We start from the raw sequence: 144,179 nt of genomic DNA, 5'->3' as shown, positions 1-144,179 counted from the left end.
CTGGCTTTTTAAAAATATGACATATAAATGCTACCCTACTGTATTTGTCTTTCTCTGTCTGACTTATTTTACTTAGCGTAATGTCCTCCAGTTTCATCTTTGTTGTTGCAAATGTCAGAATTTCCTTCTTTGGTATGGCTGAATAATATTCCTGTGTGTGTGCGCGTGTGTGTGTGCGTGTGTGTGTGTATCACATTTCTTTATCCATTCATTCATGGAAACGGATTTTTTGACTTGCTACTTCCTACCAAATGCTCAATTACTGTTAATTGATAGGCGAGCAATATACATAGGTAAACATTTTTTCTGATGCCAACATAAAATTAGATGCTGCCGCCTTATGTCATATATTCAGCAAACATTAGTTGAGTACCTCCTAAATGTCAGCTCCCATACTCGGCATTTAGGATGTTCCTTCATGAAGTGCGTATGCTTTAGAAAGGGAGGGAGAGACTGAGAATGATGTACTGTAGTGTGATGGATGCTGGGCGCAAGTGATGGAAGGAGGATCTGATGGTGGTTCTCTGGGAGAAGAGGTGGTACAAGGTGATTGCTGGGAGATGAGCCAATATGTAGGTCAAAACTAGATCTTGACAGACGTAATATGCCACACAAAATATTAGGATTTTGTTCATAGGGAGACACACAGGGTAGGTAAGCAGAGGCATGACACAGTTACATCTATAAGGCAGAAGATGACTTGGGAGCAGGAGGTGTGGAGGTGGACACTAGTTAAGAGGTTATTGGAGTGGCCCAGCAGAGAGATTATCAGAGCTGGAAATGCCAGAATAGTGATGAAGATGGAGGGCAGGAGATGAATTCAAGGGCTACATCAGTAGAATTTGTAGGAACTGTACTTAAGGTTGGGTTTGAGATTAGATGCAAAGAGCCTTGGTTAATTCATAGATTCCTGGCTTCTGGAACTTGGTAGGTGGTGCACCCTTTAGTAAAATAAGAAGAAAATGTGTTTTTCTTTAGCCTGTGTTGGAAATATGAATCAGGTGCCAGTAAGAGAGGCAATTACTGAAGAAATGGGTTGGGAATAATTTCTAAAGACTTGGTATTCAAAAATGTAGAAGTCAGGTGAAAGTTTCTACCCTGCCTTTGACTACTGGGCATTCCAGCAGAGCAGACTGCTTGGCCAAAAGTGGCCCTGGTTTGGGTAGTTTGCATGAGCCAGTGCTATTATTCCTGATTCCTTGGGGGACTAACTTCCAGTGGAGAAAGTTAGGTCTGTTTTACAACTGTGGTTCATGGTTGACATTTCTTAGAAGCTGTACATGCAGCCTGGTAACCTCAGACAGGAAGTCTAGTTCCAATTCCAAGCCAGTGCAGATAAGACCCTAGACTTCAGCACAGTCAGAGAGAGGCCAGAGCTGGTCCAGATGTTTGTGTCCCATCCAAGTTTGACCTAAAGCTCTGAGCTAAACTTCTAAGAACCAGTCAACTTACTATAAAGTGCATCCAAAGTTTTAAGGGCAGTTTAAGAGTAGTCCTTCCTGATAGCGTTGTTGAATCACAGTTCCCCCAGAAGGCCCTGGAGCATTTGTCTTTGGATTTTCACAAGACCATGTGGCTGCCTCAGGTGTCTTAAAACCTGTTATATGTGATATTTGGACCCTGAAGCTATGGCATCTCCACTGGTCTTTAGACCAGGACTCCAAAGATGCTCTTTCCAAATACTAGTGTGGATTCAGGTTGAGTCCTGGTAGCCCCTGTATCAGAGATGGGCTCGGCAGAGGGGTTAGGACTCCAGGTTCCACTTAGCTCTCTAAATCCTGGAGCCACCAAGTACTGTCTCTGGGTTTGGGCAAATAACTTACCTGCTCTGCACCCACATTTTCCTGTATATGAGATGGGGTCAATAATTGCACCTAACTCATAGGATTAAATCAGACCATCTATGGAAAGTGCTTAGAACAACAGCTAACACACTGCAAGCAGTGGATATACATCAACTATCATTTTTTAGATCAAGATCAGACTGTTATATTTTAGACCAAGTCCAGGCTGCATAATTGATTTTCTGAGTAAAACAGCCAGGCCTGCCAGTTTTTCAGAGTATTCTTTCTGAAGATTACAAGATTCCCATGACTCTAGAGATTTTACACCCTGCCTTCACATTTTCAGTAGAGATGTGCCTATAGGACAAGTAGGACTTCGGTTGTGTGAAGGCATTGAAATGACAGGTCAGTGTGTTCATTTTTCCAAAGTACTTTAGTTTGGCAATTCCTCTATCACTAAAGGAAGATTAACACTTGACATGATAAGAAAATTAGATCAATGAAAACCTTCGATCCAGGAGATAGGATAAGATAGAAAGTCACAGACTTTGGGCTGGACGTTTAACAAGGCTGACTTCTAGGAAAATGCCTGCTAATGACTCAGTTTATCTGTAAAAGGAGAATCAAGCAGAGGTTAATCATGAAAGAAATGGATTAATAGTGTTAAAGATTAGATAGGAAGGAAAGGCATTAAAGGGAGAGATTGTCATGGTCCAGAAGAATAAGGAAAAGAATGAGCCCAGCCTGAATAATCTCATCCAATCATTGGCTGACGTGCTGTTGATGGGAAAAGATTGAAAGGTGAAGAAAAAGAAGTCGAAGGACGGATGGATCTCCATCTGTCTGGCTTTCAATCTTTCCTTGGCAGAATGTGGGGGTGAAACTAAATGACCTCTATGGCTTCTTCCAGTGCTGTCATTGTACAATTCCAACATGGAGAAAAAAAAGTCCAGGGCTGGAGGTTTTATATGTTTATCCACACACATGCACATGCACACACACACACACACACACACATACATACACACAATGAATATCTAATCATGCACAAACATTATGGCTACTTATTATTTCTCAATTATTAAAATTTAATTTCATATCCTTTGTTGGTGACTCTTTAGCTGTGTTCCTTCGCAGCTTTACTTCTCAGCAGTTGTGGTTTTCATCAGTTAATAGCCTTAGACTGGAAGACCTTCCACTCATTTGCTGTTTTTGTCATTCCCTCTTTGCTCTGCCCTAACAGTTAGAGGGAGAATCCTGCAAATGAAATGAAGCCCTGTGCTTATCTTTAGAGGCAGCAAAGAAGTGGGAAGCATGGGGAGACTGGCTTGCCTAAAGCCAGGTTGGAGGAACAGCCTCTTACAGGAAGACTGGATGGTGTTAGTTACTATAAGAGAAAAAGTCAAGCTGTGTCCCAGGATCTAAGGGTTAAATAACTAAAAAGGAAAATAGGACATGGACCACTGGTCTGACTGACAGCAGGGGACAGGGCTCTGGGACCAAGGCTTGTGTGCAATGCAACATTTTAAAAGAGTTCATTGTAGGCTTTAAAAAGAGCCCATGAACACTGGCCTTTGGCAGTTTTGAGGGGGAGTCACTTTACAGAGACTAACGCTCTCTGGATTGTTTGTATTTGTTCTGTTTCATCTCAGATACATTTGGATGTTAGCTTTTTCTCAGGCATGGATTGACCAGTTAACCACTGGATGCTGGAAATTGCCCACTTACAATTTTCTATCACTTTGAAATCGTTTTTGCTTCAACTTTCCATTTCTTCAAAAGAGCCTAAACAGGTCTGAGATAAAGTATTCACACACTGCAAAGCACTCAAAATCTAAAAAGTGAGTGTGTCAATTTCCTTCTGTCACTGTAACAAACTGCCACAAATGAGTGGCTGAAAGTGCTCAAATGCATTACCTTCTAATTCTGTAGGTCAGAGGTCTGACCTGGGTCTCACTGGGCTAAAATCAGCGTCAACAGGGCTGCACTCCTTCCTGGAGACACTAGGGGAGACTCCGTTTCTGTGCCCTTTGAAACTTTTAATGGCCACCTGCACTCCTTGGCTTGTTCCTCCCTCCCTCCATCCTCAAACCAGGACCAGAGCATCTCTCAGACCCTTCCTTCATCACTCTCACTCTCTCTCTCTGACCACAGCGAGGAAAGGTCCTCTAATTTTAAGGTCTCATGTGATAAGACTGGGTCTGCCTGGATGATCCAGGATATTCTCCTCATCTCAAGGTCATGGACTTAATCACACCTGCAACCCCTCTTTTGCAGTGTATGGGAGAATATTCAGGGTTCCAGCAATTTGAGTATAGGCACTTGGGTGGGGGGTCCATTATTCTGCCCATCACAGTGATATCGATATTAAAATAGTGTCTAGTGGGGGTTTTTGTTGTTCCATGAGGCCCCCAGGATGCTAGATAGGCTGTACAATGTTTCTACCTGAAATCCCAAATTCGGCTCTTTACACTCTTCTACAGTGTAGAGTGCACCTGTCTCATTATTCCTCCCTTGGTTATTGTTTGCTCTTGGGTCATATAGTTGGAGAACTGTCATTTCCTTTGTGTACACACACACACACACACACACACACACACACACACAATATCACAGTATGAGCTTCCCCAACTGAAGAGCACATGTCTCATGATCCAGAATAGTGTCCAAGGTCTTTCTGCTAGAAATGTAGCAACAGGAAATTCCAGCAATCTGATTTATTTTTAAATTTTCTGCATTCCATGACTTCATACATAGTGTGTGCTTTAAAAATATTTACTAGAATAATTTGATGTTTACTCTAGAGAAGTTTAGTAGATATAAAGATGTCTCAAAATAGACCTGAAGGTACAACAATTGATTGCCCCACATACAACACCTGGGGAAAGGGCTTGTAATATGTCCATCCCAAGTAGCTTCATTGTACATTGATATAATTCATATACTTCTGTTAATAATGTATTAATGAAAAAACTTACTGTCATATAAGCAACCCTGTTATTTGCAAAATAAAAAATGTATCTTTCTATTTACAAAAATTATAAGTAACACAAAGACTTTGTTTTACCATAAACTATCCCCTATTAATATTTTAATGAATGCTCTATTTTATATTTCTCCCATGCATATAAACTCCACTGATGGACACAGCACTATACAGATTTTGCTTGTGTTGATGTTATCAAACAATATGTTTTGGAATTTTTTCTATGTCCGTGAACACATATATACATAATCTTTTTAAATGGCTACATAATATTCTACAATCATCCAGTCTGCTATTGATAGAGTTTAGGTTGTTTCAAGTTTTCTGGTAATAAATAATACTATGATGAATATCCTTGTGCACTCAAGCTTCCAATGAGCTTGCAAAAAATATCTCTATTATATTATTGGGATAAGTTTTTTAGTGGAATTCTTTAATAGTTCAAAGATTGCACACACTTAAATATTTTAAAAATTAAACATATAAGATACATAAGAAGAGTACACTGGTTCTAAGTGTTTGGCTTTGATGAATTCTCATGACTAGAGCACATGCAGGTCAGTCAATAGAACATTACTCGCACCTTGAAGCCATCCTTCGGCCCTTTCCCAGTAACTCTGCTCCCCTTCCTAAAGCCAACTACTGCCCTGACTTCAACATTAGATTGTTCTGCCTGTTTTTGAATTTTTACAAATGGAATCAGGCACTCACTATGTATTTTATAATGCCTAATTTTTCTCCTTACATTTTTGAGATTTATCATATTTCTGAGTGTAGCAGTAGTTTGTTAATTTCCATTACTATTCCATTGTATGAAGTACCAGATGTATTTATGTATTCTCCTGGAAATTCAGATTATATAGCCAGATGTGATTAAGAACACTCTTGTATTTGTCTTTGGGAAACTTACATACATATTTTTTCTGGGTAATGCCAAGGAGAGGAATTGTTGAGTTACAGGTTATGTACATGAGTAGATATTCCAAGAGAGGGCCCATTTGCACCCATCTTCTCCCTATCCAGCAGCGTATGAGGGTATTAGTATTTTAAGGTCTGATAAATATTTTCAACCTGACCTTTGGAAAAGAAATGCTGATTTATACTCCAACCAAAACTGTATGTAAGTTAGTGTCCTGCCACACTTACCCCAACACAGTGATAAAATTAATCTCTGTGATTTTATCAATCTCAGAGGCAAATATTTTATTTTCTTTAATGACAGAGAAATATAACATGCTTTACTCTGTTCAGATGGTGGATGCTTCCGTCCCCCATTGCTACGTGCTCTTTGCCCCTGGCCTGGGGATAAGACCAGTATTTTTAAATTTTGTCTCCAGTCTTTTTGTCTTGCTTTTTGCCTCTGTAAAAACTTTGTGTTTAAATGTAGTTAAATCCACTGATCCTTTCTTTATATTTTGGTGCCTTTGTGTCAGACTTAGGAAGGATTTCTTCACCCAATATTATAAAAATATGTTTTTAGTTATTTCATGGGGGTTTTTTTTACATGTAAAATTTTGATTCATACAGAATTAATTTTGATATAATGAGTGAGATAAAGTCCAGTGTGATTTCTTTTTCAAATGATTAGGCAGCTGGCTCCTCTATAATATTTTTACTTTCTATTTTGTTCTCTTGTTTTATTGCATTTCCTTGAACTTCCCAAACAATGTTAAGAAATAGTGGGAATGGCAGACATGCTAGCCTCATGTTTTACTGGTAAGCATATGCTGCTAACAAGTTAAGGTATATGCTTTTTTTCATATTTAAATACATCTTTCTCCTCCTGTCTTAGTAATAATTTCTAAGCATCTGGAAAGACTGACGCATTTTGTCAAATGTCTTTTCAACATCTATTCCAATCACATATTTTCTTTTGACCTTATAGAATTCAGGGTTATATTAATCTTTGTCTAGTATTGAACATTTCTTAAATTTCTTGAATAATACAAATTTGATGTAATGTATTCTTTGGATACAATGCTTGACTATGCTTTATTTTGCATTTTTTATACCAGTAAGTGGGATTAATCTGTACTTTCCCTTTCTAAAGCTAATTTTATCATTATTGGCTTCATAAACAGAATTTAGAGACTATTGTGGGGTAAACGAAAGTTTTCACTGAGAGTTTCTAGAATTTTCCACCTGGCCTTAGTCCATTGACATACCAATGGATATTTCAGAGCCTCCAATCCCCCCGGGGGCAAGGGGCAAGGGGTGGAGAGAAAATGGCCATCTCTCCTCCCCTCCATTCCTGGCACATAATTGGCCTGGCGTTTGCCAGTCATGGAGCACCTGCCCATGGAGTCCCTCACCAAGGGATGGGCGGGGAAGGAGAGCACGGGGCTCAGCAGGAGGGAATGGGTGACAGGGCGCCTGGCTCGCGACTGTGAGAAATAAAAGCCTTTCTCCCGACCTGCCCTTTCCCTCAACTTACTTTGGTTTTATAGAACTCCCAGGGCGCTCTCCCTGGGCAGGAACACCCTTCCCCCTGGAGCTACGCTGTCTTTCCTCATATTCTGAAAAGTTTAAGTAACAAAGGAAGGCTCCATGAAGGTTTGGAATTATTCAACCATGGAACAAACTAGAGCTAGCACTTAGAGATGTGTGAGGAGGAAGAGGAATCTCCTAGACAATATCTTCTATTTCTTTCATGTTTATTAAGGTTTTGGTCTCATTTTCATGCATTTGTATTTTCCTAGAAATGAAAACATTGACAGAAATTTCAAAAGTTAGCATGGTTCAAAGTAGTTTCTCAAAATTCTCTTTGAATTTTCTCAGCATCTGGGGGTGATTCACCCATTCTTATTCCTAATTTGGTAATTTGTGCCTTTTCTCTTTTTTATTGATCAGGCTAGCCAGTGATTAATTTATTTATTTCCAGCTTTATTGAGATATCATTGACATATAACACATGTATGTTTAAGATGTACTATCTCACGATAAGGTATATGTACCTACTGTACAATGATCCTACAGTCAGGTTAATTAATGAAGCTAGTGATTCACTAACTTTCCCTTTTTTTCTTACATAAGTAATGGTTTGACTTCTATATAAATGGGAGAGCATCATGAATCCAGTCAAATTTACAAAGAAAATTGGAAAATGTCTTAGCAAGGGTGAGGTTAGGGGACTAAACATTTCAGCTCAGCTGGCCTCAAATGGACAGGCATTCTGGGTTTAGCTACTTTCTCAAAAAGACAAGTATAGGGAAATAAAAATAGAACTGTAGCTACTCCTAGAATGTAAGCATAGGGGCAAGAGTCATTTTGAAATCCAATTTTTTAAACCTTTTCTCCCCCTAACTTCTCATCCTTGCTCATCTGTTGGAGCTACAAAAAAATTTTGTGATCAGTTATTTTACGGAATGCCTAGGTACTGCTAACAGAACATTCAACCTGAAGATTTCTTATAATTGGGGATGAAAGGAAGCATTTTAACAAAACACACAGTAGGTGGGGGCGAACAACAGTGAATCTGAAGCATTTATAAATTTGAAAGAACATTATGACATCTTTTTGACCTTCAAAAAAGAACACATATAATCTAATGATTACATGATTTCTTCTGTTATGAATATCAAGGTCAATACTTTTTGCACAGATTATTAATATTGCCTCAGATGTAGAACTAATATTTCTAAAGTAAAACTCTTAGTCTTTGGAGACATGTAGAGTTAGTCTTTTATTTGGGTCAACCTGTGGGACTTTTTTTTTTGGACTGGAATTTTTATTTTTACATGGAAGCCCTTGTTCTTCTGATGTTCTGCTTTAGGGGCACATAAATTTTTTTCCTAATCTTTTGTCCATCACATGATCGTTGTTTAGATGCAAATAAATTCATATTTCTAGAAGGTTCCATCTCTATCCACTAAATATTACAATTTAGAAATACGAATCCATCCCCCAACTCATCCATTCCTCCCAAGATCATTGCTTCTGGTACAAAGATATGAAAATCTATTAGTCATGAAAATCTATCATAGCATCCTGCATCAGGACAAGTACCCCTTTAGCAATAGACATTCTTTTTTTTTTAGTTGAAATATCATTGATATACAATCTTATATTGGTTTCAAAGATACAACAGAGTGGTTCAACAGTTACCCATATAATTAAGTCCTCACCCCCACTAGTGCTGTTACCATCTGTCAACATAGGAAGATGGTCCAGAACTACTGACTGTGTTCTCAAGGCTGCCCTTCCACCCCCATGACCAACTTTTATTATGACTGAGAATTTTTGTGCCCCTTTATCCCCCTACCCACCTACCCACCCAACTGTCGCCCCATGGTAACCATCAGTCACTTCTCAGTGTCTATGAGTCAGAAGCAGACATTCTTGAATGCACAAAGATTATTTGAGGCTTTCTTGATCTAATTGTTACCTTCAATTTTGAGATGAATTTTAATCTTACAGCACTGAAGTTTTGTTTATGTTTTCTGTGGTTCATTGATAAGTAACAAGAAACCATTTTGTGTGTTTGACCAAGAGGCCTTCTCATCCACTTACCATCCATTGGTCATCTCATGAATGTGAGATGAGACAGGGCTCAGTGCGAGACACAGTAGAGAGAAGCACTTGTCAAATATTCCATTTCCATTAATTCTACTCAAGCCTAATCCTGGCTTTCCTCTAGGTGTTGTAATATTGATAACCATTGAGCTAAGGGTCAAAATATAGTAACAGCTACTGCTTAGTAAGCATCTACCAATTCCAGGCTCTTCTCAAAGCTGTTTACTTACATGAGTGGGGGCAAATACCACATCACGCAATCTCACAGCACCCCTGACCAAACACAAATGTTCACCACAGGCCTGCAACTTGTACAGAAAACTGTATCGGTTTTGTACTGTCCCTATGTCAAGACTTTAGTTCTGTCCCAAACTCCCCTTTTGTCCTACAGCAGAAAGACCTTGCCTACTTCCTTCCAGGTAAATCCACCCCATTCAGGACTCAAATGTAAGGTTCTGCTACTCCCTCCCCAGAGTGACGTTTAAATTCCAGGGGCTGACAGGCATCCCGGTATCTGGGAAGAGGCATCTGACCAATATCAATCTTCCAGCCACTGCTGGTACCAACTTCTTCTGTCTTCTTTGTTCAAGTGCCCCACATCTACTGTTGGAAGCCCAGGACTGCCCTGGTCTGGTTCACGAAGTTTGCCCTGCCTTTGCTGATGGTGTCCCAGCAGCACAGCTACAAGACCCTGTGGTCGGCATCCTCTGTCAACCTCGGAGGGACCTCCCAGGGCACGACCACCCATGGGTGCTGTCTACAGCCTGCTGGCTACCACTTGCCCTAAAGGCTTCCATGCCATCTCAGGCTTCACCTGGAAAGCGAGGCTCATGATCTTGCTGCTCTTTGAGTCCCCAAATCTACTTGAGGTTTTTAATGTTCTCCTCAGGGCTTGAACAGCATTCCCCCAGAGAGCCTCCCCAGCAGGGAGCTGGCTGCTCTTCTCCATCTCAGTGCAGCTTTTCTACCCCAGCTGCTCCAGCTCTACATCCTTTGGGGAGGGAAAGCCTGACTCTCATTCCGTTAAGCCTTCTTTCTAACTCTCTTGTTGATGGTACAAACTTAACCCGAGTTCTTCAGATCCTTAAACTTCTTCCTTTTCCGAAAACACATTTCTCCCTCCAAAGTAAACAAAAGCAAATATTTTTATGAGCAAAAGCCAGGGCCCTCAAACTATGTGTCTGCTGTGAATTTTCAGCATCTATTCTGGGAAATCAAAAGGCAATCATCGGACTGTTTTTCACTGGGCCTCCAGGAGGCAGTGAGGCCCATCCTCAGGGCCGGTGTCACAGGTAAAAGGGACAAGAAGGCTTTCCTGTGAACAAGACACCAAGGTTACCATCTCAAAATGTTATTCTCTCATCTATGCAGTATCTCATTTAATTCTTATAGCAACTGAGCCAGGGAAGTTTTACCATTGCACGTTGGAAGGTAAGGACGTGGAAGTGGACTGCTAAATGGTAGTGGCCAAATAGTCCTGGGGCAGAAAGAGAGATGAATCCAAGCCCATTGACTCTAAGGTTGTGTTAGATGGTCTTTCTCTCTGAGATCTGGGAAGGGTGAGTGCTCATGAAAAAGTACCATCGTTAGAGTCTGGCAAACAGGGGCCATCATGAGGATCTCTGCAAACCCCATTGACTGTTACCAGTTCAGAGTCCTTTGTTGTCCCTCTGATAAACTCAGCCTTGTAATTACGCATGTGCATATGATCTGGGAATTTTAACTATCCCCAATTTGTCTATATATACAGTAGACCTAGAATCATGACTGTCAGGTGTCATCGACGGGAGAGATTGTTTCCTGACATCTCTCCACTTACCACAAGTTTGCCCCACCACAAGCCAGATAGAAGCCCCCTTTCTTTAGCACAACACTGTCCCATTTTATTATATAGTCACATAGACTTTAATTCCAGCTAGAGTAGGAACAACTAGTACTTCCATTGCTGTATCTCTTTTACGGGTTCCAATCAATCTTTGAAACAAAATTGGAAAGATCTAAATGCAGCTTTGTATTTCACGTATTAGATGTAAAAAAATTAACTGAAAGCAATCCTTCCACACTAGAGACATTTATGATCATTTACAAACTATAAACAGATTAAGAAGAAATGCAATTATCGCTTTTAATTTGCAAAATCCAATCTGTAGAGGAAGACTAATTCAATATGACACAAACTAAAGTCTTTGCCAGCTTGGGATCATTTTCCACCCAGATCGCTGGATTGTACGAGAGGTATCCATCCAAAACCTTCTACCCATGTAGTGAGACCATTTGAAGCCTCCGACAATGAAGGGCCTGACATGAGCTGTGTGCTGTGATTGCCTATCTGCCAATGATGTAAAACCGATCATTTTTTCCCCACCGTTTTGAAATGCCACCTTATCATATGCTAATGTTCCATATGTTTTTTGAGTCTATTTCTGGACTTTGTTCTGGTTCATTGGCTTGTTTATTTATGCTAATTATGGTAGCTTGATAATATATTTTAATATCCTTAATCTCTTAAATGTTTTCTTGAGTATTTTTAAACATTTACATTTTCCTATGATATTTGGAAATAGCTTCATTAGTTTAAAAAAAATCCTCCTGGTCTTTTACATGGGATTACGATAAATTTCTAGATGAAGTAAGGGAGGATGGTTATATTTAGAATAATTAATCTCTCCATACAAGGAGATAGTACGTCTTTCCATTTATTCTAAAACTTCTTTATGACTCTCAGGAGAAATTTGGAGCATTATGTAGTTTACACACACACACATCCCTGAATTCACCACATTGTATTGTCATTTTCTCTTATCACTTCCCTCCAATAGATTTTCGGTTCTTTAAGGGCAGCTTTTCCGTAGTTATTATAACAGCACTGTGGGCAGTGCTAACATACAGTGGATGTCCCATAAATAAATGGATGAAGTAATTAAAATCAATCGTGAAATTTCTTTGGCCGTTGCCAAAGTGAGTGAATATGAGAGTGTTAGATGGAGAGGACAGAGGCTTGTGTAATTAGAGATTGTGTAATCTGCCTCAGTTCTCCAACCAAGGTTTGTTCTAGCTCCGTCTATCCCTCACCCCACATTTTCTCACCAGAGATGAAAGGCCAAATAAATCATTAGAAAAACAAGTGGCACTCATTTCTCTATGTAAATAAAAATTTTGAAAGTACTAGAAAGGTATCCTCCTTTAATATTCCCTTTCCTTTAAGGGACAGAAGCAAATTGACTGCCCGGGAAGGGCTCTTTAGTACATGAATTCTCTACAGCAAAGGCACAGACTTTAAACAACGTCCTAAGCTCTCTCCTCTTCTGTCTGTGGTGATAGAAGGGGGATTCTGTACTCAACAGATCTTTGGGGGAAAACATAAACACTCCAAAATTTAAACTTCACATAGTTGCATTCAAATTAATGAAAGCTGGGTGTCCCTGTTCTCAGGTTACAGTGGCTGCTGTGGAAAACGCCTTCTGAAGCACCTCTGGCAGCCAGTCTCCTGTGTGGAGCTGTCTGGAGGCCACCCCTGCCTTCTCAGTCATGGAGGCCATACCCTGGGAGGCCAGTGGGCTCACTACTGAGGGGGAGGCAAATGCCCACAACGGTCTCTACCAATGCAAAGCACTGGAGTATCTGTCTTCAGAAGTGGTAGCTACAGTATAGGAATGAAAACTGACCCTGGGTTTTGCTGGGGGAAATATTGGAATAGATAACCACAGCTTCAGACCTGAGCAACATTGGAACATTTCCTTCCAACGTTGTTGGGCTGACCATTCATGCATAATGAAATTTTACAGCATCCTTTAAATTTTTGTAACTGGGTGTTGATCATTACATGTGTACCTGTTTGGTCTCTTTTTTTTGTATATCAAGAAGCCAAGACCCAGAGAGTTTGAATGACTCAGTTGTAGTTACAGAGCCGTTTAGAGACAGGAGAGCTTACGTCTTCATGCAAAGTGCCTGCTGTCTTTTCCATTCTGTCGCATGGCCGTTGTTTAATCCCAATATACCTTCTATTTGAATGCATTTTTTAAATTCCAAATGGTTTGCTGTTAGATTAGGTGAAAATAAATTGGAACTTCCAAGTTTTTACTATAAACCTTCTTTTAGAAAAATGAGCACTTCCCTAGAATGTTTCTAAAAATGTATTTGAACATACTTTTTCAGCTCAAAGTATTTTATGTCAGGGTCAGGGGAGGAAGCTACTGTTGGTCAGCACTATTATTATCTTAGAGCAGTTCAATCTATTAGCTCTCACTTTATGCCTAGCAAGGCATATAGCTATAAAAATTGCAACTTTAAACTTTTTTTTAAATCACAAAACATGTGTGATAAAGTATCTTTTAGCTCTTTGGTTGGTAGAAACATACCTTTCCTCTCACCAACGTACATGAAAATTTTGACAAATTTAAGATAGTCTGACAGTTCATTTGAGAAGCTTTTAGTGCCTGAACTGTGGAAGATTTGATTATGGGATCTAAAATCATATTATAAAATGTTACATAATGAATTTTTTTTGCAAAAATTTCAGCTTCAGTTTGCATTCCCCAAGTTATAAACACTGAATTTAATAACAGATACAAATATAAATGTCCAATTGCACATCATTTTCATTTATGCATCCAAGATCTGTTTATTCATGATTTAATTATGCATTTATTTGCTTCAGTGTATCAGGTTCTGTGCTAGGGATGAGGATTCAGTAATGAATAAAACAGGCATGATCTCCATTTTCAATGAGTTTACAGTAGGTAAACTTGAGAACTGTTACAACGGAGGGGCTATAACGCATCTTGGGCATGTGTAACAAAGAACTGAGGAGACTCCTTTAAGACTTGAAGGATGGTAAGGAAGAGAGGAGGAAACAGTAGAGGAGGTACAGCAGTGGGAAGAATAAAAGTGTGTTTCCTGCTTTCTCTATTTAACCGCCTTCCATTTCCTCCCACTATGGACAATGACCAAATTATCTTTGATGACTTGAGGCAAACCCAGAGCTGTCCTTCCATGCCACCCACTTCTGCTCCTTTATGGGAGGGATGCTCACGCCATCACTTCACACTGCTTTTTCTCATACTCAGATCTCAGGCAATTTCATCTCACATGACCTCTGGGTCACCCACCACCTTCTTTCTCCTTCTCCTCTTCCTTCTTCTCTCTTTCCTTCTTCCTGCTACTGTCAGAATACAAGTTACAGGGTGAAATGTTAAAGTGATTTTTTAGAAATGAAATTTTGTTCGATTATATAAAAAAGTATAAGTTATATTCAAAAAGGAGTCTTTTCTCCATCCATCATCTCTCATACTTTCTGAAGTAATCTTTTCCTCTTCAGCTTTTAAAAAATATTTATGTAATATTCAGTACATATAAAGGAATGTATATAATGTAGTAAACCAGTAAGTTAAACATCTTTGAAACCCACTACCCAAAACAAGGAATAAAGTTCTGATGAAATACCCCATCCAGAAGCAATCGTAATTCTGGCTTTTGTAGCCATTATTCTCTTGTGTTTCTTTATTGATATGAGTCCATAAAGAACGCATTTTAAAATTTTGTGTGTTTTGGAGAGTGATAGGATTGTATCAAACTCTGTGCTATCTTATGCTACTTGTTTTATCACTCATTATATTTCTAAGATTCATCCATGTCAGTATGTATAGCTGCACCTTATTCAACCTCACTGCAGTATAGTATTCCATGATGGGAATATATCATAATTTATCTGTTTTCCTGTCAGTGAACATTTCCCTCTCTCTCTCTTTCACACACACACTCTCTCTCTCTCCCTTTATCTCCATCCACCCACCTAGCTATCTACCTTCCACCTGTCACCTATCTATCTGTATTTATCCTTCCTTACAAACAAGGCTGCCATGAACATTTGTGTACATTTCTCCTGAAGCATATATTTTCTCCAAGACGTATACACACCTCCTTTAGAGTGTATATCTAGGATTAGAACTGGGTCATACAGTACATACCTAGTCGACTTTACAAAAATAATTCTAACTTATTTTCCAAAATGTTTTGAATCTTTACACTCTTTGACACTGTTCCACTTCCACACACACTAGATATTGTCAAATTTTTTATTTTTGCCATGCCAGCAGTTATAAAATAGTATCTCATTGTACTCTGAATTTGTATTTCCCTTATTATAAATAAAGATGAGTAGTTTATTATACTTTTTTGTTATTTTCAAAGTTCTCTATATGTTCTATATATTAATTCCTTTTTGGGGGTTGGAATAAATATGCTACAAATAACTGTCACACCCATCCCTCTAGCTATGGCTTGTGTTTTTGCTTTTTTAAAAATAATTATGATTAAATGGATAGAAATTCTTAATTCTGATATAGCCCAATTTGTAAATCTTTGCCTATTTTGTGTAACTCATGCATTTCCTTTATTTCAAAACAAATTTCTGTTCCCTAAAGTCATAAATATATTCTATATTTTATTCTGAAAATATTGAAGTTTTGAATTTTATATTTAAGTTATTAATCCATATAAAATTGATTTTTGTGCCTGGCATAAAAAGGAGAGCCCCTTTTCTAGTAGTTTATTAATTGGCTGACTCCACTTGTTGATTCTTACCTCCTTTCATCCACTGATCTGTGGTAGCACTTCTAGTTTCCATAGAGATGTGAGGTTGTGTCTGGGCTTTTTATTCAGTTGCATTAGTTAGTTTTTCTACCTTTTCCCTATTCCATACTGTCATACTTACTATAACTTTATTTTAAGTCCTAATATCTGGTAGGGAAATTTCATCTTCAGGAGTTTCTTGGTTGTTCTTGGCCCTTTGTTATTCTGTATAGATTTTAGAATCAGCTTGTCAAATTCCCCAAATAATTCTGTTGGAGTTTTGACTGAGATTGCTTTGAATTTAAAGATCAACTTAAAAAGAATTGATATCTTTATGTCTTGAAATTTTCCTATCCATGAATATTGTATTTTCCCATATATTTAGGGTTTGTAATCTTTTAATAGATTTGCTGTTTCTTATTATAAGCTCTTGGCATTTTTAAAAATTAGGCTTTCTACACTAAACTATGTTTTCTACCTTTATCTTGCATCTACCTACCACTTCAGCATTTTACTAAAAAAAAAAAAAAGGGAGAAATGTGCGATTCACATATAAATCAAGTATAAAAATCAAATGAATAATCATATCTGACTTGATTGTTTATAGTTCATGATGCGTGATCAAAACCGAAAGTTTCTGTGATATGACTGCCCTTGCACTGTTCACCATGTAAGAACTTATTCACTATGTAAGAACGTGTTCACCATGTAAGAACTTGTTCATTATGCTTCAGAAGATTGGAGACTGTTGAGAAGTCGGCTTGGGGTTGATTAATGATTGTGCATTGAGTCCCCCATACAGAATTTTATTGTTGTTAACAAACATTTGATCAATATATATGAGATATGCCTTCTCAAAAAGAAAAAATCAAGCATTATTTGGAGCATTGGAAAAACAGAAAAAAAATTTCCTCCATTGTCTCATAAATCTCTTATCTTTTCACAACTGGTTTGTTCAAATTGGGATTCAAATAAAGCCCATGAATTGTATTGAAAAAAAATTAGGCTTTCTAATTAGAGTTACCAAGTTAATAAAAGGCATTTAAAATGTTTGTTCTTATATCCAGCCACCTTTATAAATGCTCTTACTAGTTCTAACAATTTATAGATTCTTTTGAATTTTCTATGTATAGAATCATATCACAGCAAATGAAAGTTTTATTTCTTCTTTTTCAATCTTTTCTTATATTAATAGTTATATCCTCCATTTCAGCCCTCGTATTTTTTATTTGTACCTTCTCTATTTTTTTCTTGGATAATTTTTTATCAGAGTTCTATCAATTTTATTATTCTCTTCAAAGAATCAACTATGGCTTTGTTGATCCTTGTTTTCATTAAATTTTGCTTGTACCTTTCCTATGTACTTTTTTCTACTTCTGGAGGGGAAGGATAATTATACTTTTATTTTTCTAACCTAAATTGGGGGTTTATACCTTTAATTCTCAGTCTTTGGTTCTTTGTAAAACAAACATTTAAGACTATAACTAATAGAAAACACACCTTTTCCTCCAATACTACTTTTTCTGAAGACCAGATTTTGTATGTGTGGCTTCTATTTCTGCTATTTTATTCTACCTTAAGGAAAATGTTTTTTATGGAAAAGTTTGAGCCTATGAAAAAGTAGATAGAACAATGTAATGAGTCAGTAAGTATCCATCACCTAGTTTCCAAAAATTATGAACTCATGGTCAATCATTTTTAACTACATATTCCCCCACTGCTCCCCAACTAATATTTTGTAGCAAATCCTAGACATTTTATTTTTTTATGAATATTTGCGATGTTTCTTTAAAATATCAAGATTTTTTTAGAAATATCTATCTTCAATACCATTATCACATATCATTTCTTAATATCACTAATTATACAGTCAGTATTCAGTTTTATAACTGTCTTATAACTTAAATTTTCACTTTGTCTATTCAAACCAGGATCCAATTAAGTCCACACATTGTAGTTGATGGTGTGTCTTTAATGTTTTCCCTGCAATCTGTTATTTTTGTTTTTATTTGCAATTAATTTGGAGAAACTGATGCTTTACCTGCTAGCATTTTCTACATTATGGATTTTGCTGGCTGGTCACTGTGGTGTTGTCTGTTATTCTGTTGCTTATTAAATTGTAGTTGGAACTAGAAACTTGGTCACACTCAATGTTGATTTTATGGCAAGACTGCTTCATAGGCATTGATGTGTATTTCCTTTAGGAGTTACATAATGTTTTGTCTCTCTGTTTTTGTGATATTACCAACTATTGGTGACTATTGCCTAAGTTGGGGGGGGTGCAGAAAAATTTCAATATTCTAATTCCGTCTTTTTGTCTTCACATGTCCTCAAATTCTCTGTAAAGAGAAATGACCCCTCATCAGTTATTTGTTTATCCTTACATACATATAGAAAGGCAGGATAAATACTTGATCCCGTCCTTGATTTTGCTAAATTTCAAAACAATGACACAGCAAACTTTGAGTAGCTTTGAAAGGAAATCATCATTCTATTTCAATGATATCCTCCATTGATAAAAACTGTGCAGATGAGTTTTCTCTTTCAAATTTGTCTTCAGGGTAAATTTCTATGATGTAAAAATCAATTTTGTTATTTCATATTTGCATTGGTTTGTATCACCTCCCAACAAAATCACATTGGTTACTTTTTTTGGTTTACTTACATGAGTCTGCATGAGTTTTGATATTTTCCAGAAACCAAATCCATTGGCCAAAAATGAAGTGTTTTCACATGAGCAATGAAACCACTCAAAATGATATAGAGAATTCCCATTTCTTTTCCAGCACCAAATTCCTGTTCTATGTACCGACCATCTACCAATGTAGCTATCATCTATCTATCTATCATCTTTCACTGACCATCTATGAACATCTACCTGTTCTATGCTCATACGTCAATTAGCACATAATACTCAATCTGCTATGGCTCAGACAAGGTGGCTTTTTGTTTTCTGGTGTTAATACATCTTTCAAGACCACATGCTAACCCAGTTGAAAACAAGTGCTTTCATACATGCTGTGATGACTCTCTCCTGGCAGCTACAGTTCCTCACTCAAGGTACCTTTTCCACCAGGAATGCTCTCCCGTGGTCCCTCTTAGACATGTAAGGCCTGCGCCTACCCCATGAAATCTCTCCTGTCATGGGAGGCAGCATGCGGGGCCCAGAGAGAGCACCAGAAAACAACAGACTTATTTGAAAACCAGACTTTTTCTGATGCTCTAGACTAGGGGTGGGCAACTGCTATTCATGACCAGATAGTAGATACTGTAGGTTTTGCAAGCCATCAGCAAATTTTCAACTTGTTGTATGAAAGCATCCGTAATGCACAAACAAAGGAACATGGCTGTGTTCCAAATAAAATTTAACTTATAAACAGAGAAACTAAAATATATGCACTTTTTATATGTCATGTAATGTTATTGTTTTTTTTCCAACCATTTACAAATGTAAAAATCATTCTTAGCTCAGAAGTTGCACAAAGACAGACGGCGGCCAGATTTGGTCCCGGTCAGTGATGTGCTAACCCCTCCTCTATACCAGGAGCTACCAAACACTGCAGCAAATATTTTGCATGTACCCAAATATGTAGAGAATAATATATTAGGAGCCAGATAGAAATAATACGAAGGCTGGGAGGGAGATGGTCTCCACCAACTATCCTCAAACAAGAAAACCTAGGAGTTGACAATTACTAATGACCACCATTCCCTCTTGAGGCTATAGGTCAACAGCTGAACACTATGGGTGGCCTGTCTACTCACACAGCACTAAAATCACTGGGGTTGTAAACTGAAGTTCCTTCTTCCGAGGATGATGACGACGATAATAACAGCAATGGTAACAAGGTAGAGGGAAAGAACTGAAGAATCTGTTAGTAAGAATCCAAAGCAGGAACATACAGTCCTAGTCCCCCACCCCTTCTTACTCCCCAACTCTGTCATTTTTGCTTTGTCTTTTAAAAAAGGACAAAAAAGCATTAGTTTGCTTTAAGAAAAATGGATACCCACAAATCACAAGTCCCTGCTTCTTTGATAAATAGCATATGGTTTACACTTCTCTCCACCTTGCCCTTCTATCCCTCAACAATAGATCCTGCAGTTCACTCCACAGCAGTATACATAAATGTTCTTTATTCCATTTTACAGCTGCACAATAGCCAATTATTGTGGTGTGGATTTAGCGTAGTTTATTTTGCTGGTCCATCATTGGTGCACATTTGAATGGGTTGTTTCTTCTTTAGCTATCACAAATATAGCCCACAAGTAACAGCTATAGCCATTACTGATCTAGACTTGTATCTGCTAGTGATGTGCATTTCACATGTATCACCCCCATTTAATTCTTTTTTTTATTGAAGTATAGCTGATATACAATCTTATATTAGTTTCAAATATAAAACACAGTGGTTCAACAATAACCCATATTATTAAATCTTCACCCCAAGTACTGCAGTTACTCTGTCAACACAGAAGTATGTTACAGAATCATTGGCTATATATTCCTTGCTATACTACCATCCCTGTGATCAACTTATATTATGATTGAGAATTTTAGTGCCCTTTTATCCCCTTCACCCTTTCCCATCCACCCATCCCAATACCTTACCCACAGTAACCACCAATCACTTCTCAGTGTCTATGAGTCTGCCACCAATTTGTTCATTTTATTTTGCTTTGTATTTATATTCCACAAATAAGTGAAGTCATGGGTATTTGTGTTTCACCAGCTGGTTTATTTCACTCAGCATAATACACTCTAGGTACATCCATGTTGTTGCAAGTGGTAGGATTACTTTCTTTTTTTTACAGCCATGTAATATTCCATTGTGTATATGTACTACATCTTTATCCATTCACCTATAGCCAAGATATGGTTGTTTCCATATCTTGGCTATTATAAATAATGCAGTGATAAATACAGGGGTGCATAAATTTTTTCAAATCAGGGATTTTCTTCAGGTAAATTCTTAGGAGTGGAATTTCTGGATCAAATGGTATTTCTATTTTTAGTTTTTTGAGGAACTTCCATACTGCTTTCTACAGTGGCTGCACCAATTTAAATTCCCACCAACAGTGTAGAAGGGCTCCCATTTCTCCACATCCTTGCCAACACTTGTTATTTCTTATCTTTTGGATAGTGTCCATTCTGAGTGGTGTGAGGTGATATCTCATTGCAGTTTTGATTTGCATTTCCCTGATGATTAGTGATGTGGGGCATCTTTTCATGTGCCTGTTGGCCATCTGTATTTCTCCCTTGGAGAAATGTCTATTCAGGTCCTCTGCCCATTTTTTAGTTAGGTTATTTGTGTTTTGATATTGAAGCATATGAATTCTTTATATAGTTTAGATGTTAATCCCTTATCAGATAGATCTTTCATGAATATATTCTCCCATACTGTAGGTTTCCTTTTTATTCTGTTAATGGTGTCCTTTCCTGTACAGAGGTATTTAGTTTTATGTAGTCGTCCTTGTTCATTTTTTATTTTGTTTCCCTTGCCTGAGGATATGTGTCCTGGAAAAAATTGCAAATGCCTATACTCAAGAGATTATTGCCTATGTTTTCTTCTAAGAGTTTTAAGGTTTCATGCTTTACATTCAGGTCTTTGATCCATTTTGAGTTTACTCTACTGTATAAGTTAGGCAATAATCCAGTTTCATTCTCTTTTTATAGTTATCTAGTTTTCCCAACACCAGTTATTGAAGAGACTGTCTTTTCCCCATTGTATGTTCATGGCTCCTGACCATGTATGTGTCAGTTTATATCTGGGCTCTCTATTCTGTTACAGTGATCTTTGGGTCTGTTTTGTGCCACTGCCATACTGTTTTGATTACTGTAGATTGATAGTATAGCTTCAAGTCAGGGAGCATAATATCCCTAGCTTGTTCTTCTTTCTCAGGGTTGCTTTGGCTGTTGGGGTCCTTTGTGGTTCCATATGAATTTAAGGATTGTTTGCTCTAGTTCATTGAAAAATGCTGTTGGTACATTGATAGGGATTGCATTGAATCTATAAATTGCTTTGGGCAGAATGGCCATTTTGACAATATTAAATCTTACCAATAGCATGGGATAGATTTCCATTTATTGGTGTCTTCTTTAATTTCTCTCATGAGTGTGTCTTACAGTTTTCAGAGTACAGATCTTTTACTTCCTTGGTTAGATTTATTCCTAAGTACTTTATTCTTTTTGATGAAATTGTCAACGAAATTGTTTTCTTGATTTCTCTTTCTGCTAGTTCATCATTAGTATATATGAATGCAACAGATTTCTCTGTATTAATTTTTTATCCTGCAACTTTGCTGAATCCAGTTATTACTTCCAATACTTTTTTGGTGGAGTCTTTGGGGTTTTCTATGTATAATATCATGTCATCTGCAAATGTGACAGTTTTACTTCTTCCTTACCAACTTGGATGCCTTTTGTCTCCTTTTCTTGTCTGATTGCCATGGATAAGACTGTCAGTACTATTGAATTAAACTTGTGAGAGTTGGCATCCTTGTCTTGGCTTTTTGCCATTGAATATGATGTTAGTTGAAGGTTTGTTGTAGACGGCCTTTACTATGTGAGCTATGTACTCTCTATACCCATTTTGTTGAGTTTTTATCATGAATGGATGTTGACTTTTGTCAAATGTTTTTTCAGCATCTGTTGAGATGATCATGTGGTTTTTATCTTCCTTTTTGTTAATGTGGTCTATTGTAGTGATAGATTTACAAGTACTGTACCATCTTTGCATCTCTGGAATAAAGCCACTTGGTCATGATGGTTGATCCTTCAAGGCACCTGTTCACACACTTTCATAAATAGACCAAGACTACCACTTCCAGCTTCCAGCCCTCAGCTGTGAGAAGACTTGTTCAACAGCTGCACACAGTTTGGGAAGTTGACTGAGATGCTACCATCCTGCCAAAAAAGAGTCATATGGGGCAAAGCAGATATCCTGCCACATCTGCATTCTTTCCAGGTCTCCAAGGATTGCCTACTGTGCCTGAGCTAATGTGTTTCTTGGAAGCATTCTTTTTGGCCAGAAGGGAGAGCATAGGGGTAAGAGTGCTGGGCCCACCTCTCTCTTCTGGAGTCAGTGGTGCAGTGGTTTTTAAGACATTGCTCCTTCTCCCTCCTTGTCTCTATCCTGAAATAACCTTATTCCCTGCCATCCAGTCCAGGACAAGAGAGTGAGTCTGGGAAACCAGTGAGGCAGGTTGTAAGGATGACTGAAAGCTATGCCTTTGTCCCGTAGGCTGGCCTAAAAGTTGGCAGAGCCAGGACATCAGGGAATATCAGCCGTGGGTGCTTCAAAAATCCTGGCAATCACAGGACGTTGGAAGGCAACAGCACCTGGGCTCAGGTAACAGATGCCAGGCAGGAACTGTCCAGGAGCTGAGAATGGGGGCGGGGGGCACACTGAGGCTGCTTCTCTGTGCTTGAAGCAGTGTGATGCCTTACAGTGCCAGGGAAGGATGCCTGCACTAGATGATGATGCTTTGCGGTGGGAGGTGTTACCGCAAGTATGGTCGTTCCACTCACAGTCTGATGGGCCAATAAGCTGAGAGACTAGATGTTGGGGCAAGGAAAGTGACCTTAACTGGAAAACCAGTCAGCCAAGAAGATGGTAGACTAACGTCCTAAAGCACCATCTTATTTCAGCGTTGATTTCAAGCTTCTTTTATGGAAGGAGGAGGAGGAGCAGGAAGGGAGCAGGTGAGGAGGTGACCGAAGGCTGCAGACATCTGGGTGCCTGTGGGGGTCTGAGGAGCGCTGAGAAACTCCGTGCCCTGGGTTAGTCGACTCTCGTCAACCTAGCTCTGGTCAAGTATTCCTATAAATCTTTGCCGGGACTATCATTTATTTTTACACATATTTCCCTATGTCCTCGTGGGAGGTAAGCTTTGGGTAAGGGACTATTTGCAGAAATCTCAAACTATAAGCAAAATTTCTTTGGGTCATCAACAACCCTATGCGCAGGGATGCAGAGCTGAGCCAAAGGCCAAATACAATATGGAGGCAGAGATGCCAAGCTGTTTCTGCCTGTTATAGGGGGAAACTACGTATTTCAGAAGCACATGATTGGCCTTTAAAATTGGGCCAAACTAGCATTCTCTTTTGAAGCAGAAAAAGGAAAGAAAAAGAAGTAGCTTACATTTATTAAGTGTTCAGGCTCTGTGAGTAAGACTTTACCTACATCATTTCAGTTTCTCCTTCTGTTAATCCTAAAACATACACATCCTATTTTATAGATGTGAGAATTGGGGATCAAAGAGCTTAAGTGATTTACTCAAGTTTGCAAACTTAGTAAGCAGTTGTGTCCCTATTCAAACTCAAATCTGCTGATTGCAAAGCCCAGGTACTTAGCCATTTTATGATGCTGAAGCCGCTATTCATTCATTCATTAATTTAAAAAATTTTTATTTAACATCTACTCTGTACTAAACACATGATATCATGGGGATACAATAATGAATGAGACAGACATGGTCCTTGCCCTTATGGTGCTAATCTTCTAGAAAGGGAAAAATAAGCAAATAACTAATTTATCAATGTGATTACAGACTGTGATAAATGCTGTGGTTCCTATCTAACATTTGAGATTGTTTTAAAATGAAGTCTTTGTTTTAGTTTTTAGTAATCAGTGGAAGGATCCTATATAAACTCTCTTTACATTGAATTGTTTATTTGGTGTACAGTATTTTGAGGGAGTTCCTTTATACTCAGCCATTTTATTTACTCTGAGTTTCATTTACTCAGGTTGAACCCAAACTAGTTTCATTATTATCAGTATTTTTAATTATTCTGAATTCAACATTTCCTAAATCTAAAAATCCATTTCAAAGGACCCTGGTGTGTATAATCTAACTCTGTGAAATGTTTAGGGGTATGTCCCATCGTAGGAAAGTTGAAATTATGCCCTAGGAAGAATGGCAGAAGGGACCTTCCCGCATAGAAGATCACCATCTTTTCTTCCAGGGGTTGGAGCTATGTGAAAATCTCCCATGAATAAAGGCAGGATGTGAATTCAACCCACAATCTGAAAGACAAATATATCAGATGAAAAGCGATCTAAACAGTATTATTATTTCTGCTATTATCATTATCCTTCCATGTAGCTGAAAGATTAGGATCTAAGCTATTTTTTTTTCTTTATGCTCACAAACACCTAGGAGCAAGGGAAGTGGAAGATGTCAGCATTCCCATCATTTCCTAAACAGCATGTGAATTTAAAAAATTCCTGCCCCTTTCTTGCCTGCCAGGGACCTGGAGTTTAATTAGATTGGCATCTCTAAACTGCTTTAGGTTTCCCAGAGTTAGGCATTAGGAAAACACAAGGCATTATTATTGTTATCATAGTGTCATTATGTTACTGTAATTGTGTGGATTCTCCCGTAAGCTACACGGATGGGATCCCAGCCCAGACCATAATTTGTCTGGTGCTTTGAGCCTACATGTAAAGCACATACATGGTGCCTTGAGCTAGCATCACCACTGTGATTATTGGTGCATTTATGATTATTGAAGAATTTCAAATTCATCTCAACAACTCCCCAGTTTTTTTAATGCCCCCTGTGTGATTGCAATAGTGTGCTCTTTCACACCCATTTCATGGCCTGGGGTAAGAGACTTCTGACATCACCAGGGGCAAAAGGGAGGCAACTGGGATCGTAGCATGGGGGTTGGCATCCCTGTTGGACCAAAGCCTGGCAGAGGGTGTAGTGCCCCAGGCCCATTGACAGCCATGCTCAGGGAAGTCATTCTGGTTAAAAACAACTTGGAGTGACTCTCCTGTCACGTTGCCTACCTTTAGGAGCCACAAATGGCTATTTTAAAAAATATTAAAATGGGATTCAAATCAAAAAGAGGAAGAAAGAAGAGATAGAGAGTCAAACGGCACACAAGAGAATCATTTATGAGATTAAAGTAGTTGACCCAGCACTAAAGAGACCAGCTGGTAAAGTTATACCATTTATTCAAGGAGGGTATTAATAAATCCAAAGATTTATATTATTGATGATGACAATTATATTTTGGAGTTTGTGAGTTTGGGACCTACCCTATGTTATCCTGCTGTATTGTGGTGGTGTCCTACTCCAAGTTCTTTTTCCTTCCATTGTATTGTTTCTTCCCCCAGTGAATTGTGCTATTATTCATCTTCTCTCAACTGTGTTCATAGATACGGCCATAATTACTTACATTAAAGCCTCACCCTTAAGGTTTGCATTTTCTTTCATTTTCTCCATTGAATGTCCAATGTTTTATATTACTGGGGAACCTGAAAAATTGCATGATTTATAAATGTAAGATGATGGATCTCCATCTACTGCCCATTTCATAGTTGCACTTCTTTGAAGGGCTGACTATCCTCATATTTAAATGAAGGGAAAAAAACCCTCTCAGTCGATGAGCCAGCTGTTCACCGAAGTGTTTTTATCTATTCAGGCCTCAGACCAATATAGCTCTGCATGATTTATTAGGCGTGTTCATAATAACACAGTTATTCTCGCCCTCTTGCCGTTCGGTGATTGGCTTTTGGGATGGTATTTCATGCGGTGCTGAGACCGTCATAGTGGAGACAGGATCCTGGTCTCTTCTGAGCAATGGCCACCTGCTTCTGTTCTGTGGAAAGGCGAGACTAGTAGGACCCGAAGAGGGGGTATGTGTGGCTGCTGCGCAGGACTTGGCCTCGGATGCAAATACTGAACAGAAAAGGCACTGGGGCTTGAACTGCTATTTCTCATAGATTTTGTGGGAGCATTTCACGTGCGGCTACAGGTCGCAGCTGGCCTGCCATGGTTTTGTGCGGCTGAGTGCTTAGGCCGACACTTTATTATCAGAAGAGAACAAATCTAGGCTGATGTGCGTGGTATAAAGAATCCCAGGGAGACTCGGCGCCTCATTCTCCAGCCATTCTCTCCAGGTTTCTGCTGTTGCACTCTGGATAATTGCACTTTAATTGGGTGACATGAAATGAAAACTGTGTCCACATTATCCAGGATTATCTCTTTTTCCTGAAGCCTGCCACCCGTTGAAAGGAGCCCATTTATCAGACCAAAGGGCTGCGCTCACTTGCTTTTACGAGCAGAGAAGAGTGTGGGAACAGGGTGGGAAAGGGAGAAAGGGAGCTGACAGCTAAGAAAAATTATTTCAGTTGTTTATCATGAGGAAAGTTTATCGGATTCTTCACAAAATGATATGGAGGCCGGTGTGTCGAGCCCTGAGTAATGAACATTGGCCAAGTTTGCTTCCTCAACTGGTCGGACCCTGTCCTGCCTGTGCTTTGTGTGGGCGCAGATCAACTTTAAAAGCTTCTTTCAAGCAGCATGAATGCACTTCATTTTACCAAAAAGAACTTTGTATTGATAGCTAGAGAAAAGGAAGGTTGTTTAAAAAGGAAGGGGAGACAATCAGGACAAAGTGAGCAGCTTTCAGCCTCTATTATGAGCATGTCGCCCATTCTTCTCATCTGTTTATACATACCCTGCACAATGTCTCTTTGCAGTAATATGTTTCCCCTTTTACACTATTCATATTGAAAAAGCCCTCACATCACGACGATGGTTATAAATACCATAGAAATGTGGGTATAATGTCAATTTGCATTCTGTGAGAAGATCAAGGTAAACCTACGGGGCCAGCAGAATATTCTGCTAATGCTCATTCATCATTCCCCAGATCCAGGTAAAAGGACCTTGTCACCACATTGCAAACCCCCTTCTGTTGCTATTGCATTTGTGTGAACATTTTAGCCTAATGCACCAATTGTTAAGTAGAAAAAGCAGTCTTTGAAATTGTCTATGGCACTCAAATCCTGAGCTGCACAAGGTCTGGGCAGGAGGCATTTCTATTCAGAAAACAATAGAAGGCTTTCGCTCAGTAAGCACAGTCTTGTTGAAGGGTATGGAGGATATTGTATGTTTTTTAATGAAAGTTTTCAAATGGGGGAGAACTCATTATCTATAATGGCAACAGTGAATACGGAGTCAACATCTGGCAAAAGAGTATGATACGTAGCTAAAGTCCTTGCGTTTGGCGTTATCCATCAGTGGCTTGTGAACATCCGAATATCCTAAATGTGCAAGGTGGAAAGTTTTTTGTGTTTGCAAATAAACAGTCACACGTCTGAGTTATTTAGCAGACACATATTGTGCTATCACACACATGGATTCAGTATTCTCTGTAATGTCTGTGTTCAATTTGATATTGACCTTCAAAAATAAGGAAAGGAAAGGTTGTATATTAATATGAAAGATCAAAATTAGATATTATAGACATATTATAAATAGATTGTTAATTGTATTCATTGATTATTCATTGAGGTCATATTACTCAGCTACCTATAAAGCCCATAGAACACTAGGCTTTCCTTTCTCTTCTCTTGGAACAGATATTAAAATATTGGTAATATTCCAAAGCCATGACTTTCTGTAGGACTTAGATGTTCTTTGTATTTTCCATTCTGACCAGGGAATATAACTCTTTGGAGAAGCAGGCATTTAGAGCATAGGTGTAATTCCCTGAAGGCTATCTTTTTCTGCTATCTTTTTGGTTGCTGTGATTAGATGAGGCTATCTTTTTGTATTATTAGAATAATAATTTGCAAATTTTTCCAAAGAGGGCATGGTTTTTGAAATTTTTATTACAGTTTGTCATTCACATTTTGGCCTGCCTCCTTAAAAAAGATTTAAAGTCAAACCTTCTTTCATGTGATTTGTTTCCCTTTATCCTACATCTATGCTCTGTGTAATTAAATATATTCCCAGGGGTCTCTCTGCCTTCACTGATTTTTCTTTCCACTTGAAATATTATCCTTTTATATTTATTTTAAATAACATGATCTAGTCACAAAGAAAAGTTATCTGTCAAATATATCTTATTAAAATTGGGGAAAAAAGAAAAAAAAGAAATGAAAAAGTAAGAAATTACATTTCATTTTTGTCAAAAAGCATGAGCACAAAACTAATTCTACTTGAAACCTACAACTCTTACTATATGTAGAAAACTCAAGTAAAGTAATAATTTGACAGAGTTCCTTTGTGTGTTAGGAGACAAGATCCCACCATATATTATGACCACCTTAATTTAAAATTTTAATCTGTTCCCTGGTTGTTAAAAAAGATCTACTAGTTGCCACATTTACTGTCATGACCCAGAGCAAGAAAATTTGACATTAGGTTATTTTAAAAGATCCTTTCACTTCTTTCCAAATACGGAAGAAATAATGTCTGTCTGACTCATCTTTGCTCCTCTGGCAGAAATGACAAATACACACCAGGCAGATAGAACCCCACGTCAGACTGATTTATAAAAGCCTAGAGATGGGAGTTGTGGATTGGAAACCTATTTGTCAGATAGCCATGCCTACTGATGCCTCTTTTTTTTCCAGTCAGCAAGGAAGACATCTCGGATTAGGCTTATAACAAACACCGGAATGCTCTTCTTTACATTAGGTATCAGAAGTCTGGATGTATGTGCAAATACACTTATCCTCTGAAAGAGGTGGGTACAAAATTGCAAAAAATAAGGATGTCACACACAGACTGACAGTGTATGTATGATTATTACCCATCAAGGCAGCAAAAAGAATTGCATACATTGGGAAGACAGACCCGGCTTACATACTTCTATATGCTAGCACAGGGAAGAATATAGAAAAAGAAAAAAACCAAATCATAACAAAAAAGACACAATGAATCAAAACAGAAATTGAACAAACACAGAAATTCCAGAAAACTCAAAAGGCTGAGTGTGCTCTATGTGGGAGTTTTAGCCAAATACCATTTTTTATTTACCATTTTCACTCAGCAACCCATTCAACTAGGACTAAACACAAATAACATGTTTTGAATATTAGTTCTGAATAAAATAATGGGTTTTCATGTAATTGCAGGGTAATCAAATGATGATCAAATAAATCACTGAAGGGTCAGTACAGATGGTCCCCCAGGAACATGGACCCCGTATACTGCCACAATAAAATAATATCAAGTGGGATTCTTTACAAAGAAGTACTGAAAATGACACAAGAAGTATGTTCAAGGTGATAGCTAATGTTTACTGAAGCTTGCTATGCTAAGCACTTTGCTGGCCTTATTATCTTGCAACCTTAAGTCATCAGTATAAGAAATTAAGGCATTGAGAAGTAAAACAATTTGGCCAAGGTAAGAGAATGCTATGAGTTGAATTGCACCTCCCCCAACCCCACCCCATCCCAATTCATGTGCTGATGCTCTAACCCCTGTGCCTTAGAATTAGGCCTTAGTGGGAAACCAGGTCTTTGAAGATGCAATTTGTTAAGATGAGGTCACATGGGAGTAGGTCCCTGCTCCCACATGAACATATCCTTATATAAAGGGGAAATTTGGACAGAGACACATACATAAGGTGAAGACTATGTGAAGATGAAGGCTGAGATTTAGTGATGCTTCTCCAAGCCAAGGAAAGCCAGAGATCTCCAGCACACCACCAACAGTTGGGGAGAAGCATGAACAAATTCTCCTTCATAGCCCTCAGAAGGAAAAAGCCCTGCTAACACCTTGATCTTGGACTTCTAGCCTCTGGGACTGAGAGACATAAGTCTCTGTTGTTTAAGCCACTACATTGTTGTGCTCTGGTGCAGCAAACTAATACACAGAATTTGCTGGTGCGGAGCTGTAACTTGAATTCAGTTCCCCTGGCTCAGGCTCTGTCAGCTGGAGTCACTGCACCGTTATCTACGTTCCTCCAGAGCTCTGTGTGTAGTTCTGTGCACATCAGCTAAGGAAGCTGGAGTGCAGCCCCAGGGCATCTCAGCAGGAGCTCCAATGTGACTTTCTCCAGAGCAAAGAAAGCTTTCTCCACCATTACTTAGGATCATAAAATGTGAGAGCTCAAAAGGACCTTAAAGATATACTAGGGCGCTGGGTTTCAAATTATGTTTCATGGAACCCTAAGGGCCCCTAGGGGACCCCTGCAATGTCAAGGAAGAAGCACAACGTCCAGACCCCGCATTTCTATTTCACCCTGAGCATTGTGCTGTGCTTTGTGCCTTGGAACTCCACATATGATTTTGTGTGAAGAAATGGTTTGTAGCTTAAGAGATGAAAACCACTGATCTAGGTCAAATCTGTCACTTTACTGATGAAGACACTGAAGTTCAAAAAGATGGGATGAAACTCTCAAGGTTGAGGGTGAGCTTGGCAAAGCTGGCACTAGAATTGCTTGTGTTCTGATATATCTCACTGCTCATTATAGTAGGGAAAAGAGGGGGTGTTCCCTGAAAATGGAGGATCCCAGAGGGCATGGCTGACCTTGGATCCTAGCTGTCCATTGGGAAGGTCTTTAGTGGATAAAAAGGACCTTATCTTTAGTAGATTTTAGTAGATAAAAAGGAGCCTGAGTACCCTGACTCCCGGGGGCTCATCTGACACCATGTTTACACCTACACCGGGGACCTGACATAGAAAATCATGCACTGGCTTGGATTCTAGAGCTTTCCCTGTTCACAGCCCAAGGGGGAGCACTTTTCATAATGGGGCTCTTTCTATATGGCTGTGAGTGGGCCCTCCTGATATTTGAGAGTTGCTTTTGATTCGATTATCCCAACAGAGTCCGGGAAAACTGGTAATACATAGATAATGACAAGGGGAAGAATATAGGATGTTCGGAGAAAGGGAACCTCCTTTCAAGCCCAGGGAACTGCCTCTGCTTAAAGTGGCCCCACCTTCCCTCAGAAACTATTTACATTTACAGATTTACATGGGACTGAGGAATCCCCTTTGGCGCCTGAGGGACACTTACATCCTACCCATAGTTAATGGTTAGACTTATTCAACACTGATGGTCTGAGGAAGGGAGAAGTAACAGAAGCCAGTTCCTGTGCAAAGGGAAGAAAAGGCACAGAAAGAACCAGACTGAGCCACAGATCCTAGAAATTAAACAGGGGTCAGAATTCACACGCTGCTACCATGAAAGACCTGATGCTCCTGTGAACTGGAAGTTTCTTCACCAAGTGCTTTTTAGTGCATTAGACCCCAGCTACCCAGCATGGGATCCCTAACCTCCATCTGACCAGCAGAGATGAACCTAACAAGGAGGGTCTCCCTTTCCAAGAGACTGCCGAGCAGATACAGGGTAGCAAGAGTCAAAGAACTTCGCCAGTCCAACATTGATCCTTGAGGGGAATTCCCACCAAGATGGCAAACTGTGCTAAGGTAGAAATGCCACAGTTGGCTCATGTTAGAGAAAATAGCTGTTTCTGAAAATTCTCTTGAAATTCCAGGGCCAAACCCACCCTGCTGTGAAAAAGACCCCTTCTGGTTGAGAATAATAGAGAAGGAAGGAATGTTTGCCTTCCAACTTCACAAGATCATTGCTGGCCAGCATGATTTGTCAGGTGTCCCCTCTAAGGAGGTCATGGAATGCCAGCTCAGCTGGCACTGGACTGAAGTGGTCGGGCCAGGAGAGGCTGAATTCCAACCGCAGTAGCCCCAAGGTAGCATGGTGTTATTTGGCTACAGCCAACAGTAGGAGAGTCCTGGCTGAGCAAAAAAAGACTCTATGGTCTCAAGAAAACATGTAAAATGCCTCTTTCAAATTAGCAGAAATGTTTGGAGGAAGATGATCCCCAAGAAATTGGTTTCCCTACGTGTGCAGGTCAGGGATTAGAGCTTCAGGAACTTAGACGTTCATGTTGAGATGACTGTGTTTGCACATACAGGCCAGTGAAACATGGGGCACTTAGGTTACTTGTTACTTTTACTTTCTAATGAGCATAATTAGAGAAAAATTTACTCCATAAATACTAATTTCAAGACCTCAGAAGAATGAAATTATGATTCCTTCTCCCCACAACGTCTCTGTACTTCTAAAAATGAGTCTGGCTTCTACACACAAGATGGCAAACTAAATATAAAGGTTTGCTTTCCTTTCTTCTAAAATATTGTGATGACAACAGAGAAGAACAAAAGAGGATGACCGACCTTGACAGAAAGGGGAAGAAGACACATCAGCAGACCAGAAGAGGTGATGAGTTTCTGGGAGATGGGAAGCAGAAGGAACCTGGATGAGTGACTGGTGGGACAGCTCAGCTGCCCCAAAGGAGCTGTGGGGACAGGAGTTCTTGGCGAACATTTACACAAATGTACTCTTTCTCTTCCATCCCCTACCTCCGCAGAGGCGGGAAAGACCTTTAGTCTCAGATTAAAATCAGATGGTTGCTCTCTAACGAAAATACTTCTTGGGGAGATCTAGAGAGCTAAGCATGGTTGTGGGCACCCAGAGCTAAGACTTCTTTATTTTGGCATAATAGAGAAGTTTCCAGCATCCTGCCAAGACTCTGAAGAGAGCCTGCCAGTCGACGTGCCCTATAGGCGAGCAGATCTCTACAGTCAGCTCTTTCTTTTAGGGAAAAGGCCTGGAAGGGAAACAGGACTTCCCATATTGAGAAGCCACCAAGTCCACCCAAGCTTCTCTATTAAGATAAAGTGAGAATGAGCATGGGGTACAATGCACTAGCAAGTGCCTGACACTGAGGGGGTCAGGAAACACCAAAGCTCACTTCACTATCCTGCAGCCATGCAGTCAGCGGATGGCTTTTCTCATGAAGCATTTGGGGAGGACAGCAGCTCAGCCATCATCAGTCCAAGGGGTCCAAGTTCATTCCAGCCCACGGAAAGAGGGGAGGAGATTATGAAAGGGTCATGCAGGCTCTTTACCTTGGATAGAACACTTAACAGCAAGCATGTGTGGGACATGAAGTCTAGCCATGAACCGGGAAGAAGAACAGAGTTTGGTGGGCAGATAGCAGCCTCTGCACAGGTGCAATGAACGTCCACTAGACAGTAGATAAACAATGGCATCAGAAAGAAGGAATGAGGTGGGGAAAGAGAGTACCAACCTCAGAGTTCATGGAACAAACATGAGAGACACTACAGAAATCTTATTTACAGTTTTGAAAAGATATTGCATCCATTTTAAAAAAAATAGGATGTTATGCAAGAGAAGAATCCAAAGAACAAGGAAAAGTTATAAAGCACAATGACTGAAATTTAAAAATTCAATAGAGGTTAGATGATAACGTTAGCTGCTGGTTTTGAATTTTTTTTTAATTTTTAAGTAAACTCATAGAAAAGTCCAGGCTTAATTACATGTAGTTAAAGAACAGAATATTAAAGTCATGGAAGTTGTAGGTACAGGAGCAGAAAGGTGGAGGGGCAGGTAGGGGCTTTAATTTCATCAAACCACAGCATTAGAAGGTAAGACATACACTCTAAAGCTAGTGGATCAAAAGAAAAATAGAGTATTTGGCATGTTATTTTAATTGGTAATATTAACTAATAGAACTGAAAATAAACATGTGAAGTGGAAAGGATGTGGTGCAGGTGAGTTCTCAGTCCTCAGCACAGCTTCACGTTGACATCAAGCTGACAGCCACAGAGACATGCACAGGGAAAACACTAGCTATACAGAGGTAACCACTGGTTAAAAGGAGTTACCTTTGGCAAATGGAACTAAAATACAAAGGCAGTGGAAGGGTCTGCCTTTGTATATATATAACCCTAGATATTCTGAATGTCACTATCATATTTTTCTTGTACGGAATAAGTGTGGAAGGACATGAATGGCCTAATAGTTGTTACGGTGAGTTGGAGTGAGCGATGGATGGGGGAGTATTTTAACTTTTTTTCATTCTTTACTGCCCCTTATTATATTTTTACAATACTAATGATTATTTTGTGTTAAAATATCTTACTAAAATTTAGAATATCACCTCCCCCTATTTCACGTGGTTTGTGAGAGAAGCATATCCTTTCTAGTACAGAGGGCGTCAGTGCAACACACCCCACAAGGCTGCAGAGTCCAAAATTTTGTAGTGGGGACTCAACTTCAACTTCACTACTAACTGCTTTATTTTTGTAAAAAAGAGAGTTTCTCAGAGAATGCTGGGTCTAACTTCCTGTAAGCGCACTTTACAACTTTAATAGATTAGTTTTGCCAGTAGAGTGTATTTCATTATTATGTTCTTTAAAGGCTCTGTAGGTATGCAATATTCTTTTGGGGGGGCTATCACTCAAGGACATTTAGTACAAGATTTTTAAAGATTGTATTTAAAACGCAACATTACTAATTTGTCAACATTTTAACTTTCAGTAATTTATTTCAAGCTGTGATTTGTGTGAGCAAAATTAAAATGCTAGAGGGTTAGCTTTTATGTATGGTTCTTGTTCTAATAATCATATGGTAATGTTTTTACTAATGCCATCTTTGAAATCCAAGCTGTGATGTTGACTGATTGAGCTTAATGACCATATAACCTCCACAGATATCTGGGTCTACCTGAGGCCAGAAAAGACTGGGAGAGTTCAGAAAGGAGAAGCTGGAAGCAAAAACATATTTTGTTCACTTAGAAATGTTTCTCACTTGCTACCAAATAAATGTTATTTCTATTTTATAGACATCAAAAGTTGAGGAGGTTATGCGTTCTCTACTTCATTACATTGGAAGTTCTCTGAGGGCAAGTGGGGGTGAGGGTGGGAATCTGCTAAGCTCCCCAGGGCTGGCTGGCACTGTGGACATTCAATAAATATTTGTTGAATGAGTACATGTATGTAGGAATGAATGAGTCATTAGATAGACTTCAGTTCTCAAAATCTCTATCTGGTTCTCATAGAGAAGCTCACATCTCTTCTCCTCTAACAGCTGCAAGATTACCAAAGTGAAATCTGAAAAGTTTAAGGCCTCCAAAGGCAAAGACTGACTCTGAAAGACTTATTTTCCAGTTTTTGATCAAACGAAGCCATAGGGACAGCCTCAGCTCCTCCATGAGTGGCATTTATGTCAAATAGATTTCATATGCTAGACAGTCCATTCTTAAGTGTGTGAATTTATTTCAAAGTTTAGACTGTAAATAGGGCACCATGGAAACCATAAAAATGAAGATACTGTGATTTACAGGAAGATGTGTGTTTAAATCAGAATATCTCCTTAGGTGAAAACATATCACCAACCAAATAGATTTTATCAAGGGGCAAATTCAGAGGTAATGACGGGCTGACTAGTGTGAGAGATAAACCTGAGTAATGGCTGGCTGATCTATTGAATTTGGACATTCATGAGGATTTCCTTCCAGCAATTCCTTCTAGAACATGCCCCAAAGGGAAAACTGCTCTACCAGCATGACATCTGTGAACCTCTGCAGCTTTGCAAGGAAGTTTTCAAGAGAGCAATGCTAAAATAAACTCAACTCCTCTGCACCCCTGCTTCTGTGGCTGCATCACAGACCTCTCTTGCCAGGAGTGGAAACGGGGATGATTTATCACAGGGACCCTGAAGGCCATGAAGGAATTAGAGACCCCTTTCCCCCCAGTTGCAAGAGAGAGAGGATGTTTTGGAGCTTCATTTGTGGGAGCCTCAGCTTCCCACTGGTCCCTTGCATAGGTCTCCAAGGAGATCATGGCAATAGTGGCCTTGCTCAGGACCCCTTGGTGATGTATCTGATGGTGGTGTATCTAAAAAATACTAGATCTGTGGGAAGTGTTTTGAGTGGTATTACAAAATTATGCTCCTTCACCTTCCCATCTCTCCATCAATCTGTAAGGGGGGATCTGACAAGTTTACCTCTACACAAAGCCTCAGTGGTGTGGCTCCCAAATACTCAGGAGGGCACGCCCTTACATTTAATGCAGTCAAAGTGCTATTAAACTAATTATAGCATTCATTATGGAACTATTTACAAGATAGAGTCATGCAACGTAAAACATTAAAGAAACATGATTACACAGAAATGGAAGGCACACAGTAGGCTGTCAAATACAAGGCACTTGATTAATCAGTTGGCTCTGAGAATGGTTAGCCTATCCACATGAGCACAGAGATGGAGCCCGACTCCTTGAGATGTCAGGCATCTTGGAATCTAAGGACTTGCTAGTTTTTTATTTTCTCATTTCAGTGATAAAAGCAAATACATATTTTTTCTTTAAAGGAATGGAGATTTCACATGGAGCCCTTCAATCGTCAGTCATGTCTCTCTCTTTCCAAATCAAGATGAAGGATATTACTGTTAGCAACTGCGACAGCATCTTAGTACACAGAGCAGATACCAATCTTGTAAGCCTTCAATTTAAAGGAAATGCTACCAGCTACATGGCAGTATTTCTTGTACACAACTTCCAGCAATTTTCAGGGTTTGTTTAGAATGATGAGGACCTTTGATGCACCATTCACAGACTTACCCATGTTTCCAAATCACTCAGGAAAAGATATTTGGACTTTATTAATTCAATTCACCCACAGAGGGACTATTGCCTCTTTCAATTTTTTTTGATATCATTAATCTACAATTACATGAAGAATATTGTGTTTACTAGGCTCCCCCCTTCACCAAGTTCCCCCCACATACCCGTTCACAGTCACTGTCCATCAACATAGTAAGATGCTGTAAAATCACTGCTTGTCTTCTCTGTGTTGCACAGCCCTCCCCATGTGCCCCCACACTATACATGTTAATCGTAATGCCCCCTTTCTTTTCCCCGCCCTTGTTCCTCCCTTCCCACCCATCTTCCCCAGTCCCTTTCCCTTTGGTAACTGTTAGTCCCTTCTTGGGTTCTGTGCTTCTGCTGATGTTTTGTTCCTTCAGTTTTCCTTTGTTCTTATACTCCACATATGAGCGAAATCATTTGGTACTTGTCTTTCTCTGCCTGGCTTATTTCACTGAGCATAATTCCCTCTAGCTCCATCCATGTTGTTGCAAAGGTATGATCTGTTTTCTTCTTATGGCTGAGTAATATTCCATTGTGTATATGTACCACATCTTCTTTATCCATTCATCTACTGATGGACATTTAGGTTACTTCCATTTCTTGGCTATTGTAAATAGTGCTGCGATAAACAGGGGTGCACCTGTCTTTTTCAAACTCGAGTGCTGCATTCTTAGGTTAAATTCCTAGAAATGGAATTCCTGGGTCAAATGGTATTTCTATTTTGAGCTTTTTGAGGAACTTCCATACTGCTTTCCACAATGGTTGAACTAATTTGCATTCCCACCAGCAGTGTAGGAGGGTTCCCCTTTCCCCACAACCTCGCCAACATTTGTTATTGTTTGTCTTATTGGATGGTGGCGATCCTTACTGGTGTGAGATGATACCTCATTGTGGTTTTAATTTGCATTTCTTTGATGACAAACAATGGGGAGCATCTTTTCATGTGTCTGTTGGCCATCTGAATTTCTTCTTTGGAGAACTGTCTGTTCAGCCCCTCTGCCCATTTTTTAAATGGATTATTTGCTTTTTGTTTGTTGAGGTGTGTGAACTCTTTATATATTTTGGATGTCAACCCTTTATCGGATCTGTCATTTATAAATATATTCTCCCAGACTGTAGGACACCTTTTTGATCTATTGATGGTGTCCTTTGCTGTACAGAAGCTTTTCAGCGTGATATAGTCCCACTTGTTCATTTTTTATTTTGTTTCCCTTGCTTAGGGAGATATGTTCATGAAGAAGTCGCTCATGTTTATGTCCATGAGATTTTTGCCTATGTTTTTTTCTAAGAGTTGTATGGTTTCATGACTTACTTTCAGGTCTTTGATCCATTTTGAATTTACTTTTGTGTTTGGGGTTAGACAGTGATCCAGTTTCATTCTCTTACATGTAACTGTCCAGTTTTGCCAGCACCATATATTGAAGAGACTGTCATTTCCCCATTGTATGTCCATGGCTCCTTTATTGTATATTAATTGGCCATATATGGTTGGGTTAATGTTTGGAGTCTCTATACTATTACACTGGTCTGTGGCTCTGTTCTTGTGCCAATACCAAATTGTCTTGATTACTGTGGCTTCGTAGTGAGTGAGATCCCCCCCGACTTTATTCTTCCTTCTCAGGATTGCTTTGGCTATTTGGGGTCTTTTGTGGTTCCATATGAATTTTTGAACTATTTGTTCCAGTTCATTGAAGAATGCTATTGGTAATTTGATAGGGATTGCATCGAATCTGTATATTGCTTTGGGCAGGATGGCCATTTTGATGATATTAATTCTTCCTAGCCAGGAGCATGGGATGAGTTTCCATTTGTTAGTGACCTCTTTAATTTCTCTTAAGAGTGTCTGGTAGTTTTCAGGGTATAGGTCTTTCACTTCCTTGGTTAGGTTTATTCCTAGGTATTTTATTCTTTTTGATGCTATTGTGAATGGAATTGTTTTCCTGATTTCTCTTTCTATTAGTTCATTGTTGGTGTATAGGAAAGCCACAGATTTCTGTGTGTTAATTTTGTATCCTGCAACTTTGCTGAATTCCGGTATTAGTTTTAGTAGTTTTGCAGTGGAGTCTTTAGGGTTTTTTTATGTACAATATCATGTCATCTGCAAATAGTGACAGTTTGACTTCTTCTTTACCAATCTGATTCCTTGTATTTCTTTGTTTTCTCTAATTGCCATGGCTAGGACCTCCAGTACTATGTTGAATAACAGTGTGGAGAGTGGGCATCTCTGTCTTGTTCCCGATCTCAGAGGAAAAGCTTTCAGCTTCTCACTGTTCAGTATGATGTTAGCTGTGGGTTTATCATATATGGCCTTTATTATGTTGAGGTACTTGCCATCTATGCTCATTTTGTTGAGAGTTTTTATCATGAATGGATGTTGAATTTTGTTGAAAGCTTTTTCGGCATCTATGGAGATGATCATGTGGTTTTTGTCCTTCTTTTTGTTGGTGTGGTGGATGATGTTGATGGATTTTTGAATGTTGTACCATCCTTGCATCCCTGGGATGAATCCCACTTGGTCATGGTGTACGATCCTTTTGATGTATTTTTGAATTCGGTTTGCTAATATTTTGTTGAGTATTTTTGCATCTACATTCATCAGGGATATTGGTCTGTAATTTTCTTTTTTGGTGGGGTCTTTGCCTGGTTTTGGTATTAGGGTGATGTTGGCTTCATAGAATGAGTTTGGGAGTATTCCCTCCTCTTCTATTTTTTGGAACACTTTAAGGAGAATGGGTATTATGTCTTCTCTGTATGTCTGATAAAATTCTGAGGTAAATCCATTTGGCCCGGGGGTTTTGTTCTTGGGTAGTTTTTTGATTACTGATTCAATTTCGTTGCTGGTAATTGGTCTGTTTAGATTTTCTGTCTCTTTCTGGGTCAGTCTTGGAAGGTTGTATTTTTCTAGGAAGTTGTCCATTTTTCCTAGGTTTTCCAGCTTGTTAGCATATAGGTTTTCATAGTATTCTCTAATAATTCTTTGTATTTCTGTGGGGTCCATCGTGATTTTTCTTTTGTCGTTTCTGATTTTGTTTATGTGTGTTGACTCTCTTTTTCTCTTAATAAATCTGTCTAGAGGCTTATCTATTTTGTTTATTTTCTCAAAGAACCAGCTCTTGGTTTCATTGATTTTTTCTATTGTTTTATTCTTCTCAAATTTATTTATTTCTTCTCTGATCTTTATTATGTCCCTCCGTCTGCTGACATTAGGCTACATTTGTTCTTTTTCCAGTTTCGATAATTGTGACATTAGACTATTCATTTGGGATTGTTCTTCCTTCTTTAAATATGCCTGGATTGCTATATACTTTCCTCTTAAGACTGCTTTTGCTGCATCCCATAGAAGTTGGGACTTTGTGTTGTTGTTGTCATTTGTTTCCATATATTGCTGGATCTCCATTTTAATTTGGTCATTGATCCATTGATTATTTAGGAGCATGTTGTTAAGCCTCCATGTGTTTGTGAGCCTTTTTGCTTTCTTTGTACAATTTATTTCTAGTTTTATACCTTTGTGGTCTGAAAAAAGTTGTTTGGTAGGATTTCAATCTTTTTGAATTTACTGAGGCTCTTTTTGTGGCCTAGTATGTGGTCTGTTCCGGAGAATGTTCCATGTGCTCTTGAAAAGAATGTGTACCCTGTTACTTTTGGATGTAGAGTTGTACAGATGTCTATTAGGTCCATCTGTTCTAGTGTGTTGTTCAGTGCCTCTGTGTCCTTACTTATTTTCTGTCTGGTGGATCTCTCCTTTGGAGTGAGTGGTGTGTTAAAGTCTCCCAAAATGAATGCATTGCATTCTATTTCCTCCTTTAATTCTGTTAGTAATTGTTTCACATATGTTGGTGTTCCTGTATTGGGTGCATATATGTTTTTAATGGTTATATCATCTTGTTGGACTGAGACCTTTATCATTATGTAGTGTCCTTCTTTATCTCTTGTTACTTTCTTTGTTTTGAAGTCTATTTTGTCTGATACTAGTATTGCAACACCTGCTTTTTTCTCCCTATTGTTTGCATGAAATATCTTTTTCCATCCCTTGGCTTTTAATCTGTGCATGTCTTTGGGTTTGAGGTGACTCTCTTGTAAGCAGCATATAGATGGGTCTTGCTTTTTTATCCATTCTATTACTCTGTGTCTTTTGATTGGTGCCTTCAGTCCATTTACATTTAGGGTAATTATTGAAAGATATGTACTTATTGTCATTGCAGGCTTTAGATTCGTGGTTACCAAAGGTTCAAGGTTGGCTTCTTTACTACCTTACTGTCTAACTTAACTCGCTTATTGAGCTATTATAAATGCAGTCTAATGATTATTTCTCTCCCTTTTTATTCCTCCTCCTCCATTCTTCATATGTTGGGTGTTTTGTTCTGTGCTCTTTTTAGGAGTGCTCCCATCTAGAGCAGTCCCTGTAAGATGCCCTGTAGAGGTAGTTTGTGGGAGGCAAATTCCCTCAACTTTTGCTTGTCTGGGAATTGTTTAATCCCTCCATCATATTTAAATGATAATCGTACTGGATACAGTATCCTTGGTTCAAGGCCCTTCTCTTTCATTGCATTAAATATATCATGCCATTCTCTTCTGGCCTGAAGGTTTCTGTTGAGATGTCTGATGATAGCTTGATGAGTTTTCCTTTGTAGGTGACCTTTTCTCTCTCTCTGGCTTCCTTTAATACTCTCTCCTTGTCCTTGATCTTTGCCATTTTAATTATTATGTGTCTTGGTGTTGTCCTCTTTGGGTCCCTTCTGTTGGGAGTTCTGTGTACTTCCATAGTCTGAGCCACTATTTCCTCCCCCAGTTTGGGGAAATTCTCAGCAATTATTTCTTCAAAGATACTTTCTATCCCTTTTTCTCTCTCTCTTCTTCTGGTAGCCCTATAATGCAGATATTGCTCCTTTTGGATTGGTCACACAGTTCTCTTAATATTGTTTCATTCCTGGAGATCCTTATATCTCTCTCTGCATCAGCTTCTATGCATTCCTGTTCTCTGGTTTCTATTCCTTCAATGGCCTCTTGCATCTTATCCATTCTGCTTATAAATCCTTCCAGAGATTGTTTCACTTCTGTAGTCTCCCTCCAGATGTCATCCCTTAGCTCTTGTATATTTTTCTACAGCTCCGTCAGCATGTTTATGATTTTTATTTTGAATTCTTTTTCAGGAAGACTGGTTAGGTCTGTCTCCTTTGCAGGTGTTGACTCTGTGATTTTGGTCTGTCTCAGATTCTGCCTTTTCATGGCGATAAAGATAGTTTGTGGAACTGGGGTGAATGACGGCTGGGAGAATGTCCCTTCTTGTTGGTTTGTGGCCTTGCTCTCCTGGGAAAACAGCGACCTCTAGTGGCTTGTGCTGGGCAGCTGTGCGCAGATGGGGCTTCTGATTCTTGCCCGGCCACTATGGAGTTTAGCTCCGCAGTTGCTGTGGATGTGGCCTGCCTTGGGTTGCTGCTCCGATATGGCGGAGCCATGTCGAAGGAGAAACAGCTGGGAGGTTGTTTATCTCCGTGAGGGGCCTCCAAGCCACCCTGCTGCACAGGGGGTTAGGGTGGCCAGAGTTCCCCAGGATTTCCAGCTGCTGGGCTAAGTGTCCCGGGACACTTCTGTCCAGCTGTGGGGTCCCTGTCCCTTTAAGACTTTCAAAAAGCACTCACTTTTCTTTGTCCCTGGGGTGCCAGCTGTGGGGACCTGCTCACAGGTCTTACTTTCCTGCTTCCCTAGTTTCCAGCACCCCACGCATGCACTGTGTCTATGCTCCAGTGCTGATGGCTAGGGCTGGGTGTTTAGCAGTCCTGGGCTCCCTCTCCCTCCCCGCTCTGACTCCTCTCCTCCTGCCAGGAGCTGAGGTGAGGGGTGCTCAGGTCCCACTGGGCCGGGGCTTGTGTCTTACCCTCTTTGCCAGGCACTGGGTTCTCTCAGGTGTGGATGTAGTCTGTCTGTTGTCCTGTGTCTTCTGGTGTCTCTTTTAGGGAGAGTTTTATTTGTTGTATTTTCAAAAATATATGTGGTTTTGGGAGGAGATTTCCACTGCTCTACTCATGCTGCCATCTTGGCTCCACTTCTGTCTCTTTCAATTTTTAAGGTTTTTCACATGTCTCCCATTTGACATCTTTCTTCCTATTTTGATCGCATGGTTCAGCCATCCTTCCAAAGAACAGCAACTCCATTCTTCCAGTTACTCAAATCAAAAATCAGAAGTCAGTCTGACTCCCCTTTTCTTCCCACTGCACATCACATCCATTTAGAAGCCCCACTGGAACTACCTTCAGAATATATCCAAAAATGTGAATCACATGATTTCTTGGAGCTTCAGTTTTCCCATCTGCAATTTGGGGACAATAGTGTCATACGCTCTCCGTAAGAACTGTTGGAAAGATTAAATGGCATTGAAATAGTGCAGGGCGTGAGATATCTAGTAAATGTTCACTAAGTGTTAATACCTATTCTACCACAGTTACTAGGCTTACATGGAAACTAAAATTATATTGTATGCATCATACCTCTGTGGAATGCTGAAAGATTTTAAGAAATAGCAATAATGAAGCATCTGTAAAGCATCAACTAATGAGAGAAATGTTAGTTTGGTAAAGAACATGAGAACATATGCAGTGCTATTTAAAGTTTGGAAAATAAAATCAGCCAAGGAAAGCACATAGATAGTCTTTAAAAGACAAATGAATAAAACATTAAAAAATAATGCTGGTAGTCAGGTATTTGCATGTCCATGCCAGGGTCATTCATGAAAAAGCAATAAACAAAGTTACAAATTTGAGCAAATGATTATATTTTAAAAGAGTATATCCAAAATCTGAGCACCTCTCATCACCTTAATGTATGAGTTATTCTCTAAGAAATTCTTCATCACATTTTCTGAAATTTCTATGAAGAATATATGCAACTTTTATAATCAGAAAATTATTGTTAAAAAAGACTTGCTTTAATGAAAAGGTAATGGCAGCCCTATATTTCGTAGTTAACAAAATTCAAATAAAATAATTTTAAAAACCCTTAAGGTTTAACCTGGTTTGAATTTATTATATTAAGGTTTGAGGTTAAAAGTGTAGCCAGGTTCTACCCAAGAAAATTAAATCTCAATTTACTTGTAATTTAAAGGTAAGTGAAAAATATCAGCTTTTAAAGATCACTCATTTACACTTACTTTAAAAAATGAAACTTACCTGTATACATCCATAAATGTTATGTAAGTTTCCAGGTGTGGGGACTGTTCTACCCTGTACTTAGCTGTTTGGTTTCGACTTGTAAATTATTATACTGTTTAATCTGTTTGTAAAAGTTTGGGGTATGTGAACCAATAAAAATGATCTTCACTGTGGCTTTTCTCATAGAGTTGCCTTTGAAGTTGGGTACTGTGGTTCAGGTAGTTTCAAGGCTATATTTATTCTATCATTTTAAAATATAAACATTAATAACTTAATAGTAGCAACTTGAACTATAATTTTAATTGTGAAACCATTCTTCCTCTTGACATCACAATTCAATAGACCTAGAGTTTAAAAATCAGGCCACACAAAAGGGCAAGTACGCCTCAACTCTGTTCACAGATATGATTTTGTGGCAATGATTTTCATGCCCTTTGCCCTTTGTCCTTAGAGCACTCATGAGGAATATCAACAGCCTGAATGTGCTGGCAAATTCCCAACAAAACAGCATCAATCCCATGTATATACCATGTGCGGTCCTTGCAACTATGTAGGGTTTTCTTTGAAAGATAATTATTGAGCTCTCACTCTGCACCAGGGTCTGTGCTGATTCCTGCCCCCCACATTACATCATGAGTATTGAATCTAGGAGTGACAGGAAGGCTGCCATCTTCCACAGCGGGACCAAGGAAGTGGCAGTACCAGGGTGCGAGCCCAGTCACCTACTTCCAAGTCCACTGCACACCCTTCAAAAGCTGGGGTGAAAATGGATTTGGGAAGAGGGCAAGACATGATCCAAATAGAAGCTGTATTCCCACAGAAAGCCCAGCAAAGCGGGGCAGGCTACCACTCTGAAGATAGCAAAGCAAAATGAATCAAGATCTTGCAGGCTTGTCTGCAAGGATGCTGGTGCCTTATGTGCTCAACTGCTTTTCTCTCAGCTCTCTATGGGTATCCGCAGGGCAATGAGAAGTCAGGGAGTGGAGCATGCCTCTTCGGGCAGTGACCCACTGCATTACATGCCTGCTGCTGCTAAGTGAAGGGACACATTTCAGGCCGAGAGCCTTGTGCAGCCCCTGCAGGTAGGAGGGATGGGTGGGCCCAGGGCCTCAGTGGCCCAGGAGTCGGGGTAAGTTCATGAGCAGGGTCAGGCTCTGGGAACGGATATGTGAGGCCCATTGTTTGTGTTTTGGGTGTTAGAACAGATTCAATTTCTTTCTTTCCAGCCAGGCTCTTGGTGCTGCCAGTAGGCATTTTCTTGGCAGAACTGTGAACAGTAGAAAATGGCCTTTTATTGAATCACTGAATGAAAGACAGATGCTGATGAGATTCATGCTGTGTCAGTTGTGAGGCTGTTGGTGAGGATATTGTTCATTATACTGCACAGAAAACAATTTCCTTAGGTAGAATTTTTTTCCCCTCATCTTCGTCTCAGAAATAGTGGCTTGGTTTTTACTGTGGACACTGTGAAACATGTCACAGGTCGAGATTTCCATTTTATTCTGATACTTAAAGAAATACTAGAGCCAAATTTAGGGTGCACCTTAGCAAGTCCACAGAATTTTTAAATAAGCATTTTTATGTTAGCCTCATTCCTAGCTCCTAATTTTTAGATTTCTCAGCCAAATACATTCTGTTTTATTTTACTGTATTTTTGGAATCCCCTTAAGTTGCCTGGGACCCCTCTGGAAACAAGGCAAGATAGAAACGCATGCACAGATGTAGACATGCCAACACACTGCTGCGCAGGGAAAGTCCAGGGCTGAGTAGGAGGATTCCGAGTCTGATCTCCGCTCGCTGGTGTCCTTCCTAAGATGCCCTGGGAAATGGGGAAGGAAGCGAGTCTGAGGCAAACCAGGCTGGACAGACTTAGCAATTAGCTGGGACAGAAATAGCGGAGAACTCAGCTTCCTTTTCAGATACAATTTTTAAAGTGTTTCTATTGACATACCTCTGGGAGCTACAAGGAAAGAACAGGTTAAATGGACCGTCCTGCTCCCTGGTTCTCTGCAAGCTCTGGCCTGGATGAAGCAGGGGCCCTCTTCTTCCAGCAGAATCTGCCACCTCCTTCCCGTTGAACCCCGCAGATAGGACAGGCTGCAGCCTGCCAGGAAGGGGTCTCCAGCTTCGGCCTGGCTTCCCAGAATCCTTGAGGTTCTGAGGAGAGAGAGAGGAATGGAAACACATTTTCCAGTATCAACATGAGCATGTACCTCTTGGCAGCAGGTGCGCATCCTCCAGAACTTTCCTCTGTGCAGGAGACCCTCCCCTGCTCGCCATCTTATTGCAAATTCCTCCCCACATGCAAACACATAACAAAATAATGGTCCAAGTCCTCATCACTGCTACTCTCTCCATGACATTAAAATCAGCAGTTCTTAGGTAACTCATTCCTGGCACTCTTGAGAAATTCTTTTTCTATTGCTTAAAATATAAATCCTGAACACTTTCCTCCTATTTTGTGGTGCTCAAAAGTGGAGAACAGTTATCCACTTTCTCTGCTGAAGAGCCCTTTGACTGTGACCACACTGATTTCAATAAGATCTGTTGGGACTTGGAGTTCTTTAAAGGAAAAATTACTACTTGACGAAAAATATTATGAATTTACTTACAAGATTAGAGCAGTTTGAAATGTCTGATGAATCTTTATGTTTTGCACACACAAACATAGGTAAACACACACTCCCTAGACACATCAAGCAATATCATTGGTTTATGGGGTCTGAATGAGAGTTTTTAAAACTGACTAGAAGAAACAAGAAATTAATACATATTTATGCATCTTACCTAGTGATTTTAAAAATGTAAGCTTTCTCTTTTTTAGATTTCCTGGAGAAATTTCATAATTCGTGATAATTTAAAAAGTTAAGATCAAAGTAGACTAGAAAATACTTGGGGGAAATCAACAACTTAAGTCAGTGGAATGAAGATAATTGAGAGTGTTATTATGTAGATATTGCAATAAAATAATATTTGGTGACTCATAATGAGATTAGCCACTTGAACTGAAACCAGTGAAATGTTATATGATGGGAAAACTATTAATCTTGGTTTTCATGTGCACATTCTCATTGCCTGGGGTTTCTTCTTGTTGAATAAAGTTCTTTACACTTTTTAAATAGTTTGCACCTTGGCAAAGTATTACTTTGAAATAACGACTCACATTACAAACATAATATGGTTCCACTGAATAGTTCAATGTACTTCTAGCCACAATAATTAACACAACATATAATGATATATTTAGGAGAAAATATGTTAAGAGTCCTAAGGAAATTTTCTGGAATTGTCAGTTCATGTTAGCCTTTCAAAACTGATTTACAGCAATGTAATTTTTTTCTTTTGCCCTATGGCTTTGCTTGAAGGACTGTCAGGTTTTATTGGAGTTGGAGTTCATTTCTAGCAGGTCACCATGTACTAGAAATAGTAGAATTTGTGGTTATAAAGGTACTTAGTAATCATGATGTGGGAACTGAGGCTGAATTTGCTGAAAGACTAGAGACCAGGTCATTTTCCTCTAACAGTTGCTTGTGTATTTCCAAAAATCTTAACCATGGCTTATTATGTGTTTAAGAAAATTGGTATCATATAATTGCTATAAAAGGCTAGTTGAAATTCTAAAGGAGCCAAGTAATATATCAAGCAACAATTTGAGAAAAGACACATTACTTCTTCTATGTTCTAGAATGTATGTATATGGGTGTGTGTAGAAATACTACTGCAACAAAATTTTTAGTGATTTCCTATCACTAGTAGCTAATCATTAATCAGAGCTTTTATAGACGAATACTGATTTTCCATATTGATAAAAAACAACATTATTTACTTAAATGTTGATTGTGACCTCTGATTTCGTTCCAGAGTTTAGTCGCCTCAAACACTGATGTACCATATAGAAGAGTTGGGCCTGATGAGGAAGCCCTTATTGTGTGAACAGACAGACGAAATTGTTCTAGAAACTTGTTAAGTTTGATGGACCACATTTCCATAGTCAAAGGAAAAGGACAAGTTAGAGAGGTTTTCTAAGCAATTCAAGCAAAAGTGATCGTGGATCAAGAGGAAAGGGCACGAGAGAGAACAGCAGAGGCTGAGAGAAGGTGAAGCAATCTGAGTGATTGATCTGACTGCTTCTGGAGCTTTAGCTTGGGGAACCTGGTTCTAATATGGCAAATGGGCAGCATGTTAAATATCCTTTTGGAGTGTTGGTCTGTTGCGGTTTCCATCAAATTCCAGAGCCTTTGGGGAAGGCCCATTCATCCAGCGTTCAACCAATCTATTCAGTGAACTCCATTATCCAAGCCCATTCATTCTAGATTCATGACTGGGAGATACTCAGTCAATATTTGCTCAGTATTCTTTCAGTTATACAGTGAGGGCAAGACACTAGAAAATCTTTAAGCCAGGCATGGTTTATCTTAGGCAATTTTCATAGCACTCCTTACTGCCTGTTTATAAATAAAAGAAGTGACATTGTCTGGCCTAATCAGTGTATTGATTGCAGATGAATACCCCATTGTCTAGCTCAGTGCCAGGCACACAGAAGAAGCCTGATAGGAATGAATATCACACACACACACACACACACACACACACACACACCATTCTCCTCCTCTTTCTCCCTTTTGGTGCCTGAGAGACAACAGCAAAGGACGGTATCCCCTTTGGGGCACATCCTTTGGGGTATAGCTCAGACATGTCTTTAAACTAGAGGCCAATCTGGAGCCCATTGTCCCAAGGTCATGAGTCTGTGATGGCAGCTCTTTACTCAAAACCGAGTCCATGTTCAATTATTAATGAGTGGTAATCTGTTGCTATATTGTCTCCTTGGTTATGTCCACTGTAATGACAGTGGATTAATTCAAGGTGGCATAGAGAAGCCATTCAGAGCTAGGTGCTTTCTCCACTGAGTTCACTGAATGGTCATTATTATTATTATTTTGCATAACTGTCTTTGCCATCTAAATTAGGAGCTCCTGAAGAAGCCATTGTTTTTTTTAAAGTTAGGTTTTAGTCATCTGCTTAAGCCCCTAGCACAGCTCTTGGCCTAACAGGAAATAGTCTAAGAAACCACTTCCTGAAAAGTTGTGATGTACCTGGCACATCACATCCATTCTCCACCTCAAGTAGTATATTAGGGTATTATTAGGACCTGTATTTCCAGGTAAGACAACTGAGACTCAGAGGGCTTAACTAACTTGCCCAGACTCAGGTAGATACAGGAGCTATGACTAAATCCAGGTATCTCCAACTCCAAAGCCCCTGCTTTTACCACTGTACAGTGCAGCCATTCCCCTAGCATGGCTGCCTCCCCACTGAGTGTCTGTAGGACATGGTACATTTTAGGCACTTTGGGAACCGAATAGCACTGCAATGCAGTCATCCTCAGAGAGCTTGAATCTTGGCCATCCTTGGCAGCCCTGTGATTGGACACTTAAGATACAGGCCGCTGCCTGACACAATGTAAGAACCCCATAGACATTAAATTGCTGAATGAAAGCCTCATTAGCTATTGGAGAAAGCAGCTGTGCTAGGAACCTGAGCATTATCAAGATTATCTGAATAGAATTATGTAAAGAATTATATAAAGAAGGTGAGGGTCATGGTTGAAATAAACCTCTCACTCAGGATGACTGTGGAAAGCAGCCTTGCCTGCTGTGTGCTATTATTTTCAACCCCACAGGGTGTCTTAATTATGGCTGGCGAATGGATCATGATGATAAGTAGGTAATACACTGGGAACATTGTCCCACATGAGTGTGAGAGTCCAGTGGCTTAATTCCATACCATATATTGAGATCTGACCACCACTTCCCAGATGCTGTATGGGAGAGTCAAACGCTTGCTATTTACATGTTGGTTTGATGAATGAGCATACTTCATTGGGGAAGAAAACAAATCTTAAAAATAGATGTACATCCACCTTCAATTTCAAGGTTTTTAACTGAAGAACAAGCACAAAAATCAAGGACAAACTTGTACCCGGATGTTGGCTTGATTCGTCTGCCTTTCTTTAGAAAGGCAGAATTTTTTGAATGAACTTTTAATTTTAGAATAGTTTTGTATTTACAGAGAACTTGAACAGATAGTACAGAGAATTCCCATCCCCTCTTCACCCTCTTCTTCTGTTGTTAACATATTACATTACTGTGGCTCCTTTGCCACAACTGTGAGAAGACTTCCCGTCTGGTAACGGAACTCTGCCCAAATAACAGGTTCGATCCTGATAGACTCTAGTAGACCCTCTTGCAGGGAGTTTAAATGTAAGGCAGAAAGAAAAAACTTCAAAATGAGCATAGGAGAGTGATGGAGAAGTGGGGATGGCTGAAAGTAAAACCACAAAGAAAATAACTCAAGAGTAAGCAGAATAAGTCAACTGAACATCTCCATAGAAAATGGAATTAAGACGGCTGCCACACCCTGTTCATGTAAGTTGACTCCAGTTGATTTTAGATATAAATGGGACACTAAAACAATAAAATACTCAAAGATAACATATAAGAGTACCTTTATTTGGGAGAGGCATAGATTTCTTACATGGAGCATAAAGGGAAACATTAATAATTTGGACCTCGTTGAAATGGGACAATAAGAACTACTGTTCATCTGAAGATACCCATGTCAAGAGTGGAGGGAAAATATTTCCAAGTAATATGTTTGAAAAAAGACATACCCAGAATATTTAAACAGCTCCCACAAATCTATAAGAAAAAGAAAAACAGCCAGATTTCTAGAAAATGGACAAAAGACTTGAATAAGCACAAAGGAGAGCCAAGTGGCAAATAAACATATAAGATGCTCTCTCCTTCATTATTGTTCTGAAACCAAGAAAGCTGAGTGTGCAGGATCGTTGTGGAACAGCTGGAACTCTCATGGTCTTCTGGAGAAAACACAAATCGGTTTGCCACTTTGGAAAATTGTTAGACCCTATCCACTAAAGCTGGTTGTGTGTATCATCTACGATCCAGCAATTCCACTCTTGGGCATATACCCAATGGAAATGTGTTCACACTTGTACCAAAATAATGCTTAGAATGTCCCTAGTGACACTGTCCCAAAGGCTGAAAATAACCCAAATATTCATCAATAATAAAATGGATAAAGAAATTGCAGTCTTTTACCACAATAAAGTAATGAAAATAAACCTTAGCTGCATACCGTGATACAAATCTCACAAGCTTGGTGCTGAGTGATGTAAAACAAATAAAAAAAGTGCATATTGTATCATTCCATTTTCAGTAAGTTTGAAAGTGTGCAAAACCAGTACTTCATAGCAGTAGAAGTCAGAATAGTGGACACTTTGGGCAGGTAGGGACTGGGGAAATGAGAGGGACTCTAGGAGTCTAGCAATGTTTTATTCTTTTTTACTGTAATGGTTACATGGGCTTTTCACTTTGTAAAAATCCATCAAGCCGGGCACTCATGATTTGTGTATTTTTCTGTATGTACTTGTAGAACCAGAATGCTAGGGTCAGAATATGACAGTAATTTAAAACTTTTTTGATGTTGTTTTAAGAAATGATTGAAGCATTATTATACGATGTTCTCATAAGGAGTATTTCAGTCAGAGTTGATAACTCAACAAGGATGAAATGGAAGGAGAGACTCATATTTGCATGGCAGCTGTAACTCCAAGGAGAAGGCAATTTTAATTATTTACCGAAATGTATTCTGTATGCCTGGACAGTGACCTCCAGCATCTCTCAGATGGGGTTATAATGAGACTTTTAAATACTTCACAGAGGTTTTTGCTTAAATTGGGATGGATATTTTTAAATCCACCTTACAGGGGAAAGTTGATCCATGCCATTTTCTATTTCCCTGTAATTTCAGGGCTCTGCAATTTATTTGAGAACTTAGAGAATCTTCAGAAATGCAAGAAAATGCTGCTCCAAATTGCTGTGTGCAATTTACTTGTCCATAGAGGACTCCCTTCATCAGACGATTTGCTTTCTCATTTTGGGCAGATAGAATATGGACGGCTGTTTCTTCTCAAAAATATATAAAACAAGCCCAAAAAGGAGTTGGCAGTTTGCTAAGTAACTTATCCATAGAATGTAGTCCTGATGGAAAAGCTCACAAACCCACTTTGTAGAGTCATTTCCCCCAGGACTGGCTGGCTAGTGTATTAAGCCTTACGGAAAGGGTACAAGGCATTCAAGGCCGTAACAGCCTCCTTGACAGTGAGAAGAGGGCTCTGGTGTGCTTGTGGGTGGACAGGAGAGGCAGCTGCTTCGCTGACTACGCACTCCACGGCTCTATGGGGAAATGTGTCAGCTGGCCTGATCCCACTCCCAAAGCTCCCAAAGGGCCTGGACCCTGGGTGGTAGGTGGAGGAACAGGGTGGGGCAAGGAGCAAGTCCCAGCAAACAAAGGTGGTGTTTCTCTTGCCCTATGGTCCTGGAGGAAATAGCTGCCCATGCCTGAAGCTCCTCTCTTCCCACCAGCAGGACCGTGATACATAAGGCTTGAACATTGCGGAGATATATGAAGGGAGACCCAGAAAGTTCCCACCCCAGTTCCATGAACAGTGGCAAGTCCACCAGAGTCTTGGAGAATAGGATCACTTCGCAGGCAGGATTTTTAAAACAACAACCTTGCTACTTGTATCTTCTCAAGAAACACATGTACATGCATGCATTTGATCTGCCACCCTTACAGGAGTTTCCTGCATGCGGCTTTACTCCTATGCATTGAAGAGTTCACCGCTGTCTTTGGGTATGACGTGAAGACAGAAGGACATCTAGTCACAGCGCCAGGAAGAAGCCCCATTCGAGTAATTTCTTCTAGTGAGGGTGTTGGCTCCAGGGAATCATCTCCAGGCGTAAATGTGCTCACAAGGAGGAGGTACCGCATTCACTCAGCAGCCTCCTACTGTCACCACCACCTCCATGAACACAATTGGCGTCTCAGCTGGCTGGCTGCCACTGGGCACGAAGGAAGGATGGCAACTCCTCCTGGAGCTGGGGCAGACCCTGCAGGGGTTCGGAGCCCTGGAGACCCCTGGGAAAGTTTTGTAGAGCACACACATCTCCCTCATGCCTTTCTTTGGGCCAACTCTAGATATTCATTTTAAGTCCATCAAGTACATAAGGAATAATCTGGAAACATATTCTTCAGTTCTTTGTATGAAAAGGTAGAACCTGGCATTACCATGTTTAGTACAAGTGAATTATGCTTTGGAATCTGCTCGAGTATTGAGCCCAGCAGGGCTGTGACCCTGGCGAGTTTACAGGATTCTGGGAGGCCTCTGAGCTTCGTGTCCTGTGTTCCCACTTCCGTCCAATGGAGACACACACCTCGTTGTCAAGGACACTGTGTGCAAAGCCTGTATGCACCTTTATCTTAGCACACTAACATGCAGATACGGCTGACTCCCTGTTCTTCTTCACTTCCAAGGACTAGGCTCCTGCGTATCCCATTCCTGCTCTTAGTGGAGAAGGGCCACAGGCTGCGCAGTGGAAGACCAGGGGATGACCCTATGCATCCATGTAGGTGCCTCATTTGCCCTGGACATGGCCATTAGCAGACAGAACTACTGAGATAAATTCAGAACTGTTACTGAATGCAATTAAGGACAGCCAATTCTCCAGTCTACCCACACTTAATTATTTTTATTCTTAATCTCGGGTTGCTTTTATCCAGCAGTCAGCAAGCTTCTGAGTTACCACTGCCTGCCTTCTTGACCAGCATCATTAGAGAAGAATGCTATACTAGCTGAAAAACAATGTAATTCTAAAACAATCAGGATCAATAATAAACACTTAAAAAACAGCGATAGCAGTCTTTTGTTATATAGTGAAGCTTGTGACACATCAACACCAATTTCTAAAAATAACTAAGGACAGACTTCATTGAACCAATGGATTTAAATATTTTGTGTTTATTTTGCCAATGTGTCAGCCAATACCAACATAAGGTAGTTTGCCAATACTGTAGGCAGGTAAAAAATGTCATCTACCTTCATTTAGTCAAGAATTATTTATCGAATAGCTATTACAGAGTGTGGACTCGGTTCCGGCAGGGACTGAGCCTGCTTTGGTCACTGCCTTGGATTCAGCACATTGTGGAGTCCAGCATTTAGGGAAATGACAAATCTCCTCTGAATAAACAATGGAGTGTAAATGGCCCTGTGCTAGATGCCGAGGTGCAGAGGCACGTGTTCTCACCAGATTCAGAGTCTAGAAGCAGAGGAATATGCTGGGAGCTAATTTTCCCAGTTTTCCTGAGGAAACCTAGAAAATAATAAACGAATCACAAGGATGGAGAGACATGGATGTGGGCTGGGCTTCTGTCACAAACCGGTATCGTGCCTGCTGACCTAGTAAGTGAATAAGGTCATTTTCCCCTTGAAAAAACAAGAACACTTGCTTAAATAAACCCAAGGCACCCTTCTAAACTTCTCTGACTGCATGAAATGAGTTAGGTTGGACCCAGGTATATTTGGTGACTTTTCTGCTTTATGTAGCATCTGGATGGATTTGCAGGATCTGGGTCAGTGGATGAAATGCTGGCCTGCAGGCAGAGGCACATGTGTCTCTTGGCCAGCCATTCAGGGATGGGGGCTGCTGCCGCGTCCTGAGGAAGCCACTGGCAGGAAGGAGTTATATAAGCACTTTGCGGAAATGATGGTGAGGTGAGATGTTTTCCATCCCTCTGCAGCTCTGTGTCTCTGGGCAGCAGTTGGCTGGCTGTCCCTGAAGTCACCATGTAGGACAAGCACTAGGCTATCCACCCCGATCAGCTGCCTCTGAGGACCACTCACACCATCTCTCAGCCGTTGTAGCCAGCCCAGGGCTGTTCTGATGAGAGACACATGTCCTCACCTGCATCTTGTCCTCATCAACTTCCTTTGGTTCCTGCCCACAGACAGGAGACCCTGGAGAGACAGAAAACACCAGTGGAGGAGGGTGGCAGGCCAGGCTGCCCCCCAGGGTGGGTTGCAAGAGAATAAGCCTCACACTTTCACTGCCATTAGCATCAGATCACTCCAATCTAATTTAAAATAAAAGGCTTGGATTTTTGCCATTCTTGTACCTCTGCCTAGCAAATGTCCCCATAAACTGCATGCAAAGCATATTTCAGAATAGAAGGCACTGCGCTTATTAGGAATCCAGCCCCTAAATTTTAAGTCGAATGCTGTGTGTGCCACATCATTGGATGCCTATCAGCTCACTTGCAAAATTGAATTTTGTCCCATCTTGCCAAACAAGCCCATTAGTGACAATGTCAGGAAGTCCTGAAATGTCCTGGTTACTAAAGACAGTACAACTGAACAAACACAACAAGTCAGGATGATGTCGGGATTTGATTCCTGGAGTGGCATTTAACATCTCAGTTTCCCCCATTGGTAAAATAACGACCAAAGTATCTTGAAAACGCAAGCAGAAACCTACCACAGATGCAGCCGTCACAGTCATGGTGTCATTCCAGCAGACATCAAAACCACGAAGGAACACCAAATTTTCATTTGGATCAGAATTAGGTTTAGCAATGTCACCATTTGGAGCTCTCACATAGGTTCTCTGCAGGGTTATAATGTGTCGCCTGTAGAATATCCCAAAGCAGTGCCTTCTATTCTGGAATATGCTCTGCATGCAGTTTCTGGGGACATTTGTCAGGCCGAGGAACAAGAACGGCAAAATCCCACAGAACTAGCACAAAACACACATACGCTCCCATAACATATACACACATTCCATACCACGGTGTATGAAACCTATGGCAGAGCAGACAAGGAAAAGCCATATGGAAAAATTCGAGTTCAGACTAGCATCACCCCTCCAGGTTAAACCCTTCAGTTATTCCTGAAACGCCTTCCATCTTGAAAGAGGTGAGTGCAATTTTAGTGGTTCTGAGTCACCTCCATTGAATGACATGAAATGCAGAGTTCCACGTTACACAGCCTCTGTTGTTAAGGGAAGAGGCCCAGGACGTTGGTTTGTATAGTCATCATAACAAGTAATGTGCAGTGGGACTCAGAATACATTGCTTCAAATTTCTGTGCCAGTTAGATAGTTGTGTGTATGGTTCACCCACGCTGTTGACCTCCGCCAGGGGGCTCCACAGTGTGTGCGGAAGCACAGCTGCAGACACAGTATGGTGGGACCCTACCTATACCTACCTGTCTTTACACTTCCTAAGCCTTTGACACTAAAAAAATTTGCCTTTCTATTCTTCTTTGTTCCTTTTATCTGCTGTTATACAAACTTTTGCTTTATGTATAGCAGACTTAACACATATCCAGATAAGTCAAGAAGAAGAGGGACAGCATTGAAGCACAGAGAAAGAAGGAAGGCAGAGGCAAAGAGAGGGAGGGAGAAGGAGACAGGGACAGAGAACAAGTCCCACTCTGTTTCTCTGGTGGTGTCTTTTGTTTTTCATTTTTCTGGACCCTCAACTTCCTCTTTTGTGGCAAGGCTGCCTACTTTTTTCAGTGATGAATCACACCATAAGCTCTTGAGCAACTCAAACATAAAAATTAAATTTTTAGCATAATTGGAAACTCCTTCAAAAAATAATTTATACTTGCTCTAGTGTCAGCAGCCCCCAGAGAGAAACCACCAGGGTCATCTGCAAATAGTCAAGGGTTAAGCCATCCAAAGGATGCACCTTCTGTATGGTTCTTGGAGCTTGTAAGGAATCTTGTGAACGTTTGTGTGCAGAGTTCCCATTGCACTGCTAAGTTCAAGGGCAAGCAGACAGGGGTTGTATTTTGAAAAGTGAAAGCAATCGCTTGAATATTATTTTGGTGATTATATCAGAGCACAACTGGAGGGGGAAAGACAGTAGGCGCTAATTCTGATTTTACAATACATATGACTCCCAACTTTGTGTATTAGGCAAATAATTCAGCTTTTAATTCAATAATTACTTTTAAAGGTTTAGCTATGAGAAGCCAGCTTCCGATAGCAACATCTAAGTCACTTCAATGAATCATAACCTCTGATCCACTTAGTTGGACAGCATGAAAAATCAGAAACTGAACACTATTAATATGCATGTTCCCTAATTTAGTAATTTTTTTCTGATATTTGGATACATTATTTTATAGGTTGGAAATAATACATATGCTACTTATTTGATACATGGCACTACAAAATTAGTCAGTCAGCATACTTTGAAAAAATGCTTAACATGAAACAGGAAGACTTCTGGGACATGGGGCTGAAATAGAAACAGATCCTGTGCTTTACAGTCAATTGTGAAAATATTTTATGTTTGCCAACAAAGCATTACTCGTAAGACAGTTTCAGAACTGTCGAATTTGAGATGAAGTTCACATCTTGTCCCAGCCTTGCATTTTCCCTCAAGGTGGGATAATTTAAGAACAAGTATCCAGAAACACTGTATGTATTTCCAGTGCCCTGGAAACAAGGTGGTATTAATGATGTCCCCTGTATTCTCCTTGATAGGCATACTTTTCTTTGCTGCTTTTAAAAATCATTATTCTGAAAATTTCACATTACAAAAAGTCACAAGGTTTAAAAGTGTCACAAAAAGGGAGACTGGCCATTCAAAAAAGCTATTGAGAAGGTTCCAGGTGAGACAAGAAGAGGGAGATACAGAGATGCTGTCTAGCCGCCTGAATGGCAGTGCCCTTTCCCTCTCTCCTGTGGTTCCCCGGCGGTTCTTGGTTCTCTGTACCGCTGTTAATTTCCATCCTTGGCAACCTGTGAATTGTGTCTCCTTGATTCAGGTGGGATGGATGCGCTCCAAGCTCAGGCTGGGACCAAATTAGAGGCAAGCATCAGAGGCCGCAGACACGGGCCCCCAGGGCAGCCTCACTGTCTGTCTTCCTCCCCCGAAGCTCATTTCTATTGCAACAGGGCACAGAGGGCTCTCCCACCTCCGCCGCTCGACTGCATTTCTTGCCATAGGGCTAGGTCTACATAGCAACCTGGTATCACAGTCCTGGTTTATAGGGACAACCCTTAGGGAAGACAGCTGCCTCTTCGTCCACCCAGGCAGCTGTGGTTTGGATAAGGGCTTGTGGCCACAGCTGCTCAGGTATGTGCTGTTATGTCAGAACCCAAAAGCAAATGGCCAGAGATGGTAGCTCAGAGGTTTGTTTGATGCTGGAGTTATTTGTTCATTTCTTGCCATTTCTAAAATCCTTAGGCAGAATCTATTTTGTTAATGGAGTGTTCATATGTTCTTTCAGTGTGTCTTAATTTCACTGTGTTTTCTCAGGCATTATAATAGTGTTATTTTTACAACAAAATGAAGAACATTTTAGAATGCCTTTTAGTAGACTTAATTTCTAAGTCATCAACAAATGTCAAATTCCTTAATGAATCATTGCTATAAAAGGAGATGGTCAATCATGAAGATATTCCTTATTATCAATTTGCTGACTTCTAATCATTAATATAAATTCTGCCTGTTATATTCACCCACACATGCACGCACACAGATACGCACCATTTGGAAAGGGTCAGCGTCAGTCCTAAGGTATTGGACTGTCTGCCTCCAAAATGTCCCAATTCCCAGAAAGGAATGTTCCTGAAAGCTTTGCGTCCAGGTGTCTGATGTCATTTCCAAGACAGTCTATGGGCTGCAAGTTCCAAAGAAAATTAGGAACATGGTTAAAAATTACATTGGTTTTGTTACCCTGCAACTTCCTGAATGTAAGAAAGACAGTCACTCTGGGCAGGGAGAAAACCCAGAAAGCAGTCCGCTCTTCCAATCTGCACAGACTTTAGATGCAATTGATAAACCATTTACTTTACCCAAAATGTAACCAGCATATTACCCAAAAAAGCTCTACAAAGAATTTATCTTAATGTGGCCATTTCAGTTTAATGCCATTGGCAACTTTTTAATTCACTTAGAAATACTCGCCAAGATAATTTAACTCTGCTGTCCTGGCCTTTTTTGGTTATCTAGCAGAGGCTTGGAAACATATTTATAGAGTATATGGTTCTTAAAGGGTTAAGGTTAAAAATGTCTGAAGAAAATCAGCTTAAATGTATTGTACAACAAAACATGTTATTGCGGGTACTGGAGTTAGGCTATGATAATGAATTTCAGACTCAAGTATTTTCTTTATTGTCACAAAAATATGTGAGAAGCCAGGGTTGGCTTTCAGTGTTCAGGATGGAGCTGGCTGCATCTCGTGACCAGGGGCTAATTGCATGAAAACTGTTTTCATATCTCCAAATCCTGATATTGTAAAGGGGTGATGAGAGAGACAACTGGGAGCCTAGACATCCAGCGTGGATGATTATTTAAAAGAGGAAAGATTAAAGAGAAGTAGTGATTCTGTGGCATCTTACTACGTGGATGGACAGTGACTGCAATGGGGTGGAGGGGGACTCGATAATATGGGTGAATGCAGTAACTACAATGTTTTTCATGTAAAACCTTCATAGGAGTGTATATCAATGATACCTTAATAAAAATAAGAATAAAAGTAAATAAAAGAGGAAAGATTAATTGTGGCCACTGGTGGTCAGCCTTTAAATATATTTTGAAGCATGGCTCAGAGATTAATGCTGGTCCCTGAAATCACACCCATCTTCTGGTAAAGCTCTGCCCGTGGATCCATTGCTTCTGAGTATCTCGATAGCCCTTTCCAAGAGGATATGGAAATTTCTTTGGAGGTCTGTAAGAGTTTTGTTAGATCCTTAAGGATGTCAATAATGTTGACAATCAAACCAGAAAATAATATGCTATTAATCCACTTCTTCCAGAGTGTTTATTTATTGTAATCAATTCATCTCCATAAGCCTGAGAGGTTACTTAAATAGTTTTTTTAAGTTGGTCGGAATGCTATGTCTTGGTTAAATACTACACAGTACGTGAACGCAACAAACCTAAGAGAGAGATGGGCATATTGCCTGATAAAGGATTACAGTGGCAGTGAAAGGCTGACCTACAGTCAGGAAATGTTAATCATTTTTACACCAAAGTGAGTGTAACGTTTCTATAGGGAAATTACTTCAATCTGGTCAGAGCAAGGAGCAGTTTGTATAATCGGATTGCAAATAAGGTTTGATCACATTCCAGCTTAATCTACTCTCTGAGCACCATTTACGGCACTAAATCAAACCCGGGGAAGCTGCCGGCGCGGCTTTACAGTCATTACACCCAAGGGGCAGGGACTCGGTAATAAACAGCAAATAAATTGAAGCACTGACTTGCCTGCTACAGGGCATTTCTAATTATCCTCTAGTTTAGCTGGAAATTGTCATGCTCTCATCACTGCTTATTTTAACTGCTGCTGAATAAAAGTGATACTTTTAGGCTGAATTAATGGCGAATATGAGGAAATGCAGCTTCTACCTCCATCTCCCCACCCCTCCTCCCAGCCCCAGCTCCCATCCCTGCCAATTTATTGTAAGCATTTAAGAAGACTCGAGCAAACTCTTCTGTCTTCATCGGTCTCCTTCCTCGCTGAGGGAATCAGAACTGTAATGTAACAGCAGCAAGCCTCATTTATTTCAATTACAGCCCAAGGAGCCGCCAGAATGGACAACACTAATAGAGATAACTTGCAAGTCCTCCCAAACGGGCTGCTAACGTAATGACGGCGGGTTCCATCCCCAAGCCGACGAGCGCGTAGAGTTAACCAATCTGTGGCTGCCTGTGATAGAATCTGATTGAACAAGTAACCTGGCCAGCCGGTCCTGTGGTGGCCTGTGGTCCAGCCATCCTGAAACAGAGCCGGTGAAGCTGTGGTCTCAGGCAAGTCACCACAATGAGGGAACTCATGACCAGGTTTTGAGCGCCTTACGGAATACCTGCTTGGGTAAATTCTGTTGGGGAAATGAGACTGGGAAGGGTTCACAGGCTACAATTCATTTGAAACGTAAGGTATTGAAACCATCCTTTATGCAAAATGGCCACATGGCCTGAGAAATCAGGGCATATGATAGTCATTTCTCCTTCGATTTCAAAGACCGTGACTCTAATGTAAATGCTCACTGAGATGGGTGTTTAGGTGGCCTGGCAGACCTAGCCGTGGGGAGGCAGTCTTCTGAAATGGGAGAGGAGTTGATTATTCATTCTAACTGAGCTTTTAAAGTGAGTTGATGAAAAGGTATGACCACCCCAGAAAGACAGAAGGTTCTAAGCTGCCCCAGTTCTGCTCCCGGCTTCTGCTCTCCCACCAACCTCCTCCTGCCTTCCTACCTTCACAGTGATGCTTTTAAAATTATTTTATGGGCTCCCCTGGGAATCTCAGGATCAAAGATGAACATGAAACAGCACAGCCCACCCCTTCCAGCAGAGCAGCTGTGCGGCTGGTTGGAGGAGGTGGTTCTCCCTCTCCACGGAGACCAGCACAACATGGCAATAGGAGCAACTTCTCTTTCACCGTCACACCCACCAAGGCAGGGTTTTCCATAGCAGTTACCTTGAATCACAAAATGGTCTTCTGCTCATGGGTTTCAAAATAATTTTCATCACATTTCCATATTTTCCAAAATGTGAAAATACAAAGTACGCAGTATTTGATTATCTGATGCTTTCAACCACAAGGAATTTCCCCGTGGTGCCTTCACTCTTCGCCTGCAGCTGGTGGAAAAGCAGTACCCTCTACGGCTTCTCTCTTTGGAGACTCCTGGCCTCCAGGCCTCCAAACTTGCCTGCACACCCTGGCGGTGGGACTGAGCCGTCATCACAGTGGGGCACCTGTTACGTGCTCACCTTCTAAGGCCTGGGACATTCAGGCACAATCCCCAGGGCACAGGGGAGTGCTTCCTAGGGAGCCCTTCCAGACTTGTCTCCAGGAGTCCAGCAATGAAAGTGATGTGAGTCCTTATTCTTAAGGGCTGCCCTGGTGGCCCTCAGTAATACCAGCAAAATTCTTGGTAAGATGTGGGGGGAAAAAACCCAGAAAGAGTCTTTGAGGGAAACAGCATTACTAAATTTTGAGAAAGGCTCTAGAAACTTAAAGTCCACTGTCAATGTTAGGTGAGTGACCTCAATTTCAGCAAATCAGAATCTGGACCTAGAAAAATATGAAAGGATATTGTCTATGTAACAACAGGATTTTTTTCTATAGAAGAGTTACCGACAAAATTTCTTTAAGTAGACACTTCCATTACAGATGACATAGGCACATCACCCGGTGCGGCCCCTCCACTGTCTAAGTCACCTTGAACAAGTTTGATGACTCAGTTCCTTTATCTCTAAATTGGGGGCTGATAATGCTCACCTTACAGGGTTATTGTGAGCAATAAAACTAAATAGATAACAAATCGAAACCACCATGAGACACCACTTCCAAACCATTAGGATGGCTATTAGCAAAAACACAGGAACATACAGAGAAATCAAAACTTCATGCATTGCTGTAGGAATGTAAAATGGTGCAGGCACTGTGGAAAACACTTTGGCGGTTCCTCCAACAATGTAAAATCACCATATGATCCAGCAATTCCTACCTAGGCATATATCCAAAAGAACTGAAAGCAGGAACTCAAGGAGATACTTGTACACCAATGTGCATAGCAGCACAATTCACAGTAGCCAAAAGGTAAAAGCAACTCAAATGTCCATCAGTGGATGAATGAATAAACTAAATGTGTATACACTTACAATGGAATATTATTCTGCTTTAAAAAGAATGAAGTTCTGACACAGGCTACAACATGAATAAACCTTGAGGGCATTATGCTGAGTGAACTAAGCTAGACACAAAAGGACAGATACCGTAGGATTCCATTTATGTGAGGTGCCTAGAGAAGTCAAATCATAAAGATAGGAGGTAAAGGGTGGTCACCAGGAGCTGGGAGGAGGCGGCAAAGGGGAGTCACTGTGTACTGGAGACAGAGTTTCTGTGTAGAATGATGAAAAAGAGCTGGAAATGGATTGTGGTGATGGTTGCAAAGCATTCTGGATGTTCTTAATGCCCCTCACTTGTGCACTTAAAAGTGACTAAAAGGATACATCTTATATCTATTTCACTACAATAAAACAATTGCCCCAAAAATCTAAATAGATTTTTTAAATACCCTCTGCTGTAGGTGTTTAATACATGTTATTGAATCTGAATAATCTGACTTCTACAAGATAATGACTTACCCCAATTTTCAAGACCTCCTTTTACTGCAGGCACCCTCAGTAAGGCACCTTTTAAAGGTACTGGTACCTGGGCCTCAGCCTAGACGGTAGCCAGTGAGCAGTATCATCTGTGTACCCCAGGGTACCCTTCTGTATGTGCATGAGGTAAGAATGTCGGTAGGCAGGGCCCAGGTGAAGCCTCTGTAAGGCACAAGGAGGGCTTTTAGCACCAAGACTGCTGGTGACCCTCTGAGGCCTAATTATACTGAGGGTGAACCTGGCAACTGGTATTTATGGAGCAATAACGATCTGTCTGGGTGGACATATCATCCCATTGACTGTTCTGTGAATCCCATTTTACAGATAAAGAGACTGAGACATAGAGTCTGTATATAGACTGTTCTGTGAATCCCATTTTACAGATAAAGAGTTCATAGATACTAAGTAGCCTGCCCAGGTTACCTGTTAGGGAATGAGCATGTGGATTAGCCTGAATTCGTGTCTGGGTATGACTGCAGATCTTTGGCTTTCTCACTCCAGTCTTCCTTAGCCCCAGCACATGTCTCATGGTGCACCCTGAACTTCGAAATGGACTAGAACCTTGGTGCAACCACTATGGAAAGCAGTGTGGAGGTTTCTCAAAAAACTAAAAATAGAAATAACCATATGATCAGTAATTCTAGGAAGTTACATGAAGAAAACAAAATCTCTGATTCAGAAAGATTTATGCACCCCTGCATTTATTGTTGCATCATTTATAATAACCAAGATATGGAAGCAACTAAAGTGTCTATCAACAGATGAATGGATAAAGAAGATGTGGTGCATATACACAGTCCAATATTATTCAGCCATAATAAGGAAAGAAACCCTGTCATTTGCAACAACATGAATGGACCTAGAAGGTATTACGCTAAGTGAAATCAGGCGGAGAAAAATACCATATGATTTCACTTATTCGTGGAATATAAAAACAAAACAAAACATAAAGAACAAAACAGCACTAGACCCATAGATATGGAGAAGTGACTAGTGGTTACCACAGAGGAGGTGTTGGGGTGGGTGGGTGAGGAGGGTGAAGGGGATAAAGGAGCACAAAAACTCTCAATCATAATATAAGCTGACCATGGGGATGGCAGTACAGCAGGGAGATTATAGCCAATGATTCTGTAATGTCTTCCTATGTTGACAGAGAACAATGGCACTTGTTGGGGTGAGGATTTAATAATTGAATGGGTAACTGGTGAACCACTGTGTTGTATACTTGAAACTAATATAATATTATGTGTCAACTATACTTCAATAGGAAAAAAATTAACATGGGTGGGATATAGGTCTTGTGACTATAAAAAAAACAAAAACAAAAACAAAGAGGACTAGACCCAAATCCCAAATCATGGCATGGCCAGCAACCAGAATATGCCACTCTGGGGCCCCAGGCAGGAGCCCGTGCCTGCCCTCCCCAGTTCCTCCTTCCAAGGCCTAGTAAGCTATTTCTTGTATCTGGGTCACAGTTATCAGGCTCCATCCCAGAGCAATGCCACCCCCACTCTGGTGACCTTTTCTTTTGTAAAATCACTAAACCTGGGTCACCCTGAGAAGTGAACTTGCACATACCTGGACCCCATGGCCTCTAAACCACTGCTGTACCTGATGAATCCCACCTGGCTCCCTCACTGCCAGGCTGTTTAATGAGTACGTTTCCATAGCTCTAATCTCAATGATCATTCTTCCCTTGCTGATACTGTACACAATGGCCATTAATTTAACTAAATTTTAGAAATATACAGTCCTGGAGGAGATGATACAAAGAGGTGCCATTTATTTAGGTCTCAGCTAGGAGGGAAACTGACATACTGCTTAGTGCAGGATCACACACACGTACACTACGTAACTGCCTCCACACCCCCACCTCCATTTAGTGCCGTCCTCTTTCCGTGTATGTTTTATCACATTTTGCAGAAACCCAAGACACATTTTGCTATGGGGTATGTTGTTCCTTTGGGTCAGGATTAGAGATGATGAATGCATCAAGATGAAACTGGTGCACGCAGTTCTCCCTGGCACAGAAGCAGCCATTGCAGGCACAATGCTCATTTTTATGTGCCCAAGACAAGCCTTAGAAAAAGTCAGAGTGGAGAGCCACAGTCCCCAGGACACTCCATCTAAAGTATGGGATTGAAGCTATACAGACACTGGCCTGACCAGGTATTTGTCCTCTTGGACAACGGGCTGTGTTAATTTTCACATCTCCAGTTATATTTTTAAGTCACAACATTTACTGTAAGATGCCATCGTGGAAATCTAGAGCTCTCTCTTCTCAATTGCTCAGGCAGCAAAAACTGGCACCTGGACCACACTTGGGGATCGTTCAGCATTAGCATGAATAAAAACTTTGCTTTTTACTTAGAAATTCACTGACTGTCCATTATGGGTTGAATTGTGGACCCACCAAGAGCTATGTTGAAATTGTAGTTTTAGCCCCAGGTACTCATGAATGTGACCTTGTTTAGGAATAAGGTCTTTGCAGATGTGATTGAGTGAAATGAGGTCCTTAGTGTGGGCCCAAATCCAACGTGACAGGTGTCCTTATAGGAAGAGGCAAATGCCATGTGAAGACAGAGAAACACATGTGACAGGGGAGGCAGAGATGGGAGCCCTGAAGCTGCAAATCAAGGAACTCCAAGGACGGAAGGCCCACCGGAAGCCGGAAGGGGTGAGGAAGGATTTTACCAAGTCTCAGAGGGACCATGGCCCTGCTGACACTGTTTAGAACTTCCAACCTCCAGAACTGTAAGAGCAATAATTTCTGTTGCTCTAAGCCACCCAGTTGGGCTTATTTTGTTGTGGCAGCCCCAGAAAACTAATACACTGCCCCATTCTTAAGAGTCCATCTGGTATGGGATCTGCATTTACCGTGTCTCCATGTTGTCTTGAGCAGTGCTGTTCTACACTGTGTTCCTTCTTTGGGTTTTGAAGCAAATTAATTAACATGATACAGAAAAGGGAGAACACAAATGCTGAAGCCCTCACTTTAAGCTCTCATACTCTTTTGTTCTCCATTATTGCACCAAATTATTTAATTGGGCCTCTCTGATTGTGCTCAGACACAGAAGAGAACACTGTCTATTGTGAAACGCCCTACGACCATAAAGCAATATCAAATTCAATTCCCATCCAAAGTGCTCGCTGCTAAAAGCCTGTTCTGTGGCTGCAGATTAATGAAGATCTGCATTGAGCAAAGTGGTGGTTGTAGAGACATTATTTTCCTCTAATAGAAGGCTTATTCTTGAAGAACAATGAAAGCATAGAGAAGCGTTAGTCTGCTTATGGATAGAAATAAATCAGAATGAATAAGAAGGCTGATGGAAACAGTCTGAAAGCAGCAGAGTGGAATTCTGAAAACACTGTGTTTGTTTTGTGAGGACATTTTCTATCCTCCCAGCACCCTCCCGGAGCCATTGTCAATGCTGCTGGGTGCAGGATCAAACGCTGTGGAGTGAAGGGCAAATCTGATATTTTAAAACCCAGTTATAGATAATCAACATTTTATAAATGTGATCCAGGCCAGCCTTGCTGTCTATAGTCAGTGGGGGGCAAAGCAGGGAGATGCCGGTGTAAATCTGGGCCAGAGGAAGCCACACTCGAAGAGCAGCAATTGTAATGATAGCCCTCCGTTAACTGCCCTGCCTCCGCTCGGTGTACCCAAGGTCAGTTCTTGACTCTCTCCACTCTCTTCGCCTTTGGACTATTGCATTTTCTACTTCTTTTTTTTCTTTCCTCTACCCAATCTTCTCAAAGTTTTAGTCTTGGAATGGTCTATTCTCACCTCTCTCCACCCCATCCTAATTCTGAACCCCACCCTAAATTCTATAAAGAATTCCTCAACCTGACAACATCAGCTTTCAGTAATTTCCCAAGGCACAGACTATCTGAACTGCAGTTTTGAAGTAGGTGCATCTTAAACTACATACCTGAGCTGTCCAATACGGTAGCCATGAGCCACATGTGGCCACTGAGCACTTGATATGTGTGGCTAGGCCACAATGAAACATGCTGTAAAAGTAGAATGTACATTCGATTTTGAAGCCTTAGTCAGAAAAGAAGAGAATGAAATAAATCAATTTTTAAAGTTGGATTACATGTTGGAATGATATTTTGGTTATATTGGATGATACAGAACACTCTATCAAAATTAATTTCCCTTGTTTTATTTTACTTCTTAGAATTTATCAACTGGAAAATTTTAAATGACACATGTGGTTCACATTTGTGACCTGCATTATATTTCTATTGGATTGCGCTGCTATGCACAGCTGCAGATATAGAGCATCTATGGCCATCTAAAATATTAGCAATCCAAACCAGTATTATAAATACTAGAGGACTGACTAGTTTTCTAATAAGATACCAAGCTGTCCAAATGAGAGTCAAATCCCAAGCATTCCTGCTGTCACCCCTCCATGCATCCTGGTCTTTCTATGACAGCAAAGACTGCATTTCCCGGCCAGGGAGACTGCCCGACCCACATGGCCCTTCACACCTGCGTCCTTCCCCTTTGCTCCCCTCTCCCCATCAGGTGGCATGTCCACCCTCCACCCTTGGGCACCCAGTGTTCTCTTGCTCTGTTTCCCTTGCATCTTACCGAAGACCCTTCACAGTGCGAATGATTATGTCTGATGTACAGCCTCCCTCAGGGCATTGCCTTTTCAGTAAAGGCAGAAACCTCTGTGCTGGCTTAAGCCAAGGAAGCTCTAACAGAAATGGCCACACGCAACAGAAAGCTAGGAAGGGAGGCAGTAAACATCAGATCTCTGCCCGCTCTTCATGCTCCTAGCTGCCCGGAGAACCGAAGAGAGGCATTCCCAAAGGACTTCCGCCCGAGCCACCGCAGGACTCGACTCCTGGGTCACAGGCTGCTCTTCCCTGGGGCTTTTCTCATCCCTATTGCTCCCTATGTCTTCTTCCTGCCCACTCCGTTCAGTCACCACCCATCCTTTAGACAATCCCCCAGCCTCCCTGATGCTCTCAGACCTGGTTCATCTTCACCCTCTGTCCTATGTTCTCATCGTTAGGGACGCCCTCCTCCTCACCGAGAAGCCTTCTTCCTGACACCCTGGCTGCGTGGTGGCTTCATCTTCTCAGCTCTGCAGACCTTCATCGCCAGGGGTCTCCCATTCTCAGAGTGCAGCGCAGGAGGGCCTCAATTCGTACGGGGTGGCTGGATCTCCAAGAGTTTGAGCTCAGAGTGCCCCCGTCACCACCACAGCCCAGTGCCTCTGTCTTGTCCACCTCGCCCCCAACCCCCCTCCATGCTGCCAGAACGTCCGCCTTCCTTGGCTTCACCCCTCATCCCTCCCCTGTTTGACGTTATGATCAGTCTCTGCAACAGGCTTCTTCTCACCCCCTGAAACCTCCTTCACCTTTGACTGTTTCCTGGGTGCACCTTACCTATTTCCAACACGATAACCTCACTTCCCTGGTCTAATCCATGATGTTGAGATGTTTTTACATAAAAATTTTTTTTAGATAAAACAGTACAATCTATAGTATGTCATCTGCTACTAACACTACTACAAATACTTCAACTATCTTATTTTTTGGTACACATTTAAGGTGTACAAGTTGATAATCTGATATATGCATACACAGTGAAATAATCACTATAGTTCAGCTAATTAACATAGCCATCATCTCACTTTTTTTTTTAATGAGATAAAACTAAGGATTTACTCTCTTAGCAAATTTCAGGTATATAGTATAACATTGTTACCTACAGTCACCATCCTATATATTATATCTCCAGAATGTATTCATCTGTGTAACTGAATTATCTGTACCTCTTGACTGCCATCTCCCCAATTCGCCCTCCCCAGGGCCTCTGGCAACCACTATTCTACTCTCTGCTTCTGGGAGTTTGACTATTTCTGATTCACATGTAGGTGAGATCTTCCAATATTTGTCTTTCTGTGTCTAACTTATTTCAGTTCACCCAGTACTCTCCAGGCCCGTCCATGTTGTCACCAATGGCAGGACTGCCTTCTTTCTGAAGGCTGACCCTTACTCTGTTGTGTGCATATGCCACATTTCCTGCATCCATTCTTCCTGCCTTGGTAACTGATAACCTCCTTGGGTTCCTTTTTAAGTATCTTCTAATGACATCCTATCCATACCATTTCCTCTCTGAAATTACAATTTCACCCTCACCTCATGACTCTTTTTTCAAAATTTCACCTCTTAGAGGAAGAAATCAAGACTACTCAGTTCCAACGTCCTCAGCTCTCCTCCTCTGGCCCCAACGTTGTTGCTCCATCAACAGAGATGCTTCACTCATGCCCTTCTTTTCTGAGGATTAAGTGCCCTTCCTGTCTCCCTGAGAACATGACGCATTTCCTGCCCTCTTCAGAAATTTTCTTTATCAATTTTGCATTCTCTTTTTCTAGCATCTTCAATCTTTCCCCTTTCCCTGGCTCTGCCCTTGCTCTTCCAAAAATCTTTCACTGACACTTCCTTCCTATTTCAATTCTTCTCTCACTGTCAGCTGTCTTTAAAAGAAATCCTACACTTACACTCTTTTCTCCTTCTCTTCAATATTGCAATTGGGTTATTTCTCCCATCAATCTAGAAATTTTTGTGAAGATCATCTCCTTTTCAAACCCAATGGCTAAGATTTCATATTACTCCATCATGTTACTCTATCTCAGTGCAGTCTTGGACATCACTGACCTCTTACTCTTTCCTATGTTCTTTTTAGATTTTACCTATAGTACACTTTCCTGCGTCTTCTCATAAGATCTTAAAGTTCCTCCCATATATTTTTACAACTCCACTTTCTTTCCTTGTTCCCTAAACATAGGTCCCCAAAATTCTGTCTGAAGCTATCTACTCACATATTTACTTGTGTTGTTCAACTGTCAACATAGCATAGATGACTCCTGAACACAGACACACACATTGGTGAGAACTCACTCCAAGTTCTAAGCCTGAGAGTTACATGGCCCATTGCACGTCTCCCAAACTTTTCCTGAAGAATTTGCCTTCTTCAAACCATCTCCTCATTCTGACTTCCCATGTCTTTTCTCCAGCCACGTGACTTGGCGTAGCAGAGTCCTCTTTGACTCTTGCTCTCATATCTAATTACACCCTGTTGATCCTCCACAACATTCTTCCTACCCCCGTACATTTTCACAAGTTCACCTCCATTAACCATAATAGTGTCTTCCTTGTGTTGCGATATCCTTTCTTCTGTCTGATAACCACCAGTTTTATCCTTCCAATTTATTCTGCCATCATTTACCAGATCAAATTTGTCTTCCCAAGATACATATCTAAGCAAATAGCTAGCTGGTCCAAAATCCTTCAGGAGTATAGATGTCTACTGAACAACTTCTAAGCTTAAAGCTTAATTTTTCCAGCTTTCTTTCCTGTTACTTGTCTCTCAGTCAGACCATTCTGCTTATCATTTTTTTCTTCTTCCCACATCTGTATTTTTACCCTTGCCATGAAAGCCCTTACCTTAGTTCTCTTTGTTTGGGCTTCTTTATAAGATTCTTCAAGGCTCACGCCAATACCACTTCTTCCGTAAGGCCTACTTTCTCTCTTCGAATTTACTAGATGGAATGATTCTCTTACTCTTAATCTCAAAAGTTTTCTTTTGTGTCTCCTTACAGCACAAAATAATTTCCCATATTTGATTGATATCAACTTCTTCCCAAGTATTTTTACATATATTAGTAGTTCATTAAGTGCCATCCATCACTGAATATGAGCAGGACTTATTGTTCAGAGTTTTCAGACACTGAAATCAGGAGAGTTAACTAACATAACCAAGGTCATAGAGCTACAATTCAAACCCAGGTTTCAGCACTTCAAATCAAGTGTTTGTTTCAAAATTTTATGTTGTTTCATTTTCTATGACAGTTACTTGTGTACTTGCTCTATCCACTCTGTACTACAGGCTCCTTGAAGGCAGGATCATGAAAATAAGAGTTCCCTTTCTTGAAGGAAAGTGTTGGTTGTTCTTTAGCCAGAGCAGCAGACAATCACCAGAACTGGGTTTATATACACCCTAACTGATGGATGACAATTTTGCATCAGTGAAGAGGCTTTTGAAAGTCAGTCAATTAACAACAGTTTCACTCTAATAGACACATTTCATATCAATCAGCAACAGTCTCATTGGAGTATCCATACTTGTACAGCTAAAACTCCAACAATTCCTAAACAATTCCATTTTGGGAAAAATCCACCTATCTGTGAATATCTCCATTCTTCCCAAAATCTTAGGTAAGAGCAGGTACAAGTCTATTCAAGTCATGAATAGATTTCCTCAGAAAAATCCCATAATATGAATATGAATTTTTCATTTGTTTCCCCTTATAAATTCTACCAGTTTTTGCTTTAAATGTTTCAAAGCTATGTCACTTGGAGCAAAAAAGATTCAAGGTCATTCCATTTTTTGGTTGATTGTACTTATTCTATAAGAAACCCCTCTTTGTTTCACTTAATGCTTTCACTTTGAATTCGATTTGGTCTGATATATTGCTACACCACTTTATTTCTCTTTCTATTTGTCTGGACTATATTTTCCCATGACTTTACTTTCACCTTCTTCATGCATTATTTTAAAAGATATGTTTCTTATAAATAACATCGAGCAGGATTATGTTTTTTCACTCACTCTGAAATCTCTTTCTAGTTAAGGGAAAAATTTAATTCATTTGTATTTGTTGTAATTTCTGATACATTTAAGTTTACTTGTGCAATCTTACTTTATATTTTCCATTAAGAGTATTTTCTTGCTATTTTTTGGCTGTTTTCTGCTGTTTGTTTCTTCATTGGATTGAGTTTTATTTTCTTGCTTTTGTTTGTTCCTTTTTTCTGGCCCCCCAGTGGCTTAGGAGTTCTTGAGAGAGCAGGGAAAAGAGGTTAACTTGGGGTTTTTTGATGGTTAGGGGATGGGGTCAGGGTGAGGGTTCCACATGTGATTTGAACTTCTTGCCAGCACCAAAAAGAGGACATCCATACTTTCTCACCAGCTTTCACAGATGTGGGGTAGCGGGAAAGAATGAGTGAGGGTTAAAAGCTGTCAGCAATAAAATAAAAGATGGAATCAGATTCTGTTATACTGACGATGCTCACTTTCTGGGTGTATGCGTTGGAATCAAAGTGCTTTATGCCAACACCAAACTCTAAAGAGGTTTATCACTTATTCTCTTTTTTTCATTTACTGTTCACACTGTGTCTGATCAGGCAGTTAAAACTTCCTTAATATTCTTGCAAACTCCATCTCAAACTCCCTGGAAGTGAGTTCCATGAGTTGTTGTCTTCTCTGCTCACCAATTCTTCTTCACTGTAAGGCCATTGCTCAAGTGAATTGGCTCTAATTCTCAGGTTTGTAATCAGTTCATTGTGCAGATAACCATGCACAGCGCACAGAACCTCAGCAATCTTAGAGAAGCCTCCACATGCGACAGGATGACTCAGTCCACAAACTTGGGAATACAACACATTTAATTTTATTTTCTCCACAAATTTCATTTCTATTTTAAGTCCCCATTCCATGGAAGAGATAGAAACCTAATTTCAGTCAACTGGGGTTTCTCTCCTTTTCCAAGGGCTATAGCTGTGTTCTCCAAGGCTACATGGTGCCTAAGCATTGCATCCCCATAAGGTATATGTCAATATCCTCAGCAACGCCACTGTTGAAATATTACTTAATGTCCTTTATGTAATAACTAACATTTATCTGTGCTTTCTTGTCACATGCATTCTCTCACTTAATCCTTTTGATACACATGGCTGAGGGGAATAGAGTCTTTCATTTTTCCGCTTTATCACATAAAATGGAAACAATTTATCCTAAGATGTTTTCTTTTTTCTTTGTATTTTGAAATCTTAGAACCAAATTTACTGTTCAACTAGTGAGACAATTTTATTACACTTGAATGTAATCTCCATGTGAACAGGGTCAAACCACCCTTCTGTCCATAGTGCTGAGTACTTTCTCTGGGATATAGGTGATCAATAAGTACTTGTAGAATAAATTTATACACTTGCTCATTGTGGTAGAGTTGTCTTACTCCTTATGCTGTTTCTGTTCTACATTATATATGTTTTATTGTGCATCACTTCAAATCCTCTTTCAAGATTAAGTGGGAAATAAGGAAGAAAGAAGATAATAATGGAGCCAGGAAGTAGGGATTGGAAGGGTAATGTGAAAATATCTGTGTGACTCTACTAGTTGACAACTTAAGGCTTCTCCTTCTCACTTCTTTTTTTTTTTAACTGTATCTCTTTTCTATGTCCTTTTCTAATGCACTTTTTAAAATGAACCAATGCATTGCGTATTTGATATATGCAAAACAAATTAAACACAGCTCCAGGCAGGACAGGGGATTCAACTACCCATTCAAAAACCATTAACTGGGCTACTGTCACTAGGGGATACAAAGCTGAAAATGAGCAACTCCCCAAGTGCTTATCATCTACTTCTAGGTGGGATAAACATCCAGACAACAGAGTGACAGGCATATGCATAGGGTGCAGCAAGAACACAGATGGATTGGGATCTTGAGAAGATTGTGTGAGCTGAATCCTGATATATGATAGGTGCTTGCTGGGCAAAGAAGGTTGAAGAGCTTCTGGGAAGAGAATGCTAAGGAAAAGTTTGTTTCTTTCCATATTCTTTTAAAACAAGGAATACTTGGAAGTTTTAAACTCACACACAAGGCTGATTGCCTCAAAAAAAGAATTATTTAAATTTAATTTAGTTTTATGTTACCTAAATATGTACTTCGATTTTTAGAACCAGTTCATTTGGTCCACAGATTTGCTTCTGAAACACTATGTACACAAGACCCAAACATCTAGAGAAATGGTTCCCTTTTAAAAATTGTCCAGATTGTACTCCAAGTACTTTGAATTCAACAAATGATGAAAAATCTCCTTTAAAAGATAAAGTCATTAAAAGTTCGATAATGTTACCATTGAAAAACATTCTTTATGAAGAAGTTAATTTCTTTGATATATTTATTTCCCTTGAGGAAACACCCTCCATAAATGGAAATATTTTTACAGCAAATTATCTATTGCTTTAAGTTCATTTCAGTTGATTTGATAATCTGTTTCAATCCCTGAGGCTAATTTCTATGTGGAAAGAATTTTAATTAAAATAAAAGTAACATATGCAAATTACTAAAAAAAAAACAACCAAAAAAGCCCCCATAGTAGATAAAGCTTATACTGGAAAGAACAGTCTCTTACCCAACCCTCCCCTTCCTCAGCTACCTGCCAGAGGTGAGGGGCATTAAGCATTACTACTCTTAGTGCTTCCAGTGGTTGCCTCCATATATCTAAATAATATAGTTCACCTTCATTTCTCAAGATGATTTGGCTTCACTTCACCCCTTATCTCCATATTTTAATATCGCTATGTTTTACTTCCATTTGTTTACCTTTGCAAATTAGTAAATATACCTAAACTTAGAGTTCTCATTCTGTCAAATGGAGACACTGTATCTTAACTCTCAAGCTTGTGAGGTGTGAATATTAGCTCCTCTATCCTCCTCTCCAGCTCTCCTCCCTAACTTTTAGCTCCCAATATCTGTTGGTCATACTGTACTTTTAAAAAATAAAAATTACCTCAAAAAGGTCCATATGTAAATATTGTTCACTGCAGTTTCAAGTGCTATGATAGGATTACATTTCCTTCTCTGTAGTTCCAAAGTGACTACCCCACTTCTAATTCAACAAATGTTGTTAAAATGGAATCATCTTTATTAAATTCTGTTACCTTTAGAAAAATATGCTATAATTTTGTTTGCTTTGGGGTCACATCGGCCTTTGCACATCTTTTTGATTTTTCATGAGGTTCTGATCGATTCTTTTTCTAGTTGAGAAAAGAATCATATACCTTCATGTGTTATCCTTAATACCTCTCAGCTTCTTACTCATTCTGTTTGTTACTTAGAATCAATTTCATTCTTTCTTATGATGTCTTACTGACTTTCTGTGCCAATGAGGACCAGTTGCTTCAGAGTTGGACCATCACTTTCTTACATGGCTTTTTTTCTCCCATAAGGTTTATAGCCCCATTGTATCTCTTGCATTCAAGTCCTTCCAACATGTCAATTATTCTCCCATCCAGTGGAATCCGTTCTTTCCTGCAGACCCTCTGCAGGGAACCCTGTATCCACTTGCATGAGTCTGGATTGATTATTTTCTAGGCTCTTGCATGACTGTCTTCCTGCAGCTTCCCTTCTTTGCTCTTCCGGATTAGATCTATGGTTTCCTGTATCTCATATCTTCCCTCTTTGGGGTTTACTCTCTCATTTTACTGGATTATATCTTCAAATAACTCTCAAAGAAGAGTATATGAAAAATAAACTTTACAAGTTTTCATCTGTGTGAAGATACACTTATTCTGCTCTCATACTTGATGAATACTCTGGCTGGGTATAGAAAACTATTAAAATGGATTCTTTTTTTAAATTTTGAAGTCACTTCCCATTGCCACTTTAGTACCCAGATGGCTGATAAGTCTGATGATAATTCAATTGCTAGCCTTTTGTAAGTGATCTATTCTTTTATCACTGAAAGTTTCATATAAGCTAGTATTCTTGTCATTCTGCCACTTACGGCTGTCTAGATGTAAGAATTATTTTATACAACCTATTGAGTACTCAGCAGTCCCATTCATTCTGAAGATTTGTGCTCTCGTTAGCTCTGGGATTTCATTATATTTTTGTTATTATTGTTGTTTTGCTAATTTCCTCATCTCTGATCTTTCTGTACTTTCTTTTTGGAACTCATTTCCTCCGTGTTGGCTGACCTGAACTGATTCTTGATGCCCTTATTCTTTCTCTTATATTTCCTATTCCAGAATTTGTGTTGTATCTTTTTTTCTTCAAGTTTTTATTCTTCACATGTCCTTCAGACATCCACTCAGTACTTTTATTTCAACAATCAAAGGTTTAATTTTCATGAGATCTCAATTTTTTTCATGATATATTGCTTTTATTTTCTGGATGTGTTGTCTTCTCTTCTGATCAGTTTTTCTGTTTGTTGATCTTTGGCTTGCTAAACTTTCTTCAGATGCCTAGTAATTCTTGGTTGACTATTCATATTTAAGAATGAGACCCAAGGAAGGCACATGAGGACTCAGTGCAGATGGGCGCTTAGATGCAAAGGAGGCTAGGAAAAATAGTTCTGATTCTGTGGCCAGTTAAAAATCAGGTATTTCATTACTAAGGAAGAACAGATATTGGGGTCAACTAACCACCTGTGTCCCAGTCAGAAAATGACCTCACTGAATAAGGCTTTCTGCCTAATGTGCCAGGCCCTATCTTACATGCTGGGTATATGTCCATTTATTTAATTCTCATAAGAACTCTGACAAGTGTTGCTACCTTCGCTTTACAGCTGAGAAAATAAGGTGTGCAGAGATTCTCCTATTTGTTTGATACCTAGTAGACAGCCTAACGTTGCACCTCTTGCCCCAAAGTATTTAGTTAATGCTTTTTTGGTGACCTTGACTGACAATGAAAATGCACAGGTCTGTGAGAGGCTGCTTTAAAACCTGTTACTTTGGATAATTATGTTTGCAAAGGGTTTTTTAATTATTGATGTTTATTTTCTAAGATTTTGTGCTGGGAAGCATGCATTGCAAAGCTGTGTGCTTGAATGAAGGGCCCTCGTGGTTAGACATCCCAAGGGGGTGACTAAACATCCCAAGGGGACCAGAATTGCTGGGTTTTGGGGTGCAGCAAATCTGCAGTTCCGTGTGCTATTGAAGTGAGTGACCTTAGGAAGTGCTTCTAGAACCAGGAAAGTGCAGAATTTTGAGATCATGTGGGGAAGAATACCTAAGGATTTTACATGGCAGAGAGGCTGGTATTTTTGTGCTATTTCCAGGGGTTGGGAGAAACCTTAGAAGTCCTGGAAATGTATCATGACAAATGCCTTTTATCAGTAGGGCAATTTGGCCAAGAAATATATAGGTAAAATTTACACTTCTAAACATACTATTATATATGTTTCTCATCAAAGTGCCATTTCTAGGGGTTATTCTTGTATTTGCTAAATAAAATATCAGGAAGGAAAGTCTGAAAGATTTGCATGTGTGGACTTTTTTGTAAAATTCCTTAAAATATATTTCCTCTCTTAGCAACAAAGGAACTTTAGCTATAGAAAGCTTTGTGCTATGTTATAACTTTCATATTACCCTTTCCACAGCCATTTTTCTTTGGCTAGGTGGTGTATATCATTCATTGCAAGTTTACTTCATTCCCCTGGATTCATAGCTGATGCTCTGTGGACCATAAAATTTCAGCTGCAAAACCAGAACATCTCATTATTTCTGAAATATCAAGCTTGTATCTTCTTGATAAATAATTCCTACTAGTATAATGTATCAGACTAAAACATATTTTCTGAGGCCAGTGAGGTTAAAGCGGCAATCTCACCTTTTTTAATTTTTTTGCCCTGAAGACAGTGATTTCCATATACAGAGTGACCCCGGTTTGTGTTGAACATGAGGAATGAGGATGAAGCATGAAACGGCACGTATTGCTGTCAGAGATTTGAAATGAGGCCTGCTAACCTGTAGGCAGCCTTCCAGCCTCATCAGCCCCTCGCATTACCAATGTATTCAGAGAGCTGCCTACCTCAGCTGGCAGCGGGCTGGCAAGTTTTCCCTTTCTCCCTTCCTCTTCCTCTTTTTTTATTTTGATCACTGTCATTGACAAATATTATATTTTAATGCGATTCTTCCTTCCCTCTTCTACTCCACTGGCAAAAAGAGAGGTAGTATCCACGGACACGAGACCCCCGAGACACTGGCCTCATCTGATTTCCCTGATGCTTGAAGAGTGGGTACGACTGTTTGAATTCGCTTTTGAATATATGTCAGTCAACAGGGCTTAAACAGGTGATAACGTTTTTACTCTTTCAGTTGACAACAGTCAAGCTCTGGAATTCAGTCATTTTACTGACGCTGGCTGCCCGTTCCAGCTCACGAAGTTTTTTAAGGAAACCATGCCATCCATCATTCAGATTCATCGGTTGTATGTTGCAGGGCAGGAACCCTGGGAAAAGGGAGGGGATTTTTAAATGAATAATTGGTTTTCTGTTTCAGGAAGTCCCAGGTGTGAGTGTCTGTTTCATAATAAGGGAATCTTGCCAAAAAATGTCCCTGTCTTAGGTCTGCAACTGAATGATGTATATATTTACATGGAATAATTTAACATATGTATGTATCTGATATGTATGTACACACACACACACACACACACAACCCTACATACACAACTCAGGTGACTTACAGTAAGTCATTTCAACTATCAGTTATTTCACTGTCTTTCAGGGCTGCCCATCTGACAGCTGTTAATAATGCCAAGAAGCACTGGGTAACTGTCTGCTTTGGACAAAATTCACTTTTTATGTTGAAACTATATGCAGGTAACAGCTATACCAGTGGTTCTGACTTGTGGGCCTTGGATCCTTACTGGACCTTAAATGATTTCAAGCAGTCTTTGCATCCATATCCATACCAAGCCTTCTCAGGAAATCGAATCAGCAAAATGCATGCATATAAGGGCTATAGTTTAAAAAACATATAAATGCTATTATGGTGATCATAATTCTGAAGTTCATTTAACAGTATTACTGAATTTATGGTATCGATGTGGTTATATATATTTTCTCCATTAAAAGTACAATTATCTTTCAGGTAGCAGATTTGATATTTTTCCCTTAGGAAAATGACCCCATTCAAAAAAAGTTCAGCAAGCAATTGAACAAAGACTGTGTTACTCAGGTCCACGCAGATAGAGGTACTGCCTGCAGGAAGCAAGGGGTGGAACCAGAGAACACAGCTATAAGCAGCTGACAAAAAGTTACTTTGACTTTCGACTCGTGGCACTTCCATGGGGTGAAAGTCTCACTGTGAATATCCCTTAAAAGAGCCAAAGCATCAGGTGAACAAAAAATAAATAAATTAGACCCAGTCGGCCATGTTGTCTTGACTGATTTTATCATCATATACACATCAACAGAAATATGAGCTTGTTGAAGAGAAACTTAGATTAGTACTTTCCAAGCTTAAATATGTAGACTTCTTTTATTGGGAAAACTATATCAGCAAGGGTTGATATATGATTCTGATTATTAATGTTACTTAAAAATATGCAAACATAAAACTAAGTATAATTTCTTAATGCTAATTAATTCGAATCAAATGTCATAAAACATTTAAAATTCCTATCAGCAACATTAAAGCATGATGTTATTTTGCTGAAACACTATCGCAAACTTGTAATATGAAAACAGGCTGATTGCCACACAGATTTTTTTTTAATGCCTACCATGTGCAATGGTGATAATTCTTCCACCGTTTTTCTCTTTTTAAGCTATTTTAATTTTACAGTACATTTGAAAATAAAGCATTAAACTATAAAATGATTATATGCTCAGACTTTGTAGATACACCTCCTAGTATCTGAGGACCCTACGTAGAGAAATGTTGTTTTAGATGCGTTCCATCCAATAAGAATGAAGGAAACATCAAGGGCAGTGTCCTGGGCAAATGGTTCAGGCAGAACATCCTCTAAGCTAGCAACATCCTTAAAAAAACACACAGTTAAATGAGCAATGACAGAATCTAGCACCAACACTTAAAAGTAAGTAAGTGAAATCAAGTCACCTTTAAAATAAAGAACTAAGAAGACATCTTTTTTTCTGGGTATAAGTTAGGAATCTGTGATAGTTTGATGAAACACTCTTCTAAATAATAACTTTTCCTATTTACCAGAAGCTTGCTCAGACATTTTGCATTTTTCAATTTGAAAGTTCAAAACAAAAAATTCATAAGAGAACATTTTTGTTGCTTCCTTTTATACCCAGGAACTACTTCCTTTCTCAGTTGTGGAAGGCCTGTTGCAAAGCATCTGTCCTTTATTCAAACTGCTTCATACTACATTCTGTAACCAGAGGGATTCGCTCCCAGCGTTTTATGTAGCCATGAGCGTGCCAACTGGCAGTTACACCAGCTTACTTTCCAAATTCGGGGTGATTCCACTTGAATGCAATTTACCAAGTTGCAAAAGATTTATATGTTCACTGTTTTACACTCACAGAGAATTGCTAACCAGACACACTTACCTGTGAAGCCCAATATGAATGGAAGTGGATTTTGACTTTTTCACAGCCATTTATTTGATTTGCTTTTCAACTGGAAAATTGTTATTGGATACTTTTGGTAGCAATCTCTACTTCAAGTGCACAAGCACTCAAAGAGTGTGCTTTTTTATTTTGGCTTTAGAGGGCTTTTTTCACCCTCTTTGAAGTTTTACTGATATTTTTTCTGGAATTAACTCCACAAAGAAGAAACATCTCTCAGAGATCCACAAGTGGAGGTATAAAAGATATGTGGGGTTTTCTTTCTCACTCAGAGGTGTTATTTAAGAATTTACTCAGATTGGTACTTTATTCTAACAAATTGAGTCATTGTATTAATAATCTCAAAGGCATTATGAACATGTGAATGAACTACAATTTACATGTACTAAGACACCTGGGTGAACTTTGTGAAACTGTGTTCCTGCAATCATCCCTACAATGTGTCTAGCCTTTTGCATACTCTATTTCTAATTCTACCCATAATCCCCCAAGAAAGATTTTTGCAAACATATTTAAGAAGAGAAAGCAGACTCAGAAAGATAATTTTGTTCGCCTGATGAAATTGCATAAGTTGCTGAGCCTGAATTCAAATGTAAGCCAGATTCCCAAGTGTTCCCACTGTACCTCATAGACTATGAACACTCATCAAAGGGATTCTTTGGCTCTATTAAGGGATATTCACAGTGGGACTTTCACCCCATGGAAGTGCCACGAGTCGAAAGTCAAAGTAACTTTTTGTCAGCTGCTTATAGCTGTGTTCTCTGGTTCCACCCCTTGCTTCCTGCAGGCAGTACCTCTATCTGGGTGGACCTGAGTAACACACTGTCTTTGTTCAATTGCTTGCTGATCTTTTTTTGATGTCTGAGCAAAGGGGCAGAGAAAGGTACAAACAGAAAAGCAGACGATACTTGGCGATATTGCATTAATTCTTCTAACAAATATTGACAAGCAACTGCAAGATAAATGTTCTGATCTAAATGCAGCAATTAAATAAGTCATTTATGTTGAGCTACAAGTCAAGCTTTGAAAATTTTCAAATAATTGATATATGGTGTATGCAGAACATACATATAATATGTTCTCTGACCACAGTAGAGCTAAAACACAAAAAGTTAGCTACAGAATCTTGAAATATTTGGGAATCAAGAAATAAACCTCAGTTGGACATTCAGGTTTTCAGGCAACTGTCTGATCATCTCCTTTGCCCAATTTTTAATATTTCAGCATTTGTCTTTTTAACATTAATCTGTGCAAATTCTTTATATATTCAGAATACTCACTGTTTGCCTTTTATGTATGTTGAAAATCATTTATCTTGGTTTTCTTCTTTTTCTTTATGTTTTCCTTTGTCATTCAGAAGGTTTTAACTTTGATGTAGTCAACACCGTCATTTTTTCTTACGTTTTTTGTTTTTTATATTCTATTTAATAAATCTTCTTCCCTGAGGTCATAAAATTATTCTTCTGTAACTTAGTACTTAACATTTTTATCAGATTCAGGTCATTAATATATATAAGGTTTGTAACTGGTGGCATGAAGTAGGAACCAAAGTTTATATTTTTCATACAGAAAACCAGTTGTCTCAACACCCAGCTGTAAAGTCCTACATTGACTTTTGTGTTTCCAGATTCTCCAGTCTTTCCACTGATCCACTGACCTCTTCCTACACTAATACTTCACCCTGTTAATTTCTACAGCTTTATATTAAGACTAACTACTGGCATGAGTCTTACCCTACATCAGGATCATCTCGGTGTAGTGGTTGGTGGTCAGGTGTGGTGGATGAGAAACATTCTATAAATTCTATGATTGCTCTCAGTCCTTTACAGGACTTGTGCCTTTGCATTATCACCTTTGCAAGTGTTTCTCAAGGGGTATAGTTTTTCTCCCCCATATGATAAATAGGATGCCTGAAGAGCATTGGAGTGGGAGGTATGCCTTCCTCAGCCAGTCTCAGGGATAAGGTTCTGGGGAAGTTTTTACTCTGAAGAGAGGGCCTTTGTGATGGAGAATGCTCTGGGTGTGCAGTAGTCCCCCCTCATTTGTGGGGGATACGTTCCAAGACCCTCAGTGCATGCCTGAAACTTCAGATAGTATAACCATAAGCCTGTATTTGAAAATGTGTCATGAACACAAAAAAGATTCACAACTACTAAATAGAATCATCAATGAGATCCCCTCTAGCCATCATATTCTATCATTTTGAGACAGTATATTCTAGTTTTGATGTCCATTTACAATCAATCCCTCCATTTCAAAAGACTGAGTTTGATCTTTAAAAAAATCTTACCTTGATCAATTTAGAGCTTCAAAAGTGTCAATCCCGAGAATATTTTTTGGCTCAGGATCTATAACATTTTCATTTGACTGAAAGCAGATTAAAATTCTTTTTTCACTTTTTACTCTTGCCTTGTGTTTTTTTTCCCTTTGGAGACATGCCAACACATGTAAACAGCTATGTTAGACTGCTAATATGATGACCCTTTTTGAATAAATGATCTGTAATATGAAGAGACACTTCACCAAAGAAGATATATGCAAATTAAAACCATAACGCGATACCACTACAGACCTTTTAGAATTTAATTGATCATACAAGTGTTAGCAATAATGTGGAGGAACTGGAACTCTCATACACCGCTGGTGAGAACATAATTCTGGAGGATGGAATTGGTTCACAATGTTAGCTCATGTCCTTACCTACTGTGTCCACAGCTTCCCATGAGCCATAGCTCTCACCTGGTTTGCACATTAGAACCGCCTGCAGGGCTTTTTAAAAATAATGGTGCCTCAAAACCACAATGAGATTTAGCCATTGGGGCAGCTACTTAAAAAAAAGAAAAGGAAAATAACAAGTATAGGCAGGGATGTGGAGAAATTGGATGCTTTATGCTCTGTTGGTGGAAATGTGAAACGCTGTAGCCTCTGTGGAAAACAGTATGGAGGTTCCTCAAAAAAATTAAACTATATGTTCCAGCAATCCTAGTTCTAGGTATATATACAAAAGAATTGAAACCAAGATCTCAAAGAGATATTTGCACCCCTGTGTTCATTGCAGCATTAGGCACAAAGCCAAAAGGTGGAAGCATCCTAAGTGTCCTTGTACAGATGAGTGGATAGCAAAATGTTATGTATCTATACCACTGAGTATTATGCAGCCTTAAAAGCAAAGGGAATCCTGTCACATGCTGCAAACATAGATAAACCTTGAGGACATTATGCTATGAGAAGCAGCCAGGCACAAGGTAACAAACACGGTAGGATTCCACCTATCTGAGGTTCCTAGAGTAATCAAATCACAGACACAGCTTCTGATGGTCAGAGGCTGGGAGGAGAGGGGGAAAAGGCAGTTCTGGTTTAGTGAGTACAGAGCCCTGGTTTTGCAAAATGACTTCTGGACGTAGATGGTGGTGATGATTGTGCTACAACGTGAATGTACCTAATCCCACTGAACTGTACACTTAAACATGGTTAATGTGGTAATTTTATTTTATGTGTATTTTAGCATAGTTTCAAATAATTTTTTAAATATACTGTTGCCAGGAACAGACTAATGGACTCAAAGTCTCTGGGGGCAAGGCCAGGGCTCTGGTGTGAGTAAAAGCCCCCTGGAGTTTCTGCTGCACGAGTGAGCATTGCAGATTTACTCCAGAACCTCAGGCCCCGGCCGGCCCTCCTCCCTGGAAACACTCATCTTCAAGACCAAAATGTCATTTGCTAGTTTGAGCCAAAAGCAAAAGCAAATCCCTGGCAACGCCTCCTGCGAATATTCTCTTGAGCACAGTCCTTGTGGAGAAAAGAAAAGAAGCTTCTGTCTTGAGTTTGCCGACAAGAAAGAGTCTTCTGTGTGCTTATTCTATCCTGAAACAAACCTCACCCTGAATTCTCGGAGCCAGAAAAAAAGCTCTGGTATCTGGAGAAAGCAAACGGATCCCAGGCTCCAATCAAGAGAAGAATGCCTGGGGAATCAGAACATTACAGGGTTGTATAAATTTCTGGTGAAGTTTCAGCCTGCAGCATTGTCCTGAATTCTATGCAAAACACCAGGGATGCTGGTGAATGGGAAGGTGACTTGGATAATCCCGGGCCTCGGGCCTTATTGTGATAATGAAGTTAGGAAAATAAATATGTTACCAGTCCGAGGAAGAGAGGAAATGAAGGCAGAGGAGGTTTATGGAGTGTGCTAGAGGAAGGAGGGGCGCTCGGGGCAAAGGGTGAGGGGGACTGATGATGCACTCTACAACAATTAGGGTGCCTTCCCTTCCCAAAAAAGAGGCAAGGAATTTGGTTGGGGTCTGAGGAAGGGAGAACTGATAGGGAGATGACCACTCTTAAAGTAAGTCCTTTATCCTAGATCCTAATGTGGGGGTGGGATGTCTCATTCTCATTCTGGGTATTTCTGTCACCACTTATCTAGTAAATGGGTGCCTTGTTTGGGAGTTACTGTCCAATAGCACTTTCTGCGATGATGGGATGTTCCAGTGGTGCGCAGGAGCCAGTTTTTACTGGACCCAGTTTTTACTGGCCTGTGGACTTGTTTCATTTTCAGGAATTCTGTGAGCTGGTTTTTAAGCATCACGATCAAAAATTAAATTATATAATCAGCACTATCAAAACTTAAATTATATAAACTTACTAAAAATAAAGGTAAATACTCAAGATTCATCACTTAATTATTTTACTCTCTCTCTCTCTCTGCGTATATGCACACACACACACACACATATGTGCACAGAGGTTTGCTGGGTCCAAATGGTGACCACTAGCTACATGTGACCATGGAGTACTTGAAACTGGTTAATGTGATTAAAGAAGGGAATATTACATTTTATTTTATTTAAGTTAATTAAGTTAATTTACATCTAAATAGCCACAGGTGGCCAGTGAGTGTAGTCATGGAGAGTGCAGGTTTAGGGTCTTTGCAAAAACCTACATATCTCATTAATGACTGCTACCAAAAGAGCATTTATTTTAGTTGCTAAATGAGTATCTCTCATTTCAATGATTTTGGTTTTTAGTATTAGATCATTTGGCACTGACCGCGAACTGCGTAGGAGGGCAGTGATGGAGGGAGTAGTAGAGAGCGATGGAGAGAGAATTTATTCTAAATTGAATTCTCGGTGCTTTGTGAGTGTGCATGCTAATGCTAGCAGAAAACGAGGCACCTTGCTGCTGTACGATTCCTGAGTGGGAGCCAGAAAGCAACACACTTGCTGGGTCCAGATCTGACTTTAGCTGCTGCATGACTGACAGGCACTTCTGGGGTTCACTTGGAGTTCAGGAACAATACTGGCCTCCTCAGATTGAGAGGCAGCTCCAACAGGGTCCTAGTTCCGCGATGCCACCACAGTTGGATTCTATTTGCCAAGGAGTGACCGCAGCTTTCCCAAGCGGTCTAAATTTAGCCCTGGTCAGGCAGCTGGGAAGTGCTGGAAATTAGCACTTGAAGTTATTGCCTCCCTGTCCCGTTTCCCCCAGATAGCTCCCTGCTTTAATTTCCCTGCAGGTTTCAGAAAGGATGCATTAAATTATAATCACTAGCTGTTTTGTGAGCAGCCTTTTGTGACCAATAATGACTGTAATGAGAGCAAAGAGAAAGGGAAAATGGGATGATTGAAGCTCACCGGCATGCTTTTGCTGAGCCATTTGTAAAGCAACACAAACAGACAAATGGGGGTTCCTTTGCCCATTAATTTGTGTCTGTGTTTTCATTTGTCACTGAAAGGTGAGCCTGTTTACGAGGCATCTGCTAGACAACAGAGACCACTTTACTTCAGCTGAGCTAGGGATCTGAGGACAGCCAGTGCCCAGGGCTGGGCTTCCGCAGCACTGCCTCTGCAGCCCTGCTCACAACCTCGTCGGCTCTGTGCGTCCTGCTACGTGATTGAACTACAACGAGCTGGGACTCTTCCCTTTAAGCCTGACATCCTCATAAAGCTGCCCTCCTCCTTCCCAGCCCGTGAGGTTCAGGCTCTTTGTGCTCATCTGGATCGCTGAAACAGCTAATACGGTCCTAAAAAAGACAGAAATCTGATCACAATATTCCCAGTCACCTAAAATCTTCAGCGGTTCCCCATTATCTTCGAGCAGCTGGAAAGGACCTCTGAGGAGCTGACTTCATGTAACTGAGTGAGTGGACGTAGGTTCCCTGAAAGCAGGCATTGCGTCTGGCTCGGCTTTTTAACCCTAAGAGCCTGTAGCTAAGAGCCTCGTGCTTAAGAGCTCCATCCATAAGAATCTGCTGGGCTGAACTGAATCTACAGCAAAACTGAAAAGAAATTCTAATCTTTTCATTAGGTGCTGTTACTTGGATATGAAGACTTAAAAAAAAAGAAACACACACAAGTTTATAACCTTTCCTAGAGAGATCATTTTCAATTTGTTTTAATGGTAGTAAACTTACAAAGTCTTGATGCCTGCTATCAAAAGTTGTGTGTCAGAAGTTGTATCTTGAATCAACCCTGACCCAGATTCCTGAGGCACCTCAGAGACCACACCCATGCCTCCCAGAGGAAATCCTGTTTGAGACTTAGAGTAAGAAAGAGAACTGGGCTGAATTCTGCTCCTTGTCCTGCATTAACTAGCTGGGTGAACTTGCCAACTTATTTCACTTTCTGGATCGTATTTTCTCTTCTGCAAAATGGAAATAGGGCTAACTGATCACCAGCGTCTCTCAGTTCTAAAATTCCATGATTTTAAAAGCTGGAATAAACTTTTTCAAAGACATAGAGACCCAAAATCCATTTCTTTCCATTTTTTGCCTGTAAATCTTACAGACCAAAGGTTTCAGCACAAGTTCCATTAGGGTTCAAGACAATTCTGCCCATCACCGAATCTGTAGACTTGAAGGCAATCCTGTGCTATTGTTGGCAAATTTGCTAACTTCTGGGGGCCACCTGCTCTTCGTCAGAGTCCCCAGGTGGAACGATGCCGAGGAAACTGCTTAGACAGACCTTCTGTCAATCCTTTCTCTGCCTCAGTATACAGTCTAATGTTTACTGCCCACTGGGGCTGATTCTAAGGAATATATATCACTGCTCCTGTAGTGGACACTGGTTTATCACCTGCTCCCCTCTTTAGAACTGCCCTACACAACCCCTGGGAAGATCAGCTGCTGGCGGTTTACAGCCGCGTCCCTTACCGGGGATTCCCCGCTGCCACAGAGAACCACCTAACCCAAGGCTGTACTCTGTGGCAGAATTAGACGTGGTGAATTCTTAGTTACTCCTTCCATTGAGAGTTAGAGTTGAATCCAACCCACCCACTTTGAATTCTGGGCAGGCTCTGTGATGGTTGTGAACAACAGAATTCAGCAAAAACGATGCTCTGCCAACACATAAGAGCCTTGAAATTTCCACTAGCTGTCATTTGAGCAAGAAGCTCCACATGATGGAGAATGCCATGAGGGTGACCTACGGACAGTCTCAGAGGAGCAGAGCTTTCCAGTCACCCCCACCAAGGGGCCAGACAAGTAAGTGAAGTTGTGCCCTACCCTCCAGACCAGCCCATCCATCAACTCAGAAATATCAACCAGCTAAGCCCTGTCTGAATTCCTGACCCACAAATCTGGGAGATGTAATAGCCTGTTTGTTTCTTTAAGCTAAGACATTTCAGAGCAGTTTGTTGCAGAGCATTAGATAACTGGAACCCAGGTGCCCTCCCCAAGTGCTGCTCACAGCCACTGAAGAGCTGCTGATGGACACTCAAGTGTCCGTGTTGGACACTCCAAAGGGCTCATTCCAGCTCCAGGGCTCCCGGAAGCATTGGAGGAGGCCTCATTTGCAGACACTCTGTGCATCAGCTTCTCTTCGGCCTAATCCTGTCCTCCTATCTCCCTTACCTGGGTATCTCCTCACATAAACCTGACAACACAACACACTATCTCCGAGTCTCTTCCCGGGGAACTGAATCTGAGATGCAGCCATATTTTGCTTTCTTTAAGTGAACTCATTCAGTTCCTTTTTCTCTTCCCGTGCTCCCCTTGGGTTTGAGTTGTGTTGATAGAACAACTACTCAGCAAGATTCTAACTATCACCTTTGGTGCTGGTGGTGGGGGGACTGTCTGGTGGTCATGGTCAATTAACACTTGCTGAAAGAATTCTTGTTGAATAGGAGAACTGGGGGAGTCCGTAGAAGTAGTAAATCACTTACTTTGTTCATGGTTACCGGTGGGGCAGGCAGAAGGGAATTCTAACTTCCCACAAGAATCCAAGCCATGTCCATGAAGCTTTTATCTATCCAGTAATTTCGAATGTTAGTTGGTACCTGTAGGAACCTGTGTCTCATTGATTCAAATAAATGCCCAAAGAAATGCGGAGTTTACAGTGTGGAAAGTTCCAATTATGATAACCAGATTTTCCATCTGAGTAGAATTAAATCATTGGTTTAGCAAAGCAATTAGTAAATTCACAGACAAGCAGTTGAACGGGGCTGGTTTATTCCTCTCCGCACCCCGAGCTACAGCATGTACGGCAGGCGATACAAATTTAAGTGAGAGATCCCACCTTTGCCTTCCAAAGCTTTCCTCCAAATGCATAAGCAAGAAGAAGATAGATAGAAAGTAGTGCATTAGCCCAGGAAAGAAAATGTAAACACCAAACAGAAACTTGAAAACAAAAGGAATTGATCAGCATTGTGTGGGTTTCTCTGAATTTCAGTGGGTGACGTCTACCTATGTTTTGTTTTATTTATACAATCACAGTCTCCGTGTCCCAAAATGATTTCCTGAATCTACTTTTCAACTCTCCCCTCCTTTAGTGTCTTGTCACCACTGCTTAGGAAGCGTGGAGGGTGCGACGATGCCATATAAATTCCTAGCAGAAACCAGAGAGGGAATTGCCCCACATCAGCTCTGCTGCCTTTAGGCAACAGTGTCTTCTTTTTCTTTCCTGCAGTTCTACACATCCTCACAATGTCACCTCAAGACTAGAAAAATTTCTAGAAATAAAAATGCCATTTAAAAGCTGATGCTTCTTACCACTCAGTTATTTTCCGCAAAGTTCTGAGAATGCATACGTAGTCCTAGCACAACGGAAAACACAGGTAAAATAAAAGCTTTTTATTTCAAATTGAGGGAGTGATGCTAAGAATGTAAGTCACTGAAGACTGAGTGGACGGTAGCCTTCTGGGGCTGCACCGATGCTGTGGCAACAGGGAACCACTAGGCTGGGAGGTGGAGGACTCTGAAAGCACCACTGTCCCCAGAGCTAAGACCCACGGTCACACCCTCTGTGGCAGTTTGAGGGTGTTGGCTGCCACTGCCCCAGATGCTGCCACCCTTCATTTCGCCTCCTGTGAAAATTTATTTGGTATGAATCCAGAGGTGGTATTTCTTGGCTTTTCTTCCTTCCATCTTGGGGTGACTGTGTGTTAAGAGATTTCCGAACTAATTTCAGCCACACCCACAGTTTCCTTGGCGATGGATGGAGGGAGAAGGGAAACATCTGGCCGATTCGGTGTGATCCTCATGTCTGCGAGGCCTCTCTGAGGCAGGGCTTGCCAGCTCTCCCTTACTGACCTCTCTGGGTGTGCCTCAGTTTACCTCAGAATGTGCTATGTTTGTTTCAGAGCTAAGGTGATGTTGTATTGTCTTGAGTTTTTATGAATACATACACACAACAAAGCAATTTGGGGAAGGTCTGGCTCAATAGATCAAACAAATAACAAATTTCCAAGGGACTTGGAATCAATGTTATAGGCTTTCTCCCCTCCACACTGACCTCCTTAACCCCTTAATCCCACTTTCTTAGAAAATAAGGGAAGAGGCTAGAAACAGGACTTGGAGAGGAGGAAGCCAAATGCCAAGGAGAGACCCCATGTGTTTTCCTCAGGAATAAGGAGGTTAGCAGCCTTCACCAAACCAGACCAGTCACTGGCTCAGAAGACACTTGGCAGTGTCTTCTGCAGCAGCCCTGAGATGGGCCAGTTGACTCTGGAGTTATCTCTGAGGAGTTTCTTAGAGAATGAAAACTACCTTTCTAGGCTAAGTGCTCTCCACAGGGCCTTGCTACTCCAAGCGCAGTCCAGGACCCCTAGTGCAAGCACCACCTGGGAGCTTGTCAGAAACGCACTGCTTAGCTCGCCGCTCCACACCTCCTGAATCAAAACCTGCATTTTCACAAGTGTCCTGGGTGACCTTTTGCACATTAAAGTTTGAAAGCGCTGGCACATAGGATCCCTCCTTACAAATGCTCCTACAGCCCTTAGAGCCCGCAGCCCCCCACCCGCCTGCTGCTGGTGCTGGGGTCTCCTCGCCTGCCCCACCTGCCCCGGGCAGCACCTACAGGACAGCCTCAGCCTGCTGGTAGCCTCTCCGGCCATTGGCCATCGCTCACAGCTCGGCTACAGCTCCATGGCCCTGCACCCTCCCTGCTGACTCTGGCCTTTGTGCCTTTGTTCTTGGAATGTCAGCCACCAAAGCCCTTTCTGCCTGTTCTGCTCACCCTTTAAGACTCAGCTGTGGTCTCACTTACCTCGGGAAGTCCCTGTGGCCTGTCTCTACCAGCACACACACACTCACGTGCACTCCAAGCTGGATTCTGTGCCCTCTTCCATATTGACACATTGTCTATACTGACCCTGGGGACATAGTGCTCTCACCTCATCTGTACTGACCTACGATGCTCTCTCTGCCGGGAGACTCTGAATGCCTGAAGAATGGGACTCTCTTTGAGGCAGTGTAGGGTAGCGGCGAGTACAGACTCCGGAGCTAGCTGCCCGGGCCCCTGGCCCTGCTCTACCACTGACCACCTGTGTGACCTTGGCCAGTCACTTATCCTCTCGCTCCTTCACCACTTGTAAAAAGGAATATTTGAAGGAATTTACTGCATGTGGTCACTGTAAGGATGAAATTAGTTGATATTCGGTCTATGTCAGAGGTAAACAGGTTTGCCATCACTTTTTAGTTACACAGGGTTGGACCCCTAGTGACCGGCTGAGGGCCTGACTGATTGGAGGTATTATAGAGCTTGTGTGGGTTTTATCTTATTTGACCAACCAAATCCTGTGCCTCTGGGGTGCCCTAGAGTTTGCATTATTAGCCCCATGTAATCAGCAAGGAAGGGACCCAGCGAGGGTTCCTTGCCTGAGACTTCACAACTAACTCACAGTAGGGGCAGGACCAGGGCCAGAGCTTTTTGGCTGGTGGCTTGTGCCGGGTCTCTGCCCAGATGTTAAATCTGCCTAAGAAGAACACAGTGAATTTTAAAGGGTGAGCATATAGTCATGAGAACTTTTCTCCTAAGTTTCTTATTGCTCTAGACCAGCAACCATGCCCATTTACCTGAAGGGCAACAGTTCACTCCATCCCACCACCCAGAAGAGTCTTCTACCAATGTCCATTCCAATTCTGTAACATCTTGCAGACAAAGTCCTTGGGATGCACATGCCAACTTGACAATTATTTATTAAAATGCTGGGGGGAAAATAAAATCACTTTGGGGTGCTAACCTTTCTAAACATGCATGGTATGTATTTTCATATCGCCAAGAAAATTCTTCTCTACAAGCACAATGACTGAAATAGCCCAGACCTTCTTACTAGTTTATTCCCCTTCAACTCAGTTTTGTTCCGAGTAGGCAAATGAACACTCACACAATATGACAACAGCAGTCAATACTTTGTTTTGTTTTTGCTGAAAGGGAAAAAAATCAACTTTAATTTAAATACTAAACCATCCAGAATATCAAGCTGAAAACATGTTTTTATTATTTGCATTCTTAGGGTTGGCTTGTTATGCTTTCGGAGTATCTACTGATATCACTCGCAATATTTTTTCATTTCATATATTAATATTTAATATTCTTTAAACATTGTTCAACCTTAATGGTTGTCTAATTTCTGTTTTTCATCCACAGAGAAGCTATTAATTTATGAGCATATGGGGCAGTAAGTAATAATTTGCATGAATGCCTTGAGCAGATATGCTTCCGTAGGCCGCCCAGAGCATAGACTCTGGGAAGGATGATACCATCTATTGGCTAAGCTCCAGTGAACATTGCTTTACAAGAAGCCAGAAAAAAAAAAAGTTTTTTAATCCATAAAGAAGTCTGCTAAGTGAAAAATCAACAGAGATGACAGGAGCCAGTTTGTTCCTGCTTTTTTTCTTTTGTGTAGGTTCTGCAGTTCCCTGTCGGGAGAGACCCATGAAATGGCAGCACAGAAGCCACAGTGCTTTGAAGAAGTGGAGACAAGCTCCTCTTTCTCGGTGCCCGGAGCCTCATCTTCTCCGGGTAATTCTGTCAACAGAGCTCCAGGTCCACACATTGCCAGCTGAGCTAACCCAAAATAAAGTTGGTTGGGTGGAAAAAATTCATTGAGTCCTTTGAGCCAGCAGTTTAGCAATAAGTAGACAACTGAAACCTGCTCAGTGCCCCATGTCTGTGGTAACGATATTTCACATGGTGCAACGTGACACATGGTTTGGGGCAGCACAGTCATGCCTGTGTTCAGTGTTAATCTTGGACTTGGGAATACAGTTTCACATTCAGAGGTGAGAGGATACTTTATATTTGAAAAGACAGTGGCTTAATTACCCTCAAAGCAATCTCAATACCCATCTCCTCCAGAAAGGTGTGGGGTTAATTCCCCTTGGGCCAGGAAGTTAACAATGAAGGCAATCATAGCTCCCATAAATTCTGGCCCTAGAATTCACCCTCTCTAGTGCTAACACCAGTCTCCTTGAGGTACCTTTCTTAAAATCTGGGATTTACAGTCACCTCTGGACAGACGCTATGCTGGCACCCTGAGGTAAATAATCAAAGTAGTTACCCAGACGATTTAGGACAGACAAAAGAATTTTTCCTCAATTATCTGCATATTATAGTTAGTCTTTTCTTTTCAGGTAACTATGTGATTGTTATAATTCCCTATTTAAATTTTTGTCCCATCTTGAACACGCCTTAGTAGAAGTTTAATAAGATTTAGAATTGGTGCCCATGCTAATAAAGTCTCATCTTGTGATATAGTGTTTTGCCATGCAGAAAACATATTTAACAGAAGCAAGAATTTTCCTTGTTGTTCAGGAAGCTAAACTATCTATTCTGATGCCCTTCTGCTTTAATCGAAGCTTTAAAAAGTCACCCCTGTTCTTTATTTTTCTTGTGCTGCATTTGTACTGTGGCTACTGACTTCCCAGATGTGTTTTTTCCTCATTAAAACACTGAAACAAAAATACATACTACTTAAATCCTGAGCATACATGTTTAAAGCTTCATTGTTTTGGACTTGGGGACTTGACTTTTGTTGGTTAGTTGTTTTGACTAAAATCTTTATGAACCGAGAAAGCACAGTTGGGTATAAATTTATCCATGAATGAACTGAGTGCTGCTGAATATACAGTAAACTGTGACTTTACTTTCTCAGCCTATTGCCAAATTCTCAATTAACATTTTTTTCATTTGCCATTATGTAACAAATAACTGGCCCTAGAATTTACCCTCTCTAGTTCTAACACCAGTCTCCTTGAGGTACCTTTCCTAAAATCTGGGATTTACAGTCACCTCAGGACAGATGACATGCTGGCACCCTGAGGTAGATAAATCAAATAGTTACCCAGACAATTTAGGACAGACAAAAGAATTTACCCTCAATTATCTGCATATTATAGTTAGTCTTTTCTTTTCAGGTAACTATGTGACTGCAACAAATGGGGTATCTACCTTGTGCTGGTTCAAGGTAGGACATTATTTTCTGGAAATTTAAGATTTACTAAAGATTTAGGGTTCTATTAGTAACAATTATTAGCATATAATACTAATAAAGCATAGTTTAATAAAGCATAGTTTATATAAACTGATCATATCTCCCTTCCTATAAATAATAAATATTTAAAATAGCTTCTCTTATATCAGGGGCTTTGAAAGCACCGTGGCCTACCATTATGATGCTAAGCCAGCTGCAGAGAGAGAAACCATAGGGCTGAAGGGACTGCCTTCGAAATCAGCTCATTTGTCACTATTTCAGCTCAGGACAGTAGCATCTTAGACTATGCTTGTTTAGGTCAGGGATGTTACACAGTAATGACACCCAAGGGTGTCAGGGTTGATTATTTTGCTAAGTAATAACAAATCTACAATTACTTTTTCTGGAATTTTTTTGAGGAGAGGGGCAAAGCAGAGTACACACCATTCTGAAATAGTTTCAGTCTCTCTCTGACATTTTGGAAGTCTCCCTTGTCTGGTACCTCAGCTAAGTGCCCAGGAACTTTCAAAGGGGACAAAGAAATGCCATGCAGCCTGCAGCCCAGGTCACCTTGTCACAGGCCAGTGAGCTGGACCTGTGCGCAGTCAGCAGTTGGTGCCCTGTGGATGGCTGTGTCTGATATGTGGTCTGATTTCAAAGTTTCTTCCATGTGCTTTTTCATTTTACTGATGGATAGAATTTTAATAAGGATAAGCCCAAAAGGGATGAAGAGACACAAATAGTGTATCTACCTTGTGCTACGTTCGAGAAAGATGCCATGACTTGGTACCAAAGACTATGTGACAATCTCAATTGAGTTTGTAAGTATTAACCACTTCCTAGTATCAACAAAAACACATGAGAACAATAAACTGTGTGTTATTTCGGCCATTAAATATAAATTATCTGCTTTTTTCCCAGTAGTATGTCACATGCTTTGTTAATATTGCCTGGAGAAGGAAGGTCTGGGAGAAAAAAAAAAGGATTCCTTTTATAAAATCAGGATCCACATTGAAAAATTTTGGTTAGTATATTTATTTACTTCTTCCTCATAAAGTGACAGGATTTTTTGTGGTATTAAAATTGCTTAAGTTTATGATAAATGATCTTATAAATAACAGGTCCAGGGGAGATGCTGTGGCTTTATTAGGGAATTTCAAAATATGGATGCACCTGTAGAGGTATGAGTGTGAAGTGTGGTGCCAGGCTTGAGAGCCACTGAATCTCAACAGAGGGCAAATGGGTTAAATTAGATTTAACAATTCTGATTCCATGGGGCCAACCTAGTTCTTCTGTATGTTTCTAAATAAGCCAGAATTTCCAATTGTGATAAGTAGCAATGACACCCAAAAAAGCTGCAAGTACACAGTATTTGTTAGTTATCAGGCATATTATCTGCATTCATGCATTCGATCTTCCAGCAGTATTGAAGTAGATTGTTAATATTCCCATTTTTTTCACATAAAGAAACTTGCCCTCGATCACATTAATGGTAAAAAGCAGAGATGAGATTCAAACTCAGGCTATGTGGCTTCTTAACTGAGGCATCTGTGCTCTTAACTGAGGCCCCTTCTTCAGTTTAATCCACTATCAGCCCAGTTAACCTCTGGTCAGAGGTTGACAATTATGGTCAAGGGCCCAATCTAAGCCACTGCCTGGTTTTGTACGGCCTGTGAGCTAAGAACAGTTTATACATTTTTAAATGTTTGTTTTCTTTAATAAAAAGATGTGTAATATTTTGTGACACATAAAATATACATAACACATCCATCTCAGTGTCCATAAAATTTTATTAGCACACAAACTTCATTCATTTATTTACATGTTACCTAAGGCTGCTTTTGCTCTGAAATGATGGAGTTGAGTAGTGGCAACAGAGACCCTATGGCCCTCAAAGCCAAAAATATTTACAGAGTTTGCCTGGGGTCATCACTGAGCTACTAAGGAGAGTAAACAGGGGACACCAGAAATAACCCGTGAGCTGTCAGAATGGGTCACCCCAAAATTAGGAGCCCAAGTTCCCAAATTACTAGCTTCAGGCCCCTCAAATGCTGGCCTGTTGAAAGGTTCCAGGACATTCTGCAATTCCAGATCTTCCATGGCAGCTCCTTTCTTGCAGGAAGGATAAGGTCAAAGGGGGAACAAAATGGTGAAAAGGTGACTCCATGTAATGTTTTTAAAGACTTTACAAAATCCATCTTCGTAATAAACCTACTTTCAGATCATTCCAATAACATTCCAACCTGGTAGGACATTATTTTCTGGATATTTTAAGATTTCCAAATTCAACTCTTAAAAACAAGGTAAAACAAAACTCCTTCAAAATAAGCAAAATAATTTCATAGTTGAACTTTAAGTGTAATAAAACCTCACTAAATTGTGCTTGTGAAAAATGAAGCCAAACTATTGTTTTAATATTAAAGTTTTCTGAATGAAATTAACTATTTTCAGCTATAAAGTACATTTTAATATTTAGATTTACCTAAATATCACTCCAAAGTCCCCAAATGTTAGGAATAGATGCATATGCCTGTTTTGGAAGAAAGAATGAATAAACCCATATCTTTAAAGTATTTTAAATACTTGCACTGGAATAACAGTTGCATTTATTATTTTGCATGATCTCTATTAAATTGATTTTTTCATCAAGGAGAAATTTAAAACTAAGTTATACCAAATTTAAAGTAAGTTTTATCCACCAATTCTTCAGTTACCATCTGAAGGAAGTAACATACTTCCAGGACATGGCTATGTAGATCCACACAGTTCTGGATTTATAGACCAGGACTGAGACGTGCTGAACAGCAATAAAGCAGGAGAAGAGATGTTCCACCCTCCCCAATAACATTTATCAACTCCTTCCCTCTTAGGCCATTTCTGTATGACTCTGGAGATACAGAGATGACAGGGACATAGTTCCTGCCCTTACTTGAAATCTCTACTACAGTTCTCACCCTTTTTCTATATTTCTACTTTCCACAGGGGTTTTCCTCCACTTTCTGATTATTCTGTCTCCCTTGGTTATGTCACTCACTTTACTGACAGTCTTACATTCACAGGAGAATTTTTAGAACATAATCCCACATACCCTTCCTAGTCTCCTGAATAGAAACATGCATTCTGCTGATGTCAACAGCTTATAAATCAGTTATCTATTACCACAGTAATGCTACCTGACAAACAATCATAACACTCCAGTAGATTCTAACAATACACGTTTATGCAACTTGTGACTCTATGAGATTAAGCTAATCTGACTGCATTCAGCTGAGGCCTAGCTGCAGGTTGGTACCTAGATTTGAATATTTGGTCTGAGCTAAATTACATGGGTGTCAGCCGACTGTTGGCCAATCCAGACGGCCCAGTTCAGCATCAGGTAGCCCAGGCATGTTTGGAACTGAAGAGGGCAAGTGCGCACAAGCCCAATAATGCAAAGTGCCTTTCAAGTTTCTACCTATGTCACACCAGATGACATCTGGTTAGCCAAAGTAAGTTACATGGCTAAGCCCACTGTCAAAATGGAAGGGTCATACCAAGTGGCATGGCAAACGGTGTGAGAAAGGGATGCTAACATAGTGGAACTGTCTTCAGCAGTCTGCAATCAGTGTGAGCAAAACTAGGAACCCCAGGTGCAAATTATTTTTATTATAAAATATATAAGTGAAAATAGATATAAATCAATGAACAAGAATCATATTTTTAAACATCACTAAAAGCGTTAGTCATCTAAACACCACTAGCATATCTAAGCAGTGTTCAATTCCATGGGTTGAACTTAGTCCTAGTTAGTCCTTTCATGATACCCCCCACATTTCAGGAGACACTCAAAGACAGGGGCAGCTTGGAAGGCAATGTGGGTCCCAGGATGATTGTTGCTATAGGACGTGACACAGAGAACAGGAAATTTGTCACTTCTCACTGGCTTGTTAGAAGTAGGTCAAAGGTAAATACAGACACCACCAACTGCCAATTAAGTTAACTTACATTGTATCCACTGCAGAAAAATACTGTCCTTCCTCTCCCAGAAACCAGAGCATGCCCAGTAAAAGTATATGCCCGGCCCTAACCATTTGTATTGATACGCACTGATAGGATGACTCTTCTCCTCGGCATAAATTAACCTAAACCAACTACAACTAGACCAAAGTAATCTAGACTAACTCGCTGAGTGTGTGAATGTTGATGGTGCTGAGGAACACACATCAGGCAAAACAAAACAAAACAAAAACCAGTGAGCAGGCAGATGGGCACAGCTTCCACGGCCCTTGGTGATAGCAGCTGACTGTGTTTTCTTTTATAAACTGCAATTAAAAAACCAACATGAAATCTACCCTCTCAAAAAATGTTAAGAATGCTATTCAGTATTAGTTAACGTAAACACAATGCTGTACAGCAGAGCTCTAGAACTGTCCATCTCGTAGGAGTGCAACTTTATACCCATGGGACAACAACTCCCCATTTCCTCCTCCCCCCAGCCTCCAGCAGCCACTCTTCTACTCTCTGTTTCAGACACCTCATATGAGTGGAATTACATAGAATTTGTCTTTCTGTGACTGGCTTTTATCACCTAGCATAATGTCCTCAAGGCGCATCCATGTTGCAGTGTATGACAGGATCTCTTTCTCTTTAAAGCTGAGTAATATTCCATTATCCCATTGTATACATATTTTTTTATCATGTTTTCTTTATCCATTCATCCATTGGACATTTGGGTTGTTTCTGCCTCTTGGCAATTGTGAATAATGCTGCAAGGAACGTAGGAATGAAAACCTCTCTTCGAGCTCCCAAGTTCAGTTCTTCTGGAGATTTATCTAGAATTGGATTTGCTGGATCATATGGTAGTTCTGTTTTTAAGTTTTTGACTAATTCCCATACTTTTTTCCATAGCAGCTTCACCATTTTACATTCCCACCAAGGGTACACTAAGGTTCCAGTTTCTCCACATCCTTGTAACACTTGTTATTTCCTGTCAATAAACTATGGCCATCCTAACGGGTGTGAAGTGATACCCCTCTGTGGTTCAGATTTGCATTTCCCTGACGGTCAGTGACATAGAGCATCTTCCCATACACTATGCTTTTTTATCTATATAAAGGGTACTTACCACATCTATTTTTACATTATTGAAAAAAGAATAGGTTCTCCTGATATGTGTCCCTAGGAGACTCAAATACAAAGAACAACTTCACTTTTTAACACTTGCTTTACATTTTAATAATGATAAAATATTTTTGCCACACAAAAAAACTGCATATAATGTTTAACAGATAAGTTCAAGAATTCCTATTCCTTCTCCAGAATAGAGAGTCTCCCTTTACTTAAGGAATTCTGTATACATCACCAGCAAACTAATCTTCAGTACTTAGCCTCTCATCTCTCCTCAAAGATGTGAAGAGTGTTATCACAAACATTTTACTCTTATTGCAAAAGGGAAAGGAGTGGAAGCAGAAGAAATTCAGTCTATGGGGGAAGTGGTCCTTCCATACTTGTATTTGATTTGTGCAAATTGGTTGTGCTTACTGAATCCATGGGGTCACTCTGACATGTGGCACATGCCACACACTGGACAAGCTACATAATTTGCAGATCCAGCTCAAAATGAAAATGCATGGCCCCTTGTTGAAGAAAGTATTCAGGACTTCAAAACAGCAACAGCAGAGCATTAAACCACGAGCCATGTCTTCTAAGTAGAGGGTGACCACATGCCCGGGAAGCCAGCCCTACATCCTGCTGAAAAGAAAAGAAGGTCTTTTGGGGGGCAACTGCCATGTCAGAGAAATATGCATCACCAGCCCTCCTGTGCTCCCAAAATAACAAAAGGAGTGAGTGATTATCAAGACACTTGAAGTACAATGGGGAAAGAGGGCCCACAGATTGCACCTACTGATATCAAGCATTTTCTAGAAAACTCCAAGAGATCACTTAATTTCAACAACCAGACATTCATTTTGAGGCTGGAGTTTTGTAGTCAGCACAGCCAGGCTACAGAGCAGAGTTACTTCCCTGTGTGTCATGATTAATTTCTTGGCAATCACTGCCAGGGGAGAGAAAGGTTACTGAGAATTAGACAAACACACAATATCCCCAATCAACATGAACAAACAGTTTAGGGGTGAACTTAGGGAGCCCCAAATCATGCCTGGCTTTACCACACTCTTATTAACCTTAAGCAATGTAATGGTTATGAGAACGAGAAAAGTATTTAAATGAACATGGGAAGTCATCTTTCCTAAGTACTTGCAATTAGCAATGATCTTAGGAATTTCACAATGTGAAAATGGTCATTGTGAAAAACACAGGATGCCAGCACTTATCAGCTAAATCATCTAAGGAACTTTCCTTTAGACAGGGTAATTTATAAAGTGAGTAGTTGGCCTTTTCATCTATTATTGCTGTCACAAGATTTACTTCCTCTAAAAATGTTTTTATTTACTAAAAAAACATAATTAGCAATACAGTCAAAAGCTGAGTGATTTCTTCTTGTTCTGCAAATTATCTTAATAATATAATTAATAGCTTTAATATGAAAACTATAGCTGTGAGATGGGCACATCACCAAATCAAAGAAAACAAATCATTTTCTTTTATATTTAATGTTCTCTCAAGAAATGAATCTAAGAAAACAAAACAGTCCTTCAATGAAGAGGTCGCATACATTGTCTCTCATCAGTAGTTGGAAAGCAAAGGCTTCCTTTATTGTGTAAATTTCAAGCAGTGGAAATCATTTTTTGTACACAGAGGGGAAGGATGTATGGGGTAGGCATTAATATCTGATTTTTATATTGTAAAATCCCAGTAGAAGCCACAAATATTGCTTACCGTGACTTTTTGTGATGGTCCAAATACTCGGCAAATCAAAGTTAACTTACTTCTTCCAGGAAAATTCTGATTCTTTAAACCATGTCATACACGGTAGGAAGCTCAGAGAGTCTGAGACCCCACTACAGTCCTGTCCTAACTTCATCATGTGCCACTTCGATTCTTGGAAAGACTTGAACACCCTCTACCAGACACGCGTGGGCAGTGCAGTGAAGTTTGCAGACTTTGAGCCTCCTCTGGTTTGAACCCATCAGTGTAGCCATGGAGGCTTCTTGAAATTGGACCTGTCCAAGAAGAACATGAAATAGAAACACTAGTTAGCTCTGCTTGCTCCTTTTAGACACAGCCTGGGCATAAAGGCTGCAACGCCACCTACACTGTTGCCACCAGCTTAGGAGGAATCGGAAGAGCAACATAGGAAAGAGGGAAGCAGCAGCATCTTGAACATGAGGCTAACACCCCATATTAACGTGTTATATACATGGTCTTCTTCGCTTCATCTTTAAGCCCTATTCCGTCTTATAAAGTGCCCTTATTGCAATCTATGGTGTGAGGACCACTCCTTGAATTCTTAACGTTTCCCTTTTGCAATATCATTTGATTTTGCCATGCCTTCAACACCTCTATTACCCCAAGAAAACATTGCCCCCACGCTTATCTCCTTGTCAAATCCTGCCTATAGCACACCCCGTGTGCCACAGCCAGGTTAGTCATCATAAAACACTGCAGAATGGTCCCCATGGCCAACTGTCCACTTCTACACCTGCCCCCTGCCCTTCGCCTCTGGGGAGCACAGATTCAGAGTCAGGACTCCAGCTTTGCATTTTCAGGAATCTGATTTTATCAGCTCACCAAGAGTTTATTCACACTAACTGAACACATGAGGCTGAGTCAAAAAACAGAATAAGCTTTCCAGGAAAATGTTACTAGAATATTCTGCCAGCTGCTCAGTGTTTTCCTTAGGAAGAAACTGAAGGATGCTTGGAAGTTGGAGAGTAGAGCGCGTGGAGCTGAGAGATATTAATGAACAGTGGAGCCATGTGATGATAGCCGGTATCAGTCAGAAAATATTGCATGTCTACTAATTGCCAAGTACTGTTCAGATGATTGGGGTTCATCAGTGAACAAAATGATAAAAATAGGAATCAATCAATAAATAAATCCCTTGTGCAGCTTATATTATATGGGGAGAAACAGGCAATAAAAACAACAACTCTCTTATCATAAGGAAATTACATGGTGTGTGTATGGGTTGAATTGTGTCCCTTAAAAAAGATATGTTGAGGATAGATAGATTAAAGATGGCAGTGTGAGAGATGAGACAGGAGCTTCCTCCTAAGACTGCATATAATATGAAAATATAATTAATACAACTAATTCTGAAAGAGCAACAGGAAAGAGGACTGCATCAGACTGCATACACCTAGAGAAAAGAGCAGACCTCACGGAACAGAGTAATGTACCAAAGCTGTGGCCTGGTGGGACTCAAGCCCTTCCCCCACCCCAGTTCACTGGCTGGAGGAAGAGAAACGGAGCAGGGAGTGGGGTGGAGGCCTGGGACTGCTGAATACCTAACTCCAGGGATCTTCTCTGGGAGCACAAACCTACATATCATGGTGCTTTCATGATACTCTTGTGATTAGGGGTTTAGAAAGCTAAGACACGTAGAATTCCTGAAGAGACTGAGATTCCAGCCACTTGTGGAAAGCAGGGATCCATATCTGGCTGCTCTGGAACAAAAGAAAGGCAGGAAGCCCTTAGCAAGAGGGCTGCTAAAGGGGCCGGGATTGCACAGAGTTTACTGCTCAGGAGAAAGGACAGGTAGACAAAATTATCCTGGTGCACTCTGCCCATTAGCTTGGGAACTTTCAGGATCTTCAGGTGCTCCAGCTCCCTAGCTGGCTACACAGCTCCAAGGACCCCCTCCGTGATACACAGCCTACTGCACCTTTCTCAGCCAGCCCCACCTGGCTCACAAATCGGCAAACCCTACCCTGGCATTAGACCAGCCAGAGAGAAGATCTGTCTACAGCAACTACAAATGCAAAGCATAGAGGCTTTTACCTGTGTGCTCGGCCCACTGGTTCAGGCAGTGGAGACAGGCATAGTGGCCAGGAAGCAGGAAACAGCTCTTTCCTCCCCCTAGGCACCAATACCTGCGACCCCCAACATTGCTTCAGGGGCTGAGCCGCTCCAGAGAGTAGAGCTTCTGGACAGTAGAAGGTGTCATATACAAATATGAAATGCCAAAGGAACCTGGTTCAGAGTAAAATTAATGTAACTCCTGAGAAAGATGACATGGACCTCATGACTCTTCCTGAAAGGGAGTTCAAAATAAAAATCATTAACATGCTAATGGAGGTACAGAAAGATATTCAAGAACTCAGGAATGAATTCCGGTTGTAGTTCCAATCGTTGAAGAGCACAATGGAGGGTATGAAAAGCAGATTAGATATGGTGGAGGAGAAGATAAATGAAATAGAAACTAGACAAGAGGAATACAAAGAAGCTGAGGCACAGAGAGAAAAAAGGATCTCTAAGAATGAAAGAATATTGAGAGAACTGTGTGACCAATCCAAATGGAACAATATTCACATTATAGGGGTACCAGAAGAAGAAGAGAGCGAGAGCAATATGGAGGTTCCTCAAAAAACTAAAATCAGAAATACCATTTGACCCAAGAATCCCACTTCTTGGAATTTACCCAAAGAATACAAGTTCTCAGATTCAAAAATACACATGTACCCCTATGTTTATCACACTATTTACAATAACCAAGATATGGAAGCAACCTAAGTGTCCATCAGTAGATGAATGGATAAAGAAGAGGTGGTACATATACACAATGGAATACTATTCAGCCATAAGAAAGAAACAAATTCTACTATTTGCAACAACATGAATGGAGCTGGAGGACATTATGCTCAGTGAAATAAGCCAAGTGGAGAAAGACAAATGCCAAATGATTTCCCTCATTTGTGGAGTATAACAATGAAGCAAAACTGAAGGAACAAAATGGCAGCAGACTCAGAGACTCCAAGAATGAACTCATAGTTACCAAAGGGGAGGGCTGTGGGAGGGTGGGTGCAGAGGGAGGGAGAAGGGGATTGTTGTGTATTATGTTTAGTACACATGGTGTGGGGGATCACGGGGAGAACAGTGTAGCATAGAGAAGGCACATAGTGAATCTGTGGCATCTTGCTGCACTGATGGACAGTGACTGCATTGGGGTATGGATGGGAACTTGATAATATGGGTAAATATAGTAACCACATTGTTTTTTCATGTGAAACCTTCATAAGAGTGTGTATCAATCATACCTTAATAAAAAAAATTTTTAATTAAAAAAAAATATGTTGAGGTCTTAGTTCCCAGTATCTCAGAATGTGACCTTATTTGGAAATAGGATCTTTGCAGATAAAACTAGTTATGATGAGGTCCCACAGGATCAGGGCATGCTCCTAACCCAATGTCAGGGGCACGGCCATGGAAGAGCCCATGTGACAGTGGAGGCAGACTGGAGGGATGCAGCTGCAAGCCAAGGAAAGCCCAGGCTGGAAGAGGCAAAGAAGGATTTCCCCCAGAGTCTCAGAGGCAGCAAGGCCCTGCTGACAACCTTGGTGTTGGCTTCCAGAACTGTGAGGGAATACATTACTGTGATTTTAAGCCACCCAGGTTGTGGCAGTTGTTCTGTCAGCCTAGCAAACTCATACACGCATGGGAGAGTACTAACTGCCTAGGCAGGGTGGGGAATGAAGCAGGGAGAGAGGTAAAGCTCTGCATGGGGAAGGGGGCTGCAGTGGTAGAAAGAGCAGTCCAAGCAAGCTTCCTGGGGAAGGTGAGATGAGAGCCACGGCGAGGGAACTGGCATGAGGTGTTGGGCTGAAGAGTGTTCTGGGTTAAAGAACTGCGAATGCAAAAGCCTTAGGCAGGAGCTATCCAGGCACTTGGAGGATGAGCAAGGAGGCTCTAAGGCTGGAGCAGAATGAGGGCAAGAGTGTGAAGGCCCCAGGCTGACTTACATCAAGGAAGCAGGGTCCTTCCGGGCTACTAGGAACACTGGAGCTCTTGCTCTGAGTGAAACGTGAGGACTTTGGGGATTCCAAGCAGAGGAGTGACATGACCTTACATTTAAAGGATTCCCCAGACCTCTCTGTTGAAAAAAAGACTTTGGGAGGCAGGGCAAAGAGGCACTATTGCAGGAATTATTCTGGCAATCCCAGCAAGGAACAAGGACAGGCTCACTTCCTGGTGCTGGCAGTGGGGTGGCGAGGAGCCAGTGGATTCTGCATCTACTGTGAAATGGGAGCCAATTGGATGCATAGTGCACCATGCCTGACAAGTACCGTGAGACCCTTCTGTTTCTTGGAGGGTGTTGGAGACACTCAGGAAAATGATTCCTCTTTGATTTTCCCTGTCTTGCATGTTATATTCAGAATACTCCTCTCTCATAAAAACATTACCTTGGATGGACTGCAAGATTCAGATAGCAGCATACAATTTCTTAAAATATATATGTACTATATGTATGTTTTTTAAAAATTCAAACTGCACAGAAAAATATAAAATGAAAATTAAAAGCCTTGTTTTCCCTCTAAGTGTCACAGTTCAGCCATAACCACTGTTAATAATCTTTCTTTACAAATATATATAATGCATATATAGCATATATGTTATATACCCTATTTTTTATACAAATGTGACTATATTATGCATACTGTTCTGCCTCACTTTTTTTGTCTTACCTGAATGTGTAGAGAACTTGGACATTGTTTCAAATCAACATTTACAAAACTACCCTATTCTTTGTAATGCATCATAATTTCATTCACCTACCCCTTGTTGATGGACTTTTTTTTAAGGTTGAAATAGACAGCTTTTTGAAAGATAGCAGCAAAAAAGCAAACACACATACAGCACTTACGGCATACTTGGCACTGTCTCAAAGAAGTCACCCGTTTCTCTCAACATTCCAATAAGCAGGTACTATTATTATTCCAAGTTTACAGATGAGGGCACTGAGGCACAGATGGGTCAAGTAACTTGCCAACAGTCACAGTGACAAGTGATAGACCCAGTCCATCCTCCAGAACTTCTCTATTTCCTTGTACCTTGTGCAACTGTATTTTGTAGGATGAAATTCTAACAGCCAAATGATTGGATAAAAGAGTATGACTACTTTAAATCTTGAGGGATAGTTTCAAGCTGCTTTCCACAGAGATGGCACCTATTTACAATTTATAATATGAGAGGGCTTCTCTCCACATGCCCTTAACAACATTGCACCCAATCAGATTTTTTAAATCTTTACCAAGCTGACAGATGAGAAATGGCATCTCATCAGTGTTTTAATTTCCATCTCTTTGGAAATTACATGAGTGAGGTTGGATATTTCTTCCTGTGTTAACTGGCCATTTGAGTGTGAGTGTGAACTGCCTGTTCATGTCCTTTGCCCATTTTCTTTGGGGCTCTTCATCCTCTTTTTTTTTTAGTTAACTCATATGAGTTTTTTGTACATTAATGAAATTAGTCGTTTGTCACATATGTTTCAGATAGTTTCCCCAATTTTCTACTTGTCTTTTGGCTTTAAGATTTTTCTCCTAGGCAAACATTTAACAAGCTGATCATTTTTCCATTTTATAGTTTCTCTTCTCACTGATTCTCCTAATGAGAACTTCAAAGACTTTCTTTTCCATATATAAGAGTGCACTGAACTAAAATGGCAATCTCAATTTGCATTTCTGAAAGAATTTTATTCCAAATGAATTGAGCATTTTGACTTCCAAAATGATACTGTTGCAAACATATCATTCATAATGTATCTGTGGCCAGATGGGATAGATGACATGGTTTGGTGGATTCACAATTGGTTAATGTATTTTATTTTATTAATACTAATTAAGAGCAATGCAACCTAAAAGAGAAGATGGTATCTAGCAGCATATACTAGTGCCTATACACAGTTCCATTTTGTTCTATATTTTGATTAACTATTTGAATTAGAATAAAATGGGCATACTTACTAGAGTTACTAATGGCACAAAGTTGGAAGGATGGTTAATATACTAAATATCAAATACATATTCAAATTGATTTTGACAGCTTGGAACAATCAGCAAAACCAATAAGATGAAACTTAATAGGATACATGTAAAGTTCTGCAATGAGGTTAGCAAAAGATGCTTAGCCAATTATAAGATGAGAGCCACCTGAGCCATTGGCAATCAAATAAAATTATTTAGGGAGGTTTAATTTAATGAAAATTACAACACTGACCAATAGACAGAATTGCCAGAAGAGCTAATGAGATCTCAAATTACATTAATAGAAATATTTCATCCAGAATAAAAACCATAATAGTCCCAGATGTATGTTTTGCTGTCATGCCTACACTGAAAGAACTGTTTTAGTCCTGAATGTCATATTTTAAGAGATACATTGACAAAATGGAGTTCCCCCAAGAATGGAAATCATGTCATTGGGATACTCAAGTAGAAAAAGAAAACCATTATTGGGAATAAAGTAACCATCATTAGATATTTAAAGGACTGTCATGTGGATACATGATTACATTTATCTTTTGTAGCCACAGAGAGTGGGGCTGGAACAAATGAAATCATAGAAAGATGACTTATACTCTGCTTAAGAAAGAATTGTCCAATATTTGGAGCTGTCCATGAGTTGAATGATTGCTTTATCAGACAGTGAGATTAACACCATTAGGAATATTCAAACTGAAGTTCAGGGGTGTTGTAAGTAAAGTCAAGCAGTGGTTGGGATCAGATATAAGATGAGTCACAGGAAATTTGTTATATGTGGTTTAAATAGGGCCAATGTTTGCAGCTTCAATGTTAGTCTTATAATAATGTCATTCCTGGTTACTACCAATCCATTAAGCATGTAGAGTTTCAGGCTCTCTTTTTTATAAGTGCTGTGGCCAATGATATGTCTTGCAGGAGAAAATCATCTATCATATTTGTTAATGGAAGAAAAAAAAAGATAAAAACTACTGGCCCAATGATTCTTAAAAATTCCTTCAGTTCTGGAGAATCTAGGATTCTGCATCTGGGAAAGCTGATGTAGCTTCTGTCAGGAGATGTTGGTTGGGGATAGCTGGCAGGGGTTTAGGGGAAAAGTAGCTGGTCACTGAGCCAAGGAAGCTTGGACACAAGCAAGTTCTCAAGGGGGAAAATGGGAACTGAGTAAGTAAAGAAACCAACCGAAGCAGAGACAGAAAGTGGAGCTTGATCACATGGGAGAAAGCAAGAGACCAGCTCTGGGAGTAGAGTTCAGTGAAATCAAGACCCCTCACAGTCTTTCTCCACCTAGCTTATTTCACTTTGCATGATACCCTCTAGATCCATCCATGTTTAATTATTTTCTTTTCTGAGGAAACTGGGTGCCTAATTTGCCTTGTGGAAACCCCACACGCCACCATCAGGACCAGGTCAGGCCTCAGCCCCCACTCCAGGGTGGCAGAAAGAGTGCAGTGCCAGGGATGACAGTGGGGTGGGGGCCAGGAGCCAGGTGCTGAGGCCCAGCCACGGATCACACCATGTCCACTGGAATGACTGCCTCCCCAGCCCCCACTGGCCATGAGTTCCAGTGTCACTCAGCCGCTGGGCTGCTCCCCTTCCTCTCACTGCTCCCACCCCCATGCTGCTGTTGATCCCAGCCAGAGGAGACCTGTTTTGAGAACAGGGACATCCTTCAGGACTCCCCAGATTGAGGCTCAGGTCCTGTTCCCAGAAGTTCACTCCTGTCTCCAGGCATTACTTTAGTATTTCCTTCAGTGTAATGATCCCATCTTTCTTTTCCCTATTTAAATTTGGTGTTTATCCTTCCAACAAGAGATCTGTCTAAATGCAGCCATCAAGTACCTAGCACCTCTCACAGGCCATCCTCTGTACTCAGGCCTAAAGGCCCTAGGACAAATGAGATGCAGCCCTGAGCTCCCGCCCCTCCATCTCACACCGGCTGCCTGGGCTCCAGACCAGGGCCCATCAGCCCCCTCCCTCACGGGTACTTAATCATCCCTGATTTATTTCTAGTGCTACTATTCCCCCAAGAGACTGAAAACTCTACTTCTTGGAAGTCTACAACACCAACTACCTCATGCTGGATTCATCAGGCACAGTAAATATTTGTCACCTGAGCTGAAGGGGCGACTTTTCATGGGTTGACATGACTTGTCTTAAGAAGAACACCTCCAGATCTCAAGCTTTTCTCAGACTGCAGGTGGGATGGGGGATTGATTCTATTCTTTCTACTTTCATTTCCTCATAAAAGAAAATAATTAAACTTTCAGTATTTTAAACAGGAATTATAGTCATCTCATTCAGTCAATATTATTTTTGATGTAATAATACCATGTGTACCCTTTCTTTTCCAGAAACCTTAGACTCTGTAACATTCTAAAAGTATGGTTTCTGAGTTTTATTCCTCCTTTTTGCCTGGGTTCAGTCTTATATTGGGTGGGTTTTTATGTCAGGGAGTAGAAAGACATGAGGAAAGCAAGCTGGACCCATAATCAAGAAACACGTTTTCCATCCTGGAAGATGTGTATCATCAGCTAACAGTAAAGTCTCTCCTCTTCCGTGCACCTGACTCTTTTTCATCTGGAAAGCACTTCTCATGGGGGAAAAAAAACTAACTAAAATATAAGCCCCCATAAGGAATCTAAAAAAAGATTATAGATAGCTCGCAAATGGATTACGCGGCGCAACAGGATGAAATAACCGACAGCACCAAAAGCCTGGGCTGCTGGGGATCAGTTACCACTGAGCCCCTAATGATCTTTTCACATCAAAAGCCCTTTCAAGACACAGCAACATACCTGCCTTGCAAAGACTCTTGAACCAGAGGATAATGTAATCATCAATACTATATCCTTTCTCTTTTGTGAGCACTTTAGAAAAAGCCCAGCGGAGTAGTGACTCTGGTATTAAGTGTCATTTTAAACAATACCTTGGAACCATAATGCAATCTTACTCCCGAAATGTGAAGTATTTGCTGCCACGGTGGGGACACCTGGTCCGTCTGGTTGCCAGCAGCATAAATCTGTGGTTTTTTTCTTTTCACTTGCTTTCTCACTTTTGCCTGGCTGAGTAAGTTGCAAATCAGTTGAACTTAAACTCTTTTTTTCCTATTGCGTTTCAGGATCTGGTATTTGTTTGTGCCTTTATCTTCCCCGGCCTCTTAATAAAAAGAGTAAACCAGTCTGCCAGCGAGAGTATTGGCTTGTGCTGAGAATGTGGGATTGTGTTGCAAAGGAGCTCAGGCCTGCAATGTTATCACTCAGCAGGACTGGGTCCCATCAGAAGGCACATGGGGTGCCATGACGTAGCTGGTCTTCAACCACAAAAGCAGACTTTTCTCTGTGAATTAGACAAACCACACAAAAGGCAACAATAGCTAGCATAAACACCATTTAATACTATTCATAGGCTATTGAAGAGATGGGCGTTGACTAAGAATTGCAGCAAAGCCAGGGCATTGTGGGCAGATGAAGGGAGGCCCAGCAAACAGGAAGCATCACTGCATCAGGCCGACAGCAACCATATAACGGCGGGATTGTGGGGCTGGCGTTTACCCCAAGGGTCTTTACAGTCAGAAAAATAAAGAGAAATTAAAGCATAAGGAATCCTCTTTGTGGGCACTTAAAGCCCATGAAGCAGCACATGAAGCTACACAATTATCTTTTCAAGACTCGTCTGTGCTTTAGATAATTATGAAAAGGGAACATTTGGGGTGTGCTTGCATGTAGCATTCTATATCACCCATTGGGAAAACTCATCTAAGAAAACAGATGAAATTTTCACAGCAAAATGAATAGTTGTATAGGCTCTCGCCTCATTTGAAAACAGGAAGCGCTAACGGCAGCTGGGTTAGCCAAGCTAGTCACCGTTTCTGGCAGCCTCTTTTTGGTACACGCGTGCCCATGGCAGGTCACCCTCATTTTTCACCAGGTACACAAAAAGAAAATGAAACAGCTTTTACATTTAATAAACATTTGGAAATTGAATGCCTGTCTTTAAAACATGTGTCCTTTTGTCTAACAGAAATCAGCTTATAGGGACATTTTACAGTAAGAATTTGAAGTATTGAATTTTGAAGCGACTCTGTGATGATAATCATTCTATGGTGCACCCGGAGGTTCTTCTTGTTTTTTAAGCACGATGGCTATAGCACATAAGCTGAAGAAGATGAATGATGAAAGCACAAAAGGATTTTAGTCGGGACCCTAGACTGTTCTGAAATGTCCTTTCACTGAGGAAGAAATGAAAGCCAGCAAGTGACCAGCCGTAATCCCATAACTAGTAACAGTAGCTCAGGTTAGACTCCAGGTCTCCTGACCACCTGTGTTATTGTTTTGAATATAACAAAACTTTCTTGAACACAAAAATACTTATTTTTGATGTTAAAAAAAAACTTTTCAGTTGTTTATTTGGCTGTTTTCCCTTGAACAGTTGGCTCACCTCCCCATGCCTCAGTTTTACTATCTGTACAGTGGGGTCGCCCGCCTCACTGGGTTGGTGAGAGGGATTAGTTGCGTGAGTGTATGGAAGGCACTTAGACCAGTACCTACCATCAAGTAATGCTATGTAAGTGTTTTCTTGTTGTTTGTTTATAGAACAGCAGAGAGGATTTGAAGACCAAGGCCTCACTGAATTCTGGGGCCATCAGGAAACATCTGGATCATTCTGGAAGACCAACCACTCCTGTGGCAGGTGAGGGGTCGGCAGGTCAGAGAGGTTTGATCAGCCTGAGGCATGGGCACTGATAGGACCAGTTCTCAGGTCTTCTAACTGCAAACTAGAGCTATTGTGATGTCTCTTAAAACCTTAAAAAATATTCTGTAATAACAGTGAATCTGCCCAATGTCACAGACTAGGTAGAACAGGCTCTTGGTAGAAGTTGACTACATACACTAACCTCTTTTCTTCAAAGAGCAGTGGTTCTTGAATTTTAATGTGAATTTGAAAAACACAGAAAGAGTGGGGAGGTCTTTCCAAGCATATTCTAATCCCATAGGTCCCACGTGGAGCCCAGAAAACTGTATTTTTACAAAGCATGCTGTCCAGGCGATTCTTAGGTAGGTTGTCCAAAGAGCACAGTCTGAGAAAAATTACCTTAAAATATAGATTCCTTCCTTCCTCCACACCTCCACCTTCTGGTGGTCTCCATTCAATTTTCTTATTTGTCCTCAAAGGCCCAAATTCTAACTCTGACGCTAGCAATCACGTTACCAAGATGAGCACATGGACAACGGACACGTGGCAGAAGAATGTAACAGATCACAGCCAGTCCTTATCACAGCGGGAGAGCCTCTGCTGAATACAGGCTCATCAACACCCGACATTCATTTACTCATCTACCCGTCACCTCCGTCAAGAACTACGGTTTAGGAAAAGGTAGATTTAAACTAAACAAGCCACAAGACTTTCAACCCACACGCAGGCTGTAATCCAGTAAGAAAAGTAGAACATATCCGTACTTATCTTTGAATATAAGACACTTTATATCACCCAGGTTGTTCTGTATCTAGTTCAGCTTCTGATTTCTATTTTTTTGCCCCTGAAGTTGCCTAAAGGAACACAGAAATCAGATAATGGGAGAAAAAAACAGAGCCAAAAAGATAAAGCAGGAAGAGGCCATCTGCTGGCAGTTTTCTTCCTGTCCATTTCTTACCTTCCCTGTTTCTGTTTGCCTGACCGCTTGATGCTTCCTGCAAACTTGGTGTACAGACATCTTTACTGTTCACTTTAGCCCCATCCGAAAGCATGTACAGAGCAAGCACTGTACACAGACCAAATAATGGAAAAGGGATGAAATAGGGTCTCTGCAGCCCAGCAGGCAGAGAATACTCTTTATGGGACCTCTGTTATTGTTTTCTTTCTGCCTCCAACAGTATAAGACCTTTAAGAATAATGATGTTATTTAATCTGCCATGAACCTAAAGGCATTATTATAATACCCCATTTACAATGAAGACACTGAAGCTTGGAGAGGTCGAATAACTTTCCAGCATCACACAGCTGATATGTGTTAGAGAAAAGAATGAGGCCCAGTGCAATTTCAAAGGGCTGCGTGTTCACTTCTCTGCCTGTTTGAATTCATATTTTGTGTATGTTTACTGCAAGCCAGGCCCAATGCTTGACAGAGAGGATGTTAATATAATATTGACAACACCTTAATTGCTAATAAAGCAGTGGTTCTGCACCACAGGCAATTCTGTGACCTTCACCCACCAGGGCTATTTGTCAATGTTTGCAAACATTTTGTTACGAGCAGAGGACGCGTGGGCAGTAACAGGGACAATTAGCCTGGATCGGTGGCAGGGGTCACAAGTGAGAGTGTGTGTGCCAGGCTGAGGATGGGCCTTCAGTCCATTGAGGGAAGTGGCATCTGCAGGAAGGGATCAGAGGGCAGAGGACAGGTGGTAGAGAGGTCATTCTAACGAGGGCAATTCAGAGAACAGGCTCTCAGTGCAGATGGGGAGAAGATGCCCAAGACATCACAGAAGTGGAATCAGCTCACTTTGGCCAACTAAGGGGGTGAAAAAGAGAAAGGGTTCCAGGCCCAGCTCTAGAGTCTAGGGGACTGGAAGGTTTTGAAATAAGAGAAGAAACTGTCAGAGCAGGCAGGCTGGTTACTCGGGATGAATCTTGTGTCAGCCTCTAAATTGTTTCATTCAATCAGCAATGGGGCAGTTCACTTCTACAGGCAGGAAAAGAAACACCCCCGAATCACACTGTTTACCCACTCAGTGAATTTTCAGGCTTCTGACTTAAAGAATAGCACACACAGTAGCACCAACAAAAAAAAACCCAAAGCGTGAAAGTGTTTTAGTGACTTTGGGTAACAATGAGTATTTTCATAGGTACACAAAATGGATCTACAAATTTATCTACAGTGAAAGCCAACTTTCCCTCATTCTTGGAGCTATAAGAGTTCATGGGAAAGGGGAACCCAGGCTTTCCTCGAAACTGCTAATTCCTCTATCATTCTTTCATTTTCTCTGTAGGTTTCTCCAAAGGGTAGTTCATAATCCCTGTTTCCAGTTCCAGCAGCCCCTGACCATCTGTTTTTCCCCCAACTCATTGCTGAGACTGAACTCATGAAGGTTATTAATTGATCTTGGCACCGAAATCCAAAGGCCTTCTTCAAGCATCATCCTCAGTGACTAGTTTATAGCGTTTGACGCTATCACCTTCTCCTCTCCCTTGAAATGCTCACCTTCAGTTTCCATGGCATTGACTCTGGTGATATTCTCATTACCACTTCTTGAACTCTGCTGGGGCCCCAAATGGAATTTTCCCCAAGAGACCACCGCCCACCCTCTTCTCATCTTTTCCTTTGGAAACCTCATGATTCTACTTGTTCTCTCTCTTAATCATGCCCGCATACAATGGCTAGTTCTTACCCTATCTTTTCTTCCCGTGTCCAGTTCCCTCTCTCCTCAGAGACATTATGCCAGTGCCTCCACCCAATGCAGTGGATTGAGCACTGACACTGTTTGCCATCTGCATGGCCTTGGACATGGTGCTTATGGCCCCTGAGCCCCAGTTGGCCCACTTGTTAAATGAGATGTTAATGACTGTTAGAGGTAGAATGGCTATAGCCAAAAAAGACAGTCAATAATAAGTTTTGGTGAGAATGAGGAGAAACTGGAATGCTCATACATTGCTATGGAAATGTAAGCTAGTGCAGCCCTTTAGGAACCAGTTTGACAACTTCATAGAGGATTATACATAAATTTATCACATGACCCAGCAATTCCACTCCTAGGTATCTTCCCAAGAAAAATAAAACCATAGATCCTTACAAAGGCTTATATATGAATGTTTTTAGCAGCATTATTCATCAAAGCCAAAATGTATAAGCAACATAAATGTCCATGAACTGGAGAATGGGTTAAAACAATGTGGTTTATCCAGACAATAAAATATTATTTAACAATAAGAAAGAAAGAAGTACTTATATACAGTACAACTTTGATGAATTTCAAAAACATTATACTAAGTGGAAGAAACTAAATACAGAAAACTATACACATACTCTCTCATTACATTTGCATGAAATTTCCTGAAAAGGAAAATCCACTGAGACAAAATCCAGATTATTGGCTCCTTGGGGTTTGGCAGGCAGGAGCAGGGATGGACTGCAAACACAGGGGTCTTTATGGAGTAATGAAAATACTCTATAACTGGCTTATAGCAATGTTTGCACAACTGCTTTACCAAAAATCATTGACTATGCACTTAGAATGGGTGAATTTTATGGTATGAAAATTCTGTCTTTTAAAATGACTATTCAACAATAGATTTATCTTTGGATAATGTTTATACTAGATGCTCCACTGCTACTGGTACCACTCACTATCTAAAATAAACTATCCCAGAAATTGGACATAAACCTGCTCTTTGAGAGTGAACATATGAGAATCAGGAGACAATGGTCTTGTCCAAGGAGGCTGAGAGACAACCCAGTGTGACTCAGAGGCATGATTGCAGCCCTACATCTAAAGCTCTAAGATAACTCCTGGTTTATACATCAGTCTGTCTTGAGTTGGGCTTGCATGACTAGATCTTACTATATTTGTCATATTCATATGGTTCGTCAAAAGTACTTTTTATAAGCTACACAAAGGTAAACTTTAGCTCAGTTCTTGCATAAGTCATTATTTCTCAATTATTGCATAAAACTAATAAAGCTCTATTACACTTAAAAACACATCATTATACTCAGAATTTCAATAATTATCAAAGTTATAGATGATAGAATTGATGTATTATCTGTATTTTTGTTCTCATTGTAATATGAGAGGCCATTAGAACTCTAAATCAAAAATAATTCTAACCTTGTAAACTTAGGAATCAACTCAATGAACTTGATATAATTATATTCACATGACAGAAAAGATTGATTTAAAATACCATTGGAAACCAAATACACACACAAATTTAGATGATATTCATAGTTTATAGCAACTTAAAGATTAATAAAACATTCCAGGCAACATTTTAAAGACTCCAAGACTTGAATCACTACTCGGCTTGCTTTTGGTATTTAAATAATTATTGAGTGCAAAGTCTGGATTGAGTATAACCTCAACATTCATATACCTTAGACATGTAAGTTTTCATTTGTCGGTCAAATTACCCAGATTGGATTACAAATCATTATAGCATCATACAGTTAACACTGCCTGTCCAGTTGGTAAAACTGGCACTTCCCCCTTCATCTGAGTCTTACAATAGCCAGCAGCCCTAAAAAGCAGGATGTTTGCTTTTTTCCTGCCTGTGCTGAGGAAGCACGCTGTGAGCTGAGTAAGCGAGAGCCAGGAGACGCACTCACTGGCTCCTTCGGAGTGTTTATGGTGACAGCGGCCTCCAGATGGGCAGAGCTGGCAGCTTGCTTGTGGCCTGTGTGAACTGCATTATGTCATGCCTTTTTAGGCCTGGGGACAGCACTGAGGGGCTTTATTTGTACTGCACCTGCCCTGTAAGCAACAGCAATGATTTCTGCTCCCAGAAAATCTCAGTAAGTGGAACTATTCACTGGGTCTGCTGCCCTGTTTATCACCCTGGAAGAGGGCCTAGGTTCTCTGCCTTCATGCCTGTAAGTGATAGAACTTTCATCTTTATTTTCCAGTGTACTTATTTTTCTAAGATACTGCAGAGACCAGAAACCCCCCCACAGGCTTTAGTTCTGGACCTACAAGGAATGCCACAACATAATATATCTTTTTTTTTTTACAATAATGCAATATTAGTCTGCTCTTGTCTACTGACTACTGACTATTTCTCATAACCAAAAGAAGCAAGTCAGAGGAAAGCACTAAAATGAATGACACATTCTCCTTTGTTCCTTACTGTACATTTTCTCTTTTTTTTCCTTTTTTCATATTTATTTGTGTATTTTTGGTAGCTTTTGTTAATAAATCATAACAAATGATGATGATAACCCATGGAAGCAGAGAAACAGAAGGGACTTTGTGAGATCAGCTTATCCTTGACTTACTTAAGTTCAGACCTTCCACGAGGGGTAATTTTTTATACCACCTGCAAAGGTCTCCAAAAGAAGAACCTTCCCAAACTCACTTCATACAGTGTTTCTCGACTCATGCTCCCAGATCTTTCTGTGCCCCACTGAAGTTGGGTTTCTTCTTGTAGTTCTGGACAAGTCGTTTCTCCCTTCAACTCTGCCTCCTGCAAACCCTTCACACTTTTGAATGCAGTCAATATATCTCTTTGGGGCAGAGATTCCAAGGTGTTACCAGCCTTCTAGATAATTGTTCTTTGACTGTTGTGAAGTCACAGCACTTAAGAATTGAAAGGCACATTTGAAGTGAACTGCTCCAACTTCTCTACTATGCAGGAATCGATTTACAACAGCTCCTACCCCCACTTAAACAGTCCCAGAAATGGGGGATTCATTACATCAGAGGACAAAGGTCTGCTGTAGGCAGATGAACAAAATCTTTATTGTCAATAAATTTGTAAATTGAAGCTTCCTGCATTGAGCAAAGTTTGCTTCCCAGTAACTTCCAAATGGTCTTCCTAGAAAGAGACAGAATAAGCAGGAGCCTCTTTCGCTTAGACCTTCAGATGGTTGAGAATATGAATGTCCTCTCCTGTCTGTCCTAACATCAACCTCATATACACAGGCACACACTGCATTGTTCTTTGCTTCAGATCAGAGGGCTGCATTACACTTTAGTCTTTAATGTTGTGGTCCTCATTTGCATTTATATCACAATAACACTACATAAATACCAAAAATCACGGTAAAAAATCTGTGTATGTCACTGAAGTCTTTGAACAATACAGTATAAACACATTAAATAAAGGTGAAAAAATTCCTGACTTGAAAAGTAGAAGCTCTACAACAATTCACAACAGTCATCTGCAAAATGGAAGATTCCAAAATAGTCCTTTGCAGCAGTAGAAAGAAAAATAAAATACTTCTTACTCTGAAAGTTTAGAAAGAAACTAACTAAGCCAACTGATACTTGTTACACGAAGTAGTAGTACATGTGTATGCTTTATAAATAAACGTGGGTATGTGGGGACACATGCTCAGATTTCTTTGATTAGAGGGGTACACTATCAAAAATGTCTGGGGACCTCTGGTATAAACTATCTGCATTTCCTATTCGCTCATGAATCTAAGTTGCAAATTTCTCTAAGGAGAATAGAACATTAGCACCCTACAATGGAGCAGAGATATTTGGTAAGGTAGTCTGAGATTTTGTCATCAAAAAAGTAAATCAAGAATGTATTTTAATGTGTTTTAAACAGTGTTAGCTATTTTAATAACTGTATCAGTTTGGAGAATCTTAAAGTTCTCCGAAATAAGAAAAAAGGGAAACAAAGTGCAGTCAATCTCCTTACAAAAACAGAAACAATGAAAGTTGTATTCTAGTACCTTTTTAATCAAATGAGCAATCATTGATTTAACTTCTATATTTTAATGTTATAGCTATTATAAAAAATAATGTTTTTCTTAGAGATTATTGGTGATGATTATTCCTTCTCGGAGCCATGGTACATAAAGTAGACACAGACTGTGTATTGTCCACATGCACAATTCATGAGTCAGGATAGTACAAATCTATGCTATGGGGTTTTTCTGTAATCTTGAATAAATTGCAAATGCTTTCTATCTTTCTCCACCTTTTAAATGGTGCCAGTGGCATGAAGGTACAAAGAAACATCTGGTTTAAAGGTAAAAAGCACCAAAACCCAAATACTTAGGAAATAAGGGTAAGAAACTTAAGAAGCCTGAAATAGAGACCTTGGAAAGATGAGCCTGGTACAGCTACATGAAAAATATTTATGCTCTCAATTTGCAGCCATATTTACACACAATAGTGACAGCAATATCACAGCAAGTGATTCTCAAGATGGGGCAGTTCACTTCTACAGGCAGGAAAAGAAACACTCCCGAATCACACTGTTTACCCACTCAGTGAATTTGCAGGCTTCTGACTTAAAGAATAGCACACACAGTAGCACAAAAAAACACCCCAAAGCATGAAAGCATTTTAGTAACTTTTAAAAGACGAGCTTTGTTACGGGAACTGATGAGTCATATTGATAATTGCCCCTATTTATACGTATTTTAATAGATGGTCAGCCCCTTCCTTTTTGTGCGTGCTTCTCCATTTCCCGTTGATGCCTTCCGCAGTGGCAATCCGGCCGAACGTCAGGCCCACAGACAAAGCAGGGTCCAGAGGATGCTAACAGGCTCAGGCACTAGCGATTCTGCCTCCCTCCTTTCCACCCATTCCCCTCAAAGTCCTACCAACAGCACTGCCGGGTGCCAGCGCCATGCTGCCTGGAAATTCTCTGATGAGGCTGCCTGATTTGAATCCTAACTAGAAAACCAAAGGACTCCAGCTCAGACTCCAGGGGAAGATGAATAACATAAATGGCCTTCTCCCCTGGAAAAAAAAAATGTAATTATATGTGTATAGATTTTTTTAAAGGTTGGCACTGAATACTCAGGAATATATTAAAATCATATTTACCCTCAATAGGCAATTGAAAGGGAAATGATATCCTGAGACAAAAGGCCAACTTCCAAACTCAGGGGATGGTGGCAGTTAGAAAACGCAGGCATTGATGAAAGTATATCTGTAAGATGCTGACAATGTCTTTCTCATCAGACGCGGAGGGAGAGTTCAGATGCCAAAAACTGTCACCTCTCGCTGTTCCTTCTGCATATCTTCTCAGAAAGTGGAGCTTCTTTTCTCACCTCGAGCATAATAAAAAATCATTTTTAACATGAGCTTTTTTTGTTGTCAGTGATGGTTATGGATTTGCTATACATCCCCACCAAAGAGTTCAACAGTTGCTCATATATTGTCATTACTAAAGCTCATATAAATAATAGTATAGGAAGGCAGTATAGCATGGTGTTAAGAGCATGAACTTTGGACTCAGAAAGGCCTGGCTTTGAGTCCTGGGTCCATTATTATGAGCTGTGTGACCTGGGCAAATTATTTAAAATCACCTCAGCCTCAGGATTATACCCATAAAATGGGATAATCATATTCAAATCAATCTTTGATTTGTACTTTGTACTTACAACCATGTCTTGTCTTGCTTTTAGCACCTTCTCTTGTCCCATACGTGTCCATTACCCTGATTTTCAAACTGTGGTACAAACTGAATGAACTGATGTCCATGATCTAATATATTATAGTTTTTCCTGCTCTCTTTCAAATTCTAAGTTTATTTTTTAAATGTATTTTTTTAATTGACCAGATAACTAGTCATGGGTCTGGGTCAAATCTCTATACAATTTTATAAAATAGGTCCCAGCAAAACAGCCCTCAAACTTAAATATTAGAGATATAATATCAAGAAAACATTTTGCCATAAACTTCAAAAACAAATACTATAATTCATGTCTTAGGTTACCATTAATTTGGATTCCACAGCTTAGAATACTTAGACTGACATCTACCAAGACAGTCAGAAAATGTTCATTAAAAATAAAAAGAATTGTTGAAGATGTATAACTGATACTGCACAATGCTTACAGAAAAACTTCAATAACTACATTCTGATCTTGCTGTGTAACAAATTACACTAAGCCTTAACAGCTTAAAACAACAAATATATATGATCTCACAGTTTCTGTAGGCTGGGTGATTCTGGCTCAAGAATCACCTCTCTTGAGTCAAGCTGTTGACCAGGGCTGCTGTTTCATCTGATGGCTTGACTGGGAGAAGATCTGTTTCCAAGCTCTGGGGACTGCTGTGGGCCTCAGGACCTCACCAGCTGATAGCAGGGATTTCAGTTTTGTGCTTTGTGGGTCTCTCCATAGGTTTCCTGAATGTCTTCATGGCATGGCGGCTGGCTTCTCCAGCTCCTTGGGGCTACTGGACTGAGGGCTGCTGTTCCTTGTCATGTTGGCCTCTCCATGTGACTAATGGCAACTGGATTCCCCCAGGACAAGTGGTCTTATCACATGGCAACTGGTTTCATCTAGAGCAAGTGAAGAGAGAAAGAAAGACAATGAGCCCAAGTCTGGAGCCACAATCTGTTTTTTTGTTTTTTTTTTTGAGAGGGCATCTCTCATATTTATTGATCAAATGGTTGTTAACAACAATAAAATTCTGTATAGGGGAGTCAATGCTCAATGCACAATCATTAATCCACCCCCAGCCTAATTCTCGTCAGTCTCCAATCTTCTGAAGCATAATGAACAAGTTCTTACATGGTGAACAAATTCTTACATAGTGAATAAGTTCTTGCATGGTAAACAGTACAAGGGCAGTCATCACAAAAACTTTCGGTTTTGATCACTCATTATGAACTATAAACAATCAGGTCAAATATGAATATTCGTTTCATTTTTATACTTGATTTATATGTGAATCCCACATTTCTCCCTTTATTATTATTATTATTTTTTTAATAAAATGCTGAAGTGGTAGGTAGATGCAAGATAAAGGTAGAAAACATAGTTTAGTGTTGTAAGAGAGCAAATGTAGATGATCAGGTGTGTGCCTGTAGACTATGTGTTAATCCAAGCTAGACAAGGGCAATAATACATCCACGGATGCAGAAGATTTCTCTCAAAACAGTGGGGGTGAGGTTCTAAGCCTCACCTCTGTTGATCCCCAATTTATCATCTGATGGCCCCCCTGCGACTGTGCCTGTGCCACAATCTGTTTTAAACAAACCTGAGAAGTGGCATGTTACCCCTTCTCTATAGTGACCACAGAGACAATTCTGGTACTGTGTGCAAGGGGGTAACAAAGATGTGAAGACCAGGAGGTGTGGATTTTTGCAGGTCATTTTGGGGGGCTGGCTACCACAATATGCATAGCAAGGAACACCAGAATGTTCTCTCCTCTGCTTCAAGGCCCTGGGTTTTCTCTGGCTGAAAGACAGACAGCCCTCCTAGTTGCAGGAACAATCTTGGTTAGAACAACATCAGATGGAAAGATTTATTCACAGGCACTTTTATGTGAAGCCATTCACGAAGATACATACTATAGCTATGTTTCTATAAAGAAAACATGTTTTTTCCTATGGCTCCTCTACATGGGATGAAAGGAATATTTTGGAAAACTCTTCTTTTATCCCAAGGCTTTTCTACATGGCCAGGAGAAAAGATGTCTTGAAGAACTTTACTTTCATCTGTTGTTATGGTAGTCCCTAAAATGCTTAGTTTGTCAGCAAATCTCGTCAGGGCTAAATTTTCAAGGAAAATAACTTTGATTTGTAGAATTTTAAATCTGGAAGCTCCCTTGAGCATCGCCTTCACTTTATAGATGACAACAGGGGCCCCTGATGAATAGCTGCCTTTCTAAGAGGACACTGAGAGAGAGGCAGAATTCAGAATGGAACTCTCAAAAGAGTGGTATTTACAGTTATTTTTTTAACCAGGAAAAGCTTAGAATAAGATTTTGCCAGAATACCACACAAGCTTATTTTAATTCATTCAACAGACACATAGGATAGCTTCTCTGTGCCAAGGAAAAAGGGAAGTAAAAGTAGGGTTTTGTCCTTGTATCCTGAGAGCTCATCTTTTCCAAGAGGAGAGGGAGGGACAAATAGGAAGTGCAACTTCAAACCAACGTGGTGAATAAGTGGCACCCACGCACATGGCAGGTAATACAAGTTACTAACAGTCTCTGGAAGGTGATCAATTGTGCTCTACTGATTATCTGAGTAAGCAGGGGCTGCTAAAGGTGCCTTGAGCAAGGCTCTTTCATTTCCTAGGCTATGGCTTCTATCTTCCAAGTTATTTGGTAGAGTAATGACCTTTCAGATCGACTATAGCTAGGGGATGCTGTGAGCCCTGAGGATATTGGCCTTTCAGCACAGCTTCAACATTTGAGGTCTGAATTATTAATGATACTTAAATTCAGATCTGGCAGTTCTCAAACTTTTGCTATACCTATGTGTATTCATTCATTAAGCAAGTAATTAATATTTACCATGTGCCAGGCACTGTGTTATGAACTGATGATTGAGCAATAAATAACTCAGATGTCTCCCCAAGCAGGGTTTATGAAGCTCTCAGTCTGCTGTTCACTTTCACTCTATAGAAACTGTCACTTCTTTTTACATCATTGGTAGTTTGATTTTTTTAGTTCTTCCTGACAAGATCATGCCTAATGTTATAAGGAAGTATTGATTTCAAAGCTAACTGAAACCTCTGGTTTCTAGAGGTGAAAAAAATAATAATAATACAAGTGTTTGGTGCAGTCATGCTGCATCTGGTAGAGGCACCATTCCTTAAAGAAACCCTTTTGGGATTTGTTTCCTGAACACAAAACATACGTGAGACATTGGTCGACCTATTAGTGGCCCAGAATGGATTTTGCTCTCCAGCATCTGTGATAAGTACATTTTCTTTCTCCACTAGGTCACCTGAAACTGTTACTTGGAGGAATGCTCAGGTCACCTATAGGAAGTAATAGCTCCTTATTTGAGTGTGTGGTTCATTAGAATGTTTAGGTTTCCCAGGACTGACTTGTTCATGTTTGAACGAACTAAACGCTAATCAGGAGCAAACCATTTGTTTTCCATGAATACTTCCACTTCTTATGACCTAGAGCCTTCCCTCAAATCCCATCTGTTTAGGGAGAATTCAAGGACAATGGATTAATGGCATTAGTATTTCCCTCTTCACCTCCTGGAGGGCTTGCATTTTCCAGTAGAAGGTGACATCAGTGTGAAACTCACCCTTCTTAAGCTTTCAGAAATATGTCTCCTTATTTAAAGATTAGATTACCCTGCTTCCATTGTTTTCCATTAGATTTTGTTTCCTTTCTCCTTTTTGGGGAAGGCCAGCTCACTATTTTCAAGAGGTGATGGACCATGTCAGGATTTAGAAAGTGAAAGGAAAGAGATTGGTTTGGATTTTCCCACTCTCTTTGTGTGCTCGAAAGCTCAATAAACTTCGAATGGTGACTGCAGGTAGAGGGGTAGAGGAAAGCCTTTGTATCCTTAGAAAACCTAGGTTTCAGTTGGATTATAGAGGTAGTCAAGAGATAGGGAAAAAGTTCAAATAGCACACTGGCTACTTTCCATGTCAATGGATATGTATCAGCCATACTACATTGCTATAAGAATCAGCATCGGTAAGTATTGATTAAAAAAATGTTAAAGGACACAATGTAAGTTATCAAAAAATTGGATGAGTTTGTTGTAATGCAGACAGGACTGTATGTAGTTTATATTCAAGTTTATGGATTTTTCTGAATACTGAATAAATTGTCAAAATGGTACTCAAACTCTGTGTGAAAGAATCTATTAATCTGCCCAACACATTTTTTTGTGATTTTTTTTTTAAAGACTCTAAGCAAAAATTTAAGTTCATGCCAGCACTAGTATATAAATTCACTGGACTTGACCATATTCATTTACTGTGTCAATCTAAAGTCACCTTTCTTTAGAGCAATTTGCAAAATAACACAGCATTCAGGCAAGCAATAGACCAAAATGTGCAGTTCTGATTGTGGGTTTATATAACGAGAGGGAACTTCTTTAGTCTATGCTTAAAACATGCAAGTCAATTGGTCAACAGCTATCAGCATATACGCCTCCCCAGTTTCTTTATCCAGTAAATATGTGTGATAAGAGCTGCCTTTGTCCATTCAAGGGTTAAAATATGAATTCATTAAAATTTTCCAATTTCAACCACTTGACTCTGGAGAAGTCAGGAATTTTGTGAGGGTCATGAATCAGGGAATAGCAAATGAATTCACAGCCAGTCCCGGAGCTCATTCACCTTTACACAAAGTTATTTTGCACTCTTCACTTCTGAGTACTTAGTTAGCAATCTTGTTTGTCTACTAGAGAGCTGTGCATATCTGAAAGGACTGCGAAAAAAAAATAACGTTATTATGTGCATTAGGAATTAATGACAACACATCTACCCAAGTTTAAAGAATGACTGAATGGGGCATGACACTATCCCTGTTTTGTCGTGACTACTCTCCAATTTGGAGACATAAATGCTGCGTAATAATCTCTCAGGGAGCCAGTGCTGCCCATCACTCTTTCTCTTCATGTCTTTTTATTTGGGTCCACATATGTATAAAAGGAGGATAAATTGATTCACTACGCATAATTACCGAATTCTCCAAACATAGACTTTAGCCAGTGGAAGCAAAACTAGGCTGTACCTCACAAGTTGTTTGGCATAGATGGTCGAAAGCCATCACCTATTGTAAATCTATTCTCACAGCAGGACTAAGTGAATTCAAATTCAAATGATGCATCTATAATATATTTCCTCATTGCAAAAATGGAATAATGTTTTCAATATAGGGTATTTGTCAGGACTATACTAACCACAAGGTACATTTAAATATCAAAAGATAATGATTTAGAGAATATAGGATTTATATAACTTTAACATTTTGTAATGGGGTATTTTTGTTACTTGGCTAGAGGTGTTAATTTAATTAAATGTACAGGAGACTTCCTCCCACTACCCAGAGAAGACTATTTGCATTTTAAAAAATCATCACAGCTTGTTATATAATTGCAGCTACTGGGGCTAGATGCCTGCAAGAATGCTCCTGGCTTTCTTCTCTCTACTGCATCTTTAATGATAATACTCTTTCCCTTCAAAGTTTTCCAGCATATTGCTTTCTGTAATTCACATCTTCCTGTAAGAAGCAAGTTTGTCAGCTCGTTCATACAAAACTTACAGAGAAGGTTCACTACATATTGATCTAATTAAATGTTTTTGCGTCAGGACAACAACAATAATGGGATTAATTATTGTAATTTGTGCAGCCAAAGTGTATACACAAATAGGTAATCTTTATATTCCAATATTGCCAGTGGAAAATGAATTTCAGACATTAGGACCTGGGAGAGCCTGGAGCTACAGCTGCTGAGTGAGTGCCCCTCCCACGGTTCTGGCCAGCAGCCCCGACATCCTTGCACAAAGTAATCACAGATCACAGCATTTAATCACTGAAAACAAGCACTCCAGAGGACAGCAGTGTCAATATCCCACTCTCTCATTATCTGTTTGGATTGCACATCCACACTGTCAGATAAACAGAGTGGAAAATTAAGATTAAAAATATGGTAATTTCATTTCAGGCAGCAGGCACCACTCACTGCCCCTATTATGCTATTGATTACCTCTGAATTCAATTTTTCTTTCAATGCAAACTTTAATCTGTTTGCTACCCAGCAATTCAACTCCCCAAGGGCTATTTGAGAGTAAGTAACCATTTAATCTGATGCTAACTGAAAAATCACCGTCCTTAATGAATTGTGTAAATCATTCAGCTCTAAAGCACCTTTGACTTCTATTTCATTTTTTATTTTCTACTCAATATAGGAAAGGATCGGCGTGTGAATAATTACAAAGTAGCAAGTATTTTTACATAGAGCAAATATGATAAAAACCCTATTATAGTGGGGCATGTGTAATGAACAGTACTTTTTAATTTCAAAATAGCTATTCATTAAAAAAGAATGGAAGATTAAAAAGAGAGGCTCAAAGCTCAAGGTAAAAGTTGATAGACATTGTAATTACATGGTTAATTTCAAAGATTTATATGCTGTTATGATTTAAAAGGAATTTTTATGACCTGACATTTTCATTTGAGAAGATTTTTTATTTAAAATTAATCTTCGAGCTCCTATTCTTAATTATTTCTTGGCAAGCGATAAATGGGAATACAAAAAAAAATGCCCTATATCAAATTTTAAGCATAATAAATGCATGCGAATTTCCTACAGCAATGAGGTGGTTTTTACTTATTTGAATTGCTTTGCATTGAAATCCTCCGTTAGAGAAATGTGTGAGAGAGAGCTGGAAATTATTGTCCCATTTAAAGGAGCAGCAATCTTACTGCAATGCAGTGTTCATGATATTTCAAAATATCAAACTGAAGAGAGGTTTTGCTCCTTGCTCCGTCGATCTGATTTTCAAGTTGGCGTTGTTTTCAACAGGTCTCTTTCCTGGCTAGTCCCAGACCCCCGCGGACTCCCTCGGAGAGGAAGGGGGAGCCGCGAGCCCAGGAGCCCAGCCCGTGCAGCGCGGACGCCCGCGCGCAGTGGCAGCTCGGCCTGCTCGGCGGGCTCGGCGGGGTTGCGCGGCCGCGACTGGGCGCGGGGCGTCCGAGCGCTCGCTCTGTCTTTCGGCCGCTCCCTGCAGACCGATGATGACACTGCGCTTCCCACTGGCGGCTCTCACACCGTGCAGGGCTGCAGGGACACATGGCGGAGAGCCTAATTGCCCGGCATGAGCTGCTGCGCACCGCGCCGCAGCCCACCCACCCTTCCTCCGCGGGGTCTCGGCCCGGGTGCCCTTCCCACCCTTGGCCTCTCTGCGGGCGATCGCCGCTGCCAGCGGAGCCGGTCCCAAGTTTGGGGTCGGAGGCAGACAGGCACATCCTTTTCTTCTCTCCTTCGGTGCTTCCATGCTCCACAGGGGCAGGGCAACCTCTGCAGCCCCCGCGTTTTGCAAGATTTGGGCCGGTCCCTGGCTGCCCCTTCTGGCCTCGTCCCGGCGCGGCGGGGCTTCTCAGGGGGCGTCTGGGTCTCTCGGGCGCTCTGGAGGCGATGAAGACGGGGACGGCCGTCGGAAAGCAGAGGAGAGGATGGAAGCGAGGAGTGGGCAGCCGGTTACATCCTCCAGTCCCGGGAGGAGCGAGGTTGCCCCTCCCAGGGAGAAAGGGGCACCGGCGGGGCCGCGCCATGCCAGATCCCGCAACCCTGGGCGCGCGCTGCTCGCCGGGGTTCCAACCATCAGCGGGGCTTCGGGAATGCCCCTCGCGGGCCCAGCTCCGCCGCCCCTTTGCCTCCGCGGAGCTCAAGGCTGCACCGGCCTCCGCGGGGGCTTGAGGGCGGCTCTGGGACCGGTCTCCAGGCTTCCCCGCCTGTTGTCTGCGCGCGCTGAGCGCCCACTCCCGGCCCGCAGACCCGCGTGGTCAGACCTCGGCTCTGCGGGTCTGCATTGGCGGACCCCACTTCCTCACCCCAGAATTTCCTTCCTTTCTTGGGGAGGAAGGGGGAGAGGGAGAGATGAGAGACAAGCGTGAGTGCCTAAGCAAGGAAGTCATTTCAGCCCCTCCTGATACCCTTTGCTCTAACTCCGGGTAACTTAAGAAGAGTTTGCACAAAGCTGGGGACTCAGGGAGGAGCCCTGGGGTGGAAAATATAAAAGTCAGTTGTGCCGGCCAAAAACAGGGATTGAAAGTCTATCCTGCACCCAGCCCTTGGTCTGAAATTCTGACCTTGAGCTGGTGAGTGTAATTTCAGGTCAGCCGCAGTTCCGAGAAGGCAGAAGCGCAAACTTGGTGCTTGGTGCGTGTCCTTTCTTCAACTTTAAGCACAAATCACTTACCTGCAGGATGGTCAAAGGCCCCAGATCAAAAACCTTTCGTTTGTTCTATAGATTTCCACTTGCTCCAAGATATAACTCTGTAGGCTTGGTTTTAATTTGTTTTAAGTCAACATTAGCAAAGACTTATTTCATTCATTAGATATTTCTTGAGCATCATACACCATGCTAGGCAGAACCCCTATCACGGTTCAGGCAGGTTTGTAAAGCATTTTATTTTGCTGAAAGCAATGAGTGGCTGCATGACAATACATAATGTATTTTAAACATGTGCATTATTTCTGTAACTGGCTATAATAGCTTCCTTAGAACTCATCCAAACTACTGTGGCACTGATGGTTTAAAGACTATGAATCTTACAAATTATCAACTACTAAGTACTACCCTGAAGATGATCTCAGCTCAGTACTTGGAGCTATGATCTTTTAAATGTACTAAAAACTGCTATTTTTAATGGATCATAATTTTGGATATTCTAATAGGTTTTTATGCAGAGCATATTTTGAATACACATTCATTCCTATATTGCACACCTGAATTTTAAGAAAAAGTTTTCCTTTATTTGCTTCTTCCAAAATTATCAAAGGCCATGATCTCAGCATATCTATGAGACAGCACATTTTCCATTTTAAAATACTGCATTATTTGCAAACCTCAAAGGGAAAAGAAAAGAAAAAGCAATGTTTGTTCTTATCTTTGCTCTAAAATTGCCTGAGCCAATTTATTTTTTAGCTCTTGATTTTTGAAGGAACCTTTCACCAAGAGGAAGGTGACATGTCAAGAAACTGAGTCCATTAGCTTTGCATTTTCTCAACATTTGTAAATGCAGTCCTTTTGGCAGTATACATAAATTGAATACTTAAAAATGCAAAGCTTCTTTAAAATATTAACAAATAGTCTGCTACATCATTTTATATGACAAAAATGCAAATTTATGTTCTTCCATCTCTTTTCTCACATCTAGTGAATTGTACAGAAGTCTTATAATTCTAGAGATACACTATTAGCACTCAAAAACTGTAGATTTCCTACTGTCACTCTATTTTCTTGATTTTTTAAAAAAAGTATGTCTTATTGTTTAAATGGTCATTTCTTCTGGTTTGGATATTAGGTAGCAGGAATCAGAGACTAGGTTATTAGGAATACTGAAACAGTCAATAAAGGGGTTGCTACTCTGGGTGTAAGGCTTAAGTCCATTACTAGTGGAGCTGTTCCGCCCCCCTTCCCTAAATATGTTTCAAGAAAACTATGTGCATGAGTACATTTAACATACAGGTATCGTTTTCCCTTGACTTTTAAAAATCTAACATTGAGAAGTAGGAAATGGCATGAAAGAAGCTGTCACTTCCAGTACAGCCGTTAGTGTTAATTGGGAACAGGTCCAAATGGTTTTCCTGGTAAGACATTTCTGAATCAAAAGCTGGTCTGATCATCAGCTACCTGGACCCAGAAGGCACTTCAGGTCTCCATCTAGGAAGGATGGTGTTGGCAGCATTGACCAGAGGAAGGAGGGGAGTCCATTTGGGGTTGGTGAGTGTCATGCCAGAAACTCCACAGAGGGACTCCCATGCATGGAAGGTCCCAAGCATTCTGCTGCATTCTTAAGAAGCTCTTCTAAGAACATCCACAGAAAATTAAATGACAAACCTGTTAAGTCTAGATGAGAGAAATCTCTCACCTTTTGCAAGGAGGTAGGAAAATCTACACACACACACACACACACACACACACACACACATATATATAATAGGTATGGCTGTAAACTATAGGAATGCTCAAAACTGGATGAAAACGGTACAGAGGAGAAAAGTCGTCAGGAGTTGAGAGGCATTTATCGGTTCATTTGTTCACTAACTATTCACTGAGCACCCACTAGCTCCAGACATTGATCAAGTTTGGGAATAGAGCCCCTTCCCAAGTGGAGCTTAAAATGCATTCATTAAAATCAGTGCCTGCCATTCATTGCATTGCTAGGAAAGAGAAAAAGCAATTCATAATTTCTTACTAGGTGCTAACTCTACACTTTGCTTTAGGACTACAGTGTCCCTCTGGTTAACAGAATCAGTGAAAATCAAAGGAGAGTTTTGCCCATTTATTTATTCAAATTCAGTTTTCAAAGGCTGTCTGAAACTCATCAACTTTCACGTAGGGAGAAGAACATTAACACTTGAAGCTGGGAGTCTTAGAAATATCAGCCCTTTAATCCACAAAATGACACCTCAAGGCTATTATTATCACCTTCTCACAGATGAGGAAACTGAGGCTCAGAGATGTGAAATTTCTTACTTAAGCCATGGAGCTATCTAGTGGGGGAAGCAGATTTTGAATCTAAGTCAGTCTCACCAAACCTGTCCTCCTCCAGCATAAAAACCCATCAAGCTGTGCGAAGTCACCGGGTAAACTACAAGTGTTATATAAATGTCAGTACCTCTACGAACCATTAACTCTTAGTTTTCAACGCTCACAGTGATGAAGTAACAAGGCACGGCTATCATTTCATTACAACTAGTAAAAATGATTCCTAAGGATCTTCCCCTCATGTGATTTTTTTTTCACTTGAATTAACGGTATAGAAATTGGTCAAAAATAATATCCACACCTTTCTATCCACAGATATCTATCATAATGTGGTTCTGAACCAAAATGGTCTGTTCTGAAAAATTTATGTTCTCAAGCTAGTATCTCTGATCCAGGTTTGGTGTGTTATTCTCCTTTGTTAAAGATTGGATTTCTTCTAATTAAGGCACTCCTCCAAAAAAGAACTCACTTAGAATGAAAACATTAGAATCATTTCCGACTACTTACAGATTGCATTTTCTATAGAACCCCACAGCTACTAAATTTTCCTTGTAATCACTTTCTGTAACTCTCAGAATTCAGCATTATCTGAATGTCAAGGAGCATCCTTGGAACAGAAGGGATCTTTGCAATTTAATTGCCAAATTCTGAAAAAATACAAATGAATCTTTGGAAACTGAGCAAATGATACTCTTTCTTACACGAAGTTTCTCCACTGCCCATTGATTGGTAGAGGAGGCAGTGATGTCATAGCCTTGAGTGAATAAATACTGCATTCCTTAAAACTTAGTCCATTGTCTCCTTTTTCTATGGATGTCAGAATCAATCAAATTGAAAGCATCAACTATGAGATTTTTGGTTATGTAAAATGAACAGTGTGTTAAGGAGAATCAAATATTTGACCGGTAATTTGAAAGTAAGACAGACACATATCAAATGATTCATATAAGTTTATAAGTCATTGAAGACATAAAAAAATAAATTTTAAATATTTTTCTTCTTAAAGGTTTCTTCCAAGTTGCATTTCCTTCCTGTGTGCCTGTTGTATGAAACTGTGTCCATAGCAAATGTACCTTCATAGGCTGGTGTCTAATCACTGTTGTTGAGCTTCACTCTGTGTCTGCTTCCAAAACCACTGGGCGCCTTTTTCAACATTCATCTGAAGCTGAGAGTTCCCTGTCAATCTAACTGTATTTTCATGGAAGCCCTTCATTTGTATGCTGTTTTGCAATTTACAAAGTGCTTCCACAGATTTTCTCTCCTTTTTTATCTTTACACCGTTAGGAAGTGGGAAGGGCTGCTGGTGTTTTCTTAGATTGCAAGTGGAGACAGAAGACATTCCCTTCTGCATCTTTGCATTCCCTGAGGTGCAGGGAAATGCCCCTGCTATCCACGGCAGGATTGTTAAGCAGTGCCAGAGCCAGTGTGTCTTTTTCCAATGCCAGCAGTCTTTCCACTAACCATCCTACGTCTGCGAGGAAACCAGTTTGGGTTCCACATTAAGCTGATATATTTTCCAACTCAGAGTTCCAAGATCTGCTCAGACATATAAATGATAGCATAATCAAGCTTTATTAACAGAAAGAGAAAAAGTTCAACTCTCCATTTCCCATGAGACCTTTAAAAGCCACCTTTAATTCTTCAAGTAATTTTTCATTGCTGACTAGATAGCATAATATACAATCTGTGCCTGATGAAACCATGTTTATTTTTAGTCAGCTTAAATTCCTGCTTCTACTCTGTAGGATATTTCAGGTTCATGTTCAAAAGCTGCTTATTTTGAACCTATTGGTCAGTGGGGGTGAGCAAATTATGCTGAAATAGTTGCCAGCTTAGCAGAATTTTAAGGAGTTAGTCACAGGAACAGAATGTTAGAAGCTTGCATTCTACCGGGCATACGTATCTGATGCTAGGTGCTGATTTTTTTTATAGTTACTTAAGGAAATTCTCTTTCTTCTTCCCTAAAATATGCATCTTTGGCTGGTTTGTCTCCATTGATTTACTACTTCTGAAGGATAGTCCACATCCCTGCCATAAGATGATGGACACTGTTGATCCTGTATCCAGCACATCTGTAGCATCTCGGCGTCCACCTGGGGTGTTAACCAGATCATTTTTCTATCACTCTTGCCCATGCTGAATATGCTGAATACTCTATCTCTAAACTGGCCAGCACCTCTCACAGCCCTAGTCTCTATTATCAGCAGCCACAGCATGCAAATTTCTATTTACTTTCAGTCCTTAGGGAATCCTCTCCCTGTGCCCTTCCTTGAGGAACAAAATCTTTGGATTTTCCCTTTGCTGTTACATCTCCTGAAACACTCATCTTTGAATGTGTATTCGTAACAGTTACACATAGCTTCCCAAGAATGGTGACATGCCCCTGCCTGCTTTGAATGCTGGCACACAGTGACAATGTGATTATTTTATGCATGCTTGCTTGCCTTGTGTCTTCTGGTTGGACTTAGTCTGCGTGCGTCTCCTGCTGCAGTGTCCATAAGCACAGCAGCTTACAAGCTGTTCTCAAATGTGCCGCCTTCTTCATTCCAAATCCTTGCCTGTTTGCTTTGGAAATATATTTCTGTACCAATCTCTTAGTTAAGGCACTAGTTGACTATCCCTAAGCTGCCAATAGCTAGACAGTTCTGTAAACCATCCCATACCAAGTAGTAGATTTATCTTTGCACCCTGAGCCTTCTAGTATAGACAGTAACAGAGGCGCTAAAGTGCCATAGAGAATTATGGCTTGAGTGTTGCAGATGTGCAATAAACAGACTGCCTTTCCCATAAACAGCACACTTCATCGCAGGGGCAAATTCAGGATTAGGAAAGAAAGTGTGGGGGGTGGGTACCTACACTTAGCCTGAAATGCCCCTAGAGTTGCATGTCTTTCCTTTCCAAAGGAATCTGTAAGATGACAATTTGTTCCAGTGTTGTTCAGAAATAACTATTCTTTATTCGTATTTATGTTTTTCAAATGATTGCAAAATTGCTCAAGGCAAATGTATAATCTGCTCTGTTTATCCTGACTATTTTGATCCTTTGAAAGAGATCAGTCGATGAGTTAAGGACCTAAGATGTGATTTTGTTTACTTTCTGGATAAATTTTATTGGGAAAGAGCAAGCCTTTTGCCAGCTATGATTTCCCCAGGAGAAAGTGTGACTAAAGCATCTCAAACTCAGGAAGCTTCCCTGACTAAACAGTTGGCACAGGCTCGCCCTGCCCCAGGAGCAGGCTCACACAAGAGGCTCTGCTTATCATTTCTCTTAATTAAGGGTAATTTGCACTTACACCTGGGAAAGAAGGCTGTCAAAGCCTTTGACAAATCATTATCAGGATTCCCATTTCAGAGGCTGAGCAAAGGAGGTCGAGCAATATGCTGCTGAAAGTCACTGCAAATCTTTTTATCAGTGTTTCCATGGTACCTGGGACACCCATGTATTCCCACAGAGCTTTTAGCAAAAGGGGAAGACAAGAAGAAGAGACTGTTGAAGAATCAGCTAAGACCTGAGGTGTAGCTTATGATACAGAGAAACAGCAGGGCAGCTGGATACGAGAAAAGAGATCCAGGTAGAGCCTGCCTCTAAGTGGGCAATGAGGTTAACCAGCAACTAACCCTCCATGATCACTCACAGAAAAGGACTAACAGAAATAGTCATCTCATTATTGATGTATTTTACCAAGGGTTGACTATATAAATGGCATTGTCCTGGGTATCTTGTGGGAAAGTACAAAGACATATTAAACTGGTCTTCTAGGGGTTTGCATATAAACAGGGAAACAAGGCATAGAAGCATAACGGAGCACATGCATCACACCCAACAGTGTTTTCCCAGTACCCATAATACTGGAGCTTAGTAGGTGCTCAATAAATGTCTATCGAGCTAATAATTATTCACTCACTACCAAGCCTGAACTTACACTTTGGCACAGTGGTTGTGTGTGTGACTTGACTGTCTAAAGTTTATATAGCAGATTTCAGGGAGGCAAGACTTAAACTGATTGTTAGACTAAGATTTTTAAAAAACATTTAGCCTTTAACTTTCAAATAATTGCCTTTCAAAAAAGCAAATACAGTATGAGAATTCCTGTAGGCCCTTCACTCATCTTCTTCAAATGTTAACAGCTTACATAAACAACCAGAGAACAATTATCAAAGCCAGAAAATTAACATTGTTACACTACTCTTAACTGTCCTTACAGACCGTGCTCAAATGTCACCAGTTGTCCCGCCAATACCATAATCTGATCTAAGATCCCATCTAAGATGACACCTCATATTTAGTTGTCATGTTCCTTACTGACTTCAAATCTGAATCAGTTCCTCGGTCTTTCTCTGTGGTTCATGCCCTTGACTCTTTTGAAGAGTGCTGGCCTGTCATTGTGCAGAATGTCCTTCAATTTGAATTTGTCTGATGAATCTCTTTCATTCAATTTTGGTTATGTCTTTTTTTGACAAGAATTCCACAGGGTGTTATTGCACCTTCTCAGACTCATGATGTCGCCAGGTCTTATTGTGGGTGGTGTTATCTTTATTTAGATAAGGTGGCATCTGAAGGTGTCTCCATTAAAAGTATCACTTTCCCTTTGTAATTAATAGGTTTCTTATGGGGAGATACTTTGAGATTGTGCTAATATCCTGTTTCTCATTATACTTTTGCCCACTAATTTTATCATCCACCCATGGATCTTGCTTACAACAATTATTACTGTGGTGTTTGCTGAATGGTAATTTTCTATTTCCACCATTTGCCCCATGTTTACTAATTGGAATTTTGCTATAAAGAAGACCTCCTCCTATCCCATTTATTTATTTATTGAACTATTTTTTATTAATAAAGAATGGGATTTCATGAAGGCAGGGTGCCAGGCATCAACTCATAGGGAGGAAAGAGCCAGCACCGGGTGATAAATATAAGCAGGTTGAGTGAAACAGAAGGTAGACCTGTGATCAGAGGTGTCATTTGCTGAGAGTAGAAAATGAGTCTTTCAACAGGTTCTGAGAAGACAGGAATACAGTCAGAGGGATCATCAAAGATGGACATCTTAGGTAAATAAATGGTGGGAAGCTGGCAATGAGGTACGAGGTATCCAAGGGCAGGCAGAACGGGAGAGGGATGCATTAGTTCGTAAAAGGAGGAAGAGATGATTCTGCAACACCTGTACGACAACTCGGGGCCAGAAGACAAGAGGCAGTTCTGATGGTGACTGGACAGGTGGAAAGTCCTAAGGATTTTGCAGGAAAACATGAAGTACACCCCCTGGGTGAGGATTAGCTCCATCTGTGAAGCAGCCACAAGATGTCCTGAAATCTGAGAAATGAGAGTGTAAGCAACCAGTGCTGGACAGCAGGGCACTTCCAGATCAATTTGGGGGAACACTGACCCTTATTTCATGATGCTACCTCAGCCAGAGTTGGAATCAAGGTCTCTTGGGCAGGTAATGTTGTGTGAGACCAATTCACTCCTGAGAGTGTTTAGCTATCTACCAAACTGTCTGCATTATGTCGAAAGAAGAAAGGAAGCATCCTGGGTCTAGTGCGATCCCCTGCTCCCCACTCCCAACCACCCTGCTCCCGTCATGAACTTGCAGGCGGCAATCGGCTTGGTGGCTGCCCTCCCCTGCAGTGGGCAGGGGACGAGGTGAGCTGGGGGGAGCACGTGAGGGTATTGCCATTCCATCTGCGGCGGCCTCTCCCCAGAGAAACCGGGTTCGAGCCACCCCAGGCCTTGAGTCCGTCTCTTGCAGCTTCACAGGGCCAGTGCTAGTCCCCCACGTACATGTTTTTGAAGTACAGCTTTGGAGACAGTGGAAACTATGGCATTCTGTTCCTTCTTTGGCTGGTGAGAGCAGTGATCACTCCTGTCCCAAGCCTTGTAATGACACCAGAACAGCAGCCCATTTTCACAGGTAACTAAGCCTGTCTGACGGGCAGCAGGGGCCTGAAGTAGCATCTCTTTCCTTTCTCTAGGCCTTAATTGAGGGCAGTAGAGACCCTAGCTTTCAAATTGGCCTGCAGCAGCAAGGAGATGCTTCAGGAAAAACTACGGAAAACCCCCCCAAACTCCTGTGCTGAGACCCGAAGCTTCGAGTCACTGGCTGCACGTTTGTGTGGTGGTGGTAGGCAGGGGAGGCAGGACATCAGTCTGACACCTGCGGAAGATAGAGAGGTGGCCCCACCCCCATGGCACAGGGCCGCAAGCCTTCCAGGGACTGCATTTTCATTTTGCTATGGAGGGAGCATTCAGTGATGCTGGCTAACAGCCCAGCTTGAGATTCGAACCTGTGTTCACATCTCAGCTCCACCAATTACTACATGGCCTCAGATAAGTCATCAATTCTATATCTGTTTCCTCAGCAACAAACGGCATTTGGGTAGCACTCGATGAATGGCAGCCATGACTATTATTGGTGAACTGGATGTTCCATAGCCATGTTCTAGTACTTTTTGGCTTGTAGCTCAGTAATCTATTTTTTTTCTTCTTCTCATGATTACTCAGATTGCTGTTTTGCACCACTGCCATTCTATTGCACTTTAATTCTATTACTCTCAGGAAATTGGATAACATCTATTAGCTAGAATGTTATGCACATGGGTGGAAATCATTCAGAGATCTATTTAATATGTCATAATGTTACTGTCAAGTATCTGTGACTGTTAAGTATCTGTGAATAAAAACCAAAATAAGGCTCAACAAGCCAAAGCGACATCTTGCAACAGGCAAGTGAAACTGTTCTTGACTATTGGTTTCCAATCACACTCATTCAGCCCTTTCCTAATTCACCCCTGTATCTGGGAGAATTATCCTGCATGGCCACACCATAATACGTAGTTTGGTCCTTTATTTTAACAAGTGTAGTTTAGTTTCAATTATTTATGATGGTTCCTAATAGCGTATATTATCCAAATAACAACGACCTTGTATTATGAGACCATATTGGAGGTCACTGTTACTAAGTCTTGCTGAGGAGTGAAGCATTACTGTCAAACTTTCTATAAGAATTACAGGGTTATGGGGCTCAAAGCAAGGTACGGCAGGAACTTGATATTTCTAGACAAACACATAAGACTGTAAGAGCCAGTGGAGGCTGGGGGCAGATCTGTGGGAGGAAGATAGTGGATGGAAAGTATTGTTAAGGGTGGGTGGGTGGGGGCCAGGTCCCAAATATCTCATAGAATTTCTGTGAAACAAGCACTTGCATTAATTAGGTACCATGATTCTCTCAAACCAAGGGTAAGAAGTCTTTGCCTGGTCCAAATAAAGGCCTCAGTTGAATGAATGTGAGCGTGTTTCCTCTAATTACATGTGGAAGATCAAGACAAAGATGGAAGGTCAGCATCACTGTGCCTAAAACCTTCACCACTAGGCAGTACCTTTAAAAGCCGACCATGTGTGTGGAGTTTGGAATCTTGTTCTGAATATTGTTCAGGATTCTATTGAAATGTGCTTCTTGTCAGTGAATCTCTTTTACAGCCTAGAGAAGGCATTAACAGGCATGGGTTTTAGGCAAGTAATATCCACAAGGCTCTGGGCAAAAAATGACATGTGCTCATCTCTTTAGTTTCTCCTACAAAAAAATTATTTGTGGTGACATACTCTTGCCTGGCTTCTGAACATGTATCCATGAAGCCCTTAGAGGGCAAGAAGTTACGTCAGGAAGGCAGAAAACGATATCTTTTCATTATTTCATTACATGCAGACCTCCTGGTGTGTGGCAGGTGATTAAAACTTTCTAAGGCCTGATTTATCTTCATGCTCATTTGCAAGGCTGCCTTAGCATTTCCACATTCCCTATAATTTGGGTGTTTATTACATATTTTACAAGGCACTTGTGTAATATGATATCAAACTTTAAAGTGGTATTGTATATACAGAAACTCTATTAATAAAAATTACTAAGTAGTGCTATTTGTTTACAGTAAAAGGAGACTCGTTGCCCAGCGAGACAGAAGATTCCTCTATGCATAATGACTTCACTAGCAATTTGGAGATTAGCTGTTCTTATGAAGTTCTCAGTGATTTCTTAAAAATTCCTTGGACAAACTTACCTCAATGATTAATCTGTCCCTCCCAGTCAAGGTATTTTTGGTCAGAGCACATGAAATAGCTCTGTATGAGTTTTACAAAACTTGCATCAAGATATGTTTTAAAATCTCTGTCCTACAGAATGCTGGCCTAGTCAGTACAAGTTCTGTTCACTGTGAAACCCATATTGCAACTCTATCTCTCAGCCCATTAACAAACTGGATGGATTCAGCTGAGCCCCAGTTGTCTAAAAGCCTCTAGTTCCTTCAGAGAGTTTTTAACATCCCTCTCAGAGCCCAAATTCCATGGAATTAACTGGGATCTAAAGTGACTTTGTCATTTGGCCCTGTCTCCACAAGCAATCCAAATTGCCATCCTTACCTTCTCCCATTTTCATTGCAGAAATTAAATTAGCAAGAAATGCTGATTCTAGCACAGCCGGTAGAGTGTTCAGGAACAGATACAACCTGTCTGTTAAGTCTAGAAATATTTATTTAGTGCTCAATTGCTCATTATCACCTTCATTAAGTTATCTTTGCAAAGAGGGATCTACAACAGTGGTTCTCAAAGTTCAGTCGTCAGATCAACAGCATCAACACCACCAACACCACTTAACAGAAATGCAAACCCTCAGGCTGCCCCCCAGACCCTAGGGTCTGAATTCCTAGGGTGGGGACACCCCAGCAGGAGGGTGATTTGGATTTACCCAGAAGTTAGAGAAGTAGTGACTGAGAGAAATACTCCCATGCATAGTGGCCAAAAGCAAATCTATCAAGTACTTGGGCCTCTCTGACAGTCTCTTTTTAGGAGGTATTTTGCCATAAAAACTTCTTTTTTAACTGTAAATTAACCCTGGGTCCAAAAACCAAGACCCTAGCATTTTCCAAAAATTCATATGAGATATTTTGTTCATTTGTATATATTTTCTTATACCCAGCTAATTATGCCTAATTCAAATCCTCAGGGAATTCAGCTTGGCCAATTCCCATTTTTTGAGTTTAAATTCCAGAAAAGTCTTTACCTTACACTTTTTTTTCTTCTCAATTAAACATTACCCATTACTCCTCTGAATAGCCTGACTCATTTTCCATCCTCAGAGGAAATTAAAAAAGCAAAAGCAAATTAAAGGAAAAAAATGAAAAAAATGTCATAAACCACATGCCTAGTATATACTGCACAGTCTAAGTAGATTTACCTGTGGTCTTCCCTGGAATTTCTTATCAATCTGACAGTTGTTTTACATGCTTATGTATAATGTATGAAAGTCAAGTACTTAGTCATTCAGATATGGTTCAGCCTTGCTCACAGCATTAAGGTTATTTAAAGAAACAAAAATCTTATAAATGAGAATTATAATCACACTTCTCAGATGAGGAAACTGAGGCACAGAAAAGTTGGCTGGATATAAACATTAGCAAAATTCTTTCTTGGTTAGCTCCAAATGAAAATCCCTTTAGTCCACATTCCAACTCAAATACATTATAATCACATAAATGATAATACTCTATCAGTTGTATTTATGAATAAAATTCAGGTTATTTATGTGCATAGTTTGAGATTTGAATAATCATTATTGCCACCAGTATTTATGGTGCATGTAGATAGGATAAAGCACTTACCTTTAGTTTATGGGAGTGACAAAGGAAGAGTTCTGTGACCTGGAAAAGACTGGAGGTAATAGGGGTAAATGGAAATTACACACACACGCGCACGCACACACACACACACACACACAAGTGATATGCAGATAAACAGATGTGAGTGGCAGACAGGTAGTGCTCACCGAATACTCTGTCCTTTCCCCTATTCCCAGCTTTTCTTGCAGTTAGAATGGCCACGTGATTAGTTTCAACTGACTGTGTGCAAAGGCCAAGGCAGTTCAGACCCAGGGTGGCTTCTCCATTCCTTTCTTTCCTGCTATGACAACCTTGGAGGCCATGTATTGCAAACAGCGTAGCTACAAAATGAGGAGGGAAGACTGCCCCACCCACAGACGGGCTGAACTGAGAGAGAAAAAGAGCCATTGTATTAAGCCCTTTGGGATGTAGGGAGATTTTCTATTGCAGCAACTCCTGTTCATTTCCCAACCTGGGAATGTGAAGCTGTGCTGTGAACTGTTCTTCCCCTGGGATCCCACTTCCCTCATTAGGAGTGCCCCACCTTCTCCCTTGTCCATACACCCAGATCCTCACGTTTCACCACCTAAATCAAATGCCAGGTCATTAATTCTTTAGACAGCTAGTATGTGTCCGACATACATTCATTCTTGAGGATTTGACTAAGACAGACACACCCATGCCCTGATTTCACAGTTTACACATCAGGCAAGAAAGAAATTCTAACAAATAATTATAATCCAGCCCCCACACAGAAAGAACATCTTTCTCCTCTTAGCTCTGGCAGGCCCTCAGACACCTGGCCATTTCTATCCACCATGACTGTTGTTATTAGTAACATTGTCTGCCGTTCCCACCAGGTGGGAAACACTGGGACTGTAGGAATTTGTCTTATTTATCTATAACTCTTCCACAGCTCTTTGTACATAGGAGGCTCTCTGTAAACAATTACTGACCACATTAAAGGAGAAACATGTTACATGTGTGAAAGCAATTGCCAGAATTATTTCTGAGAATTAAAATTAGGAGGGAGTGTGTCCAGGAAGGCTTTATGGTGACTATTCAGGAGCATCTGATGCTGATCTAAGGATTCATAATTAAATATTTTCCTCCCGTGTGCCTGACACACAGAAAGTACTCCATACGTATGTTAGATGAATGAACTGAATGAATGGGTTTCCCACTTTCTTATTGATCCATGACTCTCCTGATTGAATGAATTCCTATCCTAAGGTAACTTTGGTAATTGAATGAGACATGCCATGCATTTTTGTGGCAAATAAAGACATTTCCAAATCCATAGAGTAGCAGGAATATTTAATTTTTTTCTTTCTAACATCCTGAAAAGTCAATAGATGTATGTCACTGGTCATTTAAACCAACTCAAATGTAATTTGCTTTATAAATTAGAATTCAGTTGGCAAAATTAAGAAGGCTCTTGTTTAAAATTTAGTGAATTTATATAAAATATGAATTGGTGATCTTCTTAAGGTTCTGCTAACTTAGAAAATTTCCAGGATTGATTGATGGACTTTCATAGTAATTTAATGAATTCAGATTTATAATGCTTGACTCCTTCATAAAAAGCAAAATGAAATGTTTAAGAAAATGAGGTGATTATATTTTTACACTGTGATTTAATTCCATTTTGGAAAGGAATTTGCTGAATTATTTTATTAAAAATTATAAAACAACTGGGGAAACTGTGTTTTTATTTCCCACCATTTCTCATTTTTTTTTCTGTTAAGGACCACTGAGGACATGCCATCATTTTTATCTGTTATATCTTCTTATATTCTTTATTATTATTATTATTATTCTAGCCATAATGTTATATTCTCAGTGAAGTTTTTAACTACATTATAACAGTATCGCCTGGGAGTATTGGTTAAAGAGCCATTTGCATGTGCTGGCTTTATATGTCTAGGCACTAATGTTTTTATTTTTGGAATTATTTACTTTGCATCTTAATTATCTGTAAATAGCAATTAAATTATTGAGGTTGGATGGATAGAAATAAAGAAATTACCTTTACTCTGTAACAATATAGAGTACAATATAGAAACTGCTGGATAAGAAAAGAGAAAGGCTCATAAGAAGCGGAAAGTTTAACCTGGTGTAATGAAGCAAATGTAAGTTACATTAACGAGAAGTACAGGGTAACAGTAGTAACATATGCTAATGGCTTGTACCTTTTAATTAATGGAGTTGTTTATCGGGCTCCACACAGCCAGGCAGGAGTTGTTCCTGTTATTTTTGGAGGCATACAATCTTGCAAATTTAAGTTGTTAGGCATGGAGCAAATCTAGTGATCTTCCATGTAATTCAGAGGAAGCCTTCCAAGTCTGAAGATTCATTTTAACTGCAGATGTTAATAAGACGTGTACTTTGCCCATATCCTTGTCTGTCTGGTCTTTTATGTTGCCTGACCTCTATGTCACTGTTGAAACTGAGTCTCACTGCGTTGATTTCAGTCATTCTTAGTGATGTAACATAAAAAGAATCAGAATGGTCCTGAGCGAATGTGCAGAAAACAAGTCAGATCTTTCAGAACACTTCTTTCTATAAATGAGGGAATTAAAACAGTTTTCCCTCCTATTGAGGTCTACTGAAGTGAAAGTCTGTTGAACTCAACTGAACTCAAATGAGTTTAATTCAATTCAATATTAAATACCCATTTCAATTCAAATCAATATAAAATAACTTATTAGGCACCTACTTTCTCTCAGGTGTATGGAATGCTTGGATTGAATAAGTGGATTGGTAAGGAACCTGGATGGCCAAAATCAGGCAATTTGGTTTAGTAGAATAGATCATAGAATTCCAGATGGACTATCTGAGTTGGAATAATCTTAAACAGCTACATGGATGTATGACGTATGGATGAGCAAACAAGAGGGCATCATGAAGCAATGACACATGCACAAGGTCACCAGCTGATAACTCAGCTTGAACTGAAGTCTGAGAGCTACTTAAGTCTAGAAATCTTTTACCCATCAGGTCCCCTCCTTTTACATCTTGAGTGAAATCTGTCTTATTATGAAAATACCACCTAATTGTGTTCCCCACCCTCTGCTAAAGGGGCCATGGTTAACAATGGCATATCCACTCAATGAAATATAACGCAGCTACTGAAGATAGTATTTATGAAGGTTGTGTAATAACATGGAAAAGTGGCCAGGAGGTAGTGATAAAGGAAGAAGTCTGAGATAAAACTGTGTCTGTAGCAGATGACAACTGTTTAAAGCTTTTAAATAGAAAGAAAGAGTGGGAAAAAATAGAAAGTTATTTGTGTTTATACTTGAATGCTGGGACTAGCAAGAAATGATTTCCCTCATTCCTACTTTCCAATAATATTCAACTTTCTTTACAAGCAAATCCTATTTTAAAGTGGAAAAGTGAAAGCAGCTGTTTTACCTTCAAAGCTAGCTAGGGTGAAGTCCTTTTTCAGTGGGTCTAAAGATGTCTTCTGGAGCAGAATAAACACACAAACACACAGAAGAGCGAGCCATCCACGCAAGACGCTGGAGCGAGAGCGCTCGCAGACCTTCTCCAGGCTTTCCTGCACAGGACCAAGCCGAGGAGGCAGAGAGCGCGCCGCACCTTGCGCTCAGCCTGAGCCCTGGAAGACAGGAGTAATTAACAGGAGCCTTAAAGAGACTCCCTCCCTGATAAGACAGCTGATAACAAGCATCCTCTCCTAGCAACCAGGGAGCGTATTTGACCAACGCCCAGGGAAGCTGACCCTGAGAAACAAGCTTCCTTGAAATGGGGAAATCCCGTGCTTCATCTCACTGTTCAGCTCCTCATTTAAATCATTATTATGAAACATTATGAAACATGCCGCTTTCACTATGCCTCTGCTCATGCTGATCTGGAACGCCTTTCCTTCCACCACTGATTTCAGTCTATTCTAACTCCCCTCAAGGTTGGGATATTCAATGGCTTTTCAGTTGGTCTACTTACTATCCTAGAG

General features: G+C 40.4%; 1 protein-coding gene across 18 annotated transcripts; it reads right to left on the bottom strand.

Moving 5' to 3' along the window:
• Positions 1 to 100,757: 100,757 nt before the first annotated feature.
• LOC140843351 (uncharacterized) lies at positions 100,758 to 143,903 on the bottom strand. Of its 18 annotated transcripts, none has more exons than XR_012121006.1 (5): positions 143,621 to 143,861; positions 140,207 to 140,255; positions 120,558 to 120,913; positions 119,449 to 119,675; positions 118,330 to 119,361 (listed from the first exon to the last, which is right to left on the bottom strand). XR_012121006.1 is itself a non-coding variant. In XM_073212450.1 (4 exons), the coding sequence occupies exon 4, from the start codon at positions 127,615 to 127,617 to the stop codon at positions 126,862 to 126,864; it is 756 nt and encodes a 251-aa protein (XP_073068551.1). In that variant the 5' UTR covers positions 127,618 to 135,872; positions 140,207 to 140,255; positions 142,396 to 142,682; positions 143,621 to 143,903; the 3' UTR covers positions 126,212 to 126,861. The 18 variants fall into 18 exon arrangements, 10 of the variants coding, with proteins under 10 accessions (XP_073068551.1, XP_073068549.1, XP_073068547.1 ...); XR_012121010.1 differs by having other exon boundaries at positions 140,207 to 140,245; XR_012121008.1 differs by lacking the exon at positions 143,621 to 143,861 and adding an exon at positions 142,396 to 143,613.
• Between the last annotated feature and the right edge of the window lie 276 nt (positions 143,904 to 144,179).

This window comes from Manis javanica, chromosome 9 (assembly GCF_040802235.1).
Source record: "Manis javanica isolate MJ-LG chromosome 9, MJ_LKY, whole genome shotgun sequence".
Taxonomy (NCBI): domain Eukaryota; kingdom Metazoa; phylum Chordata; class Mammalia; order Pholidota; family Manidae; genus Manis; species Manis javanica.
Note: the sequence above shows the minus strand (reverse complement) of the source record. Positions and strands in the feature narration are given on the sequence as shown.

Bases quoted from the DNA above. Each gene is read 5' to 3' on its own strand.
- LOC140843351 (XM_073212450.1), bottom strand. From the start codon at position 127,617: ATGGCGCGGCCCCGCCGGTGCCCCTTTCTCCCTGGGAGGGGCAACCTC.